The following is a 140,000-nucleotide window of genomic DNA, read 5'->3' on the forward strand; positions in this document are numbered from 1 at the left end:
AGATTGATGTGCGCTGAGCGCGCCCTGGAAGCGCACTCCCCTCGCTGCCTTCAACTCAAGCCCCACACGTTCACCTGCCGCCGGCAGCACTTTGCTGGGAAAGAGGAAACACATTTGAATAATTTCCGTTGATTATTTTGCTGCTGGTGACCTTTCAGCGGCAGCTCAATTACGCATGGATTCCATCTTCTCCATCCTGCACGTTATATGTCATTTGTACGACATTTCCCCTTTCTCGGCCTTGAGTATATATGCAGAATATATAAGTGAGTAAAAGCAGTCTGCTAATATAATATTCATATCTTCATTTTGGTATTATTAATGCTCCAAAGTACACAAATACACCTCGATGCACCTAGATACACCTTGATACGTGGGTCTATAATGTACAGGATTTTATACGGTCGCTGCGGCGTTTTTGAGCAATTTAATGTTGTCACTCCCTACGGCAATATTCCACATTGCCTGTCATGACTCTTTTACACACTCACTCACACCAAAACTTCATAATTCCCAACACGTGTGCAAATGGTTCAATCATAGTCATTAATACCCTATAAACCCTGTAAACCCAACAAATATGATTGATTTATTTATTAACTTGTTGTAAAACGGACTGGAAATAAAGTGTATTTCCCTAATTTCACAGGAGCTAGGCTGGCTGATCCCATCTGCAGCCATGCATTGCACTAACGCTGTTGGCATGCAGCCGTCTCGGTACTGGACACAGAGGGACGGATCTAGTGTCGACTCTCCTCGTCTGAATCAGGGTATTTCTGGGAAGATATTTTACCCCCAAAAAATGGAGAATCCCTCTAAGGCAGGGGTCTCAAACTCAACTTACCCAAGGGCCACTGGAGGTAGAGTCTGTGTGAGACTGGGCCTCATCAAGTATTCCAAAAAAAAGTACAACTGATCCAATCTTCTCAGTCTTTCTTAATAACAGTTCAGGACATGAAGGGTTCTTCAGGACTCGGGCTTCTCTCACCTACTGCTTGCTGCAGACACCTGCCAGCGCTTCCTCTCACACGGCTGAGCCACGTCTGGCTCGAGGGAGGAAGCGGTTGAAACCCTCAGTACTTTGACTTATTAAAGTTCATGGTGGAGAAGAGCTTTTCACACAGACACGTCCATGTTACTCCACCCGTCTTCATTCTTAACCTCAAGCGCATTGTCTCATGTTTCATATCATTTCATTTCTTCCTCTTTTTGATTAAATTGTTCTTGGTAAATGTGTTTTCTTTTGCGATCCCACACGTGTCCTTTTTCCTTCTCTTTATTTCTCTTGTAATAATAATCTATAACTTCTTCTTATAATATCCAGCTTCTAACCACCATTTGGCTTTTGTTCTTGCCGCCCATCTCACGCTATTTGCCGTCCACGTCATTCTTTTCCCTTTCCTGCTGCAACACTCTGCTGTCTTTGTGAGGTCACTGATGACTCCTGCTGAGTCCGTCCACATCCTGAGTCTCTGCACCTTGCACCGGGCGACAGGATGTGTTTTCCTTCCACTCAGTGTCGCTCCAGAATCACCTTCACCACCACCGGAAGCTGTCACGAGCCTGAGCTACGGTGGCCCATAAGTGATAAAAATATATAAAACGCCCAGGGCAACGATTTGCCAAAAAGGTGCGTGTGAGAAAAAGGCGCGGGCCTCAGTAACTAAACTTTGATGTCAAGTAGGGGGCCACAAAATATCGCCCCGCGGGCCGCGAGTTTGAGACTCATGCTCTAAGGTCTTACTCATCCGCAAGTTTCCTGACAAAACCGCGAACAGAAATTAGACATTTTAAAATAGGGAACACGTGTTTGCACCAAGAGGCACACAGGCAACTTCATGAATATGAGCCGCAAATAGAGCTGTCCCCGTCCCTCCCTGTTTACCGGACGACTTCTAGGAGCAGGGGGCTTTTATTTGAAGGTTCCCCGTGACGCTGATGAGGTGAGGGTTGCAGGTCGGGGGAAGGCGAACGTCGTATTCGTTTATTTTATTAACCTTGAAGCTTCGCTCTCCTCCCCTCACTCTGATTTACACCTTCTATATGTGGAAGTCAGGTCCAACGTGACAGGGACGTGGGGTTATAAAGGCTATTTAGGGTATATAGGGTATAAAGGGTATATAGGGTATACACTGTAGGCTATGAAGCGTAAATAGGGCATATTGGGTATATGAGCCGTACGCCCCCTCTGCAAGACAGACAAACATTAAGAAGGTTCCCTGTGACAGATCACACCAATCAGTGCCACTTGGCGACTTATAGCCCTATTGTTTATACACCATAGTCTATTCAAGAGAAGTTCATTAAGGAAGACCAATGAGTGTCCTGGTCCGGGCTGAACCACTGGACGGACGGGGGAGAGGTTCCCAAACCGGACTATCCCACCTGAAACCACCTGAAACCAGCTGAAACAACCCAAAACCGCCCGGAACTGCCCAAAATCACCTGAAATAACCCAAAATCACCTGGAACCACCTGAAACCGCCTGGAACCACCTGAAACCACCTTAAACCACCTGAAACCACCGGAAACCACTCGGAATCGCCCGGAACCACCTGGAACCACCTGAAACACCCGGAACCACCTGGAACCACCTTAAACCACCTGGAACCACCTGAAACCACCTGGAACCACCTGGAACAACCTGAAACGCGAGGCTTTGCAGCTCCTTTTCTGTCATTTCTTCATTTTCTCTGTCATCTTGGATCAACTCGGTCGAAGCCTCCAGGTGTGTGGACGCCCTTTGGCCTCGGTTCCACTCGTGGTTTCGATGCGACGCCACAGAAGTGGACAGTCTGAGGTCACTTGAAGCCCAGGAAAGGAAGCTCTGGACTGATCGATGCTCGACTGACATTCCTCCCATTATGACTTTTATCAGTTTATATACAAGTTGAACCACTTCCTTTCGACCTACACTGCAGTCAACCTTTGTGGAACGCTGTGTTTTTGGCTCCTGCACGGGGGTGTTACCAGGCTACGCGGTCGCCATGGAAACGTAGACACAGCGAGAGGGATGATTCTCACACCACCTCCCTCCATCCTTTTCTCCATCCCGCTCTCCATCCCCTCTCCATCCCTCTCTCCACCCCCTCTCCGTCACCCTATCCACCCCCTCTCCATCCCTGTCTCCATCCCTCTGTCCATCCCCCTGTTGATCCCCCTCTCCATCCACATCCTGCTGAAATGACCGGACCCATCTGCAGTGGAGGCAATGAGAACCAACCCTGATGGAGAAGCTTGTTTCCTGTGGTGGAGAACTGTCGTGGTCGGAGGTGTCGCCAATATTTAAACCTTTGGTTTGTTTTGGTTGTTTTCTCTTTATAGTATTCATAATTATAACAATAATGTAATGTCATGTAATGTGACTAGAATATCATATTTACTATTTTATGATCTTGATTCATGTGGAGTTGGTGTCAGCACCAGTCTTATAATGTAACACTACGCTAAGCTGAAGAAACTCCACCCCTCTCCACCTCTCATCCTCTCCTTTTCTCCTCATCTCCTCATCTCATCCTCTCCTCCCCTCCTCCTCTCCTTTCCTATAAACCTCTCCACCTCTCCTCCTCTCCTCATCTCCTCCGCTCCTCCTCTCCTCCTCCCCTATCCTCCACCTCTCCTCCGCTCCTCATCTCCTCCTCTCCTATCCTCCTCTCCTCCCCTTCCTCCTCTCCTCCTCTCCTTCTCTCCTCCTCTCGCATCTCCTCCTCTCCAGCTCTCCTCATCTTCTCATCTACTCATCGCCTCCTTTCCTCCTCTCCTCCTCCTCCCCTCCTCTCCTCCTCTCCCCATCTCCTCATCTCCTCATCTCCTCTTCTCCTCCTCTCCTCCTATCCTCATCTCCTCATCTTCTCGTTTCCTATCCTCCTCTCCTCCTCCCCTCCTCTTCTCCTTTCCTATACTCCTTTCCCCATCTCCTCCTCTCCTCATCTTATCCTCTCCTCCCTCCTCTCCTCTCCTCATCTCCTTATCTCCTCATTTCCTCATCCTCTCCACATCTCCAATCCTCCTCCCCTCCTCTCCTCCTCTTCCACTCCACTGGAGGGGCGGGTGTTATCGACAGGTTCCCGAGCGAGAGCCGCACCTGAGGCCCGTCTTCGTGTCCATTCACGCGGTCGCTTCGGTTCATATCAGTTTGCTTGTGAGCGCGGGGAACAGGTGGTGCCGCGGGAGCAGGTGGTGCCGCGGGAGCAGGTGGTGCCGCCTCCTCGCTGTCCGGAGTAACGTCCGAGTCGCCGCGGAGAAGTCTGCTCACCGGGCCGCCATCTTTAAATCGGCCAGCAGGCTGTGTCAACGTTTACGCGTCATACTCAGGAACACGGAAATGGCCAAAACAAGCGTGAACCACAAAACATGGCGGTTGGGGGTTTTGCTGAGGCCGTGTTGCCATGACAACGCTGGTCGGCCATCTTTGGTGTGACAGTTTCTCAACACGCCAAACGGATGGAGTGCACTGTCTCCTCAGTGCTAAGATATCTCTGGCCTGAATACTGTGTCCACTCCAGCCATCGTCCATTTATTTGTCCGTCCCTCCGTCCATCCATCCATCCATCCATCAGTGTATAGATGGATGGATGGACGGACAGACAGAGGGATGTCTATCCATACATCCAACCAGCAATCCGTCTATACAGTCGTCCATCTGTCTGTCCGTCTGTCCGTCCGTCCGTCCATCCATCCACCCATCCATCTGTCTATCCTTCCATCCATACATCAGACCATTCAGCTGTCCATCCATCCAGCAATTCCTCCATCTGTTTGTTCATCCATTTGTTCATCCGTGTGTTCATCCACCCATTTCACCTGTTTATTCCTGTTCAGGGTGACTACCCGGTATTCACTTCTGCAGGCAGCCACAAACCCCCACCCCTGTGCTGGTGTGTTTGTGTTGATAGAGGCGGGGCGTTGCTCCTCTCTTCATTTTCAGGGTGATGGAGGCCTCATCTGGGGGGGGGGGGGGGGTGAACGGAGCCATTCATCTGGTGTGAAACATGTGTCTGCATGGCTTAGATATGCAACAACACACATATCGACCTGCGCTATTGACAAGGCCTCCCCCCTCATTAAGTCACAGGCATCAGTCACCCACCGGCCGCTTCCCCTGGTGGCCGCGGGTGGAACTGCAGCACCGCCGGGCGCTCCACAAGGTCACGCACGCTGCACCTCGACGTACGACTGATTCAATTATAAACGGAAGAATGAATGAGCAGCGGGCGTGAGTGTGTGTGTGTGTGTGTGTCTGTGTGTGTGTGCGTGTTTGTGTGTACGTGCGTGTGTGTGCGTGCGTGTGTGAGTGTGTGTGTGCGTGTGTGTGCGTATGTTTGTGTATGTGTGTGTGTGTGCGTGTGTGTGTGTGTGTCTGTGTCTGTGTCTGTGTGTGTGTGTGTGTGTGTGTGTGTGTGTGTGTGTGTGTGTGTGTGTGTGTGTGCATGTCAGTAAAGAGTGGTGGATGTAAACTACTTTCTTGGCTCTCTCCATCCCTTCTGGCATGTTCCCACTCCTCCGTCACTCGCCCCCTCCCGCTCTCCAACTTTTTGAGTGCGTCTCCCCCGTATTTCGCATTCTCCAACTTCTTCGCCTTCTGCCTTTTGATGTACTGTAAGGGGCTCGGTCCTGCCGTGAAGCCGCTCAGCCATTGATCGTAAAAGCCCCGACGGTCCGTATTGCCGGCTCAGCGTTTTGCGAGGGGGGGACGGTGGGCTCCTGGGGGGCCGTACATCAAGCAGCTCACCTTGCAGCCACCCGCCTCGCTGCGTCACCTCTGAACCAAGGTGAGATGCATGGGAGCTCTGGGTCCGCTCAGAACTCTTCAACGGGGGGGGGGGGGGGGGGGGGGACTGGGGAGCAGCTCGTCTAAGAAGTTCTGAAAGGTGGAAAACTTCTGAAAGGCTCAATAAATTCTGAGCTCAAGAGAACACACTGCTCCCACTGCTCCCACTGCTCCCACAGCTCCCACAGCTCCCACAGGAGCTGGTTTATAACAGATACATCTGTCAGTATCTGCCTTTTGTTTTTCTGGTTAAATACCTTATTACTTTCATTATATTTCAGAGAGAGAGAGAGTGAGAGTGAGAGAGGAAGAGAGAGAGAGAGGTGTAATACGTCTAAATAAACTGTGAGAGATGAATGAAAATATCTGTACAGTCTCTGATTGGTCCTTCATTACGTTTGTAATATTTTCGATACATCATGTGTGATATTGGGTTTGTTTGGATCTGGTCGCCATCTGCCTTCTTATCTTATTCGTTTCGTATTGATTATCTTTATGCTAAATATTATTATTTTAGATGAAACCAAACTGATCGTTGAGATTCATCTGTACTGTGATGTTCTACGGGCGACCGAGGTAAATGGAGATAATTTCAGTTATTTTGTTGAATGGATTTGTTCTTTGGATTTGGGGAAAAAAAAATTGATTGAATGAAAGTGACATTATGTTGTTCACCACGTCCAAGAAAACCCGATGTCAAACTAAAATAAATATACGTGTCATTTTTGTTTTGATGCAGCAAATCAGGGTCAAATGAAGGCGCTCGTGATGATGAGGTGGTTTTCCTCCTGATTCCGGCGGCTTCCGTGGAAGAAGCTCCCAGAAGAAGATCAGAGGACCTTCGTCATCATCATCGTCGTTGTCCTCCTCCTCCTCCTCCTCCTCCTCCTCCTCCTCATCATCATTATCCTTTTCATCACCATCCCACACACTCTTCTGCTCCACCAGTCCGGTGGCTACTGGGATGGCTGTGCCTTCCTTTACGTCGGATGGTTTAAGGTCGTTTGCAGTGACTGACTTGACCTTAAACTCCATTGAACGGCGTTTATTCTCCGCGGGGGAAGAGGAAGAGGAGGAGAAGGAGGAAGAAGAACGCGGCTTGGTCCCGGGCGTCGCCGCCAAACTGCGGCGGCTGTGACTCAGAGTCTGCTCTGTCAGTGCCGCGCTGAGCCTTCTGGCTGCGTTTCTCCTGCTTTCGGCCGTCGCTCGCTGCTGGAGCTGATAAACCCTGGCGGTCCTGAGGGAACAGGACAGACAGGAGGTGTTCTCCTTTTAGATGTTGCACGACAGTGTCATAGCAACGGCATGAATGTTGTTTTATATAGGAATGCATCATTGTTGCTGTAATTCCTCTAATGGTAATAATAAGATTTATCTTTAGTGTGTTGGTTCTACATATTGTTCTCGGTATTTTAACCCTATATAACTCATACCCATTTTTTAACCAATAAATCATCAAATATGAAGTATATCACAAAATATAATAACCTGACATTTGCCCATTTGTCTAGTATTCACATGTTTAAAAAGGCATTTATTATATATATATATATATATATATATATATATATATATATATATATATATATATATATATATTTATTTATTTATTTAATATCTATTTTTGGAATAATATATATTCTGGTTGTATATTATGCAATATATTGCAAATGTATTCTTTTTTTTTTATATTATTAGTATTGTGACAGACCCTGCCTAACCTAACCGACTGTGCTAATGAGGGTGTGGTTATGAGTTACTGTCTTATCCTACAGTAGGTGTCCATTAAGGCACCAGAGGAATACGGGCGTGGCAATCCGCCAGATTGAGAACACCGGGGCCTAGTGCTCCCATCGGATAAGAGGCTCAGTCAGCGTCTGCAGGCACTTGCCACTGATGCTACTGACGGACACACTCCATGGTTGTCGTTGTTTACTTCATCACATTAAGTACCTTTAATTCACCGCCATCCCTGGTGTCCTTTCCTGTATTTGTCCTGCCCTAGGCGCTGGCTCATGCCAAAATCGGGGCTGATGCGTCCGTTCCAGCCCACCTTTTTTCCCGGTGCTTTGCCGCGTTTGGGACCTGCGGTCGTGGCGCACGTGCGCGTAAAGTTTGGGAGCTGCCGTCCGCTCGTGTGGAGCAGTTGGTGCGAGGGACAGGATGGTGCTGATGATGGGATGGCTTTGCAGGGTAGGTTAGACCCCGGCTTTATCAAGAGAATTCCAGTTTGGGTTCCCGCTGCTTGCGCTGGTATCAGCTGGTCCAGGTGACACTCCTGTGGCTCCCGTGAGTAGTTCACCTTTTCCCGTTGGCGGCTGTAGCGACCTCCACCTTTGAGGCTGCTCGTTCACTAGTCGCTCGCGTCCTCGGCGCGTGACTCTTCAGCACCGACCGCAAGTTGCCACCTGGAGACGAGGGGGCAGAGGTAATGGGATGGACGTTTAGACGACGGAGAAACTCCAAGACCGCGTGAAGGATCATTCCTTTTTGCGCACGCGGATCAACGTGGTGTCCGCCCGGTCCGGCTGTGACCTGTCTTACCCTGAAATTTGACTTGCTCAGTTTGTTCGGCTCACTGACTCAGACCAGAGGTGAACCCAAGAGCAGAACGCAGGCCGGCAGGCGCAAGTTCACCGAGCAGGGGTTTATCAGAACAAGCGGACCAGGGTCAGGAAATTGAAATTAAGGCCTTGAAAGGCGGCTTTAGATGGATTTTGGATTGGGTTTCATCTCCTTTAGTTGTGTTGACTTCGTTTTCATTGACTACCCTGCACTGGAAACAGGATTGCGATCGGTTCTTCTGTGGCGTTTTACAACACACGTTTGATTTTCTCAGTGCTTTTGTGCGCCGAACGGCTTGGATGGGTGATTCGTTTTTTGTCAAATTTAATTTTGTCAAGATTAGCGCCGCGTCCGGTTGGGAAGCGGTCGACGTCTCAGGTATTCCCCTCGAGGCCGGGGCGATATTTGTTTTGTGTCGTCTGAATGTCAGCGAGGCGCTGAGGAGCCCGCCTCCCGCTCTCCTCCTGTTCAGCTGCTCCTCGTTGCGATGGAGGCAGGGAACGGGGGGCGGCTGCCGTCGCGCTCCAGGGGGAGGACCAGAGGCAGCCGGGGTCCGCCGCTTGCGGTCGCACGCTCCTCTGTACTGATTGGTCGCCGGTGTGACCTGAGCTTCATGGCCCCGCTCCACCGTCTTACTCACCCGTTCTCGCTGTGCCTGTCTGCTTGGTCTGCTTCTCAGGTGCCAGGGGAGGATGGGTGGAGGAAGCTCCAGGCAGAGTTTCCAGGGTTGTGTATTTTCGATGAAGTTGGCGGATTGCCAGCATGTCGGCGATCTCCTCGGGACACCGACTTTAAGGGTGTATGTGTGTGTGTGTGACGGCCCCTGCCCAACCTACCGCACTGATGAGGCATGGTTATGAGTTACCGTGTTCTCCTTCAGTAGGTGTCCATAAAAGCACAAGAGGAACACGGGCATGGCATTCAGCCAGATTCACAACACCTAGTGCCCCTGTAGGATGACAGGCCAACTGCCAGCGTTGCTCTCGCATCTGCAGGATTTTTCCTTTGTTGGACTTGAGCTTTGTTTTCCGCCTCGCACCCCATTTAACACCACTCTTACTGACACACTCCATATTTGTAGTCCTTTCTTCAGTGTACTTTATCACATTAAATGACGTGACGAATGCATCTTGAGCCGTGCCTCAGTTCAAATTATTTTATTATATTCCCCCTTTTTATTTTTTTTGCTTCTTCAAGGCATAATTAATAAATGTGTGTAGAGACTTCTGCCCTTTGCACCCTGAGGAAGGCCAAGGCCCGGTGCTGCATGGAGGTGCATTTTCATAGGGTATCGTCAAGAATCATAAGACAGCTGAGGCTTGATCTCCAAACACATTCACAGATAGATAGATAGATAGATAGATAGATAGATAGATAGATAGATAGATAGATAGATAGATAGATAGATAGATAGATAGATAGATAGATAGATAGATAGATAGATAGATAGATAGATAGATAGATAGATAGATAGATAGATAGATAGAAAGATAGATAGATAGATATAACATGGCTGATTAAGCGTGGATTTTGTGAAGACTTATTTGGCTTTTTCTCTGTGAAATATGCTGAAAAGGATAAGACTATTGATCCCCGGGAGGAAATTCAGGAGTTTCGACAGAACAGAGGAAGTAAAAAAGACATAAAAATAAATTAAATATGTGCAGTTATAAACAGAAGTCAACAGGGAGAAGCAGTACTTTAATCAAATAAAATAATGGTAAATATAGCTGCAGGCAGCAATGCACGTGGCCCATCTTAGTCACAGCAATTGCACCAATGTGAAAAGATGTCAAAAGTAGAAAATAAACGATGACTTCCATACCACTACTCCATAACGTAAACTGGAAGTAGGTTCACTAACTCAAACTCTTGCAAAGATTTCACAGCTTCACCGGGGCGTTACCAACATACCAGACCTAGGAACTACCGACACAAATTACAGTTTTCCGAGTTTCCTTGGAACGCAGCATCACTTCCTGCTGTCTCTCGCTTCAACCCGACACAGACTTGGAACGCTTTCTTAATTTGTGATTGTGTGGACAAGAGCACACAGCGATTGTAAACACACAGCTTTTGCGCAGCGCTGCGCGGAAGTCGGTGCAGCTTTGCTCGGCGTAGATCCTGCGCGGTGCAACCAATACACACCAATGGAGTTTGGAGCACAACGCGCACCGCACCTATGTGAGAGCCCCTTCAGAGTCAGACCAAGCACATACATGTAAATACCAAATTGGATGATGTCACAAAGCACTCTGCTCCACTACTTCCGTGTCCTTCCGCTCTCGTCACTGTATTTTCCTAACTCCTCCTACAGATATGGTCCTTTGTGAATCAAACTTGGACCACAGCATGTCTGGACTGCCCCGAATACAATTCATTAGTTTAGTGTCCATGGGTTCCACGGATTCTGAGCGCTAGGCACCTTCAGCCGGAGAATGGCTGGAAGAATAATACAAATCCGAACAAAATCAATAGTGGTCACTTTGGGCGTGACCCCTAATTAATGGCATCATAATAATATTAACATTACTAACTATTAATTATACCATAACTTTACCATTACCAATACTAACAATACTAACATTATCATAAATTATATCATATAATATATTATATTATTATTATTATTGTTATTGTTATTATAATAATAATAATTATTATTATTATTATTATTATTATTATTATTATTATTATTATTATTATCATTATCATTATTATTATTATTATTATTATTATTATTATTATTATTATTATTATTATTATTATTATTATATACAGTGTATGTGTTGTGGTTCATAAATGGGTGCACTGCTGTTTTTTTTATTCTCATTCCTCTGATGTCATGTTTGGGCTGAAGGGTGGGGGTGGGGGTGGGGGGCCAGTACGTCTCCTCCGCAGCCCCCACACGCACCATCCACCTTCCACAAAGTTTGTCGAGCTCCCGCCTCAATAAGACCGAGAAGACACAGAAATTCGCGCTGAGATCTGTTCCGTTTCTCCGGGAAATTCGAGGCTGATCCGGAGGGTGAGTGACCAAGTGCGCGCGTATAATACTGATGGACGCGTAGCGCGCGTCTCCAAATCTGCCGTTTAATGTGCGCGTGTCCCCAGTCTGCATGATTACTCCTGCTAAACAGTCATTTACTCTGCACGGATAACCTGTTTGGTGACACGCTCCTGAGGTAAAAATCCAAATCCAGACTTTTGCCGGTTCTTTCTTTTTGTGGATTTGTTTTTGTCCGGGTCCGTGCGTAAAATACTGATAGACGCACTGGTGCGCGCCTCCAAATCTGCAGCGCGGTGCGTGTATCCCCAATCTGCATGATTACTCCTGCGAAACAGTCATTCATTCCGCACGGATTACCTGTTTGGTGACGCCATCCTGAGGTCATAATCCAAATCCCGATTTTGTGGTTTCTCTCTTTTTTGTGGATTTGTTTTTGCGCGCAGGTCCGTGCGTAAAGATGGAGAGCGCTCCGGTGGACATGCCCAAGGAAGACGGTCAGTGCTTCTGGACTCTTGCCGCCGAGGACTGCGCGGGGAACCGTACCTCTCTGTCCACGGGACTCCCCGAGAACCACACCGGTGCCCAGGATGGGAGCTGGGACCACGACCCCATGTCCCCCATCATCCCCACCATCACCGCGGTCTACTCCCTGGTGTTCGTGGTGGGCTTGTTCGGGAACTGCCTGGTCATGTATGTGATCATCAGGTGAGGTCTTCAGTGACATGGCCTGGGTTTTAAAGTGGAAAACTGGAAGATTATTTAGTTTAAAAAAAAATCCCATATTTGAAATCCATTCCATGTTTTTATCTAGCTGGCACTTTTGAAGAAACAGCCGTCCAGCGTTTGTTGGCATTGTGCATGCTGCTTGTACTTGTTGTTTCCATTGTTGGTGGCAGGGTCCGCCGCTGATCGTGGCGCACGCAAGAAGTGGAAAGCAGCCACCGTGAATTAGATCAAGCGGTTTAGCCAGTTGTGGTCAGTAAACTGTGGATATTGATGAATATTCACAACATAAGAACAAACAAATATCCCCACCCCCTCAAAGTGACCAAAGGAAAAAAGTTTAAAAATGTAGTCAATCCTACAGAAAACAATGAAAACTTTGGGGAAAAGTAAGTGAGGGAAGATGGAACCGTTTTGAACGTAACTCTGGGACTCGTGGCGTAATACACCCAACACGGACTATCTAATGGATTACCACTTTAAAGTTGGAAAATGTGTCTTATTCTTAAAAAGACACAGGGACGAGCCGCCCAGGGTGCATGCGTGTTGGAGGTAAATATTAGGACCGAGAGCCACTTTGAGGCCCTTCAAACACGACGCGTAAGGGACACCAGGAAGCTCCCCACGTTCTTTCCGTTCGGACTTTGTCAGTTGTTATTATAAGTTATTCTAAGTAATTGCTCCTTGTTACCGGGTGCCAACAGATCAGTCTATAAAAGTGCTGCAGGCAGACTGAGTCACTTAATGGCAAAGGTGCCACATTCACTCCTGTGTTGTTTTGGGTCATACACCTTATTGAGCGGTACGAACCAAACTGCATCCGAAGAAAACAAACAAACGAATATTGATACGATGCTGAGTGTAAACGTGAGCTGTATCTCCCCCTGTACGCATATTGACTTAGAATCTATTGCACCCTGCAAGCTGCTCGAAACGTCCGTTTGTAATTCACCAAGCGAGTTTCAACATCATGAAATAAATAGGATCGTGTCCCTCACATCATTCTGGATTCCACCAAAGCCGAGGTGATATTAGTTGACAAACAGCTGACGCCAGCGGTGCTCCGTCGAGGGTACGGACCCTCCCGCGTCCTCTCTTTATGACGAGGGCGACAAATCGACTGCTGCGTCGTCGTCCCAGGAGGATCTGCAACCGCAGACAATCACCTCAGACCAGGCGTCCGGGGCCAATTTCTCTACCTCCGGTCGGAGCGGCCATCTTTCTGTTTGATAGCGCCGTCTGTCTCGGGCACACGGGTACTACTACAGTATCACTGCAGTATTTACTACATCTGGCCGTCGTAGATTAGGGTTCCTCTTCGGGGAGAGGTGATATGTTGACTCCACAGAAGCAATTCGAATGGTTAATCAACGCAACGTCACAGTGATTCATGTGCACAGTCGTCGAAAAACCTCCCCGAGTGACACGCCCACACCTCCCCCCAACTCATTAGGGAAGGCGTGAGCTCACACCTCTCCAGATAACGTTTACTGCTGAATCATCACCATTCCAGCTGCACATTATACAACATGTTACGACCTTTTGTGTTGGATCTGTTTCATATTGAGAAAAGCAGATGGACTATTAACCGCTGTGTAAAAGGAGATGATGTTATGTTGATGTTGATGTGATACTGAAATGCAATGGTCTGTGCAATACACACATACACGCATGGATTCTGCAAATCTTTTGTGAAGCACTTTGTTGACTTTGTTTGAAAAACATACTATGCACATGTAAATAATAATAATAATAATAATAATTATTATTATTATTATTATTATTATTATTATTATTATTATTATTATTATTATTAATTATTATTATAATTGTCATAATAATAATAATAGTAAATATAGATGCAGGCAGAAATACACAGGGTCCAGTTGATCTCATTTAAGTACGTATTACAGTTTTTCGGTTTCTGTGAGACACAGCACAAGTTTAAAAAGTTTCCAACACCTTGGACTTACTTTGTTTAGATAGTCCTGGAGAATGCCTTGAATTATGATTGTTCCTGGGTGACGCAGTGCGGACACTGCATGGTATAACTAGTTACAATTCAAGATGACATATAACCAAATTAATTGTCTGTAAATGTAATTGTCTGCGGGCTGGTCCCCGAATAACAGCGTTACTACTCGCACAAGTGAGAACTTTCCGAGTTTCCATTGGAGGCAGCATCGGCTCCTGCTCTGTGTCATCTCGAACCAGTGTGAATCCTGCGCGAAGCAACCACTTCACACCAATGGAGTCTACACGGCGCTAGGCCTGCACGATACGAGGAAAATTTGCGATGTTTGATGACGATATGACTTGCGAAATAAATCAACAAATATTGAAGTTTGCATATTAGCAATACAGTTCGTATTTCTTTCTTCTGTAATAGGTCCATTGCAGGTCAATTACATAGACCCAGATGAAACATTGAATAGCCTATGCACACTGCATTAAGAAATGAAACTGACTAATTGGAGCATGCTTTTATTTAACAAATTGCACATGAATAACCAACCAATCAAACAGAACATTCATTTAAATAAGACATTAAAACTAAGCTACGTACGCCATAGTAAATCGATCGCGGATGGCTTCGTCTCTGGGCTGGATAAATAATTAAAAATAAAGACAGATTTATTTAATAAAATTATTTTTATTATTCATCACATTTCAGTCTTTTGTGATGTGTTTATTGCACATGTTCACATCGCAACGACGATAAAAATACGATTTATCGTGCAACCCGACACCGCGCACCTCGCCTGATGCAAAGGCCCCTCCAGAAACCAAACACGCACCTATGGGACAAATTGGTTGATGATATCACAAAGCGCCTCTTCACAAACAAATCACGGTACCTCAACGTTCTTCAACTTCCGGTAAATTGTTTTTTCACTAAGTCCTGCGAAGGAGATGTAGTGGTAGTTGTTGTAATAATAGCAGCAGTAGTAGTAGTAGTAGTAGTAGTAGTAGTAGTAGTAGGAGTAAGAGAGCGGGTGAGGAAGTGTTCCCGTTACCAGTGTTTTTTTTCGTTCCATAAGGAAACGGAGCAGTCCATGATGGAGCGCATCGTGGTAGGACTAGTAGTTGTATTAGTACTAGTTGTAGGAGTAATAGTTGTAGTAGTATTAGTAGTGGTAGTTGTAATAGTAGTAGTAGTAGTAGTAGTAGTAGTAGTAGTTGTAGTAGTAGTAGTAGTAGTAGTGGTAGTAGTAGTTATAATAGTAGTAGTAGTATTAGTAGCAGAAGTAGTACTTCCCAATAGTGTAACTGGAACCTCTATTTCTCGACTCGTGCAGGTACACCAAGATGAAGACCGCCACCAACATCTACATCTTCAACCTGGCCCTGGCCGACGCCCTGGTTACCACGACGATGCCCTTCCAGAGCACCGACTACCTGCTGAACACCTGGCCGTTCGGCGGGGTGATGTGCAAGGTGTTCATCGCCATCGACTACTACAACATGTTCACCAGCATCTTCACGCTCACCATGATGAGCGTGGACCGCTACGTGGCCGTGTGCCACCCCATCCGCGCCCTGGACCTGCGCACGCCGCGCAAGGCCAAGATGATAAACGTGTGCATCTGGATCCTGTCGTCCGCCGCCGGGGTCCCCGCCCTGCTGCTGGGGGGCACCCAGACCAGCAACGGTGGGGGGAAGTCGATCTGCCGGGGGAAATAAAAAGTTCCCGTGTTTTAAGGGCAAGGCTCGCACCCTCGGGCCGCCCCTTGACCACAACCCTGTGGTCATTAATTAGGGCTTGCGCCTGTTGTCACATTCCCCGAGCCCGATCCATTTCCAAAGCCATCCCCGCGTGCGCTCGTCACCTTTAAACTGTTTTAACTTCCACACAAGAAAAACAGGCACAGCGCGAGTGTCCACTTCCAAAGTTATATTAAATTATAGGAGGGAGAACCGTTCATGGCGGGGAGTGATAGAAAGGTCAGAAAACCGTGTGTCTCCCACTCTCCTATTTAAAATTTTAAAAAATGTAGTAAGCCACAACCATATCACCTGTTCCCAAATACAATATATGTAATATAAATGAGATTTTATACCTTTTAAATTATCCACACAAACTCTAAGTGCAATGAATAAACAATTAACATATTGCATTATTGTAAATATGAACTGTTAATACATCAACCTGTAAATACTGTAAATATTACTTTTAATTCCTTGTAAATCAAATAAACCGTGTAAATGACTGTTGTTCGAAGTACTAACGTAAAGTATTGCATCCTAATGAGTTGACACATCCATAAACTGCATTTTAGCTCCTAAAGTCACAGATATTCTGAATGAGATGTGCATTCGGGGCAGTTCCAACATGCCGTCGTCCGAGTTTGATCCAGATCGGTCTATTATTGTGGATGAAGTTTGTGATCAACAAACACAACCTCACCAAGATACAAACTCTCAACCATACCAAGTTACAAGTAACAAGTACTATTTTATTACTATTAACCTCTTTTATGTTTGAAAACATTTTAAATAGAGTATCACCAAAAGACAATTGGATTAAACAAAGTGCAGCGTATTAAATATAATAAATATATAAATGCTTCTAAGGACAACTGACATGCACCAGAGTAAGTTCTACAAAATAAAACCCCAACAATATCAGTGTCAGAATTTAGAGACATTCCAGAGATATCAATGTTAACACCGGAACAGAGAGCCAAAACACACCCGTCCATTGAACTTTAACGATGGGCCATTAGACATTTAGATGTTACCAACCTATGGATTTACGTGTATATTTATAAAGCTTCTTACCTGGTAGATGTCAGTAGATCTGTTAGATTTATATTTTTAATCTGTGATCCACATAACTTTGCCGGATTAATGAAAAGAATAATAATTTTAAAAAAAAGTCAAATGTCCTCATCCCTCGAAAACACTGAAATGTGCGACAGGGTGATGTGTTCAAGATCCAGCGAGGCGTCGGAAAAATAAAAACCGTGCAATGGAAATAACCCACAGAAATACCACAAAGTTTTTCGTATTCGATGGAAACGTAACTTACTGAAGATGTAATCCAAGTAAAAAACCCAACAAATAAATGATGGCCCGTGAGTTCTGACAGTGAGAAGTTCTGCTTCACAGGCGGTTGTTTTAAAGAGAGGAGCGTTGCGCTGTGTAGACCGCATAGTGGTTGCTCCGCCAGACGAGCAACCGGGAGACGAAAGACTGGGGGGAGCCCATGCTGCGTTCAAGTCAACTCTGAAAATTGTGCTGCGTTTTCAGAGAACCCAGAAAACTGTTAAACGCACCCGATTGAACCGGACCCTGTGTATTGCTGCCTGCAACTATATTTATTATTATCATTATTAATCACAGTAGTAGTAGTAGCAGTAGTAGCAGCAGAAGTCCACTTGTGGTCAAAACATTACTAATAAACAAATGGGAGAGAATGACCGAACCTTCCCACATTTCAAGATTTATCTTCATTTATGAATAGAAAAGTATGAGATTTCTGGCTGGGCATCACACCAGTTACCTGAATAAACAAGGTTCAAACACTGGTGCTGGACACTTTAGATTTCACATCAAATTTCAACACCCAGCCCAAGTGAGATTGCAATGACCAGTAGCTAACCCCTCCAGCGGTCCTTTCCTGAAGGGGTTTGTTAGTCCCTGGCAATCGACGGTCATCCACGTCCCCTTTGTTATTGCATGTTATTGTTCCGGTTCCACTGGTCAGGCTGTTTCCGGTCGGGACTCATTACATGTAATGGTCTGACGCTAACAGAGCCCCGCCCCCAGCAACGTGATTGGTCCAAACATACAGGAAGAGACTAGGATGAGCCCAAAGCTAAAGTGTAGCTCTTCCCTAACAGTAAACTCAGGGTCCAAGCGGAAGGTGGAGTGTGATGACGTGGCATTTACTAATACACCCTCTCCCCACCCACCCCGCCCCCTCCTTCAGGCACGACGGAGTGCGCCCTGCAGTTCCCGGAGCCGTACGTCTACTGGGACACGCTGATGAAGATCTGCGTGTTTGTCCTTGCCTTTGTGGTGCCGGTGCTCATCATCACGGTGTGCTACACCCTGATGGTGCTGCGGCTGAAGAGCGTCCGCCTGCTGTCGGGCTCCCGGGAGAAGGACCGCAACCTGCGGCGGATCACCCGCCTGGTGGTGGTGGTGGTGGTGGTGTTCGTGGTCTGCTGGACGCCCATCCACATCTTCATCCTGGTGAAGGCGCTCGCCAGCGTGCCGGAGACCACGGGCGTCATGGCGGCCTACTTCTTCTGCGTGGCCCTGGGCTACACCAACAGCAGCCTCAACCCGGTGCTCTACGCCTTTCTGGACGAGAACTTCAAGCGCTGCTTCAAGGACTTCTGCCTCCCGGCCAAGCTGAGGCCCAACGGGGGCTCGGGGACCGGCAGCGCCCGCGGGGCGGCGCGGGAGGCGCCCGTCCCCCTGCGGTGTCCGGACGGGACGTCCAAGCCCGCGTGACTAACACCGGAGCTGGCGTCAATATCTGGCAATTTCCAGAAAGAGGACTCAAATGAGCTGGGACTCACCCAGGCGACGTCGGCGGTGTAGCGCCGGGCGCCGTTCCCTCCAAGGCGCCTCGTGACCGCCCTGGCGGGTTCACCCGGATGTGTTCGGTGACATCCTACGGTCACGTTTCAGTCTGTTCTCCGACATCAGTTCACGCCGTCACAGTGAAAGCTGCGCGCTGTTACATCCAAAAACGTCACCCGCCGCTTGAAACGCTTGGACTGAAACGCACCAGAAACCTCTGTTGTATATATCGCGCTGACTTTGGAATGAAGCTGCAAACCTCAACTCCTCTCATCCCGTCGTGCAGATCACCTTGCGTCATTGCGAGCACCTTGTGTCGATTACGCACATTTTGGTATTTTTTAGTATTTATAGAGCTTATTGTGCGTAATCACCGGGTGTCATGACATTTCACTGCATATATGTATGACCGTATGTATATGTATGTGACAAATAATCTCTTGAACTTGAACTTGAACTTGTGCCGATAGAGACGCGTAAATAATAATGTCCTTGTCCGGTGTATTCAGTATTCTGTTGATGAATGGCATGATTGAGCCAAGCCTGATCAGTATTAATGACAGAGTTCCATGCAGTGAACGCCCAGACCGCTCTGCGCTGGGGTCAGAGGTCGCTGGCCGGTACCCAGCACCGCACCAGCGTCCTTGGAATGCGTGCCGGGGTCCCGGGGGTTAATCCGGTTGGCCGGGCGCTCGTCCTCCATGCTCTGAGCCTGACGGGGGCGTTTTGGCTCCGCAGGAAGTAGAAATTACTCGATATCAATTTGATTAAACCTCTCCCAAAGAGTTCCACGGTGGCAGCTGAGGTCACGGTTTAAATATTGCCCTTTGGGGGTTCCAAAACCTCATGACGGTCGGATACACTCGTTTCAGAGCAAACCTCTTTTTTGGGGCTTTTCAAACCAGGAGCCAGCCAGAAAATAATATTTTAAGTTTCTCAGGAATGTACTTGATTATTTTGTGGCGTAATATTGAAATGATGTAGATACTCGTGAAAAAATGTAATGTAATTTTAGACAAGTTCTATGTACTTGTTCTACAAATAATTATTAGACTTTTTTGTGTTTTGTTGTATTTTGCTCTTTTTGTTATTTTCTTCCCTTCCAAGTGTCAGCGGCCTAGAAGTGCCTTCCACAGTCCAGGATGAAATCGGATTCACTTTCAAAATGGTTTTACTGATTGAACTCATTTGAGTTTCTTTATTTTATTTTTTTTGCATGGACGAGGTAAGTTAACGTGGAGATCCTGGACGGGAATGTTCATTTCAAATTTGACAGAGGGCTCTCCATCACCTTTGACAACGGAGTCACATCCAGTATGAAAAGCTGGACTCCAGGTTCGTGGTGTAAATAGAAATTAGACTTCGTGCGGTTTTTGCCTTCACGCGCATATTGTTACGAAGCATGACGTCATGATTTCACTGTAAGAAATGTGAGTATCGACATCTAAGCTGTGCATGTGTGAAATATATCCACTCAACTGTAAAGCACGGCACAGATTACGTACATATTCATTTATAACAAGAGGATCTGTAGAAGTAAAGGATCATTGCTTTGATATGTACATTTATCAGCGGAGTAAGTTTAGTCCTCGCTCGTGCTAACTACTCGCTTCTGAATGTGTTATAATATCAAGTCAGAATCAGATACAGCATGTAGGATAAGTGACGGGAAAAGTGTACGAAATACAACCGTTACTATTTTAAGTGGTACATCTAATATCATAGTATAATATCAATATAATATGATATGTATTTTTTTTGTTGTTGTTATTTTTACATGCAAATGTAATTTATTCCTCCTCGTACTGTTACCTGATAAAATTAACTGGTTGTTTTGTGGGATTGGGAAAAAAAATAAAGATTTGAAATGGTAGAAAATGCACCGATTGTGAAATTCTGGAATATCTTAGAATATGGGAATCGGAATCGGTGCGTCCCTCGCAGAGAATACTGTATATTCATAGACACAAGATCCACGACCCAACGGGAAATCTAGACCAGTCCAATGCTCATACACGCCCGGTAATAGAAGTCTTTGAATATTGAGGGGAATGTGAACGAGAGGCGTGGTCCCTGCCCTGCTACCACACAGAACATCTGTTGGTGACCACGTGCACGGTGGGCGTTGGGCCTCCCAGTGCTTTGCAGGCGTCTCCGCCTTCTTCATCTTCTTCATCTTCTTCTTCTTCCCTCCCCAGGCCTCCCTGCAAGGGGAAAGGCCTGGGGAGCCGCCTCTCACGGCCGCGCCCGCCCTGCGTGAAGCGGGGCCCCGCCCGCGCTCCGTGACGGGACGGAAGCGGCGCGGGTGGTGCTGGTGGGATGGGACGGGTCAGCTCACCTCACCACCCTCCTCACCACCCTCCTTCCCCGGGTTCTCCGTCGCCGCAACGCGGTTGCACACCGACAGCGCCGCCCAGCGGACGTGGCGGACCCCAAATCCCTGGCAGTGTTAGGATGCAGCAGGGGTTCGTTCCTAAACTGGGGTCCGCGGTACCCCGGTTGGCTTTATATTTATTTATTATGTTGTTCATTTTGACTGTATGATATTTATTTTAACATTTCCAAATATATATTTCTCCCATTTAATATCTATACATATATACCTAACTACTTTTACACCTTCACAAAGTAAGTCAAAGGGATTTAGGCGAAAGCACAAAGTCAGGGAGATTCATAGAAAATATTAAAACATTTTTTAATTCATTGTGAAATATTAAGATTGGAGGTTGAGCGACTGAGGGCTTTAGTGTAGATATGAAAACAATATATGATATATGATATATATACAGCCTTTTTATTTGAATATATGTTTTTAATTCTTATTATTACATTATAATTGTAATCATTGTTTTAATGACTGGAGGTTTCAAAATGTTTCTTTGGAAGTTTTTTGGAAGATGATCGGGGGCGTGGCGGAACCTTGTGACGTCATCGCGCCTCCACTTCCGGGTGCGGCTCCAGCTCCGCCTCCGCACTACGGCGCTACTTCCGCGTTGGGGAAGGTCCACCTCGCGGCTCCGCTCCCAAGATGAACCGTATTTTCGGCAAGGGGAAGCCCAAGGGCCCGCCGCCGAACCTCACGGACTGTATCGGAACGGTGAGTTTATCTGGAGGCAACGTGTGGAGCGACGTCAACAAAGAGACCCTTCTGTGGTTCGGCTAACAGGCTAACAGGCAGCAGACTCTGCTGCTCCGTGGTCGCCATTGTTACCCAGAACAACAACAATTACATCACTTTTATACGTTTCCTGGTGTTTTACTTTAAACGTACGTTTATCTGTGAGGTTTCCCATCCGTGTTTACTTCTGTCAAACTGGGATCCCGTGTCACTGACCGGGGGTCAGCAAACGGGAGAAATCAAAACAAGCCCTTCATGGATCCTCCCATGACTTGTGTAGTGTACACGTCATCTGAGTTATTTATCCCTGGATGGAATGACATCTCCCTGCTGAGCTGCTGGTCGTCAACCAGTTCTTCTGGTTTTCATGAGATGACAAAAGGGCCTTTAGGCGACTACAACTAGGCAGGTTTTGGTTGAGACGAGTATTGTTATGAAGTTGTTGCAGCGTGTCAACGCGTGCAACGACTTTCCCAAGCAAATATCTGAACTTTCACAGTCAAGTACTTTAGTTTGAAAAAGACGAGTTGGGGACAGGATCCATCGAACTGCTTACCATCGATCCATTGGCGCCACATCCTTTAAATTATCAATGATTCCGTGACATCATCCTATGTGACTCATATGGTGTTTTATTGTAAATGTTAATCAGTATCTGTATGAACGTCACCTGCAGGAAAAAAGGTTCAGTCGTACCTCATGAAGTATTCTAGGCTCTATTATATCGGGGAACCGGATATGACAAGTGCTTTTAATTTGAATACATGGTATAATTCTCAGTGTCCCGATACAACAATGACGATCGACATATAGAACGCTGTAGAAACATCAGATAATTGATTGGCATCAGCTGTGCTGACGTCTTGTCTGTTGACTCACTGTCAGCAGTGGAGAAGGGATTTGTCATCACCACTGACTGGGATTTGATTTAAATGCCTCCATTTTGAGAGTGGTTCCACATCATTGGGTCTTAAGTTTGCTCCTGATGTGACTTCACCGTCGTCCCTCTCCTCCGCGTGACGCTGACAGGTGGATTCGCGAGCCGAGTCCGTCGAGAAGAAGATCGCCAGACTAGATGCTGAGCTGATGAAGTACAAGGATCAGATGAAAAAGATGAGGGATGGACCGGCCAAGGTGAGTTTCACGTCCAGTACAGTAAAGACAGTGTGTAGTGAGTGTTTTATTTTGAGTCATAAATGTCGGTTTGTATTTCCTCCTTTCACCAGAACATGGTCAAGCAGAAGGCAATGCGGATTCTGAAACAGAAGAGAATGTGAGTGATGTCGGATGTGAGGAAAAGATTTTAAGTATGATGAGAGTATATCATGAGGTTATATTTTTTTACCTGTTTCTTGTGTAACATTTTGGGAGACATTTGGATTGTCAAAAACAAACTCACGCTTTAATATACATATTTGTATACATATCACATACACACACACACACACACACAAATTGTGTGTGTGTGTGTGTGTGTGTATATATATATATATATATATATATATATATATATATATATATATACACACGCACAGACTGTCTAGGCTGAATGTAGTTCACATTTGGTTTCAAAAGTGAAGGTTTATCAGATGTCTATCTCAACAAATGTAATTCACTGTCGTTAACACTTTGTGGCAGTGATACGAATGTTAAATACAATTTGAATAAGTTGAAATCCTAATTATCGTTTCCAGGGTAAATTTAGACTAAACTAAATTCAGGCTCAGTTCATACAAGCTTGCAGTCGAGTGCATGTATAGTTTTTCATTATTTTTTTTTAAGTAATAAATAAAAATCCAAATAAATAAGGAGAATATTATATTCTTTATTTATTTGGATTTTTATTTATTAATTCGCTTTTTTTCCTAGAAAATCTGGCTATTTTTGTACATTTTGCTATTCTTATGTTATTTTTCTTCAGACTGCAAATAGTTCTTATGCAAACTGTTAGCAGTGCACCGATCTTTGCCATCACAAATTCCTCATGTGTGGAAGCGTACATGGTGAAATAAATGGATTCTGATTCTGAGATGCAGTAATAAGATTCTTTGGTTTAAATATGAAAAAGGAGAGAGCGAATAAACAATAAAATATCATGACTGCTGTCTTGATAAAACCTGATGGAATGTCACAGTCGTTGTGGTAAAACTGGGTGCTGTCGATCTGAATCCAGTCATGAGGAGCATATTTAAAGGTTTTATTTCAAATGTGTTACTATATAAAACGTATGATTTGAACGTGCCGTGCCGCAGGTACGAGGGCCAGAAAGACAACCTGATGCAGCAGTCGTTCAACATGGAACAGGCCAACTACACCATCCAGACCCTGAAGGACACAAAGACCACGGTGAGGGGCCAAGGCCAGTCCTGATCTGCTCTCAGGGCTCTGTTTTTTTTCGGCTTTCGTGCCTCACGTGAGCTTTTGTTTAGGTCGACGCCATGAAAATCGGGGCCAAAGAGATGAAGAAGGCCTACAAGAACGTCAAGATCGACCAGATCGAGGTATTCAGCGACATGTTTCTATTTAACTTCCGTTAGTTGTTTTAAATGTTTGTGAGGTAATGGATGACTTTCTGCACTGCTTGTATTGGTGGGTTCTGGTGTGTATAGTACGCAAAAAAATATTGTGTTCCTTGATGTAACTTCTAAACTCAAAATAAATTCAGACTTTTGTACAAATTTTAAATACCCAATATAAATTTATATTAATTTTAGGTGGGTTTTCAGTGAAATAAGAATTTGAAATATGAAAACATTGCGCCTGTTAACGCATTCATAAACACCCAAATTTCATGAGATGTTTTAAATGTTAAATATATTTAATGACACACACACATACTCACAGCTTCCTAGACTGTTGGCTCGTCTGTGTCTTCTTGCCGTTTCTCATAATGCACCACACTCCTGGTGTTTAAAGGGTCGTTCTTTGGAGCCAAAATAAGAGAAACGAGCAACTACTTGGAAAAGTTCCACTTTGGCTCTTCCACACCACAAGTCCAGTTTCAACGTGGATCCCCTTTTCCAACCCTGCAGGATCTCCAGGACCAGCTGGAGGACATGATGGAGGACGCAAACGATGTCCAGGAGGCTCTGAGCAGAAGCTATGGGACGCCCGAGATCGACGACGACGACCTGGAAGCAGGTTGGTGTCGCTGTGCCCACGCAGAGCGTTCTGATGCCAACGTTTACATGTTAAAAAGTTAATTAGGAGTAAATGATCATGCATTTGATTTTACAGCTAGATAGGCTGTGTTTTGATAAATGAGCATTATGTGCCTGTTATGTTTTTCCATTTTTAAGGTGTGTGTGTGTGTGTGTGTGTGTGTGTGTGTGTGTGTGTGTGTGTGTGTGTGTGTGTGTGTGTGTGTCCGTGTGTGTCCGTGTGTGTCCGCAGAGCTGGACGCACTGGGAGACGAGCTCCTCATGGACGACGACAGCTCCTACCTGGACGAGGCGTCCTCGGTACCGTCCATCCCAGAAGGACTTCCAGGGGACAGGTCCACCAACAGGGTACTCCTCTCTTTACACCATACGTGCACGTTAAGCACCCGTGTTCAAAACAGAGAAAAGCTGCTGGGATGTGACCCCTCGTTCCTAAGATCCTGCGTTTTTAAATTTTCAATTAAACTGTTCAAATTGTCACTATTTGTTATCCCTCTTCTGAACAACAATACGATAAAGATACTTTATTAACCCCCAGAGTTGCAGCAGCAATCACATAGCACACATAAAATATAGCTTAAAAAAACAAATAGAATTTAACTTAGTGAAAATTTACTCAAAAAATTTGCTCTTATATAATATCATCATATACATTTAAAAAAAAAAGAGTTATCAGAGCAGCTGACGCGGCGCCTCGGCCCTACTCGGATGTTGTTGTGTTTTTATGACTTTTGTTTTGCAGCGTTCCGTCTCTCAAGCTGCGACGCAACTTCCTTTCCTTGTAACACCGAGGTCCCCCCCCCCCCCCCCCCCTGCTGTGTTTCAGGACGGTGTTCTGGTGGACGAGTTCGGCCTCCCGCAGATCCCGGCCACATAGAGCGCCCCCCCCCCCCCCCCCCGTCTGTGTCGTAAACCTTTTGTAGTTATCCACCACACTCCGGCTTCAGGTGGCGGCGCCGAGAACTGATTCCGATTCTCTTTTTCTAAAGACAAATCTTTTTCCACCTGGCTCTTGGAACTTTCATTCTTTTAACTTTCTACTGCAGAAAATCTGTTGCCAACAAAATAAATTATATTTTCAGACTTTCATGCCCAAACTTTGTGACAAAATATATATATATATATCCATAAAGTCATAATGTTTGTATATGTATAAAATAACTTTATTTATTATACAATGAATCGTCCATAAGTGCAATCCATAGCTTTTTGGGGGTTGTGGTGGGGTGGTGTGGGGTGGGGTGGGGGTCACCAGCTCAGCCTGTAGCTGTGAGGGAAAACCTTCTGGTGGAGATATTCCACCACGTCTCTGCTGCTTTGCTGCTTCTCAAACTCATCAAAGGGAATCTGCAAAGAGAACGCAGAATTATGTAATCTTGGCGCAGCCCACCCCAAATTATATAAACTGAAGGAAAAGTCAACTGGACTGAAGAGCGCTCCCTTAATGGAGGTCAGAATGTGAAGGAGTACAGCTCTGACCTGAACCACCTCGTATCCCAGCAGCTTCAGGTGTCGCTGCTTGGTGGCCTCCCTCCCCAGCAGCCTCCTGCTGTTGAGCGTGAACCTCTTCTGTCCGTCGATACAAAGTGCGATCCTGCAAAACACAAGAAACACCAGCAAAATGTTTTACAACCACGTGGTTCATACTTTTATTTCAGAGTCCGTGGGGCTTAAGAACAAGTGCAAGAGTGGAAGGTGATGCGGATAAAAGCAACATGATTTGACTTGGAATGCAACTGCAATATGTTTGTTTTAACCAGACGTGCAGCTTACTCAGCCCTAGATGAAAAACCCTGTCACCACAGAAACAAAGACTATTTTTAAATGAATAAACACTGTACAATCTCTAACACGTTGCATCGTTTACCTCTTATGGACGTCGTTGTGATGACTGGCAGGCAGAACGTATCCTTCTTCGTCAAGTTTTATTTCAACATCTGTGGAAGAACAAGAACAACATATATAAGACAAAGCTAAAAACTCTACACACATCTAAATGCCGGTGGAATACGGAAAATACATTCTGTTCTCACGAGGACGTGGGGTGATTTTAACGTAGAGTTCTAGGAACTGATGCATCAAATAAAATTGTATGATTTCCATCCCGTTATCAGCACACTATTTAGTATGAATGAGTCTAAAACCATAAAAAAATGTAAAAAGTACCAGGATGTCAGACTACATTTGGTGAAATATGGGAGCATGCAAGCTAGGGCTATGTTCAAATTATGGAAATAATTATGAAATAACTGTACAATGAAGTATTTGGGCGGTGTCTTTTTAAACAAATGGCAAATACAAGAGGAATAATCACAGTGAGGAAAACCTGTTTCAATAGTCATATGGACCCGATTGTTGTTTTAAGATAAACCGATCCTTTAACAAACTGTTGTAGCTGCTGCTGCGATTGTGAACCACTCACACGTAGCGTTACATCCAAAAACGCTGGCTGTGAGCAAAATCATATAAATAGTCATTCTTTTCTGGATCATCGTACAAAAATGGAATGGAGTTTGACTGGAGAAGTTTCCATACTACTTGGTATTGGGTTATTTTGGTCAATACCTCAAATGTATTGAGTAGCAATAACCAGCCCTTACGCTAACACTGAGGCTAAGGCGTCAGTCATTTACCTAGCGTGTAGCAGTACGGGGTGAGCACTTTGGAGGCGAAGTAGGACCTGGCCCCCAGCAGGTCCTCCAGCCCGGCTCGGACCTGGTTGTAGAGGTGACTGTCCACGGGCGTCTCCAGGGAGCGACCGAGAGACAGGAAGGACTTCACCCTGAACTTTGGGAGGAGTTTAGGACCCTGCGGCGCACAGAGTGATTTATCAAAAAGATTTATCACCTTAATCAGTCTTTTTCTCCAAAATGTATATACTGATCACCCCGTCAGCGGTTCTATTGCAATAATGATCATCTTGGCTGTACATTATCCCTTAGATATTATTTTGAGGATAACCTCCAACTGTCCCAGGTCTCAAATGTATTAATATTTTCTTAATCCCTTAAAATAACAAAACATTTTTCACATTTCGATTTCATCCTACACCGACGCGGGTCTTCTTACAACTGGTTCAAAATAACTTTGGGTTAAACCTTCATTTCAACCAGTTAGTTCTACCTGATAGGACGGACATTCCAGCTTCACCGTCATGAAGAGCTGCGTCAGCTGAGCCAGAACGATCCGATCGATCCCGGTCCCTTGTTCTGGAACGACAGGCAGAGGATTCAACTTCAAACGGCAGAACTTCAAACTCGGTCAGACTTGTTGAAAGGCCAAACTCCTCCCTCCCGCCACCTTGTAGTTGCTGCAGGAAGTAGCTGCCGAACACTTTGGAGACGAAGTTGACGGGGAACCTCTCGACCAGGATGCAGGAGTGCAGCAGGTTGAGCAGCGTTCGGGGCTGGAACTGAGAGAAGCGCGTCTGCAGCGTGGTCTCCACCTTCCGGAACACGTCCCCGGCGTTGGGCGGCTGGTAGCCCAGCTTCCCGAACGGCGCGATCTGCCGGGCCACCTGGCTGGTGCTGTAACTGTCCGCCCGGTACACGAAGCTCTCGGCCACGGCGTCGAACACAGGGAGCGACAGGATGTTCCTCCGCCCGAAATAGTGCATCACCTTGGTGATGGTCTCCGGGTGCGACGTGAAGGCCATGCTGGGCACGTGCCGCTCCATGGCGCCCACAAAGTATCTGTCGCTGTGGCCGAAGTGGATCAGCGCCCCAAGCACCAGCGCCATCTCCTCGTCACTGAACCGCCCTACGTGCCTCACGGCCTGTTTGCACAGTGCGATGACCAGCGGCATGGCCTGCGTCTGGTTCAGCGCCACCAGCGCGCCAAGCAGCGAGCTCACCGCAGGGGGGCCCATGCGGGGCGCGGCGGTCACGGCGTGGGCATGCATGCCGTTCATTAGGCCCTGGTAGCGACCCCCCTCCGCCGCGCCGCCCTGCAGCAGGCCGTAAACAGCGACGAGCTCTGCGGGGCTCCACTGGGCCGGCTCGCGGTTCTGGACCTGCTCCATCACCTGCTCCAGCAGCCCACAGCCCGGGCCCTCGAGGGCCAGCATGGCCCGGCCCAGCGCACACAGCTGCCCCACGGTCATCTGCCCCCTGTCCAGCCGTTCCTGGCTCTCGGACACCAGCCGCACCATCAGGGTGCTCCAGGGGTCCAGGTAGAGGCGCGTGCACGCCAGCAGCGCTGACACCAGCCCCCCGTCCGTCAGGCGGGTGGAGTCCTGCTCCAGCTGGAAGCACAGCGCCCTGACCGTGTCACTCTCCAGCACTGCAGGGTCCTTCAGTGAGCGGGCGTCCCGCTCTAGGTCCGCCAGTCGGTGCAGCGCCGCGGCCGCCATGGTGTCGGACGTGATCTCCACCGAGCGCAGCAGCCTGAGCACCTGGCGCGAGGAGGAGCAGCCGCCCAGACGCTCTGTGAAGGCCCGCTCCTCTGTGTCGGCGGGCCGGTGCAGCTGGGTCAGACGGAACCTGGGGGCTGCGTCCTTGTGGAGTCCCACGGAGCCCACGGCCAAGGGGGGCAGGTCCCTGGCGACGGTGGACAGTCGCATGCTCCCGCATTCCGCCTGGAGCTTTCGGCAGGCGCCTGCGTGGATGCAGCCTCTGGCTGTGGTCCACAGGCACGCCGAATCCCCCGAAACCTTCCCGCCGAAGAGAGTGGAGATGCAGCTCCTTCCAACCGGAGGACGCAGGCATGTCGCAGCCTGCCCCAGGAGTTTCAGTGTCCGGGTGAGCATCAGAGCCATGACGCCGAGCCGTTCCTGAAATAACACAAAGGAACAGGATTTTCTTTAATCAAATGGGGAAACCTTGTACAGCGTGCACGCACGCGCACACGCAGGAGAAACACACGATTGAGCCGATCAGACCAGATTCATATTCCTTCTCTTGTTATGCTATTTGAACATTCCAACCCTGGTTGTTTTGGTGTCGTGCCCTGTGTATTAATTACATTACATTACATTGATCAGACGCTTTTATCCAAAGCGACTTACAATTATTCAAACACCGACGGACGCAGCCATCAGGAGCAATTAGGGGTTAAGTGTCTTGCTCAAGGACACTACAGCATGCTAGCAGGAGGAGCCTGGGATCCAACCAGCAACCTTTAGATGACTAGACCACCAGCTCTACCTCCTGAGCTACCATCCCCAATTAATGACAACATTCCTTGATAGGAGTTTGTTCTGAATATAAACCTTTATCTGAATCGTGCCGCTTGGGTTTGTTACTGTACTGTTTATAGCTTACGAAGAGAGTTGTATCAAAACAAATAAAAAGTAAAACGTGAGGCTCCGCCATGTTGTTCTGGCGTGACGCTGTTAGCATGTTAGCTCGCTAGCTCTGCCTGGGTTAATACTTCCACCTTCGGGTGACTTTGTCCCGAAACCCACTCCACGCCCACCCCAGTGGCTCTGCGGCACCGACATAACGTTCGGTGTCAACGGAGCGAAGGACGGAGCGGCCTCCCCTACCTGCCGCCTGCCTCCCCTACCTGCTACCTGCCGCCTGCCTCCCCTACCTGCCGCCTGCCTCCCCTACCTGCTACCTGCCGCCTGCCTCCCCTACCTGCCGCCTGCCTCCCCTACCTGCTACCTGCCGCCTGCCTCCCCTACCTGCTACCTGCCGCCTGCCTCCCCTACCTGCCGCCTGCCTCCCCTACCTGCTACCTGCCGCCTGCCTCCCCTACCTGCTACCTGCCGCCTGCCTCCCCTACCTGCTGCCTCTCCTACCTGCCGCCTGCGTCAGACGCGGGGGGTCGTCGCGCCGCCACCTCAACCTGCCTCGCTCACTTCCGGTGCAGAGAGGGCGGAGCGCTCCGATTGGCCGATGCCCCCCGATGACGCGGCGTGTCGTTTCGTGGCCCGCCACTGGGGGCAGCAACGTGTGCCGATCGCTGCGGGGTCAAGGCGCCGTTGAAAACAAAGTCCTGTTGACCCGGGACGAGCCCCTGCAGGGCCCACGCTCTGGAGCTAGAACTAGTACATATGAGATTCATAACCTATCAAGTGCTGGCAAATTACAGGGAAATCATACTGCTGCTATTCATTTATCAAGGATGATGATGTTCATGGTGTTCAATTGGGATAATGTCCCATTGAGGCAAGAAACATATAGAGACTGAGCCAAATTGAAGACAGACTTTAAGTTTGTTTGACTTTGTTTTCAAATATTTATGTATTTCTCTTGTATTACTTTGACTATTGTGCATTTATGCTGATGTGAGCTGCTGGACTGCCGCCATTTAAGCCCAGAGATTATCGTTTAATTTCCAAGTATCTATTAATAAATCTTTATAACATTTACATTTACTCATTGATCAGACGCTTTTATCCAAAGCGACTTACAATTGTTCAAACACCGACGGACGCAGCCATCAGGAGCAATTAGGGGTTAAGTGTCTTGCTCAAGGACACTACAGCATGCTAGCAGGAGGAGCCTGGGATCCAACCAGCAACCTTTAGATGACTAGACCACCAGCTCTACCACCTGAGCTACCATCCCCCTAACAGTTTATTCTATGCTTAGAGTTAGAATAGTGACATTTCAAACACAAGCAATAGTTCATAGTCAAGTCCACGATGATCTCTTACCCACCAGAAACGGCACACTAATAATGTAGTGTTTGCTATGCAAATTGTTTCAGGTGCTTAAATGTTTACATTTGAGCTTGTTTTTCCACCCCAAGTTAAGTCTCTTGAACATCAGCCTTACCTGATATTTCTGTGGGCATTTATAATGTCTACACATCCATACTTCTCCTAAATTATCAGTTTTTGTTTTGTTTCTTTTAAAGACTTCCTAAACATCACCTGGTGGAATTCAGATCATGATTAAAGCTGCTGCTGCTGCTTAGACGACAGTCAGAGGAGGACAAGGTTCAGTACGTTGTCACAGAGCAATGTCCCCACTTCCTGGATTAAAGCTGCTGCGTGTTTCCGCTTTGAGGTTAAGCACTTAGATTAAATCACACCATGACAAGTATTTGCTGCACCCACAGTAAAACTGTTGATTAAGATTACACAAGATGTTTGTATACAGCTTGTACCATAACAGCCTGACTGGATTTACCTTTTAACAGCACCGCCCACCACCTCCAGTGGAATGAGCCCCAGCAGCTTGTCAGGTCATCACACGCCGACTGGCTTTGTTAATGGACGTGAAAGCACTTTCAAGTCGAGACGAGCCACACGCTGCCAAGAACACACGGGACATTCCAGAGCTCGTTTCAGTGGTCTTTATGCAGGACAGAGAAGTTGACAAAACTACATCTTGATAGAGGGCTTTATTCAAAAAGTTTATTATAAAATGTAAAAATTCAGCTAAACCAGGTTATACGAGTAGCAAAGACCTGAGCTCCGCAGAGCTGCACGTCTACGGTGCCGGCGCACCTGACACCACACCAGTACCTGGTTCGGTAAATACCTCAGAGAGGGTGAGAGCTCACATACAGTTATCGTTTCGTATAAATGGTTTTCTAGAGTTTAGACATGCAGCAGGATGATCTAGCTGTGGCGGTGAAGGGCAGGGGTTTAATCGTCCTTGTCTTTGGCACCGTGCTTCAGGATGCGTGTGAACTCCATGTAGTTGAAGTTGCTCTTCTTGTCGATGGGAGCTTCCCTGAACAGCTCGTCCACTTCCTCGTCCGTGAAGCGGTCGCCCATGGTGGTGAGCAGCTCCCTGAGGTAATCCTCCTGGATGAAACCTGAGACACCAGATCGCACACAGTCAGAGAGAGGAGCCACAGTCCCTCCTCCAGCTGAAAACACCATGACCAACATTCCAACCATGTGGTCCTGATCAAAGACGTGCATTTCATCTTTATTTATGAAGCTCTTAACGGCGAGGTGCCATCGTACATCACCAAATTGTTAAAATCGGTCCTACAATAATTATTCAACTTGCTCAAAAGATCAGCTAATGCTCCAAGTCCTGCATACAAACCTTACATTTGGAAAAACTACTTTTAGTTTCTGTGCGGCAGACATTGACACGTGAAAGTCACACCTACGGATCAATTTAGGTCCATGATTGCAAACTGCTCCACCCATGAATGTAACTGTTGAATGGTGTTTGTTTTTTGTGTATTATCCTTTTATTCCGATGTACTCTCACCACTGTAAATGAATTCAACGACTCTGGAATAAATAAAGCTGGGGAAAAATAAACTCTACTAAACAACTGCATTTTCCGCTGGGACAGAGTGGATCAACAACATACCGGTGCCCTCTTCATCGAAGCAGGCAAAGGCGTTTCTGATCACATCCTCAGGATCTGTGCCATTCAGTTTCTCCCCGAACATGGTGAGGAACATGGTGAAGTTGATGGGGCCGGGGGCTTCGGTCATCATGGCCTCCAGGTACTCGTCAGTGGGGTTTTTCCCTGGAAAACACAGAACGGGGGGGAAAAAAAAAAAAAAAAAAAAGTTTAAAAACAAGCAAACATGTCCAAGGAAACTCACTGTCCAAGCAACATCGTACGGGAGTCCCAATCAACTATTTTAAAAAGAAACAATCAAGCTGAGGGTGTAAAAACCACGCAGACTTAACAGTCGAGGCCAAGACCCAAAAAGAGGATTGCAAACATACGGATCAGCTCCGTCCCAGAAGACACGATTAGCCAACCGCTGATAAAAAAAAAAAAAAAAAAAAAAAAAAAAGTGTCATGCACGCACTTGGGTCCTTTAGGTTTTATTAATCACTGTGAAGCTTCCTTTAGTTTCCCCAGCGCTGTAGATGACCTCGTTCTAAGTGGCAGCCACGTAGACACAACACGTGACTCAGAAACCCGAAACTGTTTAAGATCTCTTGAGGCTGAAACATGCTGCTGTGAAGAAGAACAACCCAGTTAGAGTCTCCGGGACTTTTGGTCCAAAACCCCCGGCCACACGACTCACCCAGCGACGCCAGCATGTCGTGAAGGTCCTCCTTGTCCACGAAGCCGTCGCGGTTCTGGTCGATCATGTTGAACGCCTCCTTGAACTCCTGGATCTGGGACTGGTCGAACATGGCGAAGACATTGGAGGTGGCGCGCTGGGGGCGCTTCTTGGTGGTCTTCCCCTTTGCCCTTTTGCTAGACATGTTGGCTGTTGTTGGGGATGCTGTGGGGGGGGCAGACATTTACAAATATTATTCCTTGTCTCTTGACATACACATATGTCACTTACTGCAGTTTAAAACCGGTAGCAATAACTGACAGCGCTTTATTATTCAACTTAAAAAACCTGCGCTAGAACAATCACACAGTAGATCAGTGCAACGTGATTAATTTGCTCATCCACACCAAATATAAATGAGATATTTAATAACCATGAGAAATGATTAAACAAGTAGCATTGAATAGTTATATAGCTTTAAAAAAGGAATTCAAACTACACCTTCTGTTGTATACCCCGGAAGAAATACAAAAAGTAGGAATTTAACAATATTTGTGCACAAAACGCAAACCTGGTGGGACAGAACCTGCTCGGCAGAAACCCAAGCTGAAAATTAAACACACAACATGATCAACCCCAGCGTGTTGGACTAATTACACTGAATTCTCTGCAGGGCGACAGACCATCCATCCGTGAGGTAGAAATTCCCTGGCGGACGAGCCCTCGCGCTGCTATAAATGGAAATGTTCCAGGAGCTGCGGGTTGCTCCATTTCCATCTTTAAGGTACATAAAGCCCAAATGCCCTTATCAGGAGATGTATTTTACTCGGCTCCTGGTGCCCTCCCCCCCAGCAGGATGCTTGCCGCAGTGGGATGGAAAGCGATGTCGCTCACCTTGCTAGGGAAGGGACTTTAAACCTGAGAGTCTGCTTCCACGAGTGGCATGCTGCTGCAATAGAGGAGGCTGTTCCAGGACACTAGTTTTTAATGACAGCCAGGGACTGCATTACCAGGACAGCACTCCAACCCTAACCTTATACCCGAACTGATCTCTAAACTTGTACCTGAAACTATGTCATTAGACACTAGTATTTGGGCGGAATAAAACCTTTACAACTAGAACTCGCCAGGTGGCGCTGTCGCGATAAACTAGGGTCTAGAAAAGCAGCCTCCTCTCTGGCAGGAAAACGCTGTTTGTTTTAACTGTTTTAACAAACAAACCAACAAACAAACAAACCAACAAACAAACCAACCAACAAACAAACCAACCAACAAACAAACCAACCAACAAACAAACCAACAAACAAACCAACCAACCAACAAACAAACCAACCAGGAGCAGTTCGTGCAGAACTTATTTGAAAGGACCGCATCAGTACGCAACACACCGCGGCCTCGCCTCGGCTACCGAGCTAGCCCGTTAGCCGAGGCGCCCGGGTTCGAGACCGCGCTGGAAAAAAAAAAAGCAAAAATCTCAAACGTCTCATCGCAAAAACTTTCTGTTAAAATAATTTCAGGAAGGTTTTTGTTTTTTTTGTTTCCTCAAATCCAGCGGAACGCATCGAATACATGTCGGCGACATGACGTCATCTGAGCGCCGCCAGCGGTTCGTCAAACTACGACTTGACGCAGAACGGACCGAGCCGGACGGGAATTTCGAGCCGTTTTTTTTTCGTCCGGCGTCGGCGTAAAAACACAACATCCGCGACGGGAACCGGTGGAATGTTTAAATAACGCGAGGACCGAGGCGTGAAAACAGGAGATTCGTACCTGACAAGTGACGGAAGTCGGGCGCCTTCGAGCAGAGCTGCTGCTTTCTCAACCAACCACCGCCCAAACTTCCGGGTTTTAACGTCACTTCCGCTGAGCCAACGCGGACGGAACCAACTGCGTGCGCCACAAGAGGGGCGGCCCGATCGTAGGACGGAATGTACGCTGTGACAAAACATCCCCTCTTATCGAAAAATCAACGCTATTCAATTCCAAGATTCGATACGGATTTACGGTGGACTTCGCTCACGTTATTATCGGATGCTTTACGACGATACGGTTGGTGTTCGCGGGTGAAAACACCCCGCGGGGTGGATTGAGCTTCACCGCCTCTCTCCCTTGGTGTTGACGTTCCTGGGTTTGTCCTTTTAAGGCCTCGAGGAATGCAGCCTGCAGCCTCCTGCCTCCTGCCTCCTGCCTCCTGCCTCCTGCCTCCTGCCTCCTGCCTCCAGCCTGCAGCCTCCTGCCTCCTGCCTGCAGCCTCCTGCCTCCACCCTGCAGCCTCCTGCCTCCTGCCTCCACCCTGCAGCCTGCAGCCTCCTGCCTCCTGCCTGCAGCCTCCTGCCTGCAGCCTCCTGCCTCCTGCCTCCTGCCTGCAGCCTCCTGCCTCCTGCCTCCTGCCTGCAGCCTCCTGCCTCCTGCCTCCTGCCTGCAGCCTCCTGCCTCCTGCCTCCTGCCTGCAGCCTCCTGCCTGCAGCCTCCTGCCTCCTGCCTGCAGCCTCCTGCCTCCTGCCTCCTGCCTCCAGCCTGCAGCCTCCTGCCTCCTGCCTGCAGCCTCCTGCCTCCTGCCTCCTGCCTGCAGCCTCCTGCCTCCTGCCTGCAGCCTCCTGCCTCCTGCCCCCTGCCTGCAGCCTCCTGCCTCCTGCCTGCAGCCTCCTGCCTCCTGCCTCCTGCCTGCAGCCTCCTGCCTCCTGCCTCCTGCCTCCTGCCTCCTGCCTGCAGCCTCCTGCCTCCTGCCTCCTGCCTCCTGCCTGCAGCCTGCAGCCTGCAGCCTCCTGCCTCCACCCTGCAGCCTCCTGCCTCCTGCCGACGAACCAACGAGGAAGCTGCCAGTTAGACCCTTCAGAGGGTTTTATGCGTTGGTGGTGGGGGGCACTCAGTGATAAGATGAGATGAGATGACGTTTACTTTATTCATCCCGAGGGAAATGATTGTGCGGCAGTTGCAGTGCAGAGGAAGCTTGGGAAGCAGAGCGATCCGCGGCGTATGATTCAGGTGCTCTGCAGAATACGTCTGGCCATCCCTCGCGTTCATACAGGTCTCCGCCCGACCTTCCCGGGGTCGGGCCAATCACAGCCGTTTATCTAATATGGGGCGGGTCGGATACGATGATGATGCACCGCTGACACACCTTACCAAGATGGCTACCACTGACGAGGAACGGTGGGTTGAATCCGCCATTGAGGCACCTTACCAAGATGGCTGCTTCCCTGGTGACAGTATCAAACCAACTGGACGCTTTATTTGATTTAAATGTCTGTTGTTGATAAGAACGATGTGTTTGTCGTACTTCAAACAGGATTTCAACACACGTTTCCTTGCTCTGATTGGTTGTAGGTCCATCCAATGCTCTGATTGGTTGTAGGTCCATCCAATGCTCTGATTGGTTGTAGGTCCATCCAATGCTCTGATTGGTTGTAGGTCCATCCAATGCTCTGATTGGTTGTAGATCCATCCAATGCTCTGATTGGTTGTATCCAATTGCGTCCAGATCTGCGCCCGCTGGTAACGCCCTTTGGAAATTGAAAATGAACGGAGAGATTCCAGACAAACACACATTTGCAAAATTGTTCCGGTGATGCCAGGCTAGTACAAAGTAGGAAAGCAGTGCAAATACACAAAATAAACAATCCAAGTGTAAAAGAGTATCAGTAAGGTGCTATAACCGTATGTACAGCCAGTATCTGTATCATAAATATAAATATAAATGAGTTAACAGTAGGGGGCAATTCCAGTATACACAATGCCAAAAGTAACAGTTACACTAAGGGTCATAAATGAAAGATCATCTGTTCAGGTTCAACCAAATGTACAAATGATAGAAATGTGAAAGGTTAACGTTATAACATAAATATAAATGTAAACAAGTTAACGTCGAGGTGCAATCCCATATACAATGTCCAAATATCACAAGTTGACGGTCAGGTGATATCACAGATCAGTGCTTTTACCTAAGTAAAAGTACAAATAGTATAAAAGGGAAAGTACCACATTGTAATTTTTAATTAAAACCACGTAAGTGTTTGCTCTTGAATGTAGCTTTCATTTTTTGATTGACAGATATTTGTAAGTTGTTTTTTTATATGTATTTGTGAATTATGACACAGAATTCCTTCCCATGATGTTTTGGTTTTTATTGGCTTGGCTTGGCTTGCTATCTAAATATAAATCCACATTTCTATAAAACTAAAGCAATGTGACTGTTTGAAATGTGGTTGAGTAAAAATATACATATTTAAAATGTAGTGGAGTAAATGTCAAAAGAAGCTGAACATGCTTAAGTGAGTATTTAAGGACAGCAACAAGGTGTGGCAGCTCCGCCTGCCGCCCGCCACCCGGGTGGTGTTTCCAGGGCCCTCCGACACAGAGACCCAGACGATGGGGTTGAAAACAAACCAGTCTCATTGAAGGCAGCGGACAAGGTGTAACAAGCACCGAGCGGATGGAAAACATGTGACATGACGAGGGCTCCTCTCCTGTGCGTGCGTGTGTGTGGGTGTGTGGATGGGGGTTTTACCTGTTGCTCGTCGATTACTCTGACGTGCAACAGGCGTACGGCCACCCTGATCCTGGGCCCGATCGCCTACACCCAAGACCGGCGTAGCTGCTTGAACCACACACCCCCAACACCACTGTTAACTTTCCACCACTGGATTATATGTGAGTTTACAGTACGGGAATATGAAAACATCGACAATGAAAAAAGAAGCCATTGACAGGTTGATATTAATAGAAAGTGACTCCAGGGGGTCGAACAACAGGTGTTACTGTCGTGAGGATCTAAATCTGAACCGATGACAATGACGCACAAACCCACTACGTACAGCATCACCTCATTTATATAAGGGACAAAAGAATTGTTGAACAAATGAGACAAGCCCCAGGTTGAGACCTCCAGTCACGGCTCGTGGATTTAGTCGTCTTCAATGTGAACATGACCGTGAGCAGCGAATCAGGGATCTGCTGCTGAGATAAACGTCTGCTGAAATAACAGCTCCGTTTAGAAATACCAGCCCTCCAACCGTCCAACTCCACCAACTGAAGAGGGTGGAGAACAGCCAGCCTGGAAGAGAGCGGGTGATTCATCAATGATACTGAACAGATGAATAAGTAGAATATAAAGTAAGATGTTTACTTTATTGAGTAGAAGTACCTGGTCTGGTGAACTCGAGATACTCAAGTGGGCAACATAAACCTTCAAATTCAGCTCAAGCGCAGTGCTCCAGTTAAAGTGTCAAAGTCATTTTCAGCCCACTACGTCCATACGTCCTCGTCGGTTTGACAGAGTCCAGTGGAAAGAGTTCCAGTGGGATCTTTAATCCTGGGAACCCAAACGGGAACATCTCCAGAGACTCATAGAGCTGTTTACATCCTGTAGTGCGGCATCAGTCTCATGGTCTCATCTTCATTCTGTGGAAAGTTTGATTCCTGTAACACGAGGGAACCATATGTCATTTTTGCCCCCTACATGCAGTTCACTTTTTTTCATTTCTCTACTTGGGAAATGGAGACTGTAAAATGAAAGATAAGATAAGATAAGATAAGATAAGATAAGATAAGATAAACCTTTATTAGTACCACAACGGATACATTTTCACAGTGACAGCAGCAAAAAGTGACAGCAGAAAATAGAGAGCATATAAAGAGTGGTAGAAACTAAAAGTAAGTAAGAATCAGGGTAAGCACTGTAAACAATATAAATATTTAGAAAATATATACCTAAGCAGAAAGTGTGTAACACAGTACGTATGTAAACACAATTATTGTATTCGGAATGTGATCAACTTTTATACACTAATCATACAAAATCCTTTGTTGTCTCTTTGTTCCCTACTTGTGAATAACTCATTGGGTTTAACTTTACTACATGGCTGATCGTTAGACCTGAGTGGTTGTCATCTCAACGTGTAATTCCACACCAAACCACTAGAGAGTGGTGGTTGCATGGGGATAGTTCATCTTCAGGGAACTTCAGTTTTGTAATTAGATTCAGCATAAAGAGGATCTCATACCAGGCATGAAATGTCAATTTGTTGACTCTAATCTCTATCTGAAATGATAATAATAATCCGTGGCATAAAAAAGCACAGCCACTGTCTCTGACACCCCTAGTGCTTACAAAGTACAGTAAAAGCTATATTTAGTATATTATCATTATAATTATTAATACGACTCTTTGTATGTTTGACGTTTACTGTATAACAAACCAGATTTAACGGTATACAGTACGCTATACCACTAGTATACACAAAGGAAAGAGGTATGCGAGGGAGAGAGGCTTCAACAGCCATTTATTTTCTTACAGGCAGCAATATAATTCCTACTCTACTGAGTCGAGGAAGCACCAGAGACAGAAGCTGTACAACAATATCCACCCAACATGGATTTACAAGCTTAGCGATGTGGTTTAGCTCAGGGGCCCCACAAATCCACTCCACCATCCAACACGTGTAAAACAAAGGAAGACTACAGCTGCGGGCAGCAACACACGGGGTCCAGTTTGGTGGTGTTTGGTGAGTATTATGGTTTTTCCGGACGCTCCGAAACGCCCCACGATTTTCCGAGTTTACCTTGAACGCCGCAGCGGCGCCGCCCGGTCTGCCTCAACAGCGCGACCCCCCCCCGAATGTCGATGAGCTGAGATGGAAACCAGAGTTATTGAACGGATTGATGATGATGTCACAAAGTAATGACATCGTCTCAACGTTCTTCTACTTCCTCCCAGTTTTTCCACTAATTCCTGTTCCTAATGTAGATCGATGTGGATCAAGCTCCAGCGACACGACGTCTAACACGTCTGCACCTACCGCCGATGTCGTGTTCCGGACACTTTTAAGGCTTAAAAACGCAGAGAAAATAAAATATTGAAAGAAATCCCAGCAATAACAAAAATCCTTGCGGGCTGGACCCCTAATTACAAGCAAGGCTACCTTCAGATTGAAATGATATTGTAATATTGTATATTATGAATATTCATACCTTCAAATCATCGTCATTCATATAAAATGAACAACATTTCCCGATAACGTTCTCTCAGGTCTGCACAGTTCATTGCTGACCTTGAAATCCATTGAAAAGGTCAGTCGGCAGGACGACACGGGATGCCAGTTTAATAGTAACACGCCTGCTTGAGAGTGGACTTTGGGATTATTAATATTATTTTACAGTTTGTGAGTTAAATTTAAGCGAAACCGGTGAAGCAGAGTCCCGGGTCAGAGCGAGTGCTGCATTTCGAGGAAACTGGGAAATCTGCATTTCCAAGTCGTTCATTCCTGCTTCCGATCTAAAAGTGTTCCACCGCCTCCACTCGGGAAACATGAAAAGTGTTTGCGTTTGTTTGGAAAGTTTGCGAGTTGTACAAGCTCCAAAACGCACGTTAACATAACAGGACAAGGGAGTCGTTTAGATCCAAGTCAGACGTATTTTGGATTTCGATTTCAAAGGAATGCAGCCTAGGTCCAGTGTGTTTTCAAAGGTGTTATGTTGTAAAAGAAGTGTGTATTCTATGTATCTGGGTGTCAGACTGGCAGAGAGTGCGGTGACATTTAAACCAAGTGGCTAAATAAACAAATGAACCCAGAAAGGAGCCCTGATGCCCCCCTCAGGGGCCTGAAGTCACTGTCACTGCCGTTGTCACTGCAGACACTGGACCGGGTTCAGACTGGAATGAGGGCATGATGGTCTGGGTTCAGACTGGACTGGGTTCATGCCGGACTGGGCTCAGACTGGACCGGGTTCAGACTGGACCAGGTTCAGACGGGAGCAGGTTCATGTTGGACTGGGTTCATGCTGGACTGGGTTCATGCTGGACTGGATTGATGCTGGACTGGGTTCAGACTGGACCGGGTTCATGTTGGACTGGGTTCATGTTGGACTGGGTTCAGACTGGACTGGTTCATGCTGGACGGGGTTCATGCTGGACGGGGTTCATGCTGGACTCAGGGCATGCTGGGTATACGGTGCAGATCTGCGTCCCCTCCACTGTGCTATATTTATCTGCTCTCTCTCCATACAAGGACGCTCTGCAGCCTGGACATTCCGCGCAGAGCCAATATTATTCTTGTTGTTTGCAACTCGCGCTCCCACCTGAAGCTCTGCAGGGGAACAGCTCGCTGGCACCAGGAGTTTAGGACCTGCACCTCGCTGCGTTGAAACTTGGGACTTTGTGGCTTTCCGCCAGGGTAAGTGATCCGACTGTTCCAAAAGTTGATGTACTACTACAAAGGCGGATTGTTCCGTTATTTGCATGATGACGATGCGCCCGACTGCCTGCGTCTGACCGCCGCGTGTCAGCGGATGTTGTAGACCTACGTCAGGAAATGGAAAAAAAACGAAGCATCCGCCTCCTGAAAAAGGTTGCGTTAGAACGGAGCGGAGCGGAGTCCGAATGACCGTGTTTACTTAATTCTGACACAGTGGAAGAGGGTTAGGAAAAGCATGAAGAGAATGCGGCCGCGTGGATCACCTCCAGGCCTTACGAACAAAAATCCGTGAACTCAAGTCGCAACATTCTCACACGGTCGAGGGCTCTCATGTCGCCCCAATCCTCTTCTGTCGCTTTCCCGCGCACAAGTAGAGGAAACGTCAAAGACGACCACGCGAATGTGTGTGGACGCCACCGATTGAGGACACGTCCCCAAATATAGAAGGACATGTTTTTCCAAAGAGGGGAACGTCTAACTCTAATTCTGGGAGCGTTCTTGGTGTTGCCGGCTGAGCAGACAGGTGTGGGACGCCCGGTGCAGAGTGGGGCGCGGCCATGTCGGGGTGCATCCCCTTCTACCAGAGGCACCACCGCCACTACGACCGCAGCTACCGCAGCCGGGAGGCCCGCTCGGCCGCCGGCAGCTACCAGAGCGGCTCCGGCTCCGCCTCCGTCGGGGGGTAAGAAGGTGGAGGAGGAGGAGGAGGAGGAGGAGGCTGTGCCGTTTCTCCGCCCCGAGCGGAAGAACCCTGCTGCCCCCTGCCACCCGCCCTTTTAACGCCCATCACCACCCCCCCCCCCCCCCGCCTCCACCCCCTCCACCCTCCATCAAAACCACCGCTTTCCATCACCTTTAGAGCCGCCTCGCCGAGTAGCCCAACCCCGCCCTGCTTCACTTGGTGTTCCACCTGCATCTACCCACATTCAGGGTGTAGTTCCCTTTACACCACCTTCTCTTTAACTACCCTGAAGTGTCCACACCCTAACTGTTGATCCCGCATGGAGTTGGATAAAGTTGGCATGCGTCCTCTGTGTGTTTGATGTACTGTCATGTATGTGTGACACCTCATCTGACGACGACAGCCAAGAAAAGGATTTTGGGATGTTTCTATCCCGCTTTGTCCATCTTTGTCAGATGAGCGGAGAAGGAAGGTGTCGATGATATGAATCAAACAGCGTCCGGCGCGTTCCACGTGGACGGACGGAGAGGTGTGTTTAAATTCTTCCGCTTCCGCGGAAAACTCTCCCCGCCGCCCCGACGTGGCCTTCACATGTCAGAAGGTTCGTTTGGAGAGCTGCTCCGCCCCCCGTTTCCAACGGCAACGCAAAGGACAACGAGAGAACAGGACCCCGCGAGGAGGAGCTGACGATTCTCCTCCGAGGGAAATGAGTCGTTGGCGCCTGAATCCATTGATGACGGCGCCAAAACCTCCAGAATAGTATGACCAAAACCTCCAGAATAGTATGACCAAAACCTCCAGAATAGTATGACCAAAACCTCCAGAATAGTATGACCAAAACCTCCAGAATAGTATTACCAAAACCTCCAGAATAGTATACCAAAAACCCGCGTCATCATGGGATGACGAGTTATATGTACAAAAAATACAACTACTTTTGGGATGGAAGTTGGTTGTGGCAGCCAGGTCTTAGAACTGGTTTAATTGTCTTGCCTCGGGGCTGTCTGTGTGAAAAGTGTCTGTGGGCAGGACGGAGCCACGTGAACCTTTGTTTTTCCCTACACTAATAAAGTGATTTGATGGTAGGAGTTGGATTGTGCTGACGCTGCCTTGACATATTTTCCTCATTGAGCCTCGACTTCATGTGAGAAATACTGGAAATAATAATAATAATAACAATAATAATAATAATAATAATAATAATAATAATAGTCCCACGATGCTCTCACGTTGGATCTCCGCCCCACGATGCTTTTTCGTAAGCGTTCTCCTGCCTCCCTGGTCCTGGCCCGACAGGTGTCATGTTCAGCGGATCCTAAAAGGTCCCAGAAGACGAAAGTGATCCAACTGCAACCCCCCCCCTCCCGCCCCTCTCCCCAAACAAGCTCAGGGCCGTTGACCTTTCACCTCTCCCGACCCATCTAACCCTTGGGCTGTAAATAGCAGGGCGAGAGTGATCCCACACCCTGATTCCCCCCCGGCAGTATAAAATCAGACAGATGGTCTTTGAAAAATGTGTTTTCATCCAGAATGTTGCCAGAAGACGTGTGATATGTATTATCTCGCTCTGCAAATGAATCTGATTATGTTGAGGATTTTTCAAGGGAGCTGCTTGTGAGAGCGCTCACCACTGATCAGCATTCAATTTGCCTTTAAGGATTTCCACTCTTCCTTATTCATTGTTTCTCTATACAATTATATTCATTTTCAAATGAAATTGCATCGAGCGGCGCCGCCGGTTTTGGACAACGGTGCCTCCGAGCAGCCTCCTTGGATCCAAGGGACGCGCCGGTGTTCAGCGCTTGCTGGCGTCTGGCGGGAATTGAAACGCTGGATTCCACCACTAAACCCCTCGCTCTCCCAGTCACCCCCATCATCACCTCACCCCTCCCTCACCCCCCTGTCACCGCCGTGTGCCGCCGACCCCGCCCGGCTGACCGCCTTCTGTCTGTGCCAGACTGGGAGCTTCCTCGTACCCGGGACCGGACAGGAGTCGGCTCGGCTCCGTGCTCGACAGAGCAAAGCCCACTTATTTGGCGGTGGACAAAGAGAACCACATCATCGGCTACGTAGTGCCAATCTTCAGGGGCAGGTAACCACGCCACGGGGGGGACGGGGGTCTCAAACCGGATCAAGTACCTGAGCGGACACGGCCTCTTTTAGTGCATCAGAGAAGAAAATAAATGTTAAAACACAAATAAGCCAAAATAAAGACCTCAGTTGCATTATATATTGAGATTACAATTCCAATGTATTTTTATTACAAACTGTTTTGTTTAGAAAATGGCTTATTGTTGGACATCTTTTCAAAAAGATAAAAAAAAAAAATCTCCTCTCAAACAGCAAAAGAGGCCCTGCTCTCCGGGAGAACCCGTTCACCTTCTATTTCCCTTTCTCTTTAACTCCGTGCTCTTCTACAGGTTTTTCTCACTTTGTGTTCGATGCAACATGCAGCACAGTACAACTTGTATTTATCCATCCCTTCTTGCAGGAAAACACGAAATGACGCACATAGAAAACAGACCACATTTTAATCAAACAAAATAAAAATGGAATGTGACCCCGCGGGGGGGCGAGGTGGCCCCGTGTTGTTTGTTTGTTTTTTGTCTGCCGATGCCAGGCCGCCCGACCGCCCCACCCTCGCTCACTCTGCTCCGTCTGCTCCTCCGCCTCCCCAGTCAGGAGTTTGCCAGCGGCCTCTCGGACACGCAGCAGGCGAGGCTGACGGAGTCTTCCGCCTCCATGGCCCGGCGCGATCTGTTCACCTGCGGGCTGGAGATGGAGCGCTCGGAGCTGAGCACCAGGAAGGAGGCGGTGCGCGAGTCCGCCCAGCGCGTCTCAATGAGCAAGCGGGTCAGTGGGCGCCGGGGGCCCGGGGTGTTTTGACATAAATGGTCGAAGAGAATTGTGAGCCTGAGCATTCGGGGCTCGGCGCTCCTCCCAGAATGTTTTTTTTTATTTATTTTTTTACTTTCTCTGTCAAAAACATGAATATCTAGAAGTGTGACCCCACGTGGCTTTTGTCTAAAGTCTCTTCCAATGAGTCCGTTTTGTGGGTCGTACCAAATCCCCGTGACATCACAGCCACAGCCGAAACAAGGAGCGTCCGTAGGGGGAGGCGTCAAAGTTAAAGCGACGAGGCAAATTCAAATCCATACCATTGACCAATTGAGCTTCTCTGGTGCACTGAGAGTATTTGCCGTGGATGAGGAGCCACGCGGGCGATCAGGCTTCATCCTGTCGTGGGATTGATAAACTTTTACTTATTCGGATGTTGGTTCCCGTCCCTTCAATGACTGTTAGTAGCACACCGCTCTGCTGCAGCTTGTTGCTGAGCTTCGACGCCTTCCAATGGGGCAAACGTGGCCCCCCTGGCCCCCGTGGGCCCCCGTGGCCGAGAGTACTGGCTGTTTGCAAATTGTCAGGCTTCCGGCCCCCAAATTCCAAGCGGCGCTATTTAAGAGTGGGACGAAGGTTGGATGAGGATTTGTTTCGGGGGAACCAGCGTCCGCTGCCGAAACCATTAGCGCTGGCAGCGTCTGTGGGAAACACTTAGCGGACGACAAGCGACTAACCCCGCTCCCCCTCGAGGGCCTTTTTGTTCCGCTCCCTGAGCGCTCGCGTCGAGGAACACCGAGCCTGCGTCGTCTTTAAAGCGCCTCCACTCTGCCAAACCGGGTGAGACATACCTCGGCAGATACTGTTGCCGGGGAGGGGGGGGGGGGCAGCGTCCTCGGCGTGTTGGGTCAGACCTGAGGTGTGGAGTTACCGGACGCACACCTCCGTGGTGCCTCGCGTTCCCACCCCCCCCGGGGGCCCGGGACGGCTTCTGCTGCAGCGCAATCAGTTCCCTCAGGGGATTATTATTAGCTATGTGATGTATTTACTTACTGCATCTCTGAAACGCAACCTTCCTTTGGGAACTTGATTTGGGGACAGACCCGTACAAAGCCTTTCAACAAACTGCGGTCATCTGCCGCCTCGACCACGATGCACCTGCTCCCAAGCTCAGCTAAAGATCCAAATGTTCCGTCCTTCATGCCCCTCCCCTGTAGATTATGAAAAATGCATTTTTTTTATTCCACGCCGCACATTTCAGTGCAAAAGGCTCTGGGTATTTCCGCCGGGTGGGAGCATTTCCATCACACGGCCTGCACAGAGGATCTCCAGCCCATTTCATCTCTCATCCACCTGGTTTCCATCAAATGTGTGACTCTGTTTTAGATGAAGCCTCTTTGCTTAGACGTCGCCAATATGCTTCAATGTGATCCTCCGGCAGTGAGTCTTCTTTCCTCCGTCACAGCAATGGATCACAGTTGCCATGCTCTTTGCGATATAATATCACAGCGCTCTTCTGCGTATTCAGCTCCTCACGCCACAGGAAGCTGAGGAGGCCGGCGCCCGGTTTGCATGGGGCGCTCGTCAGCTCTGCCTCGCTCCGTGATGTGCACCGCGGCGTCCACGGAACAGTTATCCGGGATGTTTGGAATGTCACGCGTCTCGATAGTTGGATCTGTTAGTCTGCAAACGGTCGGACGCAACGTACGCAGGGGTGAGGAGGCCGCCGATTGAAGTGTTGTCGAGTGACAAAAAAAGTCAAGTGAAGTGATTTTTCTTTTAAACGTGTGCAATCAACACAGGTCAGATCCCAAGGTCAGATGCTTTGCTCTGATTGGCTCTTGTATCTTTAGTTTTTTAATACGCGTACACAATTTCCTCTGATTAGTTTTCACATACCGATGTCATCAAATTCAGGTATAAGTAGTATAAGAATAAGTGCAGAACTTAGATTTTACTCAATAAAATACTAAATACATGCTCGAAGAAAAGGAACAGCTCTAAACAAACTGTTGCAGGTGCTGGAGGCTGGTAGAGGGTGGTGTAGCGCCATCTAGTGGATCCAACATTGTGCTGTTGGACCCAAATCAAGGCGAAAATGTAGTTATTCCTGATTTTTAATTTCAGTGGCGTTTTGATTCAGAGGAAATGTTTTTTACTCCTTTTATAACAATAATAATAATCTTATCATCATGATGTGGACTCAGCGTCACTTCTCCGTCCTCAGATCCATGACCACGAGGAGCATCACAAGCGCATGAACGAGGACAGCCTGATGCACGCCCCCGAGTTTGTGATCAAGCCGCGTTCGCACACCGTGTGGGAGAAGCAGTGTGTGAGGCTGCACTGCACCGTCACAGGCTGGCCGGACCCCCGGGTCGTCTGGTAGGGCGCACACACACACACACACACACACACACACACACACACACACACACACACACACACACAAACACACACACTTCCCATAGCACACAGGTGCAGCTTCATACTGTATACACACATTCAAACAACACACAGAAAGTCCTCACGCTCATATTCTCCAAACATCGTGTTCTTTTCCTTTTGGCTTCTTTCTGTTTATTCCTCCTTTCTGCCCTTTGCAGTTGGATTTCTTTCCTCTTAATTCTCATTCGCCCTCTTCACTTTTCCCCTCTGCCTGCCTTGGTCTTCCTTTCCTGTTGCTCTCTGCGTCCCCACAACAAGGTACAAAAACAATGTGTGCATCGACCCCCTGGCCCAGCCGGGCAAGTACAAAGTGGAGGGCAGCTACAACGTGCACTCGCTGGAGATCAGCAGGTACGTCCCCAAACCAGAACCTCAACACCCAGCGCGATGATATCCCAGCGTTCCATCAACGCTTTATCAGCCACTTGGCCGAAATGGGAAAATTGCAGAAAGTGAGGGCGAAACAGGGACTCGGTGCCGCTACGTCACATCATGTTTGTGTTTTCAGTTTTCGGAGCATTTCCAATACGGGCGCCGGAGTAAATGAGCTCGGTCACAGACTCTAATGACTGTCTCACTGATTGACGAGCCATTTTTAATTGTTATTGATCCATTTGTGCACTGATTCCCACAATGAACGATTGATTGATTGATTGATTGATTGATTGATTGATTGATTGATTGATTGATTTTACCACGTTTGCTTAAAAACAAGGTCCAGAGTTGAACCGTTAGGGTCACAAAAGCTTGGTCCCACGGGCAATGCCCCGTAAAGGGCCTTTTGTACCAGTGCGCTACAGATTTCCACACAAATACCCACGGCAAGGGCTCAAAGATATAACGATGTTCTTTACTATCTGCGAGTGGCAAAATGGTTAGAAAGAAACTTCACTCGGCCAAAATGAATAAGAAGAACCAAACTGCGGTGGTTTGTCGATCCTGGGGAAAAAAATAGGCCATTTGGCCATTTGAGCTGGGAGGCTACGATACGTACAATTATTGAAACACAACAAAGAAAAAAAGCAACAAGGTTTAGAAGCATTGAAAGGGATCAAATTAAAGGGTAAATTAAGAAGCAATAAATATACAGTCAGTAACTCATCTTGGACAGATGGCTTTATTGTAGTATGTGTGTGTGTGTGTGTATATCTGCGTTTCCATTTTGGCACTGCTGATCTTCTTGGACAGAGATGCCTCCGGCGAGGCCCGTCGCTCAGCTCGCGGCTCGTGAGATAACAAAGAACATCTAAAGATAGTGTTGAGCGCGCCAGAGGAATTTGCCGGAGACAATCCCGACGGAACGTCGCGTATTCCCGTTCCGGCGGGGAGAGCGACACGCAGGGCCCCTCGCCATGGCATCGGCGCTCGCCTGCTCCGCCGGACGCCGCCGACACCCGAGACTCTAATCTGGAGCGGCCCGAGCACCTGGTCCTCATGACATCATGGGGGCAGTCTATTTATGACCCAAGTATTCCAGCCTCAAGTAATGGAACGCTTTACAGTGGAGGGGGGCTTACATAGCTGGTATTATTTACATGGTTGAGAGGATTGTGGGCTGAGTGGCTGGTGGGGTGGGGGGCTGGGGGGCTGGGGGGCCGGTGGGGCGGGGGGCGGGGCCCTGTACACGTGAATCCTCGGCAGATCGGGCTCTAATGCCTGCAACATTAACCGCCCGACACCCTGCTCTTTCAGATGCGACTTTGATGACACGGCGCAGTATCGCGTCTCGGCCATGAACGCCAAGGGAGAGCAGTCTGCCTTCGCCTCCATCGTGGTGAAGAGTAGGTTCCACCCTGACAACCCCCGCGCCGCGCCCAGCACGGCACCCCAAAACAAAAGGGCGCCCAGGCACACTGTTTGTCGGTTGACATTCATTTTATTATTGTGCGGAAACTAGTTATTGTGTCATATCGTTGAATCTTCGACATTGATTATCCATTTTACTATCAAAAACCGACAATAAAATATTGTTTTTTTTCTGTCATCGTTTGGCTGAATCTGGAGGCGGAAAGTGGTTGAGATCTGAATAATTATTGCATTTTATTTCGAATAAGAATAATAAACATGCTCGAGTACATTTGTATGTGAAATGGATTTGACTTTGTAGATTGGGCCATGAAATGTTTACCCAATGAAAGTTAAAGTCTGCTCGTCTTATCTAAAAGATCCCTAGTGGAGATACAGGTATTTTACTGTATTCATATTTCTGATTGTAATATATTTTTGTATGTTTTTCATTTGACATGATAGTAATTTTACTACGGGACAAACAGTATTAAAGTAAAATTATACATTTGAAAAACCTTATGTATTAGGAAACTAAATTTTTTAACATGTAAATACTTTCACCCAGATTTCATCCTTATATTTGATTTATATCACCATTGCTTTATACCATTTTAGGTCGAAACTTCCGATTCCATAAACGTGGTATGCATTACAGTGATGAATGTATAAATGAACCAAATTTTTCTTCATGCCAGGATTTAAAGGAGAAGTTGACGAGTCGCTGCCTTCACCTCGACGTAAGTTTGCATCACTTCTATATTTAGAATTAAATGGAATAAATTCTCTTTATTTACTGTTTATTTAATTATTTGATCATATTTAATGAGTTTGTCTCAATGGCATCGTCAGGGTTACTCACATGTTATTAACATGACCCTGACTGGGCCGTGGAGGGTTCTTGGTTGACATCCATGATATCTGACAACTGGTGGGTTCATGTTTGGTGGGTTCAGTGGACACTGATTGGTGGGTTGGGTTTGGTGGGCTCTGATTGGGTGGGCTGGGTTTTGGTGGGTTGGGTTTTGGTGGCCTCTGATTGGGTGGGTTGTATTTTGGTGGACTCCGATTGGGTGGGCTGGGTTTTGGTGGACTCCGATTGTGTGGGCTGGGTTTTGGTGGCCTCTGATTGGGTGGGCTGGGTTTTGGTGGACTCTGATTGGGTGGGCTGGGTTTTGGTGGACTCTGATTGGGTGGGCTGGGTTTTGGTGGACTCTGATTGGGTGGGCTGGGTTTTGGTGGACTCTGATTGGGTGGGCTGGGTTTTGTTGGGCTGGGGGGAAGTGATGGCTGCTTCTGTACTAACAAATCTTCTGTTCCCCTCGTTGCTGCGGCGGCTGATACAGGGTCCTATAAAAGAGGTAACAGGGAAACTGGAACCTGGTTTGGTGGTTAATTCACTGTGTCTGTGCATGGTCACTCTTGTGTGTCTGACTAGCATCAGCTCTGCTAGAATATCCTGTGATATCCTCAGGAAACAGCTTTTGATTTTTCAGCCCCTCTGTTTTCCTTGACAGCTTTGATAGCTGATATTTTGATTACAGGAGCAATAGACAACTTTTTTGCTTTTACTTTTCAATATGAAGTGAATGTTATTAGCACAGTGTAAGGTCTATAGAACAATGACACCATCTCCGTTTAGATTATCTCCCTATAAGTCAACCGATGAACAACCATTAGTGGAAATGTCGGCCGGTGGAGCAATCTAGTCCATGTAGATCATAAACACTTGAATATACAAACAACTCATTGAAATGGGTTGAGGAATGTTACCGTTTTAATGCTTTTTATCCAGTAAAAAATGCGACTCCCCTGTTTACTTGTATTTGTTTACAGGCCTGTATTGCTTGTCCCAATATGGTTGTGACGTCGACGTATTAAAGCGTCTTTGAATATGTGTCTGTGGTGTGGGGATGGTGTGGTTTGAGCAGCCATACCTGTCCTGGGTCTTGGTATTGGGCCCAGATTCAGGGTGGCTGAACACCTATTGCTCATCACATTAATCAACGAGCAACAGGTAAAACCCCCATCCCCACACACACACAGGAGAGGAGCCCTTGTCATCACATGCTGGCCATCTGCTCCGGCGTGGTTCCACCAAGCCCGCTCTCTATGATAAAACTGGTGTGTTTCTACTCCATCGCCTGTGTCTCTGTGCCGGAGGGCCCTGAAAACGCCACTCGGGTCGCATGTGGCAGGAGAAACGGCAAAAATGGTGCCAGAGCAGGGACTCTGGGAAGGGATACAGCACCAACCCTCTCCTCTGTGTGTGTGGCGATGGGTGTTTTACCTGTTGCTCGTTGGACCAATCAACGACCAACGGGCACACTGATCCTGGGCCCCAATCACCTAGAACCAAGACAGGTGTGGCTGCTCAAACCACACCATCCCCACACCATAATCTCTATGATTGAGCAACCAAAAGAAATCGAATGAAACAAGAATTGTGAGAATTTCAATTTAGCTCCTCAGTGAACACGTTTCTTTCTTCCCTTTTATTTTAAGTGTGTTGATCATTTACACCGAGCGCGCTCAGCGATCGTAAAGTGATCCGGTGTCTTTGCAACAACAATACCACTTGGAAACGCTGGGGGAGGGGTTGAAAAGTTGTCTATTGCCCTTTTATTATAAAAAAAAACAAAAAACGCCTAAAAGACATTTTCTCTAAATCAAAACGACATTGACATTAAAATCAGGATAAACCACATGGCATTGTTTTATTCTTACTCTAAGTGATATTCTCCTTGATTTGGGTTTGGGTCCAACAGAACAATGTTGGATCCACGAGAGGGCGATATACCACGCTCTGCAAGCCTCTATCACATGCAACAGTTTGCTGAGAGCTGTTCCTGGTTTAATGATTTCACATTTGTATTTTATTTTATTTTTTTGTAGAATAAGCTAGAACTAAACTAAAATAGGTAAGAGTTATAATAAGCATTTTATGTTCGGTGTTAGGTGCACGACAGAAAGCATTCCCGCTTTTACCTTCACCTGTTTGTTTGTTTACACATTGTCGTTAACAATCACTCCTTTGCCCTGTAGCCTCCTGAGTATCTGTGATGTCACCTGCTCTTTTCATTCCCTTCCATCCCCAACGCTGTATGTCTAGATGCCTTTTCCATCTAGTATCATTTTTTTATTATTTTTTTTCCCCTCTAGAAACCTGACTAATTACCCATTACTGAATGTGACGTTGCTGTTTTCCATTCCACAGTCATTTCTGACTCCATCTAGTGTCCTTCAGATGAAACGTAGTCCTCTCATCTGTCGGCGTCGGCAGCTTTGGCGCTGAACAAACGCGAGCTTCCGCATGGCTCCCAACGCGCCGCTCCTCCCGTCTCCAGCTCACTGTGCGTTCACTGTGTTCAGAGGGCCTGGTGTCGGAGTACGGCGTCAACTTCAAGACCCACATCGTGGACAAGTTTGGCGTTTCCTTCGGGAGAGAGGGGGAGACCATGAGTCTGGGATGCACCGTCATCATCTACCCAGCCCTGCAGCGCTACCAGCCCGAGATCCAGTGGTACAGAGATGGTGGGTCGTGGGGCTGGGATCAGTGGTGGAAGATGGGGTTCTCTGGGTCTGCATGGGTCATTAGAATGGCTGAAAAATTATGAGACGAATTAAGATTATATTGTTATTAAAATGCAGTACAAAATTCTGTGTTTAATTTTTAAAGTCATAGAGACTTGATAAGAACATGTGCACAGAAAATGCAATTCTGAACAGGTACATTGTGGATGACGCCAATATAGACAGGCCAAATATACGGTTGAAATGTGTTTCAAAATTAAGTTTTATGGATATTTAGGCCCCTAGGGTTCATATGACTTCTAATGCATGCATCAAATTTTAAGTTTAACACCATTATCTTATTTATTTGACGGTTGGAACCGTACACACCTCAATATACCTCTATGAAGGACTATGGGAATTTTCTCTACTTTCATGCACATTCCTGAATGCATTCACGGTCACGATGAGTCCCTGCGATGGTAGTCATCCACCTGCCTGCTGTCCTCCTCGTCCTCCAGATGTTCTCCTGACGCCCTCCAACTGGACCCACATGCACTGGAGTGGAGACCGGGCCACGCTGACCCTCACGCACCTCAACAAGGAGGACGAAGGCCTCTACACCCTCCGCGTCACCACCAAGTCCGGATACGAGACCTACTCAGCCTACGTGTTCGTCAGAGGTGAGTCTCCAGGGAGGCCTTTACTGGAAAAATGAAAAAGTATGGTATGGAGACTACTAACGGGAAGCTGCATTTTATAGTTACATGCGTCACTGGAAGAATTAATCAACATCACCGTAGCCACCATTCACCATCCTGATCCCCCCCCACCATGGATCTGAACACGGGAACAGTTTCACCCAGGTTTCTGTGAGAATGGGGGGTGGTGACCTTCTACCCCCCAAAAACCAACTCTAATGTCTCTGACTATCTCTATAATTGAGCTCATAGTCATTACCATGTGATGTGTTTGAGGCCTGGAATATCAATCAAAAGACAGTTTGTCAAGTGGACCTGAAGGAACGGAAGGAACAGAAGGAACGGAAGGAACAGAAGGAACGGATGGAAGGAATGGAAGTCCCACCTTTCAGCAGAGACAGGCCCAGCCCGTCTGCGACACGGCCGCAGCCCTGCCGGCGTGAGCGCGCGGCAGCCAATGTCCTTCGTCCGGCCGAGGCCCCGAGGAGCGACAGCTCGCTGGCAGCGGGTCATGACATGGAAAAAAGCTCTCGGCGCATCGGACCCGCTGCTGCCACCGCCGTGCGCGGTCGACCATCTGACCTTTGGGCTGCGTTGAGTGAGCGCCGAGCGACGCGGGAGAAAATAGAAAACCCGTTCCCCTGCCTCGCCGTGCGGAGGGTCGCTCGGAAAGAAAGGAGGCAGGAAGCGCTTCGGGGGGCCCGGGGATCGGGGGGGTCTGGGGCGGCGTTGTGGGGGGGATGTGGGGGGGTGGGGGGTTGTTTGATGCTATTCTGAGAGCTCAGACACGGAGCGGCTGTGGAGCGAACACACTGGGGAGCTGTGTGTGTGTGTGCGTGCGCTTCAATCACAAACAATGGATCAGGGAGTTTACACACACCGCTGTCCCCGTGTTTTCACCTGTCTGTCCCTCTGCTTTCCCTTGTCTCCCTCTCCATCCAATAATAGGTTGGTAGATGAGTTGCGTTGGGCAGAATCACAAAAATAAGTGAACAACAACTTAAATTGGTGACCATAATAAACAAGTTTAAAACCTTAACCCTAAATCAGTCCAACGGAATAAGTGTAATTGATGAAATATCATCTGCATACAGTGAATTATGGGCTTTCAGTCATTTATAATGTACTGTGGAGACAAATGAAGCGTCTCAAATCCAGGCTTTGCTCCTAACTGTCACTTTGGCTTTAGAATAATGCCAGCACCACGTCAGGTGTGAAGATGGAATTATGAAACCAATTCCCATGTTGTTGCTTGTAGACCTGAATGAGTGATTTACTATGGTCTGTTCGCCCCAAATCTGTTCTGACAAACGACGGCATCTGGCTTATTTGTTGAAAAGGAAGGTGAGACATCCTGTCTCACACGTCAAGTGCAGTCACCACCTCCTCAGATCATCTTCTTCTTATTATTAGAATTAATTATTATTATTATTATTATTAATATTATTATTATTATTATTATTATTATTATTATTGCTCTAAACTATTAGCACAGTCCTGGGCTTCCCGGTGTCCCTGCGTTGTGTCTTTTTAAGGGTGGCAGCTCCGAGGCTCTTCAGCTCCAAACTGCTGCTAATTTTGGTGCTGCTGGCGCTGCTGGCGCTGGACTCGTGGTTCACGTCCAGTCCAGAGACATTCCTGTCGTCTGGCCCCGGAGGCGTCTGTGAACGGCTTTAGATTAGATTAGATTCAACTTTATTGTCACTAGCAGAGTACAGGTACAGAACCAATGAAATGCAGTTGACGTCGAACCAGAAGTGCAAAAGAAGCATTTAAATACCAAAGTGCTATTTGAGTGCAGTGTTTCTGTGCAGTTACGTAGGCAAAAGAGATGTATTATGTACAACAGTGTAAGGTTATAAATACAGGTTTGTCAGGAGAATAGGGGGATTATGTACTTCAAACCTAAACAACCAGCTCGGACTACACCACACGCAGTCACCGCAAATGGAGTTTTGTGTGTGTGTGTGTGTGTGTGTGTGTGTGTATGTGTGTGTGGGGAGTGCCTTGTGAGTGTGTACATGTGTTTGTGTACGTCCTATCGTATAATATAGAAGATCCTTTAAGATCAGTGGTGTCAGTGATGATGATTCTGATATTATTATAGATGGATGGATGGGTGTATGATGGGTGGATGTATGATGGGTGGATGGATGATGGATGGATGGGTGGACGATACCTTATTCAGTGTCCCAGCAGCCCACATCAAAAACAGTAGGCAGTACAGTACTACTAACACACAATAGAATAAAGATTTCAAAATGAAAAGTCGCAATATCTGTGGAAAAAATAACAGATACAATAAAACTCACAGTTTACTGTTCACAATAAAATACGGCAGGATAGTGGAAAATAAACCTGAAACTTTTGAAAATAAAAACCCTAAAATTAACAATAAACAGCAGATATACGCCTCCGTGTAAACAAATACATTATTGTTATTAGTATTATGATAGGTGATATTATATGTGATATCAGCATTATAATGATATGTCATATTGTATTTGATATTAGTATTATAATGATAGGTGATATTATATGTGTTATTAGTATTATAGCGATAGGTGATATAGTATTATAATAAAAGGTGATTTTATTATAATATGATTGTTTCTTTATCCGTTAGATGGAGATGCAGAGGTGGAGGGCGCTCCTGGAGCTCCTCTGGACGTCCGCTGCCTGGACGCCAACAAGGACTACGTCATCGTGACCTGGAAGCAGCCCGCTGTGGATGGAGGGAGCTCCATCCTGGGATACTTTGTGGACAGGTGAGGCACTTCCTGTTCACAAAGTGAGTCACGTCCTGTTTCGGCACTTAAACGCACCTCCACATGAGTCTCTCGTCCGTTCAGGAAGTTGACGTTGAACCCCGAGTGTAACCCTCACACCGTGGGAACGGGGCGGGGCTGATCTGTGATCTGTGTCCAGGTGCGAGGTCGGAACCAAGCACTGGGTCCAGTGCAACGACACCCCGGTCAAGTTCGCCCGCCTGCCCGTCACCGGCCTGGTGGAGGGCCGCTCCTACTCCTTCCGCGTGCGCGCCGTCAACCACTCTGGAATGAGCCGCCCGTCACGAGCCTCCGAGCCCGTGGCCGCCATGGACGCTGCCGACCGCGCACGCATGAGAGGTACGGCCCGAGCAGATGCCCGAAGGACCCTAAACTGAACCCCACGTGTCATAGGACGACAGAGTACTCAGACCTGGATAATAATACTGATAAAATGGATAATAGTGATATCGCCGAGGTTTTAATTTCTGCCAATTTTTCACTTCTTTGTTGAAACCATTTCAGGTAGATCATGACACTGTCACCAAATAAAAAAAAAATAGAACATAATGTAGCTTTGGGTGGCAACGTCAGGTGGGATTGGTTTCAGTTTTACATAATCTTAGCTTTACGATGTGTACAAGCTCATGAATACACTGGTGGACCTGGTATCCCACACTGAGCCCCACTAGAGATGCACCACCAATATAGCAGTGCTGGACTCTTCCAGGCACACAAAGTGAAAGTCCTGCAACTCCTCGGTTGCACCTCTGGCATGATGACGGTTAGAAAATCCAGGTGGTTCACTCAAAATCCTAGGAAGGTATTTAACGTTCTGCACACAGAAGTCCCACCTGTCATAGTGAATACAGTGCTGTCACCTTTATATATCTGTACTCACTTATCATTATCCAACTGTTATTTATATTTATGTTTTTATTTTCGTAGTGTGATATGGACCCATCGTTAGTACTTAAAGTTTTTTTTAGTTTGGGCGCCACCAAAGCTTTAATAAACGTGGACAATTAAATTAAGTTCATGGACGCACGGGCGGCATCAAAGGTCCTTAGCTCTCAAGGAAGAGAGTTCTTTTACATTCAGAAATTCCCACACGATATGTAGGTTAAATACACGACCACTCCTTAATCAACTGATGAATGCTTATTTATAATAACAGAGTTTTATAATATGGTAAAAAGGTTGCGGTAGAAAAAGGTTAAATTTAAAGTTAAAACACAAACACACACCTGGGAAATGAGATGGCGGCTGCTATGAAAAGAGGGAGTGATTGTATGTCGGTTCACTCTAAGGCGCAACTACGTATTCTAAACCGAAGAGTAAAATAAAGAGATCATTGCCATGCCCCACCAACGTCGCCATGCTTTACCGCAGGTCCGGCTCGCCGGGATCGCCTCTTTCTACATCACCGTATCGACGCCGATGAGTCGTTCACCCTTGTTACCGGATCGGCTCGGGATTCCCGCGGGCTGTCTGAACAGCGAGGAGGGTCACGGATATTTCCGTATTATCGGTTCCGGGAACGGGAGCTGCGGCTAGCGCGCGCCGCAGGAGTCCTTCTGGGCTTGGCCTGTCGTGGTTTAGTGGCGTGCCGGCGGCTTGGCGGGATCTGGGGCGTTCCTTCGACGCAGGTAACGCGGCTCGGCCAAAAGCGGCTGTTCGAGTGGGAAGGGGGGATCTTTAAACGGTGGTACTCCAACCAGGTTTAAGGGGAAGTAAAAAGGAGGAAAGGCTTTCTAGGTACGAGGCGTACCGGAGGGTCTCTGTGACGTGGCTGCAGCGCGGAAAACGTGGTTTCAAAAGAAGAAAGAGGAAGACCTGCCAGGTTAATGGAAGGGAGGTCTCTTCGGGTAACAGTCATGGTCGTGAGGGAGCGGGATGCGTGGGACCAAAGGAATTGAAGAGCAGTCGTGTTCCAGGGTTTTTATGTCCTCCGAGGGGGCGGAACCGGAAGTGGCTTCCTTTGACGACCAGTGGTCGAAGGGTTCGCGGGAGGTTTGCCATTGGTCGGAGATTCCGGTGAATATGAGGCGGGCGTTCCTCTTCATTGTGAGGCGTTCAAAACCCAGTTTAGTCCGTATTACTTTTGTGTTTGTCAAATACATCTTGAAATAAAAGAAAACAAAATCCCACATGTGAATACATCTGTGGAATGCAAGAACATAAACACATACGAAAAAATCAATCTTTGGGACGCAAGAAGGGATATCGTACATGTCAGCAAATCTTTTAACTGCATGGATAAAAATCGCACACAGAATGAGTCCATTCAAAATACAACCAGATGGATGGTTTGTATAAGGTTGGAATCTTTGTGGCTTTGGGTTACACCAACAGTGGCTGCTAGAGGGCGTCCAAGCTCAGCAAATGGAAGGACAGCTGAACATATTTTAACATAACTTTGTTATTATACACCGATCAAAACCGGGAGTGGTGTCGTTCTTTGCCAATATAACAAACACTATAACAAAAATATTATAGTGGCTACACATTGATTAGGTACAGTTTCCGTCCGATCACCCTTTTAAGGAAACAGAATTCCGGTCATGTAAATCTCCTGGGCCAAATGGCCTGCAGTTCACTGATCGAGCCATTTTGGCTTCAGGAGACAGAAGCCAGAGATGTCTGTGTCTACTCTGTCTGTGCCAGCTCCAATTGGCTAAATTGGTTTGATCTTCCAAGATCATTGTCTTACTGTGGGTGTCAGAGGGAGAGGAGCATGTTCTTTCTCAAAGTCCGGACAGCTTCTCGTTTCATTTTAATTTTTGATCATATGGAGAACACACTGTCGGCAATGCTTGTTTTTGCTGAGGTTGAAAGTTCCAGGTTCACAAAGTGAAAGTCCGGCCATGTCTTTGCTCCAGCCGTGCACTGATTCAACCTGTTTCACCAATCAGTCAGACCTCTGGGTTGATGCTTATTAGCTAAATCCACTCCACAAAATCCTGGAGCGGAATTTTACTTTCTGAGCCCGGATTTTCCACCTGTTTTTTAGTCTAAAATGTGTGAGATACAAGCTTGACTTGTCTTCACTGAACCTCATCTTGTTTTCTTTAGGTACCTCTGCTCCGTGGACCGGTCAGATCATCGTGACAGAAGAGGAACCTGCAGGTATCCTTACATAACCTCCCGAACGTGTCTAACGTGAGACTCTGGGTTTAGTTGCTCTGCGTGACATGGTGTTTGCCCTCCACCAGAGGGCGTTGTTCCCGGCCGACCTCGTGAACTGGAGGTTACCGAGGCGACCAAGAACTACGTGGTGCTGAGCTGGAAGCCCCCCGGGGAGAGAGGCCATGAGGGCATCATGTACTACGTGGAAAAGGTAAAACTCACCTGCTGAATGGAAACATTGATGTAATTGTGACGCAATGACGCAATTGTGACGTGTTGTGTGATGTCTAAAATATCCCTTGGTCCTTACTGAAGGGAGGGATGTTGACTCCTGCCCTCAAGAGCCTTAAAGACTCCTCCCCTGAAAAAAGAACACGGTTGCGATTGCCCCGTTGCGCCGGCCAATCAATTCATCGAAGTTTAAAAAAACACTGCAGTTTTACTTTATATGCCATGAATTGAAGTTACATTTTTAAATATGGCAACGTGGAAAATACGTTGTCATACAGGCACCTTGAGGGCTGATGACGACACTGAACAGAGAGTTTTACCATTTGTCCTCCAAATGCATTGTGGGATACATTTGCCAGCGTGGCGTGCAGTGTGTGTGCGTCCTAGGATATTTCACCGGATGCAGTATCATCCTGGTACTCTTCACACACTATTTGATGCACACTAGGCTTTGAGACGTCCTACACACTAGTGTGGCGTACTAGCAGTGGCCTGCTGTGTGACTCTGTGCTGCAGTGCGTCTCTGGGACAGACAGCTGGCAGAGGGTGAACACGGAGATTCCCGTCAGGTCTCCGCGCTTCGCTCTGTTCGACCTCGCCGAGGGAAAGTCGTACAGCTTCAGGGTTCGCTGCTGCAACTCCGCAGGCGTCGGGGAACCTTCCGACCCCACGGAGGCAACTACCGTGGGGGACAAGCTGGGTGAGAGCACGCGCGCATGCACAGACAGACAGACAGACAGACAGACAGACAGGCAGACAGACAGACAGACAGATGTCACTCAAGTTGAAATCATCAAGCATCTACTCATCACGGTGCATTTCACCGTGTCCCAGACATCCCATCAGCCCCGGGCCGCGTGGTTCCCACCAGGAACACGGACACCTCGGTGGTCGTGTCCTGGGAGGCGTCTCGGGATGCCAAGGACCTGGTGGGGTATTACATCGAGGCCAGCGTGGCGGGAAGCAACACGTGGGAGCCGTGCAACAACAAGCCCGTGAAGGGAACCAGGTCAGTGACAGACATATACTGTCACCCTGAACTGGAAAACAAGAGATTTACTGCAAAGGGAGGAAGAGAGGGACAGGGGAGTCTGCTCTACCCCTACTCTACTTCATCTCTACTCTACTCCATCTCTGCTCTACCTCCACGATACATCATCTCTACTCTACCTCTAACTCTACTTCATCTCTACTCTACTGTCCTCTAGCCCAACTCCTTCAAGTAGAGCTAGAATAGAGGTAAAGTAGAGGGCCTCACTCTACCTTTAGTCTACTCTTCTCTCCCTCCCTCTACTCTCCCTCTACTCTACCTCTCCTCTCCTCTACTGTACTCCACCTCTACTTTACCTCCGTCTACTCTACCTCTATCTGCTCTTCCTCTACTTGCTCTTCTCCACCTCCCTCTACTAAACTTTACCTCTACTCTTTCTCCCTCTACTCTACCTTTAGTCGACATTCCTACACCCAACTCTGCCTCTACTCCGCCTCCCTCTACTCTACTCCACCTCCATACTTTACTCTACCCACGTTTCCTCCACTCGACCTCTACTCTTCTCCACCTCCACTATACCTCCCTCTACTCTCCAGCACCTCTACTCTACTGTACTTCCACTCACTCTACCGCTACTCTGCCCCTACTCTACAGGGAATAGATCAGGGTATCTTCATAGCTTCATGTAAACATAAAGAGGATCATTTGAGGAGATCTAAGTCTTGCTTTTGGCTCGTGCTCCAGGTTCATCTGCCACGGTTTGACGACCGGGGAGACCTACGTGATCAGGGTGCGAGCTGTCAACGCTGCTGGGCTCAGCGGCTTCTCGCCAGAGTCTGAACCCGTGCAGGTGAAGGCTGCGATCGGTGAGTGAGCAGGGAGGGCCACGCCCCCTCACGTAGGACACTGGAAAGAGTTAAAATACGCAATATGGTCGTATGATAATGTATACATTAAATGGTAATACTTTATGCGTGTATTAGCAAATAAAACTCAGTTCAGTGCATACATGTGTATTGAAATGATAATATTTAATCTGTTGAGTTACCACTTTATCTATAAAGCGAAGTGGCCTAAAATCTGTATTAATATTAGGGCTGGGTTAAAAAAAAATTGATTTCTGTCAATTTCTGAAAAGATTTTAAAATTGTAATTTTCAATACAATAAAAATAAAAGCAATTTTAACAATTATTAAAACAATATGTTGTTTGGAAGTTATGCAACAGTTTCCACTTAAGTAAAATATCACTCTAGTCACAATTTAATCTTAATATTACATTTCTGTATTTATTATGGCGTATATTGTAAATAATATTGTGATACATGTCAGATGGTAAAACGGAAAAGTCGGTAGCGATGATGATTTATAAAATGTTAATATATCGATATAGAATTGTATGGTAAGACCCTGCCCGACCCAGCCCTAGGTAATAATGTTAAAACTATTATTGTTTATGTAGGTATTTTCATACCTGAACCAGCGTCGGTTGGTATGAAAGAGATCATTTTTCCCGCCATGCTGTAGAGTGACATCGTCCCTCCATCATCATTCACGCTCCCACACGTTTCCCATGGTTCCACTGTGTCCCTCTGCACTGCTCACCTGTCCCCACCCCCACAGCCACGCCCTCCTCAGGATTTGTACACTTCCTCTCATTTGGGTCGGTGCGATCCAACTCAGCGGTCGTTGCAAACCGGCTCATAGCCTCCACCCCCACCCCCCCCCGCTCCTCACTCCTCCACCCACACTCCACCGTGCCCCCCACCTCCACCTCCACCCTCCGTCTCCTCCACCCCCGACCAGCAGCAGCACCCTGATCGGCCTTGGGTTCTGGACTATTAACTCGCTCACTGGGGAACTAACCTGCAGCAGTAACCTTGCTCAGTCGTGTGACCAGTAACCTTGTCACACAATTTGTTAATTGTTAATTACGTCACTTCTAGATATTCAATTGTTTTGTTGAAATTTTACTTTGTTTAATTATTCTAGCTAATATAATATTATTTTATTCATTATTTGATTTTATTTCAGTGTATTGTATTATTATGTATTTTATCTTTGTCTTAAATGTAAAAAAAAATTCCCAAAATAATAAAAATAATAACAATATATGTTAATACAATTTCAAAGGTACATTTTGATTGGCACATTTAAAATGCAATTGAATTAAAAATATAAATGATTCTAACAAATTGTATTTTATTTGTTATTTTCATTTATTGTATATGTGTTAAATATTAAACCTAGCTTCATAGTGCATAACAGGACCGAACAGGTTAAAAAGCAGCTGTAGTGTACCTGCATGTTCTCACCCTGCGCCAGCTTTAACAGGAGGCTGCTTTGCGCTGAGCTGCACGCTCTGTTTACCCTGATGAAACACGCTCAGCAACCATGTCCATGCATTTCTGAAGATATCACATTGAGCATGCACACCTCGAGCAGGCCAGGACAAATACATTTTTATTAGTGATTCTTTTTGAGAATTCCAGCATGTGTCATGCATATTAGTAATGCAAGGTTCATTTGTATGTCACACATAAGAGCATTTAAAGTGCTTTACAAGACTTAAAAGACTCAATTTCAGTCTAGGTCAATTTGATTGATTATTATTGATATATTATAGATATTGAAGGATCAAAATCATTCCTCAAGGGATGATTGTCGATGGTCATTTCACACAAATTTTTTGTCTTAAATTATTGAATTATTCGTCTTGAGCTACGCCAAGCAGTTCTCAAATAAGTCTCGCAGCAGAGTACATGAAGTACATGAAGTGACGCGCAGCAGATCGCAGTCATGGCTTCATGATCGGTGGAATGCATCGGCATTGGTACGTGTGAAGTGATGTTTTCATAAGGGGAAGGTGCAAAGCCTGCACCCCTACTCACTCAGCTCTCTAACAAGTACCTGAATAACTACTCATCGCTTGAACCCGACCAGCCCCTCACGCAGATGTCACTCTGTTGGCCATCTTGTCTTCATTTATCAACCTTGGGTCAGATGAAGACATTTTACTGTATTGTCTGCGTTAATCTGCAGCAGCTATGAACCTGCTCTTCGTCTGATCCGCCCGTCGTCCTCGTCGAAATGACGGACGTTGCGTGAGTGATTTTTTTCAGAGCTGTTTTGTGCGCTGCTAAAATCTGCTCTTCTCTGCTAACTCCTCTAGGGGGCGGCATTCCCCACGGTGTGTTGCCGGAGATGGGGCCGGGGGGTAACGTGGGTGGACTAACCGAGCACGGGCCACGCCGGACGGGCGCGCATGAGGCCGTCCCGCCCTCCCATGACACTTTCCCAAAGACTGACACACGACCCAGGGCAGGGGCCGAGGCCGGGGCTGCCCCCGGCCCGGAGGCTAAGGGCAGAGCGGGCAAGCGGGGCAGCGTGAGTTGGGCCCCTGACCTGGTGAGCGGCTCGGTATCGGGCTCGGGCCCCGACCCGCTTACTGACGCGCTCGCAGGCGTGCACACGGCCCCAGTCCCAGCCACAGATCACGCTGTAGGCGGCGCCGCCGAGGCCGTAGTTGGGGAAACGCGTAGTTTCAATGTAGACGCTTCAGCTAAGAGGGAAGCTGAGGGACCCGGGAGGAAGTCCACAGGTGAGAGCTGGTGGTAAACACGTTCAGAAATATCACACACAACACATAAAATGTGCTTTTCAGATCAGATCGGTGTGTATTATTCCAAAACAGAAACATTTTCTGGGTTGTTGTTGTTGTTGTTTTGTTGTTGTTTTTTTTTTTCTTTGAGGTGGAAAATCCTGGTTCAGAAAGTAAAATCCCACCCCCGCTCCGGGGATTTGCTGACCCGACCGATGAGGGAAAGGCGGCGGGTCGGTGCATGGGTGGAGCGAAAACACGGCAGGACTTTTTTTACTTTCTGAACCCGGAATTATCCGCTTCCGGTTCTGCTTTAACGTTCACGGGAAAATTGAAAAAAAAACAAAAAACCCCATCCAGGCCTACACCAGAAAAACGTGCTGCGCTGCCGCTTTTCCAAGGTAAGTCAAAGCGTTGTCTAACCCGACACGTGTCTGCTCTTCCCCCCCACTGCCGCCGGGCTGCGTAGGAGCCCCCCTTCGTCTCCGCCGCCGGCTCCGCTAAAGGGGCCCACGCCGCCTCCACGTCCCCCTCAGCACGTTAACACACGGAGACGACGGCACAGTAGGAGCCCAGCCAATCACAGCGCGTCCCCGGAGAAGCGGGGCGCCGCCACGTGGCCTGGGACCGCTTGGGGGAGGCAGACGCTGCGGTTCGAACGCCCCCGTCCCTCCGGGATCCTGGCACCGGGCCCTGCCCTTAGATAGGGCTGGAAGTGGAGGCGGGGGGGGGGCAGGGTACGGTGCAGGTGTATTTGTGTACAACAGGACGGTTGGAGAAATCGTCCCCATCAAAATCGTGCCGCTGCGTGACAATGGGTGGAAAGGAAAACGGCGAAAACGTCGGTTGGGATTCAGCTGTGAAGTGGCTCCGTACTGTTGCGTTACACTGAGTGTATGGCTTCACCAAAACCGAATAACCAAATGAGGGTTGTTATTAATTAACGGCGACGCCATCTTGGTCTTGCGAGCGGTCAACAGAGCTGGAGAGCCCGGTTTGTTGAAAGGTAAAACTCCGCCCCCCCCCGGCATTTTGAATCGACCACGTGAATTTGCCGACGGGGGCATCGACCCGGAGCACGCGCACGTCCTCAACCTGGAGTTCGCCACCTCTGTCGGTTGAGGACGCGTGAAAGAGCGCGGCGGCCAATTCCAGCGGCGGAAAAGCTTAAGCTGCGAGCGATGCGACGCCAAAGCTGACGAGTCACGACGGCAAAACATTCCCCCGACACCGGATTCCAAACCACGTGGGGGGATTCATCAGGTGGCGCAGGTCTGGTGCTCGGTCCGACGCAAGGACGTTCGAAAATAAAATGTCTCCCATTTCCCCCAAAATAATCGGCGACTCCAGAGCTTCGGTTTTCCATCGCTCCGCCCAGCCACTCGCCCGCGGCGCCGGCGTGTGACTTGGGCTCTTGTCTTTTGCCGCCGCAGCATCGCCCGTGCCGCCGCACGGCATCAGCGTCCTGGAGTGCGTGCGCGACTCCATGGTTCTGGCCTGGAAGCAGCCCGGCAGCGTGGGCGGCGCCGACGTCACCGGCTACTTCGTGGACTACTGCCAGGTGACCGACGGCGTGCCGGGGAGGTGGCACGAGGCCAACGTCAAGTCCGTCAGCGAGAGGGCGTACAGGGTGAGTGCGGGGCCCGTCCCCAAAACGCGCTCTGAAGCGCTTTTGAATACTCTGAATGTACTGAAGTAAAGGCGGGAAAATGTTCGCCTCCCAATTCACCTGTGTAATGGGCAACTTCACCACGTTAAAATAAATCAGTACGTAAACAACAACACATGCATTATAGAGCACAACCGCCCCGACGCAGGGCTGCTCCGCTCAACCTGGAGCCGATATCACTGAATCCAGTCAGAGGTGCTGGAACACACCTGACCGCCCTCTGCCCCCAGGTGTGCGACCTGAAGGAGAACAGGAAGTACCAGTTCCAGGTGCGCGCCGCCAACATGGCGGGCGTGGGGATCCCCTCCCTGCCCAGCGACGTCTTCCTCTGCGAGGAGTGGACCATCGCTGTGCCCGGTGAGGAGCCAAACCCCTCTCGGTTCGATACCCGACCCCGTCCGGGCCTCCGCCCTGGCGCTGAAGTACCCTTACCCTCCGGTGTCCAGCCACAGCCGCTTGGGAATCCCTGTTCCAACATAGTTTTTACTTTTAAAAAATCTAAGTTTTGCTGATTAAACAACTTTTTTTCATGAATGAACAACGAGCGATTTATACCGAATGGGCCGAACCGGTGGTTCTCAACGTGGCGTCCGTGGACCCACAGGGGCCCTTCAAGAGGGTCCAGGGGTTCCCCAGCAAAATGAATAATTGTGTAACTTATAGTTGAACTTAGAATATAATTTTGAGACGTTTTAAGACGGGGATGTCCAATAAGGACTGTTTGGATCCTAGTTTCACTGTTTTCTCCCAGACCAGAGCAGAGACTCTGAATCAGATCTGACGGCACGTCGGTGATTTGGAATTCCGCTCTGGTTGGCTCCGCAGGACCTCCCCACGACCTGCAGATCACCGAGGTGCGCGGCAACTCCCTGGTGCTGCTGTGGAAGCCGCCCGTGTACCAGGGCCGGGACGCGGTCAACGGCTTCTACGCCGACGTCAAGGAGGCCGAGGCGCCGGCGGAGGCCTGGAAGGGCGTCAACGACAAGGCCACGGGCGAGAGGTTCATGAAGGTGGCCGCAACCTCCTCCCCGGCAGCACCCAGAGCCCGGTCGACGGAGGCCTCCGCCCTAACAGCGCCGTGTCTCTTGGCTCTTGCAGATGGAGGGCCTGGAGGAGGGACGCTCGTACGTGTTCCGCGTGCGCGCTCAGAACAAGGCCGGAGTCGGGAAAGCGTCCGAGGCCACGGAGCCGACGCTGACCCAGACCAAAGCAGGTAGGCGGGCGGGGGCTCGGAGCGGACCGCACCCAGTTTCCGTCGCGTTTCTTTCAGGGTCTTTCGCGACTGTCCACTCCTCATAAATCGCCTCGGTGCCCCGCCCTCTCCACCCGCCCTCCACCCCAATCTTCCAGACGCCGTTGGGTGAAGCAGACGAGGTGGTGGTAGTCGTCGTAGTAACAGCGGCGTTTTATTTTTTTGGGGGGGGGGGTGAGTTCCGTGCATTTACCCGTCCGAGTATGTGAAGTGTCCGGGAGCTGTGTACTAGGACGAGTACCATGACTGGTTTTTTTAGGCACCAAGGAGATTGCTGTGGAGGTGGACGACGACGGGGTGATCTCCCTGAACTTCGAGTGCTGCGAGTTGACCCCGGACTCCAAGTTCGTCTGGTCCAAGAACTACGAAGAGATCACCAGCGACGCCCGCATGGCGCTGCAGACCCAGGGCAACAAGTGAGACGCCCGCATCCAGGTCCAGGGGGAATTAACGGAGCTTTTCGGTTTTCTCATCTCATTTGTTTTAGCGGAATCAGTGCAACTAATATAATAATCAGTTAGTTTGTGTCTTGGCTCTTCCCACAATTTGGAGCCTCCTTCCCTGATTGGTCAGAGAAAAGTGTAACGGCTCACGACCCGCTCTTTCACGACAGCCTTTAAATGTGCTCAAGAAGCCGACAACCGAAGGGACTTTTGCAGGGTTTTTTATTCAGTCGAGGTATTTAGTCTCGGTCCGAGTCTGAGCCCTGTCACCCACGTGACAGGGCTCAGACTTCCTGTTTCCCTGCAGGTCCAGAGGCACCTTCCTGGCTCCTGCGGAGGAGGACGTCGGCATCTACTCGTGTGCTGTGACGCACACTGACGGAGCGTCCTCCAGCTTCCACCTCTCAGAGCACGGTGCGTCAGACACCCCCAACAAAATTAGTTTTTATTTACATGCTTATTAAAAGTAAAAGTCTGAACCCTGATTTTAAACAGGTTATGAAGGTTAAGGGGTCTGGCCCCACCAGGACATTATGTCATCCAGTCGTTTCTTTCTACCTTTTTTTGGTTGTCTCTTATTTAGCTTGGGTTTTTTTTTTACATATTATTTTACTTTATATTCTACAAATATTTTTTTGTATTTTATGTATGTTTTAATTTATGTTTTATATATTCAATGTTCTGTTTTGTTTTTTGCATATTATGGTTTGTCATAGCTTTAGAGGCCTGGTTCAATACATGTTTTGCTAATTAAATACAAAAGAAATGCCCACATTGGAAATGTTGAGCTTTTCTTATAAAATATTTTGGGAGACGTAATTATTTATTTCTGTTATCAAAAGAACTAGAAATGTACATGTCCAATATGTAGCTTGATAGACGAGTTCGAAGGCGAAAGATTTTACCGTGTGACTTTGACGATTTCCATTGAATAACTTATTCCTCTCTCTCTGTTTTCCAGAGTTGAAACGTCTGCTGGAGCTCAGCCACGCCCACAAGTTCCCCAGTGAGTCTCCCCGCGCCCCTCGTTCAACACCCGTCCTCGATAGGTCGCCTACCTGGCCTCACCTGTCCCCCCCCCTCTTTCCCGCCTGCATCCCAGTCATCCCCCTGAAGTCGGAGCTGGCTGTGGAGCTGCAGGAGAAAGGCCGGGTGCGTTTCTGGCTGCAGGCGGAGAACATGTCGGCCAACGGGAAAGTGGATTACATCTTCAACGACAACGCCCTCTCACAGGGAGAGGTCAGTGGGACGGGAGAGGGGGGGTCCCAAAGGAGACCCGCCACTGGAGCCGGATGAAGTATTCTGATTGCCTTGTCCTGTAGAAATACAAGATGAACTTCGACAAGAACACCGGGGTGATCGAGATGATCATGGAGTCTCTGACCCCGGCGGACGAGGGAACCTTCACCTTCCAGCTGCAGGACGGAAAGGCCACCAACCAGTCCAGTCTGGTGCTGATCGGGGACGGTAGGCGCGGGAGGAGGAGGAGGATCTGGGTCATGGTTCCCTCCGCTTTCTGGGGACGGGTGGTTTAACACCAAATCCATGTATGTTACAATGTCCACCCAGGAATTTAAAATCCTATTAGGTTCAACTGAGGTTCATCCCTTTGAACTGGAATGAAAATGTAAAGTACAGCGGTACTTTGACTTACGAGTTTAATTCGTTCCGTGACAGAGCTCGTAATTCAACCTGCTTAGACATTATTTTAACGCCCTTGGCTGGCGTAGTCCCCTTTATCGTCTCCTTCTGCTTCAGTATGGTACATAGCGTAGAAGTACTACGCTCGTACTGCCTCGCCAATTCTATCGCACGCACACCCCGCTCATGTTTTTCTATTATTTTGCTCTTTAAGTCAATGACATCATCCGCTTCTTATTCTCAGACGGCTTGTAACTCGGAAAACTGGTATGTTAGTGCACTCGTAACTCAAGGTACCACTGTATGTCCAACTAAAACTAGTTTTTTACTTACAACTCAGAGCTCTTTCCCATATTGTGAGAAATATCAGGCCATTTACTCAATGAAACTGAAAATGACTCATTTATCTGTTGAATTTCTTCATATAAACTTAATAACACACTGTGGAATTAATGCAGAACTGTACATTTCTTACCACTAGGTGGAGACAAAAGCTCTCTAGACACTGTTCAGCTGGAAGGGAGATAAGTCTGTATGATAAGTTATCAAATAGTAATGATGAATATTTTTTCTCATTAACATGTTAGTAAGAAATCACCAGGGAACCAAGCACCAATTGCTTTTTTGGGGGGATTTTTTTTTTCCATTTCCTTAATCCGTATCAATATGGCATCTTAGCACAAACCTTCTACAGTTGTACCCTCACAGTAGCACTCTTCATTCAGCATCTTTATTCTTAATTATGAACCTGAATTGTAAAAAAAAAAAATGACCAAAATTGTAAATTAAGGCCTTCTTCCTGCACGGCAGTGTTCAAGGATCTGCAGAAGGAGTCGGAGTTCCAGAGGAAGGAGTGGTTCAGGAAGCAAGGTACGACACGGGGGCCTCGTTGGCCTCACACCACCTTGTCCTTTTTACTTATTTACCAGTTTAAAGTGCATTATAAACTCCTGTAATGCAGCCTGCTAAGGGCTCGGCCTGCTCTCCCCCAGGTCCTCACTTTGTGGAGTACCTGGGGTACGAGGTGACGCCGGAGTGCTGCGTCATCCTGAAGTGTAAGGTGAGGAAGTGGCTCGAATACCCAGAATGGAGCACATGAGTTATCAGCAGTGTTATTGTTTGGATTCTGCGTGTGTAATTCCACTTCTGCACAGAATTCACACTATTCTGTACAGAATATTAAAAACTGCCTTTTTAAACATTATTTCATCTCCGACAATCACACTAGCGTTCAGAGCCAATATACGTCTATCTTGATTATTCGTTGTTTGTTTTTGATTGATTGATGTCATTTTGTAATTTTGCTTATTATCATTTGGAAATGACACTGACACAAATGACAATTTTAACACAAATAAAGAGTCTTTTTTTTAAATTTGCTATCACTGAAAGCAGAGATTACACCGAATTTATACTAATAATACCTAATACTGAGAGTATTGTACTGTGGTGTGGGGGCGGTGTGGTTTGAGCCCCACCTATCTTGGGTCTGGGTAATTGGGCCGGGGATCAGGGTGGCTGTACACCTGTTGCTCGCTATAGCAATCAACGAGCAACAGGTTAAATCACCCATCCCCCTTGTCATGACATGCGTCCATTTACTCCAGGCTTGTTCCACCTAGCGCACTCTACGATAACCTGGTGTGTTTTCAACTCCATCACATGTGTCTCTGTATCGGAGGGCCGTGGAAAGGCCCTCGTGGGGGCGTGTGGCAGGCGGAGCTGCCACATGTACCTTTTACCTGTGATATCCAGAGCAGTGATCCTCAAACTGTCATACAAGTAGCACCGGTGGCACGCAGAGCGCCTCCTGGTGGTACGCCAGATAAGAAAAACATCGAAACTTTTTAAACTGAGTATTTTTAATTTGTTGGGTATTTAACTGTTAACCACTGTTATCCAGAGGCACCCATAGCCACATCCCACATCTTAGTTCAGAAATATTGACGTTCTAACTTACCAGTGGCTGAAAATTAATTTTCAAAAAGCTGAAATTATATCAGAGTACACTATGGGTGCAATATTTGGCAAGTAATTACTCTTCAGACCTCTTTTCTAGCTTTTTAAAATATAATTCTGCAAGGATTGAAGAACCTCTTCATCAGCTCAACCCTCTGTTTCATCTGAAGGTGGGGAACATTAAGAAGGACACGGTGGCACTGTGGTCCAAGGACGGACGCGAGATCAAGTCGGACGAGCACCTGAGCTTCACCGAGGGAGTCCTGAAGCTGGAGATCGCTCAGGTAAGGGAGGAGCAGGAGGAGGACAAGGCCTCGTTTGTGACATCACACATCTCCTTAAATCCCCCAAAATACATGGACTCCTCACTCCTCACTGATTGTTGGTTGGTGAGTTAAGTTAAAACCTTAAAGTTGGCTTACTGGCTTGTTGATGGAATGTGCTTCCTGGTGCTGCAGAATTCTATATCCCATCGTTGCTTTCATTTCATTTCATTGAAGGGATAACCCAGTTTTTTGGGGGGGAAATTTGCTTTTTGTCTGTCTTACCCAGAAGAGACGAGAAAGGTCGACACCGGTTTCACCCCTGTGTGTCCAGTACAGAGACAGTGACGGGCTGCATGCTAACTGCGTTAGCCTAATGCATGGCTGCAGAGGGGATCAGCTAGCCTAGCTCCTGGGAAATCAGGGAAATACACCCTCCAGCGTCTCAACTGATGTTATTTAACAGAAACGTCTCGTGTGAATCAGAATCCTGGTTAGTTCGACGACAAGCAAATTCCCCAAAGTATCCCATAACGAGCGCCAATTTTTGTTTCCTTTAAAACAAGCCCTCACAGAATCACTGCCACTAGTAAGCAGCTGCTTTAATCAGTCCGTTGTTGTGACGTCCTCGTTTCTGTTGTTTAATAATCCTCACCATAAAATTCATCGTTTTAAATGTATGTGTGAAAAGCCACTCGTTGTTCCTGTGCGCATGTCACCGTGTTGCCATAGTAACATCACGTACAAACACACTGTGTGTCCCTTTTCAGCGCTGTGCAGAGGCAGGGGGCAAGGTGGATGACGTAACCTGGAGAAGACTAAAAGTTGGAATCACTTGTTTTCACCCCGAGTCAAAGCGTTTCTGCTGTTTGTCAGTTGGCCTGCGTGCGGCTTGCTTCCCGTCCCTCCCTCCAGTCCTTCCTGCGTGTGTTCACTCCTTTGTCGGCTTTTTTGCTTCTCCGTCTTTATCTACGTGTCCTGCAGCACCCTTGGCAGGAGAGAAAAGCTTTTTGCTTTTCAGTTGACTGTCTCGTGTTCCGTCTCAAAAAATGTCTTCCCGCCGCCGAGCGCTGGTTCTGACCGTACTCTGCCTTCCAGATTTCCAAGAAAGACGCTGGGGTTTATGGGATTGTTCTGAAGGACGACAGAGGGAAGGACTCGTCCACGCTCAATCTGACCGATCAAGGTACCGAGCAGAGGAGACGGTATAATTTGACCTTGAAGTCAAGCTTGAAGTCAAGCTCGTAGATGTAGATGGCGGCGGTGGCTTGAAGGGAGCCTAATAAATATTGTCTTTAGGCTGTTCCTTTGTATGCATGTTCAACGTGTGTGTGTGTGTGTGTGTGTGTGTGTGTGTGTGGTGTAGGGATGGTGTGGTTTGAGCAGCCACACTGATCCTGGGTCTAGGTAATTGGGGCCCAGGATCAGGGTGGCTGTACGCCTGTTGCTCGTTAGAGTAATCAACAAGCAACAGGTAAAGCCCCCGTCCCCCACACACCCACAGGAGAGGAGCCCTTATCGTGACATGTTGTCCATCCGCTCTCCGGGCGTGTTCCACCTCGCCCCCTCTCTACAATCACCTTGTGTCAGCAGCCCCGCCGCCTGTGTCTCCGTGAGAACACCACTCGGGTGGGGTGTGGCAGGCGGAGCTGCCGCAGTGTGTTTTGATCCTGCTCTTAATCATCGATCGTAGTCACACAAACAGGGGAAAACAGGCAGAATCGATATTTCTTCTGGCAACTATCGGTTAAAGTTTTCTCTTCGGTCCACTCCGGTCTCACCGGGTCCCCCCGTCTCCATTTCTGCGACGCCTCCACCCGCTGCGCCTTTCAAGCAGAAAACGTGGTCTTTCATAACCCTTTGCACAGTGTTTATCCGTGACCTATGATCTCTCTCGTTTCAAGGTTTCAAGGACCTGATGAACCACGTTTTCCGCGTTATCGGTGAGCGAGCAAAGCCCCGCCCCCTGAGTAATCCCTTTAATTGTCCTCTCAACACCTGGACACCTTGACGCCCCAACCTTGTCTCCGCAGCCAACTCCTCCACGCCGCTGAAGATCACCAGCACCGACGAGGGGATCCGTCTCTACACCTTCGTCAGCTACTACAACGACTTGCTCCAAGTCACCTGGCACTACAAGTGTGTTCTGCTGCTTTTATCTTTGTGTGTCTATCGCTCCTTCTGATTGGCTCACGTTAGTACCAGGTGATTAGATTAGATGTGTTCCCTTGTACGGTAAATGAGATGACTTGGCACCGATTGAACTGGATGTGGCAGCTGCAATACCCTGTTCAACCTGTAGTTGGAGGTGTTCGTAAAGAAGTTCAGGGAAGTTCTTTGTGGGAAGTTCAGGAAACCTTTGATTTAAAGTGCAGTCACTTCTATCTGGGTTTGTTTTATATTAATTGAAATTTTGATTTAATTTAACCAGGCAGTCTCGATGAAATTATGATTTTCTTTTTTTCAGGTGTGTGTGTGTGTGTGTGTGTGGTAGTGTAATTGCAGTCGCATCTCCTAGTTTGTAATAACTGAGTAACATTTCATCTAAATTTCTACCCTAGAGTATTTTTGTGTTTATTTGTCTACTCGGACCAGATACGGTTCTTGGTGTATTCCCTAACACCATTGAAAGAGCCGCTTTAAATTGATATTTCTCATTTTAGATTTCACATGTTTGTAGTTTCCATATCCATGATATTGCTAAAAATTGACAATGAACAGTAAAGTTCCTCTATAATGTCTCATCTAAAGGACTTTGAAGTCGACTTGCCTATGAAATGTTCAAAACGTCAAACCTGCCTCTGTTCCTCACGCACATGAATAAAGTACCTGATCCGATCTCTCTCCCGCCCCGGGACGCAGGGACTCTGCCATCGCCTTCTCCGACCGCATCAAGAGCGGCGTGGTGGGCGAGCAGCTGTGGCTGCAGATCAAGGAGCCGACGGAGAAGGACACGGGGAAGTACGCCATCGAGTTCAACGACGGGCAGGGGGGCCTGCGCAGGACGGTGGAGCTGGCCGGGCAAGGTGGGGCTGACCCGTGCTCCGTCACCTCGATTCAGGTTTTTTTATGGTTTGTTTTTATACATTTGGTATTGTGAGAGCTCACTTGGAGCCTGTTCTCTGTTTTGCAGGGTTTGACGATGCGTTTGCGGAATTCCAGAGGCTCAAGTAAGTTGCTCATCTGTGTTATTTTTGGTGTTGCTTGGCACACAGCAACGGCCGAACCCACGGACGTGAATGAAGTGTGGTTGGATTCGTAGCATCTCAGATTTTGTCATCTAAGTTTGATCTACATCAATGTATAATTTGGAGCAGGAATTAGTGAAAAAACGTTGCCAGTCTCTTGGAAGTAGCCAAACGTTAATGGAGCGGGGCGAGGTGTTGTATATCTATGTGCAGGGTGTGGCTCTTGGGGGGGGGGGGGGCTTCCGCATGGGACGCAGTACGCTGCGGTCTCGACTCCGTTGGTGCGTATTGGTTGCTTCACGCGGGATCTGCGCCGGGTCGAGAGGGAGCCGATGCTGCGTTCCATGGGAACCCGGAAAAATGCGTTCGAACTGATGCTGCGTTCCATGGGAACTCGGAAAATTGTAATTGGGCTCAATCTGAAGTAACGCTGCATTTCACGGGAACTCGGAAAACTGTAATTCGTGACTAATGCGACTAACCTGGACCCCTCGCATTGCTGCCTGCAGCTATATTTATTATTATTATTATTATTATTATTATTATTAGTAATAACCTTCACTATGTAACTTAACACTAGAACTTAATCAAGCTCACACTCCCTCTGAATACTTTACTTTCAATACGTTTTTTACCTGCTTGTCTTTTGATCCTCTCCTCAGAGCCGCCGCAATTGCAGAAAGAAGTGAGTTTTCTTTCGAATTCCTTTTCAAACGACCGTTTCTGTTTTGATTCTGGTTCCATCGTCACTCCAGGACAACTTGTCCTTCAAACGCAGAACTGTTAAACGTGAGGCTTATTGAGCGCGTGCCCCTTGCAGGTCGTGCCAGAGTGGCGGGGGGTCTTCCTGACATGGTCACCATCCAGGAGGGCAAGGTGCGTGCAGTGGATGCATCGCTGAGGCCGTCTTTCAATTTTACAGTGCATCTTCCACCTGCTACATTTTGGGAACTTCGGTGAAAATCCGCGGGCTCAGTTCAAGCCACGCCGCACACCCCTGCGTGTGGCCGCACATGTCCCCCCCCCCCCCCGCGTGTGAATTCATCCGTTCTCTTCCTCAGGCCCTCAACCTGACGTGCAACATTTCGGGGGACCCGGTGCCCGAGGTGACCTGGCTGAAGAACGACCGGGAGATGGTGTCGGACGACCACTACGTCCTGCGCTTCCAGTCGGGCAAGTTCGCCAGCTTCACCGTCACCACGGTGAACGCGTCCGACTCCGGCAAGTACAGCATCCTGGTGAAGAACAAGTACGGCACGGAGAGCGGGGAGTTCACCGTAAGTGTCTTCACCGACGGCGAGGAGGGCGGCAAGAAAAAGTAAAGGAGGCCCCGGCACCCGCGAGAATTTGTTTAAAAGAAAAAACAAAAAAAACCAAAAAAAAAAAACAATGAAAATGTAGGAAAAAAAAAAACGAGTCGTGAGGATGTCGTCGCACTGAAAGGGATTAAGTGCCGATTTCAAATTCTAATCTGAGTCATGTCATGTTTAGCCAAACTGAATGTACGTCATTATTCGAACGTTTGATCGGGTCCACTGTTTGGCCGATCATCATAACGTTTTCATTTGTGTGGAGTTTAAAATGTGTTGGATCGGGAAAAAAAACAACAAGTTGGCGAACATATAACAAAGTGTTTTGTTGTCGGGGGGGAAAACTACAGGAGGATAATTGAGAATGATCAAGGTGTCACCGACGCGCCGCCTTCCAAACCCTTCTCCCCTCGTACAATTATGGGATATTCTCGCTCTGGTGGCCAACATCCAAGGTCAGCCAGGGGTCGTTTGGGCGTCCCCTCAGAGGACGATGTGGTTCATCGAATTGACCGAGCGAGTGGTTTGGGGCGCGGCGCGGGCGACTGTCAGAGATTCTGCTTCCTGTCTCTCATGTGTGTTCCGTTTCCTGCTGCCACTTTGAATGTCGGGGGCCCACCTTTCACGGTTGCGTCTCCTTCCTTCTTTTGTGAAAGCGTCTCTCCTCCCCCCTCCTGTCTTCATTTCCTCCTTCTTCACCGACTGTCACTGTTTTTAACTCTCCATGATGCCGTGTCCTTCCCTGTCAGACGTGTTATGATGTGAAATATTAAAATGTCGCTCGGGAATCCAGCTTCCCTCCCTCTCTTTCTCTCTCTCTCTCTCTCTCTCTCTCTCTCTCTCTCTCTCTCCTGAAAAGACTAATAAACAGCATGTGTTCCCTCTGCCTCCTCTCCACTTGTGTCTCTGAGTCTGGACCCTTTTCCTCAAACCCTCAAACCTTCCACTTCCTGCCATTTCCCTCCTTCCCTGAAAGGCCACCTCCAGTGTTTTGTCAGCCATGTTTTACGAGGGATGCACCGATTTATCGACTGTACATCGGTATCGGTCGATATTCGCCGTGTTGACGGCCATCTGCCTATCGGTAAATAAGACGACATTCACTGATAGCGGAGGGTAATGTTTATCTGTTGTTACGTCGGTTTTGCGTCGGTTAAATGTTGCAGCGTTCCCCACACGTAAGGCCTTTCTCAATCTGCCTTCTTGTCTGTACTTGTGTTCTGGTCTGTACTTGTGTTCTTGTGGACTTGCGGAACGTCATCAGTCGCAGCCCAAGTACTGTTCCAATTCAAAGTACGCATCAAGCCAAGTCCAGTCCAAATGCCCGGATGTGGACTTGCTCCGCCAATTTTATGGAGGATGCATCGGTGGTGACTTGTGTGGATGTGGGACAGACAAGTATCCCAGAATGCATTTCGCACCAAGCGCTGGGAATGGTAATGGTCCCCAGGAGTCTGTACTCCCGAGTCCAACTTGCCAAGTCTGAACTACCAAGTCCGCAATTCCGGACTTCGCGTACTTGGTATTGAGAAACGGCTATAGACTTTAATTGGGGCTGTCTGGGTATATTAATAGCCGCCAAAGTATATTGGGCGACCCGTTTTAGTATATATTTTTTAATCCGTCTGAGAGAATGACGCCACCCGCGACCGATTGTAGAAGAGTGGCGCTCCAAGCAGGAAGTGATGCTGCGTTCATGGAAACTCGGGAAAAACTGTAAGTGATGCTGCGTTCGGGAGAGCTTGGAAAACATCGGTATCGGTATCGGCCCAGAATTTCACAATCAGTGCATTCCTGTGTTTGACATGTTTTTTTTTTATAATGGATTTTAGTGCAAAAATGGGAAAAAAAAATTGTGCTAAAATCCAGACACGACGCATGATTATCCAATAATATATCATGATAATAATAACTTCCACCTCTGGACACCAAGTCCTCATAATATTCACTTTTACTGCATTATTGACACCAGTAGTGTCTGTGAGAGTCGGCCTCGTTTATCACTGGTTGCCATGGTGATGATGATGTGTTGCCTTCCGTTGGTAACCACGCCCCCTTTTTGAGAGGGAAAAGAGGAAGGGGACTGTGCAGGAAGTGGCCTTCAGCGACCACACTCTCCGCCTGGGCCTCTCGACTCCTCCCCTTTCACCCCAGTTTCCGTCGGCGTCGACGCCGACACATCAACTCTGATCAGGAGCTGATCATTACACTGAGCCAGCACAAAACCACTGAAACCCAGTTCCCTTTGGAGCGGTGCCGCTAAATTACACTCGATTTAATATCACACGCTTTAAATGCCGCCTCCTCACCAGGTGGAAAATAAGTCAAAAGTCAGAAACTTGAGAAAAAACAACTCATAACTCAGATGCTGAGACGTCCCTCAACATACATTTCAATTCCTAAGCGAAGAAACGAAGAATTGACGCGGAGGAGGACGAAGAGTTCACCCAGCGGAGCCAGGCCCAGATGGTGGAGCACAACAGGAAAAACATTGAGTTATAGTAAAATAGGGTCAGATTTATCAATAAGTGTCTATTGTGTATTTTGTGAATGTAAGCAAAATGTGTTTGTATATTAGATTATGTGATTTTAACATTAGAATATTTTAGTTACTGTACCTTCCATTTGCTCATTTTACTTCTATTTGAAAACTATAGATGTGTATACAACATCGATTATTTCCGGGTACTGAGCACTCGGTGCGTTCAAGAGTTCATACAACATTCATCATCATCTCAGGTAAAAGTTGAAATGGAAACTTGATTATATTACGTTTGCAGAGAGGACTCAGAAGTCCAGACGCTTTACGTAAAGGTAAAAATCAACAAAGGGAAGGTCCCTTCCAAGGGGGCGTTCAGACCCCTCCCTGAAGGCTAACACCCCCAAAATCACGCCCTCGCTGTGCATAAACAGCTTTTTCTGTTTCCCCAGCTCTGGGAGGGGTTGCCAGCTGTGCGGGTTTCCTGTTAAACTGGGACACATTCACCGACTCTGGGCTGGAAGTGTTAGGTGGTGTACGTTACCTGGCAACACAGCAGCGGCGCCTACCGACGTCCGGTCGGACCGGCACTCCCCCGAAATGGAGCACGACCACAGCTCATGTTATTAGCTGCAACTGTGTTTAACCACCTGTACATGTCATAATTCAAAAGGCCAAAGTTACCAATAAACAGCACAAATCTGTTGTCTGTGGTTGGCCATTAAACGTTGGTGAAATTCCTTTCGAGTTCTTCGTTGGGAGGACGTTAATTAATTTAACTGACCATCACAACATATCTCATATCCGAACATTTACCAGCACCAGTAGGACAGGTCGCTCTGGGTTGCCAGGTATTCAGAAAATGGCGGTGGAGGTGGATGGCGACTTCCCAACGAATGGCTCTGAGCGTTTTTAACCCACCGCGCCACGTCCTCCCCAGATCGTTGTCACCAAGGGGACGGGCGACGTGGGCGGGGCGTCGTACTACACCGACGCCGACGGGAACGTGGTGTTCGGCCCCGACACCCCGACGGAGAGGAGGAACGCGGCGGTGACCGGGCGAAAGATCCAGAAACGGAAGGGTGAGTCGCCGAGGTCGGAAAAACAAAAGGTACCGGACGGTGGCGGATGTGGCTGGAAGCAAGGTGGCGGTGGAACGTTTGGCCTTCTCGTCCCCGTTTTGGTCTCTTGAGCTTTATTCTACATTTAATGACCAAATGAAGACACTGCAGGTTCAGCGTCATTGGTATTTCACTGATTTCAATCAGTTTCATGCACATTTAAAATGTTCAAACTTCACCTTCTCTTATGGTTGTCAGCACAATGGAAGGGTCAAAAAGACCCAGAAGCTTCCAGCTTGTCAACACTGACAAATAATCCTTTGGATTATTTGGAAAATGGAAATTTGGACCAGTTTACAAAATTCGTACCATTTCTCGCTCTGCAGAACGGGAAGGATGCCGTGGACCACTTGACTTAGCTTGACTTAGCTTGACTTGACTTGGCTTGACTTGGCTTGGCTTGGCCTGGCTTGGGTTGACGTCTGGGTTTGTTCGGTTTCTGTCCAACACCTGGCTTGGCTTGGCTTAGTTTAGCTTGACTTAGTTTAGCTTGACTTGACGTGACCTGCCTTAGCTTAACTTGACTTGAAGTGATTTGAACTGAACTGAACTGAACTGAACTGAACTGAACTGAACTTAACTTAACTTAACTTAACTTAACTTAACTTAACTTAACTTAACTTGACTTGACTTGACTTGACTTGACTTGACTTGACTTGACTTGACTTGACGTCTAAGTAAACAGACGTGCTTAGAGGCAGAAAAGGACAACAAGATGTTTGTGGTTGTTCGGTTTCGGTCCAACACTTGGAAGGGAACTATGCACCGGTTGTTTCCGCAGGTCCTTGAAAAGTCTTATGAAGTCTAAAATCCAATAACCTCAATTTTAGGCCTTAAAACGTCTTAAATGTCTTAAATGTCTTTAAATGGGGGGTGACCCGTTTTAGCATCATTTAAAAAAAATGTTTATCTGTCTGAGAGAACGACACCATCTGCCATCAATGGACCAGTGCTACGTTAGAAGACGCGGACAGAAGCGCTCCAAGTTTGTATCGGGACAGCAGCAAGTGGTGCTGCGTTTGCGGAAACTCGGAACACTGTAATTCGTCTCGGAAGTGATGCTGCGTTCACAGGAACTCGTGAAACTGTAATTTGTGTCGGTAGTCCCCACCCCGCCCCGCTCCGCCCCGCTCTGCCCCACTCCCCGTCGGCTGCCAAGCATATTTCAGACATGTGGGACTCCTCCGCTTTCTTCATAACCTTTGCACTTCTTTGCCAGTTAGGGGCGTAAAATAGGTCTTAAATTGCATTAATAAAGGTCTAAAAGTCTAAATGTTGAAATCTGCAGAAACCCAGCTGACGGACCTCCTCCTGTCTGCGACGGGTCCAAATATCTCCTGGTCGTCCGTTCGGTTCTCGTCCTCAATCACACACAAAACTCAAGGAAGTGTCGTCAGTGGGTTCATTTTTCTGAAGTTATTTCGTTCATTTTGTCCCTTTTTTTTATAACAAACTGCTCCGTCGATCCATCCGCCTCCGCCTCCACCCTCCGTTCTGCCTCAGACCCGGACGTCCTCCAGGTTCCTCCCACGGGCAGAAGGAACAGCGAGGCCGGAGAGGCAGCAGAGAGGATGGAGATGAAGGTGCAGGCGAAGGAGCAGAAGGAGGATAAGAAGGAAGGGAAGATGGCGAAGACGGGGAAGACAGAGCAGAAGACGGAGAAGGAGGGGAAGGCGGAGAAGAAGGAGCCGAGGACGGAGACGGAGGGGAAGACGGAGCAGAGGGTGAAGGTGACGGGCGGAGGTGATGGAGAGAAGGGGGACCATCCGGATCCGGGTGCGGGGCCTTCTTCCTCTTCTTCTCCCGCGTGAGCAGCAGAACCCGAGCAGACGGGGCCCTCGAGGGTCCCAAACCTCATCTCAGCCTCGTTTCAGCAGCTGCAGATCGTTCCATTCCACTGAAAACCACTAAAGTTATAACATGACACAGCATATGATCAGGTAAAGACATTAAGGCAAAAATAAAATGAATAAATGAATACATGATCACAGCAGTAATAATCTGAATGAAATTCTGAATGGAATGAATAATAATCTGCAGTGAAATATGCGATAATTAAAATAGACAAAATTGACAAGACAGAAAAAAGGTAAAAAAAGGTTTGTTAATTTTATTATTGCAAACTTTCTCTCTCCCTCACTCCAGTGTTTATTTATTTTCATTTTTATTTTACTTAATTGTCCCAGATGGGAATATTGATTGTAGAAAAAAAACAACAACAACACAAATACTTTTACGGTGGAAAAAACAGCCGATTGTCCCAAATTCTAAATTACACGGAGGGAAAACTGAGCCGTGTTTCCTAAATTCACTTCATTGAGTTTCTTTCTTCTATTTATGCAAATTAGGACTCAAAGAGAACCGGTCAAAACGTGCAGTCAGACCTGGCGCCGAACCCGCCACCTCTGAACTTCACACCTAGTCCGTAAACGCATCCTCACAGGCGGATCCTCCCCCTGGTGGCCGTCGGACGAACTGTGTGTGGAAAATGGGGAGAGCTTGTTTTTTCCCCCGAAACAACAGGAAGTCGTTTGCTCAGCGGCACATTCACCAACTTCCATGAACGACGGTTTCAAACTCCCTTCACATGGAGTTTGCAACGTGCAAAAAAAAAAATGTTTCCACTGATATAAAAATAACACATTCATTGATAGTGAATATGTTGACGTCCAATGTTAACGTTATTAACGTCATTATTTGGTATGTGTGAAGTTTTAATCCCGGTTATAATAATAAAAAAAACAAAAAACCGCGACCGACGTCACGTCCGGTCGTAGTGTCGGAGGCAAACTGGTGGTGTGGTTGGGAAAGCTTGAGCGCGTCCCGGAGCCTCAAGGTGCGAAAAGGTGACTTCCGGCTTGCTCTTGTCGTTTGTGGTCTTCGGTGTGAAGCGCGCTTTAAGGTTCACACGACGCGTCCAACACATTTCACCGTCCTTCACACCCACAAAGCGTTTCGGAAAACTTGAGTCAAATCAAACGGTTTGGGGCCTTTTGGGGAAACACGGTCGGTTTTGACGTGCGTCTGTTTGCTCATGGGATGGTGATGAAAACCTATTTTGGTTTTATTTGTATTTTTATTTTATTATTTATTATATTTCAACTAAATATCTGATTGGTATTTATAATAACGAATGTAGCCTTTTTAAATATCTTATCTCGTGACATTTTGCTGTTTATTGTATTCCAAGCACTAATTCACTAATAATCTCAAAGCCTATATATTTTTTTTGTTGGTTTTTATTTGGATTGGGCTTATTTTTTCATTGTATTTTGTGTCGTACTGTATTTAATCACGTTTGCTCGAATAAAGAGGCCGTTATACACTATTCTATTGTGAGATTCAGGGAATTGTAACAGAACCCAGCATGCAAGGTGCCGTCAGGTAGTAAAACACAAAACACAGCCGACATTCTCTGGAGGAACTAGGGCAGAATTAATTCACAGAGGATTAGGAGTTGGGGGTTCTTTCAGCGTTACTTTTACATGTTTTCATAGGTTAAACCTGGGAAATAACACATTTTGCGCCTCGTCGGGACATTGCAGTTGGAAGTTTTCTCTGTTCCCCCGTGTTCAGGTGTATTTCACTGACAGGGTCGGAACATCAAAAAGCCAAAAATCAACATTTAGGGAGAATGGAACCGTGTCCACAGTGTGTTAAATCAGATGCGACATGACATATCTAATTAGAGTTTTAGTTCCTTGTCGGTATAGTTTAATGAAAGTTTTGCACGCTTATACAGTACACAGTACACAGAGATTAAAAATACATTCTTCCATATCCTTTGTATACAATTTTGAGACAATCTTGTTTATCTTCACACAGGTCACAAAGAACAAAAGGGATATTTTTTGTCTTCTTAATTGTAGACAGAGCCTTTTTCCCGGGAAGCATGTGTTCTAAATTTGCTATAATTATTATTATTATTATTATTCTTAGGGCTTTTAGCTTTATTGCATTTGTTAATGAACAACTGACGTTTGTATTCTATGGATGTCATGGATCCGCTGCACTCACAGACAAGATGAATCAAATGTGTATTCAGAGTGGTTCGGACATGCCGTCGTCCAAGTTTGATCGAGATCGGTCCATTATTGTGGAATAATTTAGTAAAAAACTGTACTTTTTGTCATCGCTCAACACGTGCGCATGTGCAAATGACGTGAGCACAGTTCACATGACAGCGTTGCAGTCTAGGAACGGTCAACAACATTGACAGACAACAATTGGGTCCTCACCAAGATGGAGGCACGTGCAGATGTAACTGACGAGAGAGCTCTACGGATGTCATGGACTCACAAACAAGACAAATAAGATGTGCATTCAAGGCAGTTCCAACATGCCCTCGTCCGAGTTTGATCCAGATCGGTCCATTATTGTGGATGACGTTTGTGATCAACCTCACCAAGATGGCGGCATGCGCGTGCATGGGCAAGTTGACGGAGTACTCAGATCACATGACATCACCGCAGTCTAGTGTTTTTTAAATAAAATATTACCAGAAGACAACTGGATTCAAAAAAGTGCAGTGTATTCAATGTCATAAAGATATAAACGCTTCTGAAGTCAACTGGCACCAGAGTATGTTCTTCAAAATAAAACCCCAATAACATCACTGTCAGAATTTATAGACATTCCAGAGTAATCAATGTTTAAAATCTAACTATAAGATCTTACATAATACAAGGAACTTGTATTTATTGTGTATGTGCTTTGAAATATTTTAATTCCGTTTTCTTTATGTTTTTTGGTGTAGCCCACTACACACAATTTATTTTATTATATATCCTCTACAATTGAAGTAGGTTAAACCACTTACCTTAGTTTATTCATTTATAGGTTTATAAAATACAGTTTTATTGTGAAAGCAGTTTTCTGTTGATTTACAAACTGCCATAAAAGAATTGTGTCCCCCAAAATTGATAAATAATGGTGATAAATAATCTTGCTCACAACACTGGCTAAATTAACGGTGATTATCATTTCAGCCATAACCACGCAGCCCCACTTCAGGATGATTTACGTCGTTAGTTGCGGTGTAGGACACAAAACACACCGCAACAAAGAGACAAAGCACACCCAAACATTGAACTTTAACAAACCACCGACTACCCTATTATTATTATTATTATAATTGTTATTTATTTTGTTTTTATTTATTATTATGATTTTTATTACATGTATTAAATATATTATTATGATTATATTGTTGTTATTATTATGTATTATTATTATTATAATCTATGTTAATATTATATTTATTATTATTTTTATTATATATATGAGTATTCTTTGCACAGCAACCTGTCCGGTGAGTTTTCTACAAACAATGTCCGAGTAGAAAATAAGAACAGACACCTTCTGCTCTTATGAAACGTAATATCCATCATAAAAATGTAAAAAGAAAAATAATACACATGAAAATAAAGAAAATAACAAACAAAAACGTAAAAGGATCAAATAAATGGCAAAGAATATAATACAATATAGAAGAACAAAATAAATAGTGTACCATCGAAGGGGCGCGTCATAACGTTCGGCTGAAGGCAGTTTAACGTAATCGTAACCGTGACGTCACGTGTTGTCACGTGGTCACGTGGTTACATGGCGCCGGTGTAGCGGCGGAATGTGCGCCCTGTCCGAACTACGGCTGAATCAGCCTGTGGGTGGAGAGAGGTGGGGATGGAGAGAGGTGGGGGTGGAGAGAGGTGGGGGTGGAAGGAGGTGGGGGTGGAGAGAGGTGGGGTGGAAGGAGGTGGGGGTGGAGAGAGGTGGGGGTGGAAGGAGGTGGGGATGGAGAGAGGTGGGGGTGGAAGGAGGTGGGGATGGAGAGAGGTGGGGGTGGAAGGAGGTGGGGGTGGAAGGAGGTGGGGGTGGAGAGAGGTGGGGATGGAGAGAGGTGGGGGTGGAGAGAGGTGGGGATGGAGAGAGGTGGGGGTGGAGAGAGGTGGGAGTGGAAGGAGGTGGGGATGGAGAGAGGTGGGGGTGGAAGGAGGTGGGGGTGGAGAGAGGTGGGGTGGAAGGAGGTGGGGGTGGAGAGAGGTGGGGGTGGAAGGAGGTGGGGATGGAGAGAGGTGGGGGTGGAGAGAGGTGGGGGTGGAAGGAGGTGGGGGTGGAAGGAGGTGGGGGTGGAGAGAGGTGGGGGTGGAAGGAGGTGGGGGTGGAGAGAGGTGGGGGTGGAAGGAGGTGGGGGTGGAGAGAGGTGGGGGTGGAAGGAGGTGGGGGTGGAAGGAGGTGGGGGTGGAAGGAGGTGGGGGTGGAGAGAGGTGGGGGTGGAAGGAGGTGGGGGTGGAGATCGAAGCTGTTAATTCACTTGAATTCGTGTTGACTTCAGACGCGGCGTCGCTCGTACCCTCGAGTTGTCGTGTTTGTTCGGCTTGGTTCACGTCGAACCCTCCGTGAGGCTGGTAACTGCACACGCCGCTTGGCAGGAATCACAAGAAATGTCCTTTTTGTTTGTTTTGTTTTGTTTTGGTTCAAGTTATTCGAGTCGTTCAAGTCGCTGCAGTTATTTCACTTATTAGAGTCGTGGCGTTGGAGCTAAAAATACATTTTAAAAAAAGAACATTTTACACCAAACCGCCAAGCGTCACCGTATTGGCTGGGTCACTCGTTTCGCTGCAACACCGGAGCTCACGCACACACACGCACACACGCACACACACACACGCACACGGAGCCGCCGGTCCGGTACACACTCTCCGGTCCCGACGCCGGTCCACCGTCCACCGGGCTGATGTTTCACCCTCCTGCCCGACGTGTCTCCCTCTCCGCAGGTGAGCTGAACTGGTTTCAACGTGTCACCGTTCAACCGTTAACAATGAACTATTTTTGTTTAAATTGCTTTTCTTTAAATATGTTTTCAAGCGTCGTTTAAATGTGGACTTTAGTAAAACACCTTTATGTTCACGTTTCATTCTACGCCTGCGCCGTTTTAATTGTATGTTTGTAATTTTCCACGTGTCCGTGTCGGTGCGGGCGGCTCGTCCCGCGGGAAGATGACGTTCATCACGTCACGTGTTTGTTCCTTTATATCCTTCAAAGTTTGAAAACTCAAACATTCGCCCTTTCACGATACAACGTTTTCTCAGCGCAACAGAGCCACAGCCGCACACTTAAGGTAGAGAGAAATTTAGATTTGTACTTGAATTTTATACATATTATATATTTAGAATCATATTTGCGGTTGTTAAACATTTTTTGTTTATTGATATGATATGACATATCTTGTTAAAAAAAAACAAAAAAAAAACCCCACCACCCTTACATTGTTGTAGAGAGACAGACTTGGTACACACTCATAATAATAATAATAATAATAATAGCAATAATAATAATAATAATCACAATAACAACAACAATAATAATAATAATAATAATAATGTATTGGATGACAGTGAAAGCGAAGCAGGCTTGACAGGGAAAGGCTCCTAATCTCGTAGACGAGCTTAACACCTCTGATGGGGAGTCTGGGTTGACCACTTGACCTCTGACCCCGTGTGCTACTGTGCGGGGGTGGGGGGTGGGGGGGGGGGGGGTGTGTGGGGGGGGCGTTTGGATGCTGTCAGTGTCACAGTTCACGGAAGAAATGGCAGGAGATCCACACGTCTGTATCCAGATTTGTGAATGAAGAAAACCCCCAAAAGAGATTCCAATCCGCAGATCTGTCCAGAGTCCAGTCCAGGATCCAGTCTGCACACCCCCCCCCCCCCCCCCCCCCCCCCCGCCGCCCCCGAATTGTGACACACTTCAGAGATTTGAGATCGCATTTGAAATGCCAAAGCAAAGCAATCCAGAGTGAAATGAACTGTTTGTAAACGTGTGTAAGCGTTTGAAAATTGTCAGTGAGTAAAAAAGCAAAAACAAAATGAAAATATATTTAATCACAAATGAATTGTGAAATTTATTTGTAAAATTTCTCACACACGCGAGACGTCATTTATTTGCGGATGGAGCAATGCATTGATATCTTTCATTATATTTATTTGTGGATTGTGACGGCATGCCTTCCATACAGTCGGCAACGCGCTGTTGTTTTGTGTGTTACAATAGCGTTCTCTAGTCTCAACGTGGGGGCCCAGGGACCCCCGGAGGTCCTTCAAGAGGTTCCAGGGGGTCCTGAGCAAAATGATTAATTGTTTAAACTGGACCGTTATTGTATATATTATATACAGTCAAGACTTGATGTCGTGTCCTAGTTTCACTGTTTTCTCCCAAACTAGAATACGCACTAAGATCTAACAATATACATATTGATCTCAGATTGGATCCCAGAGACTAAATCAAGATTCAAGATGTTTATTTCTTGATAAATCTGATCAAATGGTGTTGGTGGCCTTATACCGTGTGGAGGAAAACGTCGGGTCCTCGGTGTGGAAAGCAGTTTGAGAATCACTGATCTAAAGCTATGGGGACGGTGTCTAGACCCCCTTTCACCCTCAGTACAACTTGGAAACCAGTGAGAAACATCCTCAGGTTTAGTCCTGAAAGATGGAAATCCTACAGTTTGTACCAAGCCCTGGCGTGTGTGTGTGTGTGCCTGTCTGTCTGTCTGTCTGTCTGTCTGTCTGTCTGTCTGTCTGTCTGCCTGCCTGCCTGTCTGTCTGTCTGTCTGCCTGCCTGCCTGTCTGTCTGTCTGTCTGTCTGCCTGCCTGCCTGTCTGTCTGTCTGTCTGTCGGTCTGCTGCTTGCCTGCCTGTCGTACTGTCCATCCCTCCAGGAGACGGTGTGTGGTCGGCTGGATCCTGTGGCGCAGGTTTTGTTTATAGGCCGTCAGCAGTGCCGAGCTGGGTCGTCTGATTTCACTATAGAATGAGTGTGACTGTCTGCACTTTAGAAGAAACATTACAGTTGGAGGCGAATAACTTCATCTCCTGGCAGTTATACATGTAATATAACATTTGGCAGTTCTGCTGTTTTCAGTGAGTGCATTCACACTCAGGGGCTTGGTGATATGAGATACTGTATAGTTAAATATCTCTGTGGAGGATCACAGTAAAGTAATGCAGTCATTTTCTTAAACTTCAAATCCCTGTTCCAGATGTTCTGATCATACTACTACTAATGTTGTTCTCAGATATTTCTTGTTATGAAAGCACCAATTATCAAACCCAAAATATCGTCAAATAATTGATATTGTCCAAAAATGTTGTGATATTAGATTTTGGCGCCAAGTCAGAGTAAAATGTGTCTTTTACTTTATGCAAATGTCTAAGCCTGGCATGATGAAGTGAGGTGAACCTTATTTTATTAAACAAAAGGTGGCTGGGCTAAGTCTAAGCGCTTTGCCCCTCCTCCAGATCCCTGTTGTACTGGGTTATTATGGGGTGGGACAGAGTTCTTCAGCACGGGGTTGGAGGAGGCGACGGGGGCCACAGCGTTTAGCCCCAGCCGGAGCTCCTGGAGCTCCTGGGGGACCTGGGGGGGGGCCTCTGAGGGGGACATCATGGAGCTCTCAGGGAGGGCTGCCGGGTCCAGGGCGGATGTGGAGCGGGGCGACCAAAGCCTGCATCGGAAACCCTCGTGGACGCTGGTGAGTCGGGAACCCAGACGCAGGTCCACGCTGGACGACCTGGTCCTGTCTGGCATCGAGGACCCGTGGGGTAGCTTTTGGTCTGGGTTGCCAAACACAATATTTTGACTGGATTCCTCAATATTGATAATTTATGAATATCTTGTGGATGGCTATTGGTCCTTTGAGAAGACAAAAAAATCGAAGACGTAAAATATCTTGCGTAATACCTAAGAAATATTTGAGAGCTAATCATGAGTAATGTGACTATTATGACCATTTATTAGAAGCTGAACCGTCCATCCTACTTTACTTCCCAAACCAGCGTCCAGACCTGAATGCCTGTTTTAAAGTCAGCTATCTCAGCAGCTGCTTGAGTAACAGCCGAGCATTGTGGTCTGTTGGTGAAAACACGGCTGGTACTGATACAGCCTCTAACGTGTTTCATTCGTTATGTAATCATTGTATTTTGTTTCTGCGTCGGGTGCACAATCATCTGAGGTGTTCTCAAGCGAGTGCTTCTCTGCTGGAACAGAAGACGTGGTCGTGCTGCTCTGTGTAGCTGCACATGAGATGTTTTCTTGTAAACCGGTGTGTTGTCGGAGAGCGAGTGGGTTCAAAGTCTGATTTCTCCGCAGCTTAGAGGCTGTAAGGTGCTTATGGTCTTTATCGATGGATTGCAGTTCTTTAGAAGTACTTTATGTCCCGGTCCTAGTGTTAACTTTGTGTTCCAGTAGAGCTAATATCGGTGTGTGTTCCTGAGTGTCCACAGTGAAACATCTTCATCGGGGTCACTGACGCCCTGACTTGGTGACTAAAAATAACTGACTGGAGCTCCTTTATTCTTCTTCGTGTGTATCTTGCAGCCAGTACCAGGACCTCCGGGTGTAAACAGAGCGACTGTTCCTCCTCAGCACTCGGCCTCGGAGCTTTGTGTGTTGTGGGATTAAACAGCCAGGGCTGTTGCCTAGCGACTAGAGCTGTGACAATTATCACATCATAGCGTGATCACAGGTATCTGAGCTGATTCTTCTCTATTTTTTTAAGTCATTCGATTCCACAATCATGTTTTCATCCAAATTTAAGAACAACTCGAAGCCGATGTTGTAAATGTTGCATTGAATTAAATGTGAATCATTTAAGTTTGAAGTAAATTAACAAAAAAGACAATTTCATTTAATTTGTATGACAGTCACCGCCCTGCGAACAACAACAACGCGTTGGACGTTAGTTTCAATTTGGCAACTCTGCTGGAGAAACCTGTTTGTATGTGAGGAGACCTTGGAGACAGAGAGAATCCATTTAGACTTTTATTGGATGCCCTGAAATCAGGAAATATTTGCAGCTGGATTTAATAACTTGAAAGGGACCTATTATGAAAAACTCACTTTTTTGGTGCTCGTGCACATACATTTGGGTCTCTGATGGGCCTACTAACACACAAAGTGTGAAATAAGACAACTTAGTCAGTTTGTGAGCTGTCTATTTCAGAAAACATGCGGTGAAACACGCCGTTCAGATGTACAGCCCCTTCCTACGTCCAGGGGGGCTTCAGCAGAATTAGAACCGCCCCCAGCCTGAGTAACTCCATCCACGGCTGGAGAAATAACACAGAGGATGACAAGTGCCGCTGGGAAGACCAGCACAAATCTTTTTAAAGAAAGAGGAATTAATACCAACCTCCCATGAAGAAACTGCAGACGAGGGAAATGTAGGTGTTTGAAAACTAATTCTGCTGCGTTTCTTTCTAAAAATTAAAAAAAAAAAAGTTAAGTGGCAGACCGTAGGCCGTGACGCGCAGTCCACTGTGTGTTTTTCCAAACAAAACCAATGAAAATAGTGCGTTATTATTGCAGACGTATCTATTTATTTTTCGACGTTGACATGAAAGGAAAACACCCCCCCTGCCAAGTCCCCCACGAGCTTGGAGCACGGCAACCAAATTCTGAACAAGCCTTTAAATGAGGTATAATATGAGTGAAGATTCTGTACCCTGATTGATTATTTCTTGTCTCCAATTTGTTCATAAACAGATGTTGGGGGACTGATGAGGTGAACTCAGTGAAGGCTTATGGACTAAATACAACAGAACCCGGGAGTGAAGCTCAAACCCCATTGGTTCACAGCTAGGGGCCTCGAGAGGGTGTCTCCTCCCACTCAAACAGAGTGTCAGGAACACGATGGACTTAGAGGTGTGTTAGAATGGCTAGAATGCATAATCTGAGTGGTATTTTCAGCAAACAATTTCAAAAACATGTTTTGGGGACCTCAGAGACCTATATTCACTTTAAAAGGAGCATAATAGGCAAATAGAAAACCAACCACAGTTCTTCTTTCTCTTCATCTCTCGACCACATCTCTATTTCCTATTTCTAGTTCTGGGCACAGGCGCCGCAGGTCAACTTGTTTTATCTGACCTGGTAGAAGTGGAGGGTTGTTCTGAGATCTCTGGGAACCACTGCTCTAAGCACAAGGTTAATAAGTGCATCGCTGGCTCTAAAATAGAGGGAGCAGGGGAACTCAGCGTGACTCTCTCAACGCAACCTCAGTGGTAACTCTTCCAAATTGTTCAATTTGCTGCTCCGGTGGTAGCGAACCTCTGCGTCAAACTCCGCATCTGGTTCCTTCTTCGGCCCAGAACATGTGTCCGGAACCTTCTATGGCTCAGAGTGCATTTTAGGTTGGAGCAGGATTTAGAGGTTCCCTCTCTGAACAAAACGCATTTTCTCACAGAGGCTAAACTGAAACGTGTCCACCTCCTGGAAAGAGGCGTGCATTGTCTGTGGGACATTATTTCACACCATTTGACAAAACACTGTGTGCAGAGTCTCCCCGTTCACCACTTCCTGTGGTGATGTCACAGACCTTCTCATGAATTAAAGCAGTGGGAACTATCTACAGTCATCTTTTGAAGGAAGTTGTGTTGGATGTTTGAAACAATACTTGTTTCACTTCCATCTTTAAAGGAGGTTATGTACTTTTCTTGTATTTATAGTTCACTAACACCTTGTCTTATTTTTCCGTCAACTTCAAACTTTTCCCGCAGACGACTGAACGTGGTTTCTGCTGTCGACGTTGGTTTCACTTCTTTGTTCTGTTTCTAAAACTGATCAAATACAACTCTGAAGTGAAACTTCAACGCTTTGCCCTATCTTTATACACTGATCAGCCACAACCTTAAAACCAGTGACAAGTGAAGTGAATAACATGGATCCTCTGGTTCTAATGGCACCTGTCAAGGGGTGGGATATATTATTATTATTACATATATAGTATTATATTATTATATATACTGTATATAGTGTTATATATTATTATATATTTAGTGTTATATATTATTATTATTTATATAGTGTTATATATTATTATCATATATAGTGTTATATATTATTATTATATGAGGCAGCAGGTGAAGAGTGAGTTGTTGAAGTTGATGTGTTGAAGCAGCGTAAGGATCTGAGCCACTTTGACAAGGAGCACATTGTGATGCTGGACGACTGGGTCAGAGCATCTCCACAAGCACAGGTCTTGTAGCTGTTCCCGCTGTGCAGTGGTTACTACCTAAAGTGTCCAAGGAAGGACGACCGGTGAACCGGCCACAGGGTCATGGGGCCCAAGGCTCATTGATGCACGAGGGGAGCCAGGTGTAGCCCGTCTGGTTCGATGCCACTGTAGAACTTCTGTAGCACAAAGTGTTGAAAAGTGAATGTTGCTATGATAGAAAGGTGTAGAACACACAGTGCAGGGCAGCTTGCTGCGTATGGGAGCTCACAGTGTCCATGCTGACCCCTGTCCACCCCTGAAAGCACCTACAATGGACACGTGGGCGTCACAACTGGACCATGGAGCAATGGAAGAAGGTGGAGGTCTGATGAATCACCTTTCTTCCACATCATGTGGACGGGCGGGGTTAGGGTCCGATCTGATGGAGCATCTGGTGGATGTGCTGGAACAAGAGGTCGATCCATGGGGGCCCCACCTCCAACTTCCAGGACTTGAAGGATCTGCTTCCAACGTCTTGGTGCCAGATACCACAGGACACCTTCAGAGTCTGGTGGAGTCCATGAGGGGGAGCTGCACAATATTAGTGTTATTTGTGCGTGTGTGTGTGTGAGTGTGTGTGTGTGTGTGCATGTGCGTGTGCATGCGCACTCTAAAATGGGACAGAGCCGCCTTGTTCAGGAACCAGGTTACATTTTTTATTCGTTCTATTTTGAACAACACGACTGCCTGCGTTGTCCCAGTAACACACAAGAGTTATATGACTTCCTCCTGCGGCTAAATCAAAGCAGAACGATACCGGTTTCACAGTAAAAACACAACTGAATAGAAGCCAACAAGCCGCTAAAAAAAAAGACAGAAAAGAAGATCAGAGGAGATTATAAAAAATTCAGTGTTGTGAAAGGATTCAATGTTAAAATCGCAGGTAGGACCCAGCCGTAATAAATAAACAGAGCAGAAGCACAGACACACGTTGTGTTTTGAAGCTGATCTAAAGGAAAGTCCTGACAGAGCAGATCGCTGATCGACAGTTTGGAGCCTTTATAGCACAAACAGTTTGTCTTTGTTTTCAGCTCGGACCAGATGAACTCAGGCTGAGGAGAGAATTGAGCGGCTCTGATGGATGAAGTGAAATACTGGTACTGTATGTTCTCTGTGGGTCATTAAAAAGTTTTAATTCATTTCAGCAAAAACGATGTCCTCAAATTATAGTAAAAAAAAAAAGTCTGAAATAGGCTGATGTTCTCCTTCTGTTACATTTTGTTTTCGAATCAAAAACAACAAAATGGTGAATTTTATTGTAGCAAGCACAAAGTCGTTAAGTTAGAAACTTAAGCGTCGTTCTTTAAAGAGAAACTTTGCAAGTTGAGCTATGATGTGAGATATGCCTGTTCTCTGAAACTCCTCAATCCAGGTCATGATGTGAATGTTTCTTTACAAATTTAAAACGCCGTGGTTGAACAGGCCTTACAGGCACGGAGTGTGGCTCATCCCACCTCCAGGTACCGGTCGGAATCAGCACAAAGCCCACGGGGAGGACGCTGAGGGCGATGAGTACTCTTGGTGCTGCTATGGGGGCAGTAGCTCAGGAGGCGGAGCGGGTCGAACCCCCTCACTGCTCTCGACGGCTGCCGCTGCCACCGAAGTGTAAATGTGTGTGTGAATGTGAGGTATGCACTGTGAAGCGCTTTGAGTCGTATCACAAGAAAATGTCTAGATGAATGCACCCCATTTACCAGAGTGGAGATCCGTCGGCGTTTTCCCACCGAACAGTTCCCTGAGGGGAACTAGGAACTGTCGAGGTCCCCCGGGAACTAAATACCTTCAAGTGCTTTTTTTCGGGTGGCATTGGCACTGGCAGTAGGAACGCTGAGGTGACGTCAGCCAGTTCACCGAAATCTGTTTCTGAACAAATTTGAGGCGAAGAATAATCAATCCAGTCACTGAATCTTTACTCATATTAGATCTACAAGGCCTCGTTTAAGGGTTTGTTACCACTTTCGTAAGGAAAGGGCTCGCATTGGGACACCGCACAGGTGTCAACTGATGTCGTCAAATAAAATAAATGAAATAAATACATCTACCATAAAAATACTATTTTTATTGATTGGTTATTTTTGTATTACCGCTGAGTTCATGTGGGCTGGTCCCCACCCAGGGTGATGCAACCTGACCGGGGTGCACTTACGTCACTGAAGGTTCCTCTTGTGCCGGTTAGTCCCTGCCCTGGAGTAGAAGCTAAAAAAGTCCCTCAATGACGGCGTTCTGAGAACTACCAATGCTCCTAGTTCCTGCAGTGCGGACACAAAAAAAGGGCTGGTTCCTCCAAAAGTTCTTAGAACTATGAAAAAGTTCCTGCCGTGCAAAAACACCTTATGAATTTGACTTGGACATTTAAGCTCTTTCTGGAATTGACCTACGCCCCCTCCTCAACCCCGCTCCTTGCCCAGTTCTTGGCATTTTTTGAAACATGTAGTCGTTAGTGTTAATTTATACTAGCTCCAAATACAGCTGTTTTTATTTTTTATTTTAACTGATCACAAAGACGTCAGTTGTACCCCCTAAATAACTAAGCTGATTTCACAGGAGCTAGGCTAGCTGATCCCACCTGCCGCCATGCATTGAGCTAACACAGTTAGCATGTAGGACTGGAGTATGCCGTTAATCTCATCAAAAGTAGTCTTTAACAGGTGTTTTAATGTGATTGTGTGACAGTGGTTAAACAGTGTCTCCCCCTACAGGTGGACACCATGAACTACGTCGGCCAGCTGGCAGGCCAGGTCCTGGTCACCGTCAAGGAGCTCTACAAGGGCCTGAACCAGGCCACGCTGTCAGGTTGCATCGACGTGATCGTGGTGCGTCAGCCTGACGGAACCTTCCAGTGCTCGCCCTTCCACGTGCGCTTCGGGAAGCTGGGGGTGCTGCGGTCCAGGGAGAAAGTGGTGCGTGCACGTCGGGTCGCTGCAAACTTAACCCAATTTGAGTTGATGAGATAGTGTTATTTTATCACATGATCTTATAAAACGGGCTGAAGAAACCTTCATGCATTCAGTATGGAAGGCCAACATCCTGCCATTTGCATGCAGCGGACTTCATTTCAATTTCTTGAGGTGTGATTGTTGCAGAAATGGACGACAACCGTCCCCTGTCAGTCGCCTGTTTTTCTGTGGCATCCATGTTGTGATGAGAGTTTTGGCTCTGTTTACTGGAGGGATTGACGCTGTAGTTTACTGGACTGACCAAGCTGCAGCTCAGCGTGTAAGCTGCGAGCTGTGCACATTCTGGATTAGCTCTAATCCGGCAGGTAATCCCCGGGGGCAGGTAACTGGAGCTGTGGCCTCATTAAAAAGCCTGTTAAAACTCTGGTCCACTGAGCTGCTGGAGTACGATTGATCAGGTGACGCTTTACTCCGCAGATTGACATTGAGATCAACGGGGAAGCGGTGGATCTGCACATGAAGCTCGGAGACAACGGAGAGGCCTTCTTCGTGCAGGAAACAGAGCAGCACAACGTGAGTGCTGTGTGGGTCGACTGAGAGATCCCGTTGGGTTGGTTATTCTCGACTTTCATCTTAGCTCCTCCCACAATGCTGAGCCTCGCTCTCTGATTGGTCAGTTGGGGCCCCTCTCTCATGGCCCCTCCCATACCCACACCTTGTGATATTTCATAGATACCATAATCATATGGTGGCCATTTAACCCTTAAATTTATCATGCCAAGTGCTTCATTTTGACATTATATCCTATATTTGTTATATCTTGGGCTCCACCAAGTTCACAATAAATTTTGCTCAATTACACAGACTGAGAGTATCAAAAATAACAGATTTCATGGGTTTTAAAAGAAAATTTCACAGTAATGATTGAATTAAACTTTTCAAGCACACACAGGCCAAAGCATTCTTATCACATCCAGTGACCTCACATCCGGTGCCGGGTATTTTGTTTACAAAAAAAATATAAAAATCCCCCAAAATACAACAAATATAAATTATATCCATAACATATGCGGCCTGGCCTCATTACCAAAGTTAGCTGGCTTAGTTTCTCTCGGGGAGTTTCCCATCCTGGGTGTGACGTAAGAGGAAAACGGTCGTTTCAATATGTGTGTGGACAGGGGAGTGGGGTAGACAGAGGGGACATTTTGTTTCAGCAGTTTTTAGAACAACGGAGTGCTGGAATAAAGAGTAAAGCTGAGTTGCAGCAGAGCTCGGCGCTTCACTGTTCTCTCTCTCGTGATTGGTTCTCCACAGAGAGCCAGGGCTCCTCGCCCTTACTGAACTTCTACGTGTCCCGCCCAAACAGGAGGTGGTCCCGGCCCACCTGGTGACCTCCCCCATCCCGACACAAGACCCCCTGTTCAGGAGCCGGGACTCCAGGCCCGGGGCGTCGGCGGCAGAGGACGGAGCCTCCCCGGCCCCCCCGGAGGACTCGGCCCCGGGCCCCCACCAGCCCGGCCCCGCCGCCTCAGGGAAGAAGAAGAAAAGACGCAAAAGGAAGCACAAATCCGACCCCCGCAAGGAGGAGCATGCTGCACCCGCGGGTGGAGAAGTGGAGGCCTACGAGCTCAGTTCAGATGAAGAACACCTGGGAAGGTACGTCGCGTGGACACTGGGAAGCCGTTCATCTACACCGCCTCAAAGGGCTTCACGTCGAAATCAACGGCGTCCCCTGGTCCCAGCGCCCACCCCGCACCGCGCCATCCCAGTCACTGTATTCAAGAGATGAGAATAACTGCGTCTCTTGTCCCCTCAGGGCTTCCCTCCCGTCCAAGCAGCATTCGTCGCTGGGCGGCCTGGAGTGGGACAGCTACCCCTTCTCAGACGGAGACTGGTGCGTCTCCTCCAGGTACCGCCCCGTCACTCCGTCTTAAATATTTACTTACTTAATGGAGCCAGGATAAACAAAGGGGCCGATAAGGTCTCGCTTCCCTCCGCCGTAAGCACGCAGAGCGCTTGAGGCTTTTAAATGAAGTGTCTCAGAAGTGAAGCCGATCCCTGTGCCTCAGGAACCCGTCGCAGCCCATGTCCCCGAACAGCGACTCGGAGCTGGTGGTGAAGCCGGCGGAGAACCTGCTGAGGACCGACTCCCACATGCAGTGGAGCTGGGGGGAGTTCCCAGAATCCACCAGGGTGAGTCCTGCCTTTGAATTAGTGCGGGGAAAATCGCTAGCACCGTGTGATTCATGTTTTTGTGATGAACCTTTATGGGACCAGAACCAAGTTGAGATGGGGAGTGGAGACAGCGGCAATACTCTTATTACTATTTCCAAATCTCAGCTCAGCAGGAGGGAGTCATGGGAGCCGACGCCGCTCTCCATCGCCCCCTCGGAGAACACTCACTTCCGGGTCATTCTGAGCTCCGAGGCCATGGAGGCCGAGCCCCTGGGGGGCCCCGCCGTCCGCGGCGTCGTCAAGCCAGAGGCTCACACTCCCAAACCCGACCCCGCCCGCCTCCCCGCCGACACGCAGCTCGGCCGGGAGCTCGGCCTCGCCCCCGAAGCGCCGCCCGCCGAGCCCTGCGACGCGACGCGGGTGGCTCGCTGGACGTCCTCGCCGCCCGGCCGCAGGGACGCCAGGACGGGTCACGTGAGCGGAGACGAGGGGAGGGGCGGAGCTCAACCCACCGACCCGACCAGCAAGAGGAGAGGTGGGGAACAAGACGTCATGGAGTCAGTCACAACATTTAATATCTATGGAGACGGTGGTGTTGGGTGACAAGTTTGCTCTTTAAAAAAAACCTGTCGAAGCATTTAAGGGCGACGCCGGTGTCAAATTGAGTTTTAGCCCTTTTACTAGTTGGCTTACATTTTACATTGCTGACAATTTTCAGATTTGGGTTGAAAAATACAGAACCTGTCATTTCCTCAGTGGTTAAAATGTGCGAAGGTTTAGACGGCGGATTGAAAATGTGCGGCAACTCGTCGGCAGGAAGGAAGTGCTTACTGGGTGAGAAGCACAGTCAGGTCGCCGTCGCCATAGCAACGTCTTCCTCTCTCTCCCCAGGGGTGAGGAAGCGGAGCCAGCACCAGGGGCCGGACGACATCTACCTGGACGACCTGACCGCTCTGGAGCCCGACGTGGCCGCGCGCTACTTTCCCAAAAGGTGAAAACAGTGAGTTCCTCAGGTTTGAGGGAGTGAGAGGTGGTGGAAGACACACAGTCTGACGTGTGAGAAACTCCCCAAAACACACACAAGTGTATCCAGCCTGTTAACATCAATGAATGGACGTAACTTTTACAGATTATTTAAAATAATATTAAGCTTCAACATTTCATGGCTTCAGTAGTGTATATTTACAGTATATTGTAAATCTTTCTGTGGTATTTTTATGCCTCTGCGCCGGCGACATAATGTTTGGGGTTTGCCCGTCCGTCCGTATGCACGGACGTACGTCCACCCTTCCCATTCCCGTAAATGAGCCGTCGCAGGGACGCCTTGAAGGGAATCTCTTCAAATTTGGCACAAACTTTTTGAGTCCACTTGGACTCAAAGATGAACCGGTTGGAATTTTCTGGTTTAAAGGTCACCCTGTGTTTCTCACCTGGGTGAGATGATCCAGCAGCTGAATGAGCTGCCAGGCTGCCTCCGGTGGCTGTAGAGAGGCGGGGAGGAGTGAGAAAGCTCCGTCAAATACACAACATATCACTAACTCAGCTACATATGAGTCTGGACAGACATGGATGTAAACTGTAACTTGACTGGTCGGCAGAGACATACACCTGTGACGTGGTAATCCTGGTTTTAAATATTATATTTAATATTTAAATGGTTAAAAAATTACAATTTGCCCATAATTGACTCCTGCGCTGACACACGTGTGTTGTTTACATCAGTTTGGTCAAGTTAAAGAACTTTTCCAACCTTTATCAAAGTTCCGTTGTGATCATGACAGTTTTGAAAAGGCTCGTGTTTTGGGTGTTTTACATCAGTTTTGGTGCAGTTGGTAGTGTATATATATAATAGAATAAGTACATGTACCAAAGTGTTTGAATCTTAATCCTGGACACATGATGGAAAAATGTCAACATCTCAGTAGTTGATCTACTCAGCGTCATTGTTTTAACTCGTACTTTGGTTCCCTAACTAAATGTTTAGTTTGAAGGAGGTATTTTTCAATGCTGAGGAGGGATCCCGACATGACGTTTAACTGATATTTCTGTCTCAGTGAATCTGAGCCCCACCCTAAGCACTGGGTGGAGGTGGGGCGGCGCTCGGGGTCCCAGTCCCCACAGTCCGTGGAGGGCGGGCGGCGCTCGGGGTCCCAGTCCCCCCAGTCCGTGGAGGGCGGGCGGTGCTCGGGGTCCCAGTCCCCCCAGTCCGTGGGCAGCGCTGCGGCGGACAGCGGCACCGAGTGTCTGTCGGACGCCGTCGGGGATCTACCCGACGTCACGCTGTCGCTGTGCGGGGGCGTGGGCGAGAACGCAGAGATCCCAAAAGGTAAAAACCCTCAACAGCAGCTTCTATAGCAACTCAACTCTGACCGAGGAGTATCAACGGGGCTCCTAAAAATTCTTAGTCAACCATTATAAATCATTAAGTAGCCTTGAATTGGAATTTATCTTTAATTTAACCACAATTCATCTGATTTCATTTATATCCTGACACAATTTTTTTTTTGTCAGAACGAGTCACGTTTGAGTCGACATTTCTGATGTTCCTGAACCTGATGCTTGAGACAGTCTGTCCAAAAATATTTGAAAATTGCTCTTAAAAGTTTTTAATATAACGCTTGATACCTGCAGACACCCTGATAAATAAATAAAAAATGTATTAAAACATGTAGAATACATTTTTTATACATATAATTAATTATGTAGACCCCCTTCAACATCTTCTAGGACCTCTAGGGGGCCGCAGACCCCAGTTTGCGAACCCCTAAACTATAAAATAGCCATAAGCGTGTACATACATTAAGCATATAGTAAATATATGGAATATTAATGAATGACTGTGTATCTATCTATATGACACGCCATCTCTTTTTTGAATAATCGGCGTGTGCTTCGTGAAGGCAGACGTGCAGCGTGCACACAAACAGCCTCTGATCCGACTCTGCTTTCAGAGAAGTTCATGGAGCACATCGTCACGTACGAGGAGTTCGCAGAGAATCCGGCGATCATCGACAATCCCAACCTGGTGGTGAAGATCTCAAACCGGTGAGCTCAGAGCGCTTTGCATTCCACCGGGACGCGGTGTGGTTACACATCTTTTTTTCGTGCCCCTTCAAAGTAAAAGCCCCCAATGCCGTATTTGTTGTGAGCCTGCGCCGTTCAAAAGGTTCTGGTTCGACGACAAAACTATCGATACCACGTCTGGTTTTGGGGATCGGTGTTCCCTCGCCGCCTGGTGAACGGAGATCCTTTCCACACGCGCGTTACGTGGAAGCCAGCGCTTTTTTCACAGGGAGCTGGACAGGATTTATTTTCCCCTGAGACACATTCCACCGCGTCCCGGTTGGAGATATGATTCATGATGGAGTCACACAACTCAACCACCAAACCTCATGTTCACAGCTACTACAACTGGACGCTGGCGGCCCCGCTGGTCCTGAGCATGCAGGCCTTCCAGAAGAATCTGCCCAAGGTAAGACGTGTGAGCGGAGCGGGAGATGAGGACCATGTGGACTGAACTGACAATCACAGAGAATAGTCAGACACCTCCCAATTGATACCTGCTCGTTAGTTAAGATGTTGAAGGACCCAGACAGGCTTTATCTCATGCTTATAGGAAGAATGATATCAGGTGCAACTATTTCAGACGTCAGTTGTGACTCCGTGTTTTACTATCAAATGCGCAGTTTGGCTCTGAACAGTGACATTCTTGTGACAGGATAACAAAGACGTAGAAGGTATTCTGTTGTTAAAGAGTCAGCAAATGGTTGTAGACAGAGGGGGAGTATGACTGGACGATAAGAATATAAATATTAAAGATTATAACAAAGTGGAGGTAGACTGCATAATTTACATTTTGGGTGATTCGCTCTTGTCGTCATTAATGCAGAGGATGGAACGGACGTCACAATAATATGACATCACCAAAAGATGAGAATGACGACAAACATAAAATCAGCCTTGAAACTCTTCATCATCTGCTGCGGAGCTTTTTCTCTGCTGGTCTCATTAACACTGTGATCTGACGCAGGCCACAGAGGAAGCCTGGGTCAAAGAGAAAATGCCAAAGAAACCTGGACGCTGGTGGTTCTGGAGGAAGAGCAGCGCCAAGCAGGTAGAGAGAGTGTGGGTGTGTGTCTGTGTGTGTCTGTCTGTCTGTCTGTCTGTCTGTCTGTGTGTGTGTGTGTGTGTGTGTGTGTGTTGAGTACTGATCTCTCCTTTAAACCAGTTCACTTAGTTTAAGATGTTGTTGCATTGATTTTGTGGGATCTTTTGTTTATCCATTCAGACATGCAGATCCTGTGTTTTCTACACACACACACACACACACACGCCCGCACACACACACGCCCACACACACACACGCCCACGCCCCTTACCCTCCTGGTCCCCACTGGGTCTCTGATACTTAATGCCTCATTCCCTCCCCAGTCGTTTGAGGCCAAGCTGGAGCGACAGGAGTCCCTGAGCCCCGAAAGTCCGTCCCCACCCCGAGCTCCGACGCCACAGTGAGTCGTTCCTCCACCTCCCCCTCCACCTCCCCCTCCACCTCCTCCCAGATCGGATCAGTACATTGTTCAGATCCTGGTTTAACCTTCTCTGCTTGGGGCGGGGGGAACAAAGTGTCGGATGTGCGTGGATGCAAACGGAACTGCCAGCGGTCCTCAGCCAAATGTTTATGAAGATGATGATGATGATGATAATAATAATAAAAACACAAGCGTTGTTTCATTTAGCGCCGCTAGAGATTGTACAAACTACATCATGTCTAACAATAAACATCCTCTCAGATTGGATCCAGAGATTAAATCTGATCAAATAACCCATTTGATCATATTTTGGGATATGCCGCCCTCTTGTGGCGATTAACAATCCGGCCCTTCATCCGTCCCCTTAAAGGGAGTTTGACGGCGGCAATAAGTAAAGTGTCGTAGTTATTGTTTCTCTTTGGTATTTCGGTCGTTGACGCCTCTTCTTCCTCTTCAGGCCTCAAGCGGCAGAGACGTCCAGTGAAGACGAGTCCAAAGAACTGAACGTGGCGGCTCCTGCGCCGATGCCCACTGAGCGCGTGCAGACAGGAAGGCCCGCCTCCTCCGCCTCAGGCCCCGCCTACAGGAAGTCGCTTCGCCTTTCATCCCAGCAGATAGTCAGTGCTGAGTTCCACATGTTTGCACTTTCATTGTGTTTTGAGTGCAACTGCTACATGGTCATAGAGCCGCTCCACGGCACCTCGCCCTCACGGTGCATTGTGGGATACGCTCACCAGACGTAGCACGACACACAGAACCTCCTGTCGGACACGAATCACGGTTGTTGTTTGCAGATATTTCCGTTGTAGATGTAGTGCTCTAACCCGCGCTGCCCCCGCCCTGCCAGGCCAGCCTGAAGCTGAGGGACGGTGCCAATGACGCCACGTTCAGCATCACCACGCAGTACCAGGGCACGTGCCGCTGCCAGGGAACCATCTACCTCTGGGACTGGGACGACAAGCTCGTCGTCTCCGACATCGACGGAACCATCACCAAGTACGGCGCCGCAAAAAAACGCCGGCACATGCAGCCACGGTGCATTGTGTGATCGTCGGTCTGAAAAAGGATCATTCCACCAAAATTCAACCTTCGGTATTTGGTACAATTTGTTTGTTTGTTTGTTTGTTTTTTTTAGGTCCGACGTGTTTGGACAGATTCTTCCTCAGCTCGGGAAAGACTGGACTCATCAAGGCATCGCCAAGCTCTACCACTTAGTGCACAAGTGAGTGTCCACAGGAGAAGTTATGAACGGAAAAAAAGATTCATTTTCAGATTCATTTTAAGAAAAAAAGTCTAAATCTCTTTCCAGGTCAGAGGTTTGTTAAACAAAATCTAAATGGATTCCGTTGATAGGAACATGAAACAGTGTTCCATAAGTCACTGGACTGAATAGATAGTTTGAGGTTTTTCCAGACGCAGCGACCTTGAAGGTGAGAAAAGGTCGTTGATCCCTGCAGATACAAGCTCTACTTTCATCTGGAATCCTCCGGTTTCCTCGGCAGGAACGGCTACAGGTTCCTGTACTGCTCGGCCCGAGCCATCGGCATGGCGGACATGACGCGAGGGTACCTGCAGTGGGTGAACGACCGGGGAAACATCCTGCCCCAGGGGCCGCTGATGCTGTCGCCCAGCAGCCTGTTCTCCGCCTTCCACAGGTGACACGGACGCACTCACACTGCCCCCCCCCACCACGCCCTGGGCGAGGCCAGCCCCCGAAACTAATTCAGTCATTTCGGTCCCGGTAACTGATAAATCCCATTTACTGAAGTATGAGTTTGACAGAGGTGAGACACTTTTTGTGGGAAAATAACAATCCACAAGCCAAACCTCAGTGTAAGTGAGCTGCGGTGTCTCCAACGTGTCCTCTCCTTCCCCCGGCGCCGCAGGGAGATCATCGAGAAGAAGCCGGAGAAGTTTAAGATCGAATGCCTGACTGACATCAGGAACCTGTTCCACCAAAACACAAACCCCTTCTACGCCGCCTTCGGCAACAGAGAGAACGTGAGTCCAACGCTCTTGTTCCGCTTTCAAGAGCTCAGGTTTCTCCCCTGCACAGCTGGGTTCCGTCTGACTCCCTCCTCATCAGAGTGGATGTTACTCCTCGTGCTTCGTTGCAGCATCGTCTGGGTCTCTGCTCTGCTCCTCGGCCCTTCTCCAGGCAAACTGCATGTTTGTGGACCGCAAGGACCGGTGTCTTCTCAGAGGAGCTCAGGGAAGTCCTGAAGCCTTCTTGGGCTTCAGCTCGATGGAGCTTGGTGGCTCAGTGTCCGACCTGGTGGTGGCCCACCCAGGACGCTGCCACCCAGGATGCTGCCACCCAGGACGCTGCCACCCAGGATGCTGCCACCCAGGATGCTGCCACCCAGGATGCTGCCACCCAGGATGCTGCCACCCAGGATGCTGCCACCCAGGACGCTGCCCCTGCACCTCAAGTAGTCGGCAAAATCTGTCAACGGCACAGCGAGGCACAGGGGACCGGTGTGATTGGAGATAACAGCCGCTAAATGTTTCCAAACGCCTGGTTTCAACATTCACTGACCGATTCAGGACTTTACTGTGAGTGGAGCCAACTATTTCAAAGGCTTTTCCTTCTTCTTCCAGGACGTGTTCGCCTACAAGCAGGTTGGCGTTCCCGTGTGTCGGATCTTCACGGTGAACCCCAAAGGGGAGCTGATCCTGGAGCAGGCCAAGGGCAACAAGACCTCGTGAGTAGCGGCTCTTTCGGTCCCAGGTTTGGTCAAAGTGGTTTTCCTCAGCGCCGCGTCCGTTCTGCGCCGCAGGTACGGCCGGCTGAGCGAGACGGTGGAGCACGTCTTCCCGCTGAGGAGCAGCGAACACAGCGCCACCTTCAGCTTCCCAGAATTCAGCTCCTTCTGTTTCTGGAGGCAGCCCGTGGCCCGGGTCTGTCTGGAGGACCTGCTGTGACTCGCTGCGCCTGCGCCTTCAGCCACAACGTCTTTCAGCTGCATTCTGGGTAATACTTCCCGCCGGCACTCTGCTGGGTTCTCTTTCTCAAAAAGGAAAGTGAAGTTTTACATCTCAAGCCCTTGTCTGCAGGTACTGGAAAAACAGGTGAAGGTCAGAGTCTGCGCTCGTGTTTCTGCGCCAACAGACGCTACGTCGTCAGTGGGTTCACAAAGGAGTCGGTTAAAACTGGAGCCGCAGAGTTGGGAGTTCCAGGAGCCAAACGACCTGCTCCACCTTTTGAAGGAGGAGGTGAAGCAGGAGCGGCAGGTGCAGGCACGACCCCACCAAACGCGCCTCGCGGCTCGCCGCCGACGCTCCGCTGCTTTGAGCCTCGGCGTGGGAGCAGCCGCGTTTGCATTTTGAAAGAGTCGAAATGAGCCGGATGACGCAGCGACGCAGGTAGCGGCGTCGTGCCGTCGTCGTCGTGGGTGGAGCGGCACGAGCACCAGGGCAGTTGAACGCGTGGAGTGAGGAGGGTTCGAGCGCTGCGGTTCGGGCGTGGCGAGTCGGAGCATCTGTGCAACGCGTCCGCGTCTTCAGGGTTGAAGTTCCTTTCTATGAAAGTTCATTTGTTGGTGTGAGGCGCACACGCAGCTCACGTGTTTTTGACGTTTTCCTTCTCCAATGCGTCCGCTTGTCCCGATGAAAAGTGTTGACGATCAGCGGTTCTGATGTCACCAATGCAGGTGATGGTTGAGTTATGACTTACGGACGAATAGTTCATTTGTTTTAACGTGTGTTTTACACTCAACGTGTATGATTTAGCACTGAAGGAGTTTAATTGTGTTTCATAAAGCTGTTGACGTTTACACATGTATAGATTGGAATTGTGAATCTATTTTATTAATAAAAGATAAATTGCCATTAAGTGAGAAAATGTCGGCTGTTTGACAGTTTAATGAGACAAACTGAAGTAAGAACACTGGAAAGGGTTTTCAATAAGGTGTCTGAAATAAAGACCAGCGGAAACAAGCAATATTTATATAAAACCATTTTAAAGGTGCAGTGTGTAGAATTTAGGGAACGGAAGAAATGGCAGAAATGGAATATAATATTCATCATTATGTTTTAATTTGCGTATAATCCCATGAAAATAATAATCTTGCTGGGGTTATCTTAGAATGAGCTGCTCTTATCGACATAGGGAGCGGGTTGGCTTCACGGAGGCGGCCATGTTGCGCCGCCATGTTTCTACAGTAGCCCAGGAGGGACAAACCACACACCGGCCCTCGAGCGGCCGCCGGGGGCAGGGTCGCTCAGTCGGTCGTGCGCTGCAGCCTCACCACCAGATGCCACTAAATCCTACACACTGCACCTTTAAGAGACAAACTGGTTTGACAACCATGACTTGTCTTCCACACATAAATTAAACATTCTATGAGGAATAAAAATAACACATTTGACCAGAATTGTGTGGTAAAAAAAAAAACAAGACAGAAAACTGTTATAAGAGATGACACTTGGTGAAAGCATATCTCAAATGATCAAATAGTTTGGTGTAAATACTAAGAGGGATGCAGCATTTGTAATGGATCAGAAAACATGTTGTGTGTACTCATGGAAATCTTTTACATAATCACATTAAACGTTGCCGTCGTACTTTTGCCAAGCTGCTCACGTTCTAACACCTTTTACTTTTAGATTCCCTCAGTGAGCGACTCAGTTATATTTTAAAGCAAATCAACTTTTCATCGCTGTAATTACTGGTATTGGCCTTTAAGACCAAATTAAACCATCCAGGTGACAGGAGTGTCTGTGTACTGCAGAGTACAGTAGCAGGAAGCGGTGCAGTTTACATATCACAGCAGTAACTTATATGAAATAAATTAAAGGGAATACAAGGAAGTAGCAGACGGTGTTTAGAAGAATTGCATTGTGGGAACAGCTGTCCTCTCTCTCTATAATATATAAATAGATACCGTAGGTTCCTGTGGTTATCTCCCGGCCGGCGTGGGGTAGAGCAGCACTCCGCTGAAGGTGGACAGAACCTCGGACGAGGACGTGATGGCCAGCCTCCCGGCGGTCATGATGAGCGCCGCCCGGTCCCCGCGCCGCAGGTTGAGCACCAGGCTCAGCGAGCCCGAGGCCCCGCAGGCGTCCCGGGGGCCCGGCGGGGCCCCGGACGGGAAGCCCGACGTGTCCAGCCGCTGGACGCTGCGGTTGGACACGGACAGGACGGCCTCCACCCGCTGGCCGCGCTGCGCCGTCAGCACGGCGCTCAGCAGGTAGAAGCCGTCGAGCGGCGCCGTGAAGACGCCTGGAGGGAGGGACGGGAAACACTCAATACATTCATATGTTCATGTTTATTTCTTGCACTTTATTCATGTGTTCACCATGTTAAGGGCATTTATGGGGTTTGTTACCTATCACTTAACTCCCTGTGAAAGTTTCACATCCTTTAATAGCAACAGTACTTGTATGTTGCTTTATGTTTCTAAATAAAATAAGAACATAAAAACAAAGAATACCCAAATATAAACAGCTCACCTGGGACAATTGACCTAAATGACACAACAGCGCCATCTGGTGGACAACACCATAAATGACCTCACTAGAAGTGAGGGGGGTTAAAAGTCCAGTCAGACTGTTTCAATGAAACAATTCACATGTGCTATTAAGATATTCAATAATCACAGCAAATACAGCCAATAAATACTGTTGACAGGGTTAATAAATTCCAAATGCAAGTCTAACGTCAGCCGACACTCGAGATGATCAATTTGTTCAAAGTGATCAAAGTACGTGCGTCAATTAAACACACAACTCTGAAAACTTTATCCTACTTCAGAAACATTTACTTGCAAGGTTAATAACACTCAAAATAACCAGGATCGCACAAATACTGAATACTTGATGCAGACACCACGGTAGGCTGTTCGAATTCCTCCTTGTTTCCAGTCCCACAATGCATTGTGCGTTGGAGGCAGCTCAAAGTTCAAAGATCAAAGCAACCTCAACGACACAAATACACTTACATTTTTTATACAACACAGAATGGAATTAAACCACAGAGAGCATGAAGGGAGTAATACCAAATGAACCTCTGGAAATCAGAAGCTTTCCAACAGTCGCTACCGTAGTATAAGGCTATAAAAGTGTAAAAATGTGTGTAGACAAACTAGTTAATTTTTCCCAAAGTAAGCGGTGGAAACGTGTCAAATTTCTTCTTCTATTTAAGATGAGATCAGATGAATCCAGGATTTATTATGTCATTATATACATTATATATTATTACAACATGTATTGTGTCACAGCAGCTTGCATCAAATTTCTTACATTAGAATTGGCTAAAACCTCCCCTCAAATCTGGATGGAAACACATGACCGTGGAATCTTATGACGACCGACAAAATGGTGGCGATCGGGTGATGACGTCATAACCGCGACAACGTTCATCAAATCATCACCGCTGCTTACACGGCTCTGCCCCCTGCTGGTAAAGCGGCGAAAGGTGCACTTTACAAACTCAAAACTCCGCCTCTTTCCGACCCTTCCCCGTCTTTTTCTGGCTGGGGGTTGTGTTGGGCGGCGGAGGACTCTACCTGTGTGGGCGTCGTAGTGTCCGCCGTCGTTCGCCAGCACTTTGTTGAAGCGAATGATTCCGACTTCCCCGGGGAACGGCAGCAGGTTGAGTCCGGCTGAGAACGACGCCTTCTCCCCTGGAGGCAGACGGACGGAGAGACCACGTCACTCATACCGGACACACACTTACTGAGATCACACAGCGGAGCGGCACGACCGGACGTCCAACCTGAGGCCACGTGTTGCCGAGGACTTTGCACCGTCAGAGCGTCTGTCGACAAGGGAGAAGGAAGAGTGTTAGTTTCCACTTTGGACGGACGGACGTTTCCAGATGTGCAGCCATCAGAGTTTAGGGACGCTCACCTTGAACCGGCAGCATGTTGAGCTTCACGGAGACTGTGGGCTTTGACGGCAACGCTGAGACGAGAAAAACAACGATAATGAATGTAGTTTAGTGGCGTTGGGTCCGTTTTACAGTTTCCCGGGTTCCCTGAAGCGCAGCACGATTTTCTGAGTTTACGTTGAACGCAGCATGCCCCCCCCCCCCCCGCTCTGTGGTCTCCTGGTTTTACGATTCCATGAAACGCATCACGGACTCCAACAGTTTGTATGTTAAGACTTCCTGGAACCCCACAAAGTACGGAGGGACACGGCGCTGCATCCTTCACCGATTAGATGTGAACGGAATAACTTCATTTACAAAAAGAGCAAAAGAGATCAAATCTCAATGGAAAGGCCGCGCCCACATGGAGCAGGTAAGATGACACACAGACACCTACACACACAGTGTGCAACCAGTGCAGAGCCACGGAGTCGACACTACGCAGCTCGCACCACGAGAACGGACGATTGTAGCCACAACCTGCCCATTTATAAGGAATTGGATGATGATGTCGGGCTGGACCCCATATAATAATAATAATAATGATAAATAATAATAATAATAATAATAATAATAATAATAATAAATTTTATTTATTTATTATTCATTTATTAAAAAAAAAAAATTATTAATCTGTGATTTGGAGGTTGAAACTGTCAGCATAGGATCTGCTATGAATAAAGTGATACCATCAATTATTTTTGGGATGTGGCACTTGCCAAAAAAATTATGTAAACATTGTAAAAAGAGGGATCCCATAAGGAGAGGAAACAGTGACTCCCCAGTGTCAACTGCGACAACTTTCTATTCATGAAGAAATGTCGTTTATTGTCTGAAAACAGGTGAAACACTGGAGAGTTTCTCTATTATGGGATTTATTTTGGAAAATCACTTATACGTTCAGGACGATTGTCTCATCAAACATTTCTCCGTCTTGGAGCAGCTTTGAGTTGCTCCTCGGTCTCACCCGGAGCTCCAGCGAAGCCCTGGACCGGCACGGTGCTGCCGTCGGCCCCCAGGGGCAGCCTGGAGGAGGTCACGGTGCCGGGGGGGCCGGCCTCCCCCACCTCCATCACCCGGTGCGAGGAGCCCGACGCCTCCAGGGAGACGCCCGACGACCCGCGGCCCAGAGGAGGAACCCCCTCCTGGGGAAGCCCCGAGCCCTGGACACCTGGAAGGACGAGAGAGAGTCAGAGGGAGAGAGAGAGAGAGAGAGAGAGAGAGAGAGAGAGAGGAGGGTGATATAAAGAGATGGAGAGCGAAGAATTGGGATAGAAGAGAGTAAGAGGGAAAGAGGGGGATGGGCAGAGGAGATAAAAGAGGAGCGGTAGAAAGAAGACAGAGGGCGAGGGAGGGAGGGGTGGAGGGAGGAGGGGTAGAGAAATGGGGTGGAGGTAAAGAGATGGGGAGGGGTGAGACACCACAGAGGAGATAAAAGAGGTAGAGAGACAGAAAAGGAAGTGGAGTGAAAGAGGTGGAGGAAGAGAGGGAGGAAGACAGAGAGATTGATGGAAGGAGAGACAGACAGAGGAGATAAGAGATAAGAGAGAGGAAGACAGGGAGACAGAGGGAGACAGGGAGACAGAGGGAGACAGGCGGACAAAGGAAGAAAGAGATGGAAGGAGATAGAAATAGAAAGGGAGAGATAGCAAAAAGAGTGGGAGGGCGAGGGAAAGAGAGAGAGGGGGAGTGATGCAGGGTGACAGAATAGAGAAAAAGAGAGGGATGGAGAAGCGGAGGTGTGGGAGGTCAGGTTCAGGTGAGAAGCTCCAGATGTTACAAACAGCTGTTCTCACGTCTCCTTCACCTCTCCAGCATTCAGCCCAAGATCACAAGAACGACAGGAGGAGAAGGACAATAGGCTGTCCTGTCACCTGTCATTGGCCACGACGTAACCAGGGGAAACAAGAGAGCGCCGCTCGCTCGCCAAGGTCATCCCAGGGTGAGCGCCGCACCCCCCCCAACATCACTACTGTTCACACAGAGATGGACCAGGACCAGGACCAGCACCAGCATCAGGACCAGCACCAGGACCAGGCGGTCCTGGTCCAGAGTGCTGCCACGGCCCCACAGAGCAGGTGTTTTAACGTACACACAGAGCTCAGCTCATGCTCCATCCTGGTTTCCATGGCTACGTCTCCACTTGAACATGAACATAGTTCTGTCTGTGTCTCTGGTAAATCAAGGAAAATGAATCATCTGACGCACGTCGAGCCGCCTCCAGAGACACTCCATCACCGCCAACAAGGGAGGAAGGTTTGAAATGAACGTCTTGACATGTTATTTTTACTTAATCACCTCGATGAGCATCTTTTAGGGTTTTTAAAGATTTTGCAAGAAGCAGCTTTGACCTTGATGCCCTGGGAACGTCTCAACGACCTTCACACTCTGAAGAAATGAGCTGCAGAGACTTCATGTAAATATGTAAACAGGCTTTGTTTCTGGAATGATTGATGAAGGATGCAGAACAACTTTCAATGTACGACCTGGATGATATTTCATATAAAATACAGGCCCCCTGCCCCCCCCGCCCCGCCCCGCCCCCCCTCCGTGCCTGCAGCCCTCGTTTGAAAATTACAGCTTCATTAAAAACCGACTCAGTCTGGCTGTTAAAGCAAAACGTGGACAGAGGGGCCAGTTGGCCCCCGTAAAACACTGGGGGGGGGGTCCACGTGTGTGTGTGTGTGTGTGTGTGTGTGTGTGTGTGTGTGTGTGTGTGTGTATGTGTGTGTGTGTGTGTGTACATCCTGTGCACGAGGCCTCATGCGAGCTGCAGCGTCCTGATGAGGCTTTGATCAAAATCATCAGAAACAGTATGAGCTCCAGCGCTGAAGGGCTTTCTAGTGAAGCCTGAAGACTGGAGCTATATGTTTATGTGTGTTTCCTTATGTGCACGTGTGTTTGTATGTGTGTGTGTGTGTGTGTGTGTGTGTGTGTGTGTGTGTGTGTGTGTGTGTGTGTGTGTATATATATATATATATATATATATATATATATATATTTACATACATATAAATATATATATATATATATATTATAGGGGGGGAGCGATGTGATGATTAAAGAGTTGAGCGGTAAACTCTTGCAGCTGCCCAAATGTTATACATTCTGTCAGTCAGGATAAAAGGTGGAAAACTGGTTCTCACATGCACTTAAAGTCCATTTAGTACATTTAGTTTTTTCTATTGTTCAAGCCGGGCCTTACTAAAATGTTGGTTTTCATCATAGCACAACCCGCCTAAGGCTCTGCTGTTGAGAAACTTACCACTCTGCTGCAGCTTCTCAGCGTGCTTCGATGCCGTCCAATGGGGCAAATAATTAAGACCTAAAGACATAATTAAAACAATGAATCTCCTTTTCAAAAAGAGGAAACTCGCATTACACTCACACAGTGTGTGTTGTGAAAAGAAAGAGATAGTTGCAAATTGTGCATTGTACCAGGTCTTATTGAGTCTTTTGGCTAAATCCGCACCGACGTAAGAGACTAGGAACAGGAAGTTGCGTCAGTTCCTACCGACAACCCGCCGTACCTGCTCGCCCACAGACCCTCATCCAGACTCACAACAGACATGTGTGGTCCTCACGCCCAGCTGTTCTCCACCGTATCGCAAATATGAATGTCAATAACCACACAACTCTTGTGACGTAATGACTCAGGGTTGACCTCGTTCTCTGCTTCCTCCAACAGTTCCTCACCAACGAGTACGACCTGCACACTGCGCTGCCGCTGCTAACGACACAGTAACATCTACAGTTTCCACCGCGTGAACGAGGTGCGAAACAGGAAACTGGTTTTCCAAAGCACTTCTTTTTCTCTTCCCTGCTGCAGAGTCGCTTTGCATTCAGAGATATTTACACTTCCGCAGGCAACGTTCGCACAATACTTTGCAACGGTGCATTTTGGGTAATCGGTGGAGGTATACGAAGGCTATAGAAATGCGTTTTGAGGGGCGTGAACGGCCTGGAATACAGCATCAGGCTGAGAACTGATAAACTGACCCTTCGCCTTTTTGGAATGCAGCACTCTTTGGGAAGCGGCTGAAGAGGAGGGTTCAGCAATGTGGCTTCATTGTTCTGGAGGGCGAGTCGTTTGCGGGGCTTCAGGTCTGGACTCGCTGCTTTATCTCGCAGGTCGGCGACCTGCCGCTCGACCGCTGAGCGATGTCAGACGCAGGGAGGCAGCTTTCTAATCTCACGGTGCTCCACAAGAGAGCTCTTGAGTGGCGCCCTGCAGCTCTGTCTGAGACCAGCTTGTCCAGCACAGCCATCCTCACCAACATTTACAAGTGCACCAAGACACACAGGCACAATTCATATGAGAGAAACTGTAATATTATAGCGGTAATCCGTGAGATTATTTTGTTTAAAAAAAATCCCCAATTTCCTATTTATCCGATACTTATTTACAGTAGGTGGCCAGAAAATATCCCCACCACCTCAAGTGACCAAGAAAAAAATTAATAAAAAATCAACGGATCAGGGGAAGACAAACCTTGGGAAAAAAGAAAGTGATGTCACAAGGGCAAGGAGAAACCGGGATGTTGAGAAAAAAAGAAAGAAAGGTGACGCAAAGACACAACAGCACCATGACATCCAAACATTCACCTGCACTGAAGCCCATCAGATGGAGCTTTACATTTCACTGCACTGAACAGAGTCTCCGGGGCGCCGTGGGATCTCGTTAGCTGGTAAATGAAGCTTAATGGTTTGGGAAATTGCTCCACTTACTGTCAGGTTCAAAGCTGGTAATCATAGAAAAGTTCTCTCTTCTGAGCGTGAAGTGGATAATTGCCCCTGATGTGCACCAAATGTGTTCCACGCCCACAACCAGCGATTTGTCTGAATCTCATCCGGTTTTTAAGGTTCTTCATTCCCTCCAGACAAAAAAGCAGAACCGTGAAATACTCTTAAGTCGTCACAGAGAACTGCAACTCAACTGGACTGACGGAGATGGATGTAGGGACTGATGGAGGGAAGAAGGGAAGGATGGATAGATGCAGGGATGGATGGATGGATGGATGGACACAGGGATGGATGGATGGATACAGGGATGGATGGATGCAGGGATGGATGGATGGATGGATGGATGCAGGGATGGACACAGGGATGGATGGATGGATGGACACAGGGATGGATGGATGGACACAGGGATGGATGGATGCAGGGATGGATGGATGGATGCAGGGATGGATGGATGGATGGACACAGGGATGCAGGGAAGGCTGCACTGATGGGAGGATGGCTGGTAGGAGGGATGAAGGGATGGATGTACAGGGGGTTGGATGGATGGTTGGAGTCATGGGTGGATGGATGGAGGGATGAAGGGTCGGATGGCAGAAGGAGACACTAGAATGTGACACTAGAACGGCGCCTCAGCTTTAAAGTTTGGGCTCTCGTCTTGTTCGGGAAAGTCCTCATGAAGCACTGAGTTGTCTGAGGACAAGGATCATTTGGTGGAATAAGAAGCTGCAGAAAGACTGAAACCGGGTGGGAAAACCAGCGTGAAAGTGAGAAAAGGAAGGAGAGGATGTGAGGAAAAGCCCGGCGCAGCCTGGCGTTCCCACGCTGGATGGACTGGGAGGGAGCAGCCCCCCCGTCAACACAGAACATGCAAACATCTGCATTGTTTTGCGCATGAAATGCATCTTTTTTTTTTTTTTATCCCAATAAATCATCCAGCGGAGTCACAGCTCTGCGGGCGGAGGGGACACCGCCCTGTCTGGGGCCTGGGTGTTCAGCTTTACAACGCTCGCGTTCCTCATTCACTGTGAGCTTCCTCGGTGATTGACGGAGGAACCGACCAGTTGAAAAGACTTTCATTGCAGGACGAGAAGAACAGAATCACACCCGTTAAATGGAATATTGCAAACTGTGGAAAGATAAAAGCCAGCCTCAGTAGAAGCTAATCCGAGCCCGGAGTGGATCCTCAAGGACCCCTGATAAGGTCCTTGAGGATCTCCTGGTCACGGAGGCCTCCGGGCGCCGTTTTTCCAGCTGCTGCAGATAAGCGGCGAGATAGAGGGGCGCGGCGGCGCGAGGGAGAACCCAAAAAGCCATCATGGCCGCCGTTGAAAGCGTCTCTGAAGTCAGAGTGGAACACATGAGTCGTCGCCTCTGCCCGGACGCTGTCCTCACATGACTAACGTCCCGATTATGTCACGAGCGAAGCCGTCATCGCTGCGCCAACCAGTGGGCGGGAGTTTACAGAACTTTTCCAGGACGGGAACAGGGGTCACACGGGAGGGCGCATTTGTAACTTAAATAAAACGAGCTGGGGGGGGGTAAAAGATTCCCCCCCGGCAAGAAACAAAACATATCTGACACCGAGCTTGATGAAAGGTTTCCAGAGGCTGGTGCCGCCGTGAGGAACGGCGTCACGACGTATGCGCTGTTCAGCGCCGACGCCGCTGCCAAAGACAAGGAACAAACTGTTTTTGTTGAACACGGACCAAAATCATGAATCAGTCTTCGTTCAAGTGTTTGTGTCTCACCAACCTCCGACAAGGAATGACAAAACATTCAGCAACCCTTTTGGACGAATGTTCCTGTAGTTTTATCTGATATGACTGACCCGTGGGGGCGGGGTCTAGTCCTCTTTAATATTCATGAGCTGACCTTTGAGTGACAAGCTCGGGTTTGCCCTCAGAGGAGAATGAAGGTGTTTCAATTCCCGTTCAAGTTGCAGTGTCAACGGGCTTTGAAAACCCAAAGGAACGAGGGAAACGACAGATTTGTCATTTGTCATTGAGGTCAGTGACTCTTCTGACAAACCTTCATCGCGTTTCCCGTGAGACTCAGTGGAGTCAGATTAGGGGGCGCGTGCAAACTTACTGAACGGTTCCACGTGACATTTGAAACCTATTTTTTTTACCCAGATAAAACGTGTGGAAATCTTTGCTCACAAAAAACCCCAACATACTCCCACAAAGAAATACGTTGCCCATTTCCAAAGACACAAACTGGTGTGAACACACGGACGAGTCCGTACGCTGCGTGGAGAGGGAGGATGTCGTGATGTACGCTGTGTTTATGTGACGTACTGTGCAGCCCGTGGCAACCCGTTTCCTCAAGAAAGACAATGATCTAAAAGCACACTGAGGTGTATTCCTTTGGACAGAAAAATTGTGCAACACAAGCGGGTTCTATTAAAACCAGCATGTGTGTTCAATCAGCCTCCTGAGAGTCAAGACGTCGTTAAGTGGAAATCCAGCTTCCCCTCGTGCTAAGTCCTCCGTTCAACACAAGCTCTTACGGAACAATTCACCATTAAAATAAAAAAAAAAGGCCCCAGATGATGCTCCAATTAAAGCTGTTGAATATCATTCATTCCCCCAAGTGTCTGTAGATGATAAACTACATTTATGATGCTCTAAAACCTGGAGGGAACTTAGTTTCAGAGCATTAAAAGCTGGTATGTCATGTATAACATGGATACATGTAAAGTCAATGGGAACTTGATGAATCAGAGAAGCTCGAGTAGCTTACCTGTGTTAGCTGGTGGTGTGCTGGCACCCAGATCTTGAAGATCTCTGGAGATCCCGGAGACGTGGTTCTGGAGGTTCTGGAAGGTTCCTTTCAACCCGACAATGTCCTTGTGGTGATCTTGCACGGTCGCGTTCATCTGGCTGACGCAGGTCCACAAGCCGGCGACGTGCCTGTTCAGGCCCTCCTTGATCCTCTGCAGGCTGCCTGAGATGGGCTCCAGCTTGCCACAGACCTTCTCCATACTGGCAACCCGACCCTCCACGCTGGCAACCTCTCTGCCCACCTGCTCGGCGTTTTCCCTGCAGTGGTGGGCCTCGGCGCGCACCGCCCCGCCCAGCTCGTCCAGCCTGCTTCTCAGCTCCTGGCGCTGCGCCTTATGGAGCTCTAGAAGGTCCGTGGCCTCCTGGGCAGTGTTCACCTGGCCACAGGTGGCGTTGAGGTTCTGCAGCTCCTGGGAATGCTGGCCCAGAGAGCGGCTCACATCAGACATGGAACCCTCCATCCTTACCACGCGGTCTCTGAGGGAGCTGAGGTCACCATGGGAATCCTTGATGCCTGTGGTGTAATTAAGGAGATGATCCTGGAGAAACTGCTCCATGGCCCCTCGGCTATCTGATTGGCTGTTCAAGCCATCTTGAATAGCATCGATAGCAGTTCTGTGGCTCTGGAGGTTCTGTTGAATGTTTTCTACAAGAGTCCAGTTGGACCTGCACTCTATGACACAGAGCTGAGTGAAGTTACTGAGCCTGCCCTCCATCGCCTGAATATTGTTTTCATGACCCCTAAGTTCCCTCTTGAGAGCATCCAAATCTTCAGCTTGAGCTTCCGATTGATAGTTGATGCTCAGTGAGTTGATGAGTCTGTCCTCCACAGAGCTCAGTCTGTCCTCCACCGCTTTCCTCATGTCGGCCATTCCCTCTTCCCTTTCTTCCCTGAGTCTCTCCTTTAAGAAGAGGCACTGCACCTCCGCGTTCTTCTCAGACAGGTTCAGACGCAGCTCCAGGTTCTCCACCCGGGCCAGGACGGGCTCTGGTACCTGGGTGTATCCGGGAGAGACTCCCTTCTTTGGCTCCTCCAGCTGGGCCTTAAGCTCCTGGATCTCCTTGCGGATCTCAGTTTCCTTGGAGTCCATGAGCTCGGCCAGGCTGAAGTAGTTGCTTTCCTGCCCCTCACACTGCTCCTTAACTGACATGACCTTATACTCGCACGAGCTTTTCAAATCCGCCATTTTGATTTCCATGCCCTCCATCAGCTCCTCCCTCAGGGCGTCTATCCTCTCATCCACGTAGCTACGAAGTTCTGCATCTTGGGCTGGGGCAGCGGGGGCCGTGGGCGGAGGGCTCTGGGCCGCCTCCATTAGCAGAGTGAGCTGCCCGTCGTGGCGATTGACCCGCCCGAGGAGGTCGTCCAGAGCGTCGCTCTTGGACTCCAGGGTGTCGGTCACCTGGTTGATTTTGATCAGGACCTCGTCCATGTTTGAGGTGTCCTGGTCAAACCAGGAGAGGCCCTGGCGGGGGAGGGTGTGTGCCTGCCCCCCCCTAGCGCTGGACGGCTGTTTGCGGTCATTCAGCAAGGTGACCAGAATCTTACTGGCGTCCTCCTGCATGTCCAGCCGCAGACTGGAGGACATTTCTGTCATGCTCGCCTGCATGTCGAGGACCATCTGGGACAGCCGCTGCACCTCCTCCTCCAGGTGTTTCACAGTGTGTGATCCTCCCGGACCCCCCAGCTGCCCGTGACCTGTCTGACCTCCAGGCTGTCCAGCTGGCCGTTCCCAGGGGTGGACGCCCTGATCCCACGTCTGGTCTGGGCCTCCAGGGAACAATGACAGGGGGCAGGGAGATGTTACGTGCGTACACTTTAACGAGGATCAAAAGAGCTCTGATATTTGGGGTATTTCCCGTATTTCATTTTGGAAATATCACATTTCTGGTTTTATTTATTCTGCACATTTTGTTCAAACTATATTCGGACACTCATATTGAGTACGGTCATGTTGTGATATGAGATTCGCACAGTGCAAGTTATAATTCAATTATAATTAAAAGATCATTTTATTTTCCAACGTTATTGCAGTGTTTGCTCCACTTCCTTCAGTATAATAAGTGTGTTTTACCAGGCAGCGCTGGCCTGGGTCCAGAGGCAGGGGCGGTGGAAGGAAGCCCCCCCCGCGCCGCCTGACGCTGGGGAGGGTCCTTGAGCTCCTTGCAGTCGTGGCCCTGGAACCCGGGGCAGCACCTCCACTCCAGCTCCGTCACCGTCTTGTAGGCCACCTTGTACATGGGCCTGAAGTGCGTCCGGTATCTGGGGACGGGGGCGGTAGGTTGGAATACTCCGGTAGACTTTGATCATTTGATGTTTAGAATTAACTTGGAGCATTAACGCTCACAGTGTCGTACACGCGAGGAGGGGCTTCAGCTCAGTAAATGGGTTTTTTTTACCGGTGAAGTACATTGAGCTCAGCCTCAGCAATGAAAACGGGCACCACAGTTACATGACCATTTAGTCATGCACTTGGAAGTTATCCAAGCTCATATTTTCCTTTATGAACTGGCACAGAACATCTTGGCCCACGTGCCTCTGGCACAGTGATTTGGTGAAAAATTAAATCAATGCCTGTTGCACAACTCTCTTCAAGAAAGCCAAATAAGGTATTTGTCGAGAATACTCTCATGTGCAGATACTCTCCAAGTTGGCACATGACACCGCAAACTGTTACTGCAACGCAGGAATATGAAAGAAAATGACAGAATGAAAACGTTTAAGTTTTATGAGTAGACTACTTATCAAATTCCAATTTTATGACAATTTGAACGGATCCAAACTGTCCAGCACGTAGCAGTGAAAAGCTCTGGGGTCATTACAGTCTGTGGGGTATATACACATATTACACTTTCACGGGACATAAAGTGACTGCAAGATATAAAGGCAATATTAATGAGATATGACATGAGACGCTCTCCAAGTCAAACACGTTTGTTTCCCCACATTTCTCAGAGCACCAGTAAAAGCCTCCACCTCCACCCAGTTGGAAGAGCTGTGGACTTACATCACTTGTTGCGCACAGTTTGGCTGCTCCATCGGACACGGTACCAACTCCGGTTGCACGACGCTCTCGGCGCCGCCGGAGACGACGCAGCTCACGTTCCTGTGCACGACATGAGCGCACCAGTTCCTGCATACAGGGATTTTGGGGATTTAAGACCATTTTTCGACAATTATAAATAATAGTTTTTAAAGTGTAAATCATGTGGTGGATAACACCACAAGGCACGCAAGTCCATTAAAAACTGCAATTATTGTTTTTTCAGATTTAAAGTTTGCCTTTTACTGATATATTTTTTTTCCTGGTCCCTTGGGGTGGTGGGATGTTTTTTGTTCCATTTTTGAAAACGTTCATCTACTGTACATCAACAATTTATTGACCACAAGTTTGCGCCGGGAGTGGCGGACCCCGCCACCAACAATTACAACAGCACATATAAGAAGCACATGCAACATGCAAATACATTAAAATAGTTGTTTCCTATTATGTTCCTGCTAAAAATAGTATCATGTGATTTATTTATTTTTTTTACTAAATAATCTTATGGATTACCACTTTAAACCTGCTTCGGTTTAATGCGCTGTGGACGCACGTTTAAAACACCGGATGCACTTATGCGACAGGATGATGCCTTTGTAGAAAATAAACTTCAACCTCAAGAAAACAACAAAACAACAACAACACACTGATGGAGCTCCGCACACATGCGCTCGTAAATGAAAGCGCCGGTTGAATTGGAAAAACTCACTTATTCCTGTGTCTGGGCTCGGGTCCCTGGAAGACGCTGTAGCGGGACGGAGTGGCTCGGAGCAGGGAGAGGGAGAAGGAGACGAGGAGGACGCATCCAGGCTGCAGCCGCTTCATGGTGACTGAGGAAGTGTCCTTGACGTGAGGTGTGATCCGCGGCTCTGCCTCCTCCAGTCTGTCCGGTCTCCTGCAGGCTCCGGGAGTCCTGGCCCCTGGAGCGGCGTGTGGCCCCCCCATGGCAAACAGTGGAACTTGAAGTAAAAGTACAAATACCCGGATACTGTGATCTGTCCAGAATACCTCATACAGTACTACTGTACCCTTTGTCATCTGGTGATGACAATTAACAATAATAAAATACTACACAGTGAAAAATTATTAGATGGGAAATATTGGATAAAAATATAAAGATCAAATATGAGATAAAACATATAAGATCAAATATTGCTTTAAATTGCCAAACCTGTATTGTGGTTCAGGCTTTCTCAACTTGAAATAGGACCCACTTTAATCTCTTGATTTTAAGTTGAGAAAACGTAAAATATATATACAGTAGGTTTTGCAATACAAGCATTTTTTTAGAAGTTGACCCAATGACTAATTTTCTCAGTGTAGGTGTTTTTTTTCCCCGGTTTTCTAAACTAAAATTACATGACTGTGTTAGGAATATAAGAAGTACACATATTTGCTTTGATATATACAGTATAAGTCCAAAGCCACAAAAACTGAATATACTTAATGAAGTACAAAGACCTTCAACTTGAAAAGGTCCAGATGAGGTTCTCTCAAACCAGAATCATGTTTTAAATGTTGCTTTAGTGCTGCAAAAATTATCTGAAATAATTTGGTTCTGGCGGAAACACACCATATGAAAACAGTAACCATCAACCTTTCAATTATAGTAAAACTATTAAATTACACAAGAAAATACATTAAATGCACTCAAGTATAAAAATGAAACTACTTTTTATGTTATATTCTTTATTTTGGTTAAAAATCAAACGTTTCCTATTACTGTCTGCAGGCGAAACTTAAAAGGACCTATGGAAAAACTCCCTGTTCCAGTGCTTGTGCACATCCATGTGACACATTAGAATTAGAACCGGCCTCCATCTGTCAAACTCCACCCACGGCTGGAGAGCCTGCGCTAGCCATTGGAACTGCTCTGTTGTTGGCTGCAGAGACCAGCACAAATCTTTGAAAGGGGACCTAATCTGTTTTCTCCTTATTTTCTGTCACATATAAAGAACGTTCCAATGTGGGATATTCATATCAGACGTGTCCAAAGTGTCAAATAATGAGGCAAACTAACGACAAAGGAATCACTGTGAACGAAAGCTCAGGTTTCCGACCGCTCTGGACGCTCCGTCTCCAAAGGTTTTCTTCTACTCTGGACGAGCCCACGTCAGCTGGTCACAGATTTATTTACATTGTCATCTGCTCCATCCCATCCGCTGTGCGTCTCTCCAAACAAAACCATTGAAAACAATGTGTTTTATTGTAGATCTATTTATTTTATGTATTTATTTTCCAATGTTTACATGAAAAAAAAAATCCCCGCGTCAACAAACCTTTAAATGAGGCTGTAGATCTAATATGATGAAGATCTGGCAACTGGATTGATTATTTCTCGCCTCAAATTTGTTCGGAAACAGATTTTTGTGAACCGATGAACTGATAAAGTTTATGTACTTCACACAACAGGCTCACAGAACTGGGGCAAACAGCTCTGGAGTGGGCGCGGGGAGTAGCAGCCTTTTCATTTAGGGCGATATACTGAAACTGGGCGTCAGGAGCAGGAGGGTTATGGAGGCATGTTAGAATGGTTAGAATGCATCATCTGAGTGGTATTTTAAGCAAAACAAACTTAAAAAACGTGTTTCGGGACCTCAGAGACCTATATTAACCCGTTAAAAAGGAGCATAATAGGTCCCCTTTAAAATGTAAAGATTTATCAACTGCTTAACATCACTTATATGAGAAACTCCGTTCATGAATTAAATTAAATCGTACTAACAGGTGGATGTAGCTGAATAAAATGAAATATATTTGTTTGCATCGTGCCTCAAGTTAAATAGTACTCGAAAAAAACTTGCTTACCCAGTCTTCAGTTCCATTGCACCCACACACACATTTAAGTGATGAGGATGAAAACACCTGAAAAAATAAACTAAAATACAAACATCCACAAATACAAGCATCATTTTTTTTTTTTTACAAACAAAATTCCGACATCCAAATGCAAAAATAAAAATAAGTGAAATTATCTGAAGTTCTGAAGAAGAAGCTCTTTGTATTAATAACCATTTGAAAATATAACAGTGAAGTCAGAGGCAAACAGGAAGTGATGTCGTCCTCCTCCTGATCTCGCTTCATGGGCGTCCTGACGGAGCTGCATGCTACACACAAAACAACAAGGAAAAAAAAACACAATCACATCAAGATCAGTGTAAACACGAAAATGTTACCTGCGGGCTCCTACGTACTACACCTGGTACTTTTCACACTGTTTGATGCACACTGTGAACATGGTTGTACACCAACCGCCTCCACACACCGACCCGTCCAGCTCCTCGAGCTTGCAGACGACACCACCCTCATCGGACTCCTCTCTCAGGGTAATGAGTCTGCCTACAGATGGGAGCCGGACCTCCCTGCTCCCCGGTGCGGCCGGAAGAACCTGGAGCTCAACGCTCAACACGACTCGGTAGCCAAGGTGGTGGTGGTGCTGCTGCTTCTTCCTGACCTTCTGGGAAGGTGATGCACGCCTCCAGGACCTTCAGGCTTCGGGACCATCTCTCAAGAGGTGCAGTCTGTCTTTCATGCCAACACCAACCTGCACGACAAATTCCCTGTATATTAAACTGTACTTGGCCGAAAAGATGGATTCTGATTCTATGGTTTTGGACACAGGGCATCTTGAAGTCTGACCTATTTGGCCCCTTAGGAGGTAGTTCTATCAAGGGAGCGGGCCCTGAAGACCTGGCCCCCTTGTTTTTTGATGGTTGGCGCTTTGTTTTGGGAGCCCCCAAACTTTCCCCTACAGCGCCAATCCCATCTCCCCGCCCGGTGAGGATGGAGGGGCGGCAGGCTAACCAAATATAGCTTCGGCATGGGTACCACCTACTTCCGATCCGGCCCCCGACTCACATGGTTGGTTTTTCAGCTGGTGGGGTCAGAGTTCAGCTTCCCTTTCAGGTTCATGTGAAAACGCTTCATATGGAGTATACTGCTGCTTCCATTTCCTGAAGTTGTTGTTTGGTTTATATCGAACTTCCTGCCGAGCAGACGGGGAAGGACTCCAGAGCCCAGGTCATCAATCAGGATCGTATCTCCATGGAGGGTTTTTAAACAGTGACACACAAAGGAGGTAGAAAACAAACAAAAAACAAAACATCAACGACCCTTAAAAAAAACATTCATACAATTCAGAACATGCACCGCAGACTGTTTTACAGTCACACAGGGTGTAAAACATTACGTGTTAAGAGCCTTAATACTGATGCGTTGTGTGTAATCTACTGCAGATGCTCGGACTGGAGCGTAAACAGACCGTCCGGCTCCAGCACAGAAAGCCCTGACGTCAGTCCAAAGAATCATTTCTCCATTTCCAACCCGAGAAGGCGTCCATCCGTTGTAACACCGGGGATCCAAAGGCATCCGACGCCGTCTGACAGCGGCGTCCGATCTGATCACTCTGGTCCAAGTGTATGAAAGAAGCTCCCAAAACACACAAATTACACAGCAGGAGCAGGTGGTGGTTTTTTTTGTTTCAGGTAAAGCGGACCCTTTCATCGTGAGTACAGGATATATTATTTAAGGTTTTTGGCTCCTGTCAAATCACTGTTTACCCATTTTAGATTAGGGTGCAGGAATCCCTTTCTCACAGATTCATTTGTGAAATTACAGTTTAGGTCTGAAAATATTCACGCACAACACTGGTCCTACTCCTTCGCACAACACTGGCCCTGCTAAATATAAATTGTGAAACCATAACTTTGACTCAGTCAGGGATGAATGATGAATATGTCGGCCTCAAAAAATGATATGCCATCACTCTACAGTACATTCTATGTTTTTTATCTACAGAGGAAAGTTTGGTCACAGCTGTTTACAATCGCAGGCTCGGCTTGAGTCGGACAAACATTAAAAAAAAGAAAACCCAGTGGTCTCCAGTTCTCACCCGCCGGAGCGTGTTGAACAGCGTTCATGGTGAAAAATGCTCGGTGAAAGGACTGGACCAGGACACTGAGCCGGGAGCAGCGGTGTCAGAGTGTTGAGAGCAAGTCCCCGCTCAAAACAGTGGAGTTCCAGCTTCAGAGCTTCTTCCTCCTCAGGAACCATTTCATTCACCAGGAACTTAGTTTGAGGAACTTTGCCCCCCCCCCCCTCTCCCAAGGAGGAACCTAGCTCAAAAATTGGTTCCACTTGGATCGGTCCTGGTTCCAAAAAGGTCCCTGCAGGGGATAACAGCTGATTTGACACAGTTTCCTTTCCATTAACCATTCAAAAACCAAGTTCAACAAAGAGGTCGGCACCACAGCAGCTTGAACTCCCTGTTTATTGTTGTGGTATTTTCGTTGCGTGCCCAACTGACACATCAAACCAAACAGTCGCACGCTGGGGGTCATTTAGCAGATTCCCAAGAGGGGAGGCCCTCCAACAGCCCTCCGTGTGAGGTAAGACCACCATCCTCTGACTGGAAACATTTAACCGGAAGGAGGGAGGGGGTGATGGAGGGGTGGAGGCACAGTGGCCTCCACCCCCCACACACAGAGCAGGCCGCCACAAAGCTTTCTCCCTCAGACCGTCTGGCCAGTGGTCCAGGAGACTCCGGACCAGGACCAACCAACTTCTGGAAGCGGTGGTTGAGTCGGCGACCGTGCATCGGCTGGTTGCCGAGACAAAATGGCTGCTGAATTGTAATCATTTTATAATCAGCTTCAAATGTGACGTATCGCTTCGTCCAATTCAAGAAGCCGGTCTCACCGGAACATCAGCGTTTAGTGAACAACGTCCTGTGTTCGGGGAGAAGGAGCCTTCAAACACACGTGGAATTAACGGCCGCAATGATGAACCAGCAGATTGGAGACGTTTGGAGACTTTTGAAACTCAACCCTCAAAAGGTTTCAAAGTTTCGAACTTGACATCCCCGTTAATGACAAAACTGTTTACAACACCGGCGCCAAACTATATCACACAGAAGTGATGGACAAGAGAAGCGGCCGCTGAACGCGTGCTCCACACGCTAGCAAAACACATGTTCGAGCGGCGTGTAAGTGAACAGAAATACGAGCGTCCGCTGCTCAAACCCAGATCTATATTATATTAATACATATTAATGACTTATATTAATTAACATCTGTATTGTATGAATTATTATCCACGTCCGTAGCTTTATTGTTGTGTTCATCGTGTGTCGCGCTGTTCACCTTGGAGAACGATCGAGCGGCATGAGCTGAAGTCCAGTGACACGACACCGCCGCCCAGCGGCCAAGCTCAGGCGTTGCAGCAGAACTAGTCCAACACAAAATAAATATTGTTTTAAACCTAAAAAATAAAAACGTAAGAAATAAAATGAATACAATATACAGATGCTTTTATTCAGAGACAGGTTGGTAGAATTTTTAATGAATACATTTATTTTCTTATCCCAGTGCAATTATAACGACGCCGGCGAACAAAACAATGTCAAAATGGCTCAAAGTTCGTATGAATTAATAGAACTTTACGTATTAAATGTTTCGCCTTTAATTTCTCCTCCTGGTTAAAACCCACCAAAGCAATGCCTTTTCAAAATATTATAAACCCTTATCCGAGGAAGCCTTTAAATGAATTTCTTGATATCCTGTGTTTATTTGCTTGTTTTTTGTTGATATATTTTACACATTTATATACATTTACATTTTATATTTTATTATGTATTTATTATGTTGTGTTATTATATGTTTCTCTTTGCTGTTAAATTGCATTTATTAAAATGCATGTAAAGATAAAAAAAATAGTATAATAATAATAATATTAATAAAAGTGTTCAAATTCAAATGTGTTATTTAGGGTTACGTTACTTAAACAAAATGAATTTAATTCATAAGAAAAGTATCCGTCGTTTCGCTTCGAGATCGGTTGCGTAGCAACCGTGTTTATAAACGCTTGGACCGTGACGTCATTTCAACGCGACGGCCTCCTCGCTCTCCGGGCTGTCAACGTGTTGTCGTTTCCCTGGATCGAGTCCCATTTGAACGGCCGTGCGGGGGGTCGGCAACGGTGACGGACGGATACAGCAACGTGAACCACGACCGGATCACCCGTCACAGCATGTCCGTGGTGCAGCGGAGCCCGGCGGGCTGGCTCCTGGACCCGGGGGCTCTGATCGACCGGGGCCTCTCGCCGTGTGTCCGGTGGAGGAAGCCCCGCGGATCGGAGTTTGAATGCCGCTTCAGACGGAGCTGTTTCCGCACCGGTACCGCTCACACGGCCACGGTGCCGAAGGATGACGATCCTCCGGTCAAACCTTCCCGGGTGAGCATGTGTCACGTTATCCAGAATTCAAGGAACTGTACTTGTTCACATACAGCAAACATATATTCAAATAATTATAATAATAATGAGTAATAGCGATCACCGTTTGCCCATTAGAGATTTCTATTATTTTTTATATAAAAATAAAATATATAAAAATGACTAAACATTTATATATATATATATATATATATATATATATATATATATATTCGTGTTTAATATATTTATTGTATTTATTTTTTTGTTGCTTTGGGATTCCCAAACTGTGGTCTGTGGCCCCCTACTGTTGTGATTTTTGTGAGATCACTACAGCCTTGTGTTGCCAAAAACTGTTTGGGAACCTTTTCTTTACCACATAGGTTATATCTCTTCTTCATTGTAACATATTACATATACTGTATAAAAATACGCAAAAATGATAAAGTTAAAATAGAAATAACAATAAACCTAAGAATAGGCTGGAAATATTGGCAATATACAGTGATCCTCAAATAGATTATTGTGAGCTCGCTAGAGCCTAGTCTTGCCAAAAAAAAAAAAAAACATTGTGGGGACCCTTGCTTTACCACATAGGTTATATCTCTTCTTCATTCTAACCAGAAAAGGAAACGGAGGCAAACTGTTCTCAACCAAGGGGAAATTGACTCGCAGGCGTACCATGAGAAGGTAAACACACAGACCAACACTTTCACTCAGTAAGCCAAGTCCCACCAAGTCCCACCAGGTCCCACCAGGTCCCACCAGGTCCCACCAGGTCCCACCAGGTCCCACCAGGTCCCACCAGGTCCCACCAAGTCCCACCAAGTCCCACCAGGTCCCACCAAGTCTCACCACACCCTTTCTTCTTAGAGATGTAATTCATCTCAAGTTTATTTCAAACTGGATTCGGCCTACTCCTCTGCTCTAGTGTTTCAAACAGTTTAAACCCTGTCATATTGAGATAACCCCTGTGATGTGCAATGGTACAGATCCGTGCTTTCGTTCTGGAGGGAACTAAGTCGCTGGTGGAGGCGGGCCGGTCGCTGGGCTTCCTGGACGAAGCGAGGGATGCGGTGGAGGGGGACCTTCCCCTGCAGGAGTGCCGCCTCGCAGCGCTCTGCCACATGGCCAAGGAGCTCCCTGTGGAGGCGAGCGGGGACCACGAGCGGCCGGTCCAGGCTCTGTCGGCCGAGGACGGCGACACGTCCCACCTGGACCTGTTCTCCCGGGTGACGGAGAACAGGGCGGATTCGGCCGTGGAGGTTTCCCTGATGGGGGATGCGTACGTGATACCACCGCGTTCAGCCTTCCTGCTCTCTGACCTCACGAGGATACAACCTCTAGTGGAATGTGAGTCAACCTTCTCTGTCTTTAATGGAGGGATGGAGGGATGGATGCATGGATGGATATATACTTCATTCAGCCCCGAAGGGAAATTGCAGTGTCACAGTAGCTCACATAAAAATATGCAGAAATAATAAAGTGATAAGAATGAAATAGAAAAAAAGGAAAAAGCAATAAACCTAAGAATGAACTAACTAGAAGATAGAAGAATGTGAAAATGCACAATAAACCTAAAATTTAACAGTAAAAAATTAAAAAAATAAGACGATATACAAAAAACTCATCGACTTGTTTCTCTCACAGACGGGAAGAGGTTTGATCTGATCGTGATGGATCCACCGTGGGAAAACAAGTCTGTTAAACGGAGCAGAAGGTATCCACTCACGAAAATCAATACAATGTTAATGTTGTTCACCTGAAATACAATGTACAATGTTTAACACGTTTAAGGGTTGTATCAGTAAGATCAAAACGTCGTCAACATCAACAACGCTTGTTTCCTCTTTGCTTTCCAGCTGCTTTGTTTCCGGTCCGTTTGACTCACTCATACATCCTTTAAAAGAAAGTTCTCTCACGTCTATAATTTTCCGTTCTCCCTCCTTTCCCTCGGCCCCAGGTACAGCTCCCTGCCGTCCTCGCAGCTCCGCCGTCTTCCCGTCCCGCTGCTGGCGTCGCCCGGCTGCCTGGTGGTCACCTGGGTCACCAACAGGCCGAGCCACCGCAGGTTCGTCCTGGACGAGCTCTACCCGCACTGGGGCGTGGCCGTCCTGGCTCAGTGGCTCTGGGTCAAGGTACAGAACCAAGACTGTGTATGTTTGTGTGTGTGTGTGTGTGTGTGTTCGACACATCGGGCGACTTTAACAGAACGGTGGAGGTTTTCCTTTAGGGAGATGTGTAACTTGCTTGTAAAGGCAGAACATCTAATAGCTTGTCCTTAAATGCACTAAGAGGAGTTTTGCACCAATCAGGGATCAGTATCCATGTTTTCATGATGGGTCTGTGTAACTTGTAGTAAAAAATGATTGATAACAAATGTTATTCCCCACAACATCAGAATGATTGTGACCTCATTGTTATGGAGTCCAGAAGCAGACGGTCCAAGTCGCTCCTCGTGGCGACAGGGGATGGGGGCACTACCACTTTAGTCCACCATGGGGCGCTAGTGTCACCAAACATCCACAACTCGGCACAGGTCGTCCTGTTGAAACTCTCTAAACATTAAAGAACCTTTTTCCGTGGATCTAAGTTGCTGCAGTTGACCCTGGTTGCGTTGCATCGGTCTCTCCCTCGTTTGTTTGACGTATCTTTTGTTTTCCAAGCTCCCCCGTTCTGAAAAAGAACCCACTTTGGTAGCTCCGTCCCGTCACTTCATGTCTGGTTTGGTATTGGTGGTTTTTGTTTCAGTAAAATCCTCCGCCGTGTGACCCCAGTTGTTCTCCTACACCTCCAGGTGACCACGTCCGGGGAGTTTGTTTTCCCTCTGGACTCGCCGCACAAAAAGCCGTACGAGGTGCTGGTCCTGGGGCGGTACCGTGGCGCGGCCGAGGGGCAGCCGGGGTGCGGCGCCAGGTGCGTCCTCTTGTTTTTCTCTGCCCGTGTGTTTGGCTGTTTGAACGGAGTCATCTCCTGACGTGAGGGCCGGCGTGGGCGTGGTCTGTTCCACGGTTTGAAGGGGAAACGTTGAAATAATAACCTGCTCCTGGTCGTCCTGCAGCGCTCCGGGCGGGCCGCGCCCCGTGGAGGAGCGGCGTCTCATCGTCAGTGTCCCGTCCGCGTTCCACTCCCACAAGCCGCCGCTCGCAGGTACGTTTCCGAGCTCCCGTCCGCCCAATATTAGCTGCTGGTTCCTCAGAGTTTGTTTCCCAACGTCTCCTACTCTTCAAGATTCAAGAGGTTTATTTGTCACATACAAACACTGTACATACTTTCATACATATACATACTTTCATACATATACATACTTTCAGACATATACATACTTTCATACATATACATACTTTCAGACATATACATACTTTCATACATATTTGCAGTGAAATGTCAATGCAACGCACCAGGTGATTACACATTATGTCCTGGGCTGAACACAGTAGCTACCTAAGAATTTCTACTTGACCAACCACCTGATTCCTAAAACGTAATGCAGTAAGTCAAATACTAGGGAATAAAATGAAAATATATAGAATAAAATAAGAACTCAAGGGTAATGCAGGGTGGGGGTACAGAATAGATAAAGGGAATAGACTTATGTATATGGGTTAGGCTATTTATGTATATACAGATATGTGCATTAAAGTGGCATGTGAATAAAGTGAGGTAGTGTTTGTGAGATATACAGCACAGTATACAACAGTACAGTGCAGCAATACAGTAACACCGAACAACCCAGAACAGTGACACAGTATGCTACATACAGTACAGTGAGGTAGTGGAGCCTATGTGTGTGTCTCAGTGAGGACCCCTGGTGAGCTCAGCCTTGACAGTTCTTATGTCTTGAGGAAGAAACTCCGTCTCAGTCTCTGTACATGACATATATTAGAATATAATTTTACAGGTTCATGGTTATTTTTAAAAGCTATTTCACAACCTCGTGTTGACTTTATATCGTGTTTTTGGAGATTTCAAATGTCCTTCAAATGTATTGAATTCAGTTTTACAAATATTAGGCCTAGAAGGTCAGTAAAGAGTAATCAGACGTTATGCGCTATTCATTTCTGAACACAACTCACTTTATATTTACTTTCTTACTTCCTAACCCTAATTGCTTATCACTCACCTTGCTCCCCGTCCGAACATTTACTGTTGTTACAATGATCAAGTTCATAATCTGTTTCTACCTCAGACTGACCTCGGCTCTGAGCCAAATAAATGGTACTTACCTGCAGTACTTTACCGAATACGGGAGTGTCCGAAAACCGGTCTTTAATTCCGTTAAAATGTGTAAAAGGTTTTAGTTTTAAGCGTAGGATAACCTTCAGACCCCCCGCACCCCAGTGGGGTGTCCCTGCTTAAAGAACTTTTAAAAAGCACCAGCAGAGAGCAGTGCAGCAGCATTAATAACCCTCACGCTGCACATACTGTCACTGAGCAATGCACTGCATCCCATCACGCCCCCAGCCCCCAGCCCCCAGGCCCCAGGCCCCAGCCCCCAGCCCCCAGCCCCCAGGCCGCAGCCCCAGGCCCCCTCACTTATTGTCATCTCAGTTTGTAGGTATTAAAGCTGCGACCGCAGGAAGGTGTTAATGGAACGGACACGGAACCTAATGTGTCTTTGATTTGGGGCTTTTTCCATTGATCGTGTCCTGGCGCCGTGTGTGTGTGTGTGTGTGTGTGTGTGTGTGTGTGTGTGTGTGTGTGTGTGTGTGTGTGTGTGTGTGTGTGTGTGTGTGTGTGTGTGTGTGTGTGTGTGTGTGTGTGTGTGTGTGTGTGTGTGTGTGTGTGTGTGTGTTGATCAATGAAAGTAAGAACCTTGGCAGTGAAAGTGAATTGGAGCGACTTGACGTCACCACGTCCTCCTCAGGGGAAACTGAGTGAGAGAGATGAGGAGGACCCCACCCGGGACATGTCGAGTGGGGTCGGGTGGGGTCGGTGTAGCTCCCGAGTGTCAGACCGAAAGGACGGATTTTCGTTTTTTTTTTGTTTGTTTTTTTTTCATCTCTAAACTTTGTTCAGGGAAAGTGATCCTCCCTCGCATCAGATCAATGGATCATGGATCGATGCACGAAACCAAAAACAAACATGAATTCACCGTCTGACGGGGACCGATGAGGCCGGGAGGTGGTGACGACTACAAATGTCACCATGTTTTACTGACCAGTACCACCATATCCATAATTTGGTCATATTTTATGCTTTTGCTATCTGTGCTTTCATAAATGACCTCACCATTCCCTTCCAGGGATGGATGAAGTGTCTGTCTGTCTGTCTGTCTGTCTGTCTGTCTGTCTGTCTGTCCTTCTCTCATTCAGTGGATATTAGGAGCGAGCAGGCGGAGGTGTTGATTAGAGCGTTATATTTACATTACATTTACATTTAGTCATTTAGCAGACGCTTTTATCCAAAGCGACTTACAAGGGAGAATAACATCCCATATATCCCTGGACATCCCAGAATCCCAGACGCCGTCCGCTCTCATCACGACGTGGACGTGATGTCGCAGATCCACTTCCCTCCGCGTGTTTGCTTCAGACTCGTGGCTCCAGCGAGCGCCGACGTTTCTCCCCGAGGTTTCCGAAAAGCGACCCTGGTGGGTTGGAGTAGGTGGGAGGGTGGAGTAACACGTCTGGGCTGGGTGGTTAGGAGTCGGGTCTGTGGAGCTTCACCAGGACACGCTGCCGCTCTACGCCGGCGTTTGATCGTATTCACTTCTGTTCGTCCTCCAAACGGAAGATTTATCAATAAAGCTGTTTGGTAAAATGGGCAGATTAACAGTCTGCACGCTCCCCCCTAGTGGAGCGCGGAGGAATTACACGGCACTAACTTAAGGAGCGACGCTGACGCTGAAGCCACAAATGGATGAAGGCGAGGCTCCACCTGCTTTACTCCAGATAAACCACGCTGGCTTGCGCTGATGTTTTTTGGACGACGTCCGTCCAGGCTGCTCGGCTTCTACTTGGAGCACGTCCCCCCCCCCCAAAAAAAATCTCAAATAATCTTCTAAGTCGTCCCGGGTGCAGCTCAGAGCGGACGCTGAATTCACCGACTCTGGTGGTTTTGTCCCCGGAGCTCGGTGTCACCACAGCTTGGGACCGCGACGCGCTAAACTCTCACTTACACTGTGTGTGTGTGTGTGTGTGTGTGTGTGTGTGTGTGTGTGTGTGTGTGTGTGTGTGTGTGTGTGTGTGTGTGTGTGTGTGTGTGTGTGTGTGTGAGGCCTCCAGAGCCTTCTGTCGGCCCCCGAAACGACTCCTGACCCACCTCCTGGTCCTGGATCCAGGCGTTCGCGCCCCCGCCCGCCCCCACCACCCCCCCGGCAGTTCTCCGCTTCGGGGCCAGATGGTCGTTTTACTTTTACTCGACTCTTTTGAAGAGGCGTGTCCCTGCTGCTCTGAATGTGAATGATGTGCGGACGGTGTTTATTTATTTAACGTCCGTCCACCGCGGGGCCGAGGGTCCACCTCAGAGTTTGTCTGGACGTGACTTCCCACACCGACACTCTGATTTACTGCCTGGATGACAGGGCGACATTATTTCTAACTTTATTTTTTGTATCATTATTAATTAATTAATAAATTGATTTATTTTTTCGGGTCATTAAAATGTCTTATAATGTAGTTTTAGAATGAACGAGACCTTTGAAAGTCATTAAAAAGACTTAAATCCCAATGGATGAGGTCTTGATTTCGGCACGGCTTGTTTGACTTGGTCGAGCGGCGTTGAAAATATTCATGGGAGCCCTAAATGTTGGCGAGAAGCGTCTTGGAGGGTCCGATGTGACGGTGACGCGTGCGGACGCCTCCGTTGGTGTGGAGATACAAACGGTTTGAGTGGCTCCTCCTCGGGAAGCAGGAGCTCTGCAGCTCCTTCAAACCTGCTCAGGAAAAACCTCCTCGTTCCCTCTCTGCTCCCGGTCCCACAGGGCGAGCAGGAGCGGCTCAGCCAAACCCCCTGTCTGTCTCTCTCTGTCTCTCTCTCTTTTTGTCTCTGTCTCTCTCTGTCGCTCTCTCTCTGTCTCTCTGTCGCTCTCTCTCTCTGACTCTCTTTCTCTCTCTCTGTCTGTCTATCTCTCTCTCTCTTTCTCTCTGTCCCTTTCTGTCTCTCTGACTTTCTCTGTCTCTCTCTCTTTCTCTCTCTGTCACTCTCTGTCTCTCTCGCTCTCTCTCTGTCTCTCTTTCTCTCTGTCGCTCGCTCTCTCTCTGTCTCTGTCTCTTTTGCTCTGCCTCTCTCTGTCGCTCTCTGTCTCTCTGTGTGCCTCTCTGTCTCTCTCTTTGTTGCTCTCTGTTGTTCGCTCTCTCTCTCTCTGTCCCTCCCTCTGTCTCTTTCTCTTTCTCTCTCTCTCTGTCGCTTGCTCTCTCTGTCTCTCTGTCTCTCTCTTTGTTGCTCTCTGTTGCTCGCTCTCTCTCGCTCTGTCCCTCTCTCTCTCTGTCTCTCTCTTTTTCCCTCTGTCGCTCTCTCTCGCTGTCTCTCTCTGTGTGTCTCTCTCTCTTTCTCTCTCTCTCTCTCTGTCTCTCTCTCTCGCTTTCTCTCTCTGTCGCTCTCGTTGCTCTTTGTCTCGTTCAGTTAAAGGTTCATTTCGCCGTTTGTTGGCTTGGAGTCGTGAGGAGCTGAGTCACCGACGGGGGAGAGCTGCGGGTTTGGCCTTTCTGCTCCCAGCGTCTCCCTGGCGGAGTCTGGGCGGAGGGGAGATGTAGTCTGGCTCTGAGGGTGGAGGAGGTGGAGGGCTCTCAGCCTTGGGAGCTCATTATCTCCCAGAGCGCTGGCTCGGTGCGGTGTTCGCTGACAGGAGGAGTGAGCCTCCTCCGTCAGGTCCTGGAACGTCCTTGTTCCTCCTTTCAAGGTCACGTCCACCCCGAACCCAAACCACGTCCGCCCCACTCCCTAATCAGCACCGCCCAAACCCACCACCACCACCTCTACAAGCCTGTGGCGTTTGGCACAGTGGGTCCAACACAACTCTTCTCTTTCACTTAATAACTCTCAGGAAAATCCCAGAAAATCAATTCTCCCCAGTTTCCTGACTCTGGATCTGCTAATTGGCACCAGAAGTTCAAACATGGCCGAAGGTTGACCTCGTGAACCTGCTCTGCGCGCTGAGCGAGGCCGACTTAGTGCTCAGTCTGTATGAAACAGTGGTGTAGATGTAGACAGATGTCCCAGCAGCGACATTAACAACAATAGGCAGTAATGAAGACAAACAAAACGATGAAAAAATGATCAAAATAAAAATTCAAAATAAAAGCGGCAGTATGGGGGTAAAAAAAGTGAAATGCACAATAAGAGTTCACAGTTTACTGTACATGATAAAATATGGCAGGACGATTATAGAAAATACATTTGGAGCATTAAATCAGTAAAAACAGAATGAAGAACGAACCAAAAATCAACAGTAAAAAGTGAATAATAAGATAATAAAAGTGACGCTGGGTAGCAGGTACCAGGATGACGTTCTGCATCCGGTGAAATGTGGTGTTTTTATTTTGCTTGCCTGGATATTTGGTGTTGTCCTTCTCAGGTTGTAGTTTTAGACGTTCACTGCAATTACTGTGAAGATGTTTTTCTGTGGGACCAGTGTGTCCAAAAATACATTGTTTTACTCAAATACTAAGTTGTTCTGGACGATGGTTCCAACACGTGGTCGGTAGATCTCCGTTAAACGCTGCAGAGACGCTTCCGTTTACATCTCTCTCTCCCTCCCTCCCTCTCCCCCAGAGGTCCTGGGGCCCTACCTGGGGGCCCAGCCTAAGTGCCTGGAGCTGTTTGCCCGGAGCCTCCACCCGGGCTGGACCTGCTGGGGCAACGAGGTGCTCAAGTTCCAGCACAGCGGCTACTTCCACGCGACGGCCGCCGGCGACGGGGCCGACTAGCGCCCGGCCCCGAGCGGTGGCGCGCCGGCCGGGGCCCGGCCGCTGTGACGGTTCTCCGCCGCCCCGTCTACCAGCCGTTTGTTAACATCCCTCACGTCGCTTTACTCGATTTGTTTTCACGGCTTTCCAGAAACGCACAGAATATTTTGAACGTCTCCTCCTTGATCTGCTGGGTTTGTATTTTGTATTTTATATATATATATATTTATATTTTTTGTCCATTCGGGACCTTCTTCGATTTAAGTTTTTCTCGGCGTGCTGGGGAGATGAAAGTGCATCGGTGCGGCGCGCTGATCAAGGTCTGCGTTTTTTTGAGCGAAGCTGCCCGGCTCCCACGAGACGAGCGGCTCCAGCTCCGCCCGAGCGCCGGCGCCGCGATGCTATTTTTACGCCTTTTAACGTTTGAAACTTCACGCTCCTGCGTCTGAGTCTTTTAACCCCCCCCCCCCCCATACGACGTGATTCAGGTTCTCACTCGGAATTTTCACGATGCGACGGCAACGTTTTCCACTGCAGACAAAGCAACACAACACGTCACGTTAAGGCGGAGGAAACGCATTGGGCCGACACCACCTCCAGTGTTTTATTCTTCAGCCTTTTGCTGTTTTTGTTCTGTTTTTTTTTTTTACGCTTCTTTCCATTTTCCACAAACGTTTGAACCAAGCTTCAGATCTTTGTGAAAGCGATACTCTGCAGGAAAGCGGCGTATGATGTGTGTCCCAGTCCCCGGTTCCGATTTTCCGCGTCACCGTTTTTCTCCGAGCGGGTGCGCGCCGGAGCCTCCATCGGACGCGGCAATTCGGCACCGCAGCGGGGGGTGGAGCTTAACGCGAAGCGGGCGGGGCTCATCGCAGCTCTGGGATTGGACGGACTCGGAGCACTCTGCTGTTGTCGTTTGTGGTTTTGGGTGTGAAGCGGGCTGTGGAGTCGTGACCACACCCACTCAGGTGGGTGTGGTCAGGGGTGGAGGCTTGGCCAGAGGCTGGGCGTGGTCGCTCTCGTGGCTCCGAGCCGAAGGTGAGGGGGATGAGTCATTGCTCCCTCTTTGTCCCCCTCGCTCCTTTCATTCTTTCTTTCCGCGTCTCTCGCCCGTCCCTCTTTTTCATGCTTCCTCTCCCCGTCCGCCGCTCGTTTTCCTGTCTCACTCGCTCCGTCTCTCTCTCCGTCTTGCCCTTCGTCCATCTACAGTGTTATCTTCTCTTTGTCTTTTGCTCTCACACACCTCTCTCACTTATTCCTTTCTCCTGCCGAATGCTTCTCACCCGCTCTCGCTCTTTGTCTCCTTCGCTTTCCCTTTCTCTTCCTGTCTCTCTCTTTCTTGCTCTCTGTCTCTCTCTCTGTCTCTCTCCTTCTTTCTCTCTCTCTCTCTCCGTCTCTCTCTCTCTCCCTCTCTCTCTCTGTCTCTCTCTTTGTTTCTCTCTCTCTCTCTGTCTCTCTCTCTCTGTCTCTCTTTGTCTCTCTCTCTCTCTCCATCTCTCTCCGTCTCTCTCTCTCTCACGCACACGTCCCTCGGTCTCTCGTTCACACAAATTCTTTCTCACTTTCTCTCTATTTTCACATTTCTCTCACTCCCTCTCTCATTCCATCACGTTTTTGTCTGTCTGTCTGTCTGTCTGTCTGTCTGTCTGTCTGTCTGTCTGTCCTATCTATGTCTCTCTCTCTCCTTTCACACGTCACGCTGCCCCTCCTTGAATCACTCTATCCTCTTCTTCTTCATTATGTTAAACAGAGTTATAAATGGAGGATTTGGTTGGGGAAAAAAAAGTGTTTTTGGGGCGAAGAGAAGATGACGTCAGTGTAAAAAAGAAAAGCGTACTTTCCGTCTCTTTAGTTTTCCGTCAAGTGGAAATCTCAAATAATTCTCTCCAACTCATCTTCGCAGACCCTAAGTAATGAAACTTTAAAATTATAATCCACATCTAATTTATTCGCAAAGTACGTTCGTATATGGGAGGAATTTGACTCTGTGAAACATTGTGGGTAGAATAATAATCCAAAAATATATGATACAATATAATCAATAAACACAATTCAATTGAATATAATGAATAAATATAATACAAATAATACATAGCAAATGAAAGACGTGAGGGCAGACATGATAAGTTAATAACTACATGTACAGATCAGGTTGTTGGAGTCACAGTCAGTGCAGTGGAATGTACCTTTAAAAGCATGATGTCATAGCTTCTGGTAAAGTTATGAATAGGAGAATAAATCATAACTCAAATAATAATTCAAATTCTGCTGCCGCTTGCCAGAGTTTTCAGTCACGTAAAAAGTCGATTTAACTTTAAACTTCCTGGACAATGGGGTGCTGCTTCAACTAGTATTACTGTTTTCTTTACACGCTTGTCTTTATTTACATTTTTCTTGTTTTTCTTGTCTCCTCAAATGTGCTGTTCATTAACTTGAAATGATTCATTACTGTTATTATAATTTTTAATTCTGAAATGTCCGTTCTTTGTACTTTGTACGGAAGGTGCCATAAAAATAAGGTTGTTTTTATTATTTTTATTATTTTTATTATTAATGTCATTTTGTACTGTGTTACTCTAATGCGTCAGCAGACCACGGCAGATTAATATTCGTCTTGATGAATTACTCCTTTTGAGTTAAACCAACCACCTCGATCCTGTTTGAATGTTGAATGTGATAGAAATATTTTGGTGAAATACTGTATTTTCAATTCGACTCGTGAAACGTTAGGACTCGCCCTGCGCGTTGTCCGGAGCCCTGCTGGTGGAATGCCGTCCTCAGGGGACGGGGTCGTGGGAAGCGTCCTCCCAACTCCACGAAGGCCCCTCCGCTCGCCAAGGATGACTCCTCATCGCCGGCGTTCCCATGGCAACCGGCGCTCCATCCTTGACCCTCACAGCATCCGAGGCGTTTGAGATGGATTCGGGTGCAGAGGACTCGGCGTCGCTTCTTTTTAGTTCCTTCTGCCTTTTCTTGTTTGCGTTTCCAAAGTACATTTTCCAGGTAGCGTCAAAAAGATACACATGTATGAAAAAAACATTTCAACTGTTCAGAAGGAAGTGGACGTGTTGCTGTGTCAGAGCAGCACACCACTATTTAACTTGCACCGTGTGTGTGTGTGTGTGTGTGTGTATGTGTGTGGGTGGTGGTTTTCGGAGAAGTTCTCATCAATAAAAACGTGTTTGTTTTCTATTGAGGGTTGGAGCCGCACCTGAAAAACGTATTTTGAGCTTTTGACTTTAAAGTCAGAATTCCGAGATTAAATCTCTGGATTCTGATGCTGGATTGTGTAAAGTACATATTGAGTACACGCAGTAACAGGAGGTGGAAAACAGAAAACCAAACGCGGGAGAAAATTTTGAGTTTAGCAGAAAGTCGGCGCTTTAAAGGAAGCCTGACCACTGAATATAGGAAAAGCTTTAAGGCAGGAAGAACATCTCTTACGTTTGATCCGGCCATAAATTATGGATTGTGTGTTTATTGTGCCCGGAAGAAGCCGGAGGCAAACTTCTACCGCCGCGCACAATAAGATGAATCTGATCTACACACATGTGAGTGTGGAACCCATGAGGAGAAATGTCAAATAATTCACCGTGTTTTGCACACTGAGAAACAGGCTTCCAGAGGTTTGAAGAGGTGGACAGAACTCACAACTTAAACCAAGTAGAATGACCTTCACGCGTCTTGTCCCAACGGGCAATAGACGGGCGGCAAAGGAGTCATTTCCACTGTTTTTATCAGTATCGGTCCGGTTCATTTCATAATTCGCTTGATTTTCTGGAGAGCTGTGACCAGATTAGAAAAGGGAGCAAGAAGCGTGAGACAAAATGTATAAAAGAGTAAAAAAGCAGATAACTTCCTTTACAAAACAACC

General features: G+C 47.5%; 8 protein-coding genes across 15 annotated transcripts in view; 5 read left to right on the forward strand and 3 right to left on the reverse strand.

The window, feature by feature from the left end:
- Window positions 1–11,955: 11,955 nt before the first annotated feature.
- LOC307244743 (kappa-type opioid receptor-like) lies at window positions 11,956–18,533 on the forward strand (the record flags this gene model as incomplete). Its single annotated transcript, XM_080020045.1, has 3 exons — window positions 11,956–12,050; window positions 15,368–15,720; window positions 18,004–18,533. 3 exons carry the CDS (start codon window positions 11,956–11,958, stop codon window positions 18,531–18,533), a joined length of 978 nt encoding a protein of 325 aa, XP_079876171.1.
- A 3,034-nt stretch (window positions 18,534–21,567) lies between these two features.
- On the forward strand, window positions 21,568–25,971 carry chmp5b (charged multivesicular body protein 5b). Its single transcript, XM_080020148.1, has 8 exons — window positions 21,568–21,702; window positions 22,753–22,857; window positions 22,950–22,996; window positions 23,976–24,069; window positions 24,153–24,224; window positions 24,756–24,864; window positions 25,117–25,232; window positions 25,711–25,971. The coding sequence occupies exons 1-8, from the start codon at window positions 21,634–21,636 to the stop codon at window positions 25,759–25,761; spliced, it is 663 nt and encodes a 220-aa protein (XP_079876274.1). The 5' UTR covers window positions 21,568–21,633; the 3' UTR covers window positions 25,762–25,971.
- Window positions 25,972–26,094: 123 nt separating this feature from the next.
- fastkd3 (FAST kinase domains 3) lies at window positions 26,095–30,693 on the reverse strand. 2 transcript variants are annotated; one of them, XM_080020147.1, is made up of 7 exons: window positions 30,628–30,693; window positions 28,185–29,655; window positions 28,008–28,093; window positions 27,518–27,692; window positions 26,752–26,821; window positions 26,364–26,478; window positions 26,095–26,231 (listed from the first exon to the last, which is right to left on the reverse strand). In XM_080020147.1, exons 2-7 carry the CDS (start codon window positions 29,638–29,640, stop codon window positions 26,133–26,135), a joined length of 2,001 nt encoding a protein of 666 aa, XP_079876273.1. In that variant the 5' UTR covers window positions 29,641–29,655; window positions 30,628–30,693; the 3' UTR covers window positions 26,095–26,132. The 2 variants fall into 2 exon arrangements, with proteins under 2 accessions (XP_079876273.1, XP_079876272.1); XM_080020146.1 differs by having other exon boundaries at window positions 26,095–26,478.
- Window positions 30,694–32,118: 1,425 nt separating this feature from the next.
- On the reverse strand, window positions 32,119–35,609 carry myl12.1 (myosin, light chain 12-1). Its single transcript, XM_080020150.1, has 4 exons — window positions 35,541–35,609; window positions 33,792–33,995; window positions 33,116–33,277; window positions 32,119–32,600 (listed from the first exon to the last, which is right to left on the reverse strand). The coding sequence occupies exons 2-4, from the start codon at window positions 33,973–33,975 to the stop codon at window positions 32,428–32,430; spliced, it is 519 nt and encodes a 172-aa protein (XP_079876276.1). The 5' UTR covers window positions 33,976–33,995; window positions 35,541–35,609; the 3' UTR covers window positions 32,119–32,427.
- A 6,192-nt stretch (window positions 35,610–41,801) lies between these two features.
- myom1b (myomesin 1b) lies at window positions 41,802–83,236 on the forward strand. 6 transcript variants are annotated; one of them, XM_080020138.1, is made up of 41 exons: window positions 41,802–41,941; window positions 42,482–42,644; window positions 44,602–44,736; window positions 45,323–45,497; window positions 47,710–47,867; window positions 48,189–48,281; window positions 49,623–49,711; window positions 50,414–50,455; window positions 53,088–53,249; window positions 53,750–53,911; window positions 56,556–56,697; window positions 56,858–57,057; window positions 59,773–59,826; window positions 59,913–60,037; window positions 60,574–60,757; window positions 60,892–61,066; window positions 61,793–61,914; window positions 64,220–64,648; window positions 66,082–66,278; window positions 66,548–66,674; window positions 67,143–67,327; window positions 67,416–67,530; window positions 67,829–67,985; window positions 68,320–68,426; window positions 68,974–69,018; window positions 69,115–69,251; window positions 69,335–69,479; window positions 70,464–70,523; window positions 70,646–70,713; window positions 71,783–71,896; window positions 72,646–72,699; window positions 72,974–73,061; window positions 73,780–73,818; window positions 73,909–74,014; window positions 74,738–74,901; window positions 75,009–75,045; window positions 75,726–75,748; window positions 75,884–75,939; window positions 76,125–76,340; window positions 79,793–79,934; window positions 81,477–83,236. In XM_080020138.1, the coding sequence occupies exons 2-41, from the start codon at window positions 42,520–42,522 to the stop codon at window positions 81,782–81,784; spliced, it is 5,262 nt and encodes a 1,753-aa protein (XP_079876264.1). In that variant the 5' UTR covers window positions 41,802–41,941; window positions 42,482–42,519; the 3' UTR covers window positions 81,785–83,236. The 6 variants fall into 6 exon arrangements, with proteins under 6 accessions (XP_079876264.1, XP_079876265.1, XP_079876266.1 ...); XM_080020139.1 differs by lacking the exon at window positions 72,646–72,699 and having other exon boundaries at window positions 81,477–83,235; XM_080020140.1 differs by lacking the exon at window positions 42,482–42,644 and having other exon boundaries at window positions 81,477–83,235.
- Window positions 83,237–95,731: 12,495 nt separating this feature from the next.
- LOC307244744 (phosphatidate phosphatase LPIN2-like) lies at window positions 95,732–105,759 on the forward strand. The gene is made up of 21 exons (XM_080020046.1): window positions 95,732–95,926; window positions 96,401–96,496; window positions 97,290–97,579; window positions 97,707–97,832; window positions 97,993–98,116; window positions 98,264–98,633; window positions 98,990–99,089; window positions 100,153–100,186; window positions 100,271–100,424; window positions 101,050–101,143; window positions 101,501–101,570; window positions 102,129–102,215; window positions 102,530–102,606; window positions 103,085–103,244; window positions 103,475–103,623; window positions 103,763–103,849; window positions 104,130–104,282; window positions 104,514–104,628; window positions 105,229–105,332; window positions 105,408–105,601; window positions 105,685–105,759. The coding sequence occupies exons 1-20, from the start codon at window positions 95,735–95,737 to the stop codon at window positions 105,550–105,552; spliced, it is 2,727 nt and encodes a 908-aa protein (XP_079876172.1). The 5' UTR covers window positions 95,732–95,734; the 3' UTR covers window positions 105,553–105,601; window positions 105,685–105,759.
- A 716-nt stretch (window positions 105,760–106,475) lies between these two features.
- On the reverse strand, window positions 106,476–120,938 carry emilin2b (elastin microfibril interfacer 2b). 2 transcript variants are annotated; one of them, XM_080020144.1, is made up of 10 exons: window positions 120,778–120,938; window positions 120,033–120,158; window positions 119,100–119,287; window positions 116,984–118,795; window positions 112,764–112,823; window positions 110,466–110,669; window positions 109,480–109,533; window positions 109,346–109,387; window positions 109,137–109,253; window positions 106,476–107,851 (listed from the first exon to the last, which is right to left on the reverse strand). In XM_080020144.1, the coding sequence occupies exons 1-10, from the start codon at window positions 120,891–120,893 to the stop codon at window positions 107,529–107,531; spliced, it is 3,042 nt and encodes a 1,013-aa protein (XP_079876270.1). In that variant the 5' UTR covers window positions 120,894–120,938; the 3' UTR covers window positions 106,476–107,528. The 2 variants fall into 2 exon arrangements, with proteins under 2 accessions (XP_079876270.1, XP_079876271.1); XM_080020145.1 differs by lacking the exon at window positions 112,764–112,823.
- Window positions 120,939–127,094: 6,156 nt separating this feature from the next.
- The window catches only part of mettl4 (methyltransferase 4, N6-adenosine), a gene marked incomplete at both ends in the record, with an annotated part of 23,501 nt that continues 10,595 nt past the window's right edge, over window positions 127,095–140,000 (forward strand). The window contains 10 exon segments of the mRNA XM_080020048.1: window positions 127,095–127,298; window positions 127,902–127,967; window positions 128,270–128,630; window positions 128,928–128,997; window positions 129,241–129,415; window positions 130,075–130,193; window positions 130,339–130,427; window positions 135,993–136,117; window positions 136,119–136,191; window positions 137,095–137,164. Of these exon segments, the coding sequence (XP_079876174.1) occupies window positions 127,095–127,298; window positions 127,902–127,967; window positions 128,270–128,630; window positions 128,928–128,997; window positions 129,241–129,415; window positions 130,075–130,193; window positions 130,339–130,427; window positions 135,993–136,117; window positions 136,119–136,191; window positions 137,095–137,164 (1,352 nt within the window).

This window comes from Zeus faber, assembly GCF_960531495.2.
Source record: "Zeus faber genome assembly, chromosome: 19".
NCBI classification, from domain to species: domain Eukaryota; kingdom Metazoa; phylum Chordata; class Actinopteri; order Zeiformes; family Zeidae; genus Zeus; species Zeus faber.

Excerpts from the sequence above, each read along its gene's own strand:
- chmp5b (XM_080020148.1), top strand. The coding sequence starts at position 21,634 with ATGAACCGTATTTTCGGCAAGGGGAAGCCCAAGGGCCCGCCGCCGAAC. Across the intron at positions 22,997-23,975 it reads ATTCTGAAACAGAAGAGAAT|GTACGAGGGCCAGAAAGACA; the intron begins GTGAGTGATGTC and ends GCCGTGCCGCAG. Across the intron at positions 24,865-25,116 it reads CGACGACGACCTGGAAGCAG|AGCTGGACGCACTGGGAGAC; the intron begins GTTGGTGTCGCT and ends GTGTGTCCGCAG.
- fastkd3 (XM_080020146.1), bottom strand. The coding sequence starts at position 29,640 with ATGGCTCTGATGCTCACCCGGACACTGAAACTCCTGGGGCAGGCTGCG. Across the intron at positions 26,822-27,517 it reads CCCGTACTGCTACACGCTAG|ATGTTGAAATAAAACTTGAC; the intron begins GTAAATGACTGA and ends GTTCTTCCACAG. Across the intron at positions 26,479-26,751 it reads CACAACGACGTCCATAAGAG|GATCGCACTTTGTATCGACG; the intron begins GTAAACGATGCA and ends TGTGTTTTGCAG.
- myl12.1 (XM_080020150.1), bottom strand. The coding sequence starts at position 33,975 with ATGTCTAGCAAAAGGGCAAAGGGGAAGACCACCAAGAAGCGCCCCCAG. Across the intron at positions 33,278-33,791 it reads CGACATGCTGGCGTCGCTGG|GGAAAAACCCCACTGACGAG; the intron begins GTGAGTCGTGTG and ends TGTGTTTTCCAG. Across the intron at positions 32,601-33,115 it reads CTTCGATGAAGAGGGCACCG|GTTTCATCCAGGAGGATTAC; the intron begins GTATGTTGTTGA and ends CTGGTGTCTCAG.
- myom1b (XM_080020138.1), top strand. The coding sequence starts at position 42,520 with ATGTCGGGGTGCATCCCCTTCTACCAGAGGCACCACCGCCACTACGAC. Across the intron at positions 66,279-66,547 it reads TCAGCGAGAGGGCGTACAGG|GTGTGCGACCTGAAGGAGAA; the intron begins GTGAGTGCGGGG and ends CTCTGCCCCCAG. Across the intron at positions 75,749-75,883 it reads CGCCGCAATTGCAGAAAGAA|GTCGTGCCAGAGTGGCGGGG; the intron begins GTGAGTTTTCTT and ends TGCCCCTTGCAG.
- LOC307244744 (XM_080020046.1), top strand. The coding sequence starts at position 95,735 with ATGAACTACGTCGGCCAGCTGGCAGGCCAGGTCCTGGTCACCGTCAAG. Across the intron at positions 95,927-96,400 it reads TGCGGTCCAGGGAGAAAGTG|ATTGACATTGAGATCAACGG; the intron begins GTGCGTGCACGT and ends TTTACTCCGCAG. Across the intron at positions 103,624-103,762 it reads ATCGACGGAACCATCACCAA|GTCCGACGTGTTTGGACAGA; the intron begins GTACGGCGCCGC and ends TGTTTTTTTTAG.
- emilin2b (XM_080020144.1), bottom strand. The coding sequence starts at position 120,893 with ATGAAGCGGCTGCAGCCTGGATGCGTCCTCCTCGTCTCCTTCTCCCTC. Across the intron at positions 120,159-120,777 it reads GAGCCCAGACACAGGAATAA|GAACTGGTGCGCTCATGTCG; the intron begins GTGAGTTTTTCC and ends CCCTGTATGCAG. Across the intron at positions 119,288-120,032 it reads AACTGTGCGCAACAAGTGAT|ATACCGGACGCACTTCAGGC; the intron begins GTAAGTCCACAG and ends CCCCGTCCCCAG.